We start from the raw sequence: 144179 nt of genomic DNA, 5'->3' as shown, positions 1-144179 counted from the left end.
TTAAATGAATTGCTACATTTATTATTACAAGTTAATCTAATTGAATGAATTACAATTGAGCAAATGAAAGACATAAATCTCATTTGTATCGTTATGTACTTGTAATTATAATCATTTAGATAAATATATATACATGTAATTATATGTTAAATAAAAATTTCAGTGTATCTCTATAAATGTCATTGCAATTTAAATTCATTTGATAAACTATATTTGAACAAATAAAAGACTTAAATTTCATCTGTATCATTACGTATTTGCGATTATAATTATTTATATGGATATCTATAAACATCATTATTAGTTAAACTCATTAGATGAACTATAATTGAACAAACGATAGACTTTAATCTTGTTTGTTTTATTACATACTTATGATTATAATAATTTAAATAAATTGCTATAGATGTAATTACAAGTTAAACCTATTAAATTAACTATAATTGATCAAATAATAGACAGAATTCTAATCCATATGAATATATACTTGTGATTATAATAATGTACATGAATCTCCATATATGTAATTACAAGTTAAAGAACTAAAATTAAGCCTACAAAAAACCTAAACATCATTCACATCAACACGTGTTTTTGAATAATCATTTAAACGAATGTCTATAAATATAATGATAGGTTAAAATCATTAGATGGAATACAACTTTGCAAACAAAAGGCCTAAATTTAGTCTGTACCATAATGCACTTGTGATTGTATTCATTTATGTGAACCTTTATAAATATAATTACAAGTTAATCTCATTCAATAAACTATAATTAAGAAAATAATAGACTTAAATCTTAAAAATATTTTGTATGATGTTGTACTTGACATTACAATAATTTAAATGAATTTATATAAATGTAATTACTAGTCAAATTTTTTGGATGAATTACAATTGAGCAAACAAATGACCTAAGTATTATTACGTATTTTTTATGATAATCATTTTTAAAAAATACCTGTAGATGTAATTACAAATTAAATTCATTGATCGAATCATATAGAGCAAATGAAAGGACCTAAATCATGTTTGTATCATTATGCACTTATGATAATCATCAATCAAATGAACCTTTATAGTTGTAATTAAAATCATTATATTAAGTAGAACTAAGTAAATGATAGACTTAAATCTCATTGTGTACTTGTGGTTCATATCATTTAAATGAATCAATGTAAATGTAATTCCAAGTTCAAATAATTGGATAAAATAAATTGCATAAAACAATATAACTAAATCCTATTTGTATCATTACATGCTTTTGATTACAATTCTATATAAATGTAATCATAAGTTAAACTCATTGAAAGAACTATATTGAATAAATGATGGAACTTAAAGGACTACATGTGTCATTATATACATGTGATTGTAATAATTTAAATTAATGTATATATATATATAATTATATTTTAAATTCATAGATACACTATAATTATATCAAGTTACACTCATTAGATGAACTACAATTAAGCAAACAATAGACTTATTATAGTTTGTATCATTATATATTTGTAATTATAATTATTTAAATGAATCATTATAAATATAATGACAAGTTAGACTCATTGGATGAAATATAACTAACAAAGAACCTGAATATAATTCATGTCATTATGTACATGTAATTATGATAATTTGAATGAACCTCAATAGATGTAATTACTAATTAAATTCATTGGATGAACTATAATTTTGCAAATGATGAACTTAAATCATGCATTTATTATTATGTAATTATGATTACAATCTTTTAAATAAACATTTACAACTAAAATTACAAGTTAAACTTATTGAATGAACTATAATTGAGTAAATTATGATGGACTAGAAATCCAATTCTTATCATTATGTACTCATGACAATAATTATTTAAATGAATCTTTATAAATGTAATTTAAAGTTAAGCTCATTAAATTAAGTATAATTGAGCAAGCTAAAGGCCTAAATTTCATCATATCATTACGTACTTATGTTTATAATCATTTAAATAAATATTTATAAATGTTACTAACAATTAAAATAATTAGATGAACTATAATTGAGCAAACGATTTACCTAAATTCCTTTTGTATCATTACGTATTTTTTTATTACAATAATTTACAAGAAACTCTATCATTGTAATTAGAAGTTAAACTCATTAAATAAACAATAATTGACAAAATGATAATTTAAATAAATCTTTATAAATAATTATAAATTAAACTGATTGGATGAACTATAATTATGTAAATGATGGACTTGAATATAGTTCATATCATTTTGTACTCATGATTGTAATCTTTTAAATGTATATCTATAGATGTAATTACAAGTTAAACTCATTGAATAAACTATAATTGAGCAAGCAAATGACTTAAGTCTATTTTGCATTATTAGGTACCTATGTTTACAATCATTTAAATGAATATTTATACATGTAATTACAATTAAACTTATTAGAAGCACTGCACTTGAGTAAACAATGGACATAAATCCAGTCTGTATAATTAAGCACTAGCAATTTTAATTATTTAAATGAATCTCTATAGATGTAATTGTAAGTAAAACTTATTAAACAAACTATAATTAAAAAGATCATGGACTTAAAATTACTTTGTAACATTACGCTCTTTTGCTTATAATCATTCAATAATCTCTATAAATGTACTTATAAGTTGAACTTACTCGATGAACTATAATTGTATAAATGAATGACCTAAATCTACTCGGTACCATTACATACTTGTGATTATAATTATTTAGATTAATCAATATAGAAGCAATTAAGATATAATTATAAGTTGGAGTCATTTGATGAGCTATAATTTTACAAATTAAGGACCTAAATCTAATTGGTAACATTATATGCTTGTGATTATAATCATTTAAAATGAATTGATATAAAAGTAGTTACAAGTTAAAGTTATTGGATCAACTTAAATTCAAAAAGAAAAAGGACATGAATCCCATTCATATCATTATATACTTGCAATTATATCCATTTAAATAAATTTTTATAAATATAATTACATGTTAAAACTTAGTGCATGAAATATAATTGAGCAAAGGATTGACGTAAATATAGTTTGTGTCATTTTTATTGCATACTTATAATTATAAACATTTAAATAAACCACTATAAATATAAGTGCAACTTAAAATGATTTGATGTACTTAAATCTTATATGTCCCATTACTTGTAATTATAATAATTTAAACCAATACTTATAAACATAATTTCAAGTTCAACCCATTTGGTGTATTACAGTTGAACAACCGAAAGACATCAATCTCATTCATATTATTACGTACTTGTCATTATAATAATTTAAATGAGTATCGTAAATGTAATTAGCAAGTGAAGCTAAATGAATGAAAGGAATTGCTTTGCAAGCGCCTGAATTTGCTGTCGCCAGACTAGTGTTCTTCACTGTCTTCCTTTTCTTGCTTCTTTTGATATTGGGAAACAGGTTAGATGCACACCCTTGTGCACAAAAAATTGTGTGCACAGGGTTGTCTAGTAAGCAAAATACCACCAAAAATGTTAAAAAAGAGATTTTTAGAAGGGCAAAAAAGGTTATAAAAAAGTTAAAAGTCTAAAATGTACATTTATTTACAAAAAAAATTCAAAATACCCCAAACCCTTTCTTTTTCCTTGTTGTATATTTGTTGCATGCACACCCCATGCATGCAACTCAATCTCCTGATATTGGAGGAGAGGCTGGAAGAAGCAGCGAAATCGACGATATATAATCTAAGGATGTTTGTCAAGAAAGCAGCAAGGAGACAATTATATCAAGAATGAGATTATCATTTTTATCTTCCTTTCATATCTTGGTGTAATGTTAAATTTTAATATAGATTTTTTGTAACCTTCTTATTCCTAAAATTGTGGATCTAAGTTGATAGCTATTCCAACACTTATATATATTACAAGTCAAGGAAATGTGAAAAATATTATCCAGCCTCACAAGATTTCTTATGGTATCAAAGCACTAAAGAAAACTAGAGAGGTCCCTCCCTTTTCTCATTCTCCATATTATCCCCTCTTGGCTGCTTCAAACATTCACAACACCATTTCTCCCACCAATGGCAGGCATAATGAACCAGACACAATCATTCACTATATTTTCTGCACCATTCGGATAATCTTGGTGCATCGTTGGTCTCCAATCCCTCAATATGAGATAACTACTTAACATGGAAGCGAGCTATAAAAATGGCAGTCACTGCAAAAAAAAAAAAGTTTGATTTGGAGGACAAATCAATCTACAAACCAGCCATATCGAGTGTCAACTATAAGGATTGGCATCATTGCAATGATATGGTCTGGTCTTGGATCGTCAACTCGCTTTCCAAGGAAATCACCAACATCATCATCTATGCTAACAAGGCCAGGCAGGTATGGATCAACCTTGATGATTTTTCTTTTTCAAGGTAATCTTGGTCATATTCATCAACTTAAGAAGCTTAAATCTGACTTGGCTACATGTTTTACCACTTTAAATAACTTATGGGATGACTTGCACTTATTCTACTATTCTGTCATGTACTTGTGGCACCTTTGAATATTCAATTTATGTCAAGATTGTACAAAGGTTTATCAATTCTGGATGGACCACAATGAAGTTTTAGTGGTATCCATAGTCGCATTTTCTTTACAGAACCACACCAAATATCAATGAAGTTGGCTCTATTCTCAACTAGTTCCATAAAAAAATGTCACCCTTTATGTGGAAACATCATCTAAGGTAGCTGCCAAATATCCTCAACAAGGGTACTATAAGGCAACAAGAACTACAATAGGAGGCCTTGTTGTAAGTGTGATCATTGTGGTATGATCTGTCACACTAAATCTAAATGCATTCTTTGCATGGTTACCCCCCACATCATGCCAATGCGGGGGCAACATCAGTAAAGTCAAGGACTGGAAAGAGAAGCAAAGAGGTGGATTAAATGTGGTTCCATCTAATAATATTTTGTCTCAATTGACTGAAAACCAACTCAACCCATTGGCTTTCTGGCTGAATGTGTATGCAAAACCTGCTGCCACCAATCTCGCAGGTAAGACTGATCCTCATATCCATTCTCATAAATATTATTTACCTTGGGTTTTTTATATAGGAGCATCTGATCATATGATGCCACAATTTGAAATTCTCTTTGACATCCAACGTCTCCCTAGACCACATGTCATTGACTTACCTAATGGCCAACACATGTTAGTCACAAAAATGGGTAAAGTTCTTATTTTATGACAACTTATCCTCTCCAATGTTCTACATGTACCTCAATTCAAATATAACTTATTGTCCAACTGTGTTGCTATTTTTCTAATCTTTTTGTGCATTTTAAGACCTTTCATTGAAGAGGCTGATTGGAGTTAGTAACCTACACAGAGGATTATACCATCTCATTTTGCCATCCATCTCCCACGCTTTGACTGTTGTCCATACGAATAACGCTCACCTATGGCACATGAAGCTTGGGCACCCTTCCTTTAACAAAAATTTTTCTTTGAATAAGGACATTACTATATCTAAATACAAATTTCTTTGTGATGCCAAACATAAAGCCAAATTCACACGTTTGTTACTTCCCATTAGTAGTAGTCATGTTATTCTTTTCTGCTCTAATCCATTGTGCCATTTGAGATGAATATGCCACAACATCACATATTAGTGCACATCCTCTCTTCACAATAATTGATGATTTTACATGATTTACTTAGGTGTTTCAATTGTGATATAAATCTAAAACATACGCTTGTATGATGAAGAACCAATTTCAAACCCATGCTAAGTGTGGGTACACTGACAATGGAGCAAAATTTACCGCTCAAAATATGCAAGATTATTTTCATCTACATGGTATTGATAGTCAAAAATCATGTGTTGCCACACATCAACAAAATGGATGTGTAAAGAGAAAGAACTGTCATTTTTGGAAGTTGCCTGTGCTCTTCATTTTCAAGCCAATTTACCAATTACATTTTTGGTGAATGTATTTTACTACCTTTCTGATTAATTGAATTCCATCAGAAATTTTAGATAAGAACTCTCTATTTGAGGTTCTTTATAACATGAAGCCTAACTATGGTGATCTACGTGTCTTTGGGTATCTTTGTTATGACAAAAATCTTAGTGGTAAAAAGGATAGATTTTCACCTAGAGCCCCAAAATGTGTATTTGTTGGTTACCCACTCAATCAAAATAGTTAACATATATATGATCTTGAAAATCATAAACATTTCATTAGTAGGGACTTTATTTTTTATGGAATTTTTTTTTAAACTAATAAAACACAACGTCACTTTGGAAAATGTATCGGTTCTATCGAAGCCCCAAAACAATATTATTTATGAGGAATCTGTAAAACAATAACTTATGTTGAGGTAGAACATAGATGAGCGATACATTTTCCAAATAAGTTATTGTTTTACAGATTCCCTCTCAAGTAACACCTTGTTCGCAAGGTGGGAATGTTGGAAAATGCTGCTGGATCCAGTTTGAGTCTTACCAGGTGGGTTCAGCTGCTGCTTCACCTTGCCATTCTATCAACCATTGTTTATGAAGTTTCCTTGCCGTCTTAACTATTCTTTGTCTCAGTATGTGGAAAGGGGCTGATTCCTCTTGTTGAGGTTTGGGAAATGGACCACCCATGGTCAGTGAGTTTATGCTGAAATGAGGCTTCAACCTCGATACATGGAAGACTAAGTGTATAGTTAATTATACCGACAGTTGAAGTTTATAGGCAACTCTTCCTATTCACTGCAGCACTTGATAAGGTCTTGAATAATGAATAGTAAATTTATAGATCCTTGCTGATTTTTGCAGAACCTTCCCAACTGAAAAAGTTCTTAATACCCACTATCCCACTTCATACTCCTTCTCTTGGTGTCCCTTATTATATTGCGGACTCATGCAGTCTTGGGCTATGGCCAAGCGTGACCTTATGATGTCCAACACATGGTCATGGCTGAGTTACTACACCTCAACCTCATCCAACTGGTCAGATTGAGGGTAGAACCTTCTCAAGTCTAGTGGAGGTCTACCATAGACCAGTTTGAAAGGTGATGTTTAATAGCTGATTGGCGGGCAGTATTGTATGAAAATTCAATCCAAGAGAGATGATTGACCCAATTGTCTGGTTGATGCTTAGTGTAACATCATAGATAGGTCTCTAGAAACCGATTGAGGACCTTCATTTGGCCATCCATTGAGGAAGGTATGTTGTGCTCAACTTCAACTTCGTGCCTTGCAATGCAAAGCACTGCTGGCAAAAGTGGCTCAAAAACAATGGGTCTCAGCCGTTCACAATGGATTTAGGCATTCAGTGGAGCTTGTAGGCATGGTCTTGGATGCAACATCTTTTGCTAAATAAGGTTTAGCTAGGGCTATAAAATGCTCGTACTTTGACAATCGGACAACCACCACAAGAATCACTAGTTTGCCTATTGACTTTTCTATTTGGAATGGACAGAGGCTGGAGCAGTCCCACTAGTTTTAACGTCTCATATTTACAGCTTCTCACATCTCATTTCACGCTAGGCCAAAAGAATGGTCTTCAAATTCTTTGATAGGTCCCTTCCACCCCTTGGCGTTCTGCCTCCACTGTCGCGCGAAACTGCTCAAGAGTGGAGATTATTTTCGATTTAGGGCGAATGTACACCCTATTTTAGAAGTAGAGATAGGGTTTCTTCCATTGATACCTAATAAACCAGATATAATCAACAACAACATTATCAGCTCCAAGAGTATCACTAGAGGGAGTAACCTCCATACAATTGGAGGAGATCACGTTGGAGGAAATAACGCTCAGGCCAACATTATCAGATCCAAGTTTATAGCTAAAAGAGATTATGATAATGTTGATTTGGAATGGCAACTATCTTAGAAAAGGGAAAAACGCAGGATCTTGTCAATCAACAAATCCCAAGATATGTGGGATTGAGGAACATATGAATTAAGTATAAATGAAATCTCTCCTCTTGTGAAAATTAATAAGAGAGAGACCTTTCTCTTCGTGGACGTAGACTAACAAGTCAAACCACGTTAAAATACTGTCGTCTCCTTCTTTACTCATTTTCTTCTCTCTAGCGTGAGGTTTTGCATGGTATCAGACCTGTTGTTGATCAACTAGGGCTATATCGATCGAGGGAGATCAAGTTGCTGTGAAACAGAGAGCCACCCATGAAGAACAACAAATCGCAGGAGACAGTGGACCAAATCTCTCACGTGTTTCATCCCTAGTGATCGATTGAAGATGAAATTTGGGGCATCCACTCCTCACTAGGATAACGTGCTACTGTCCAATTTTCATCAGAATCGGGGCTGGCCTTGAATTTTTAAAATTCTGCGAGTCGGGCAATCCTGAACAACATCTGAAGCAGAAAATTGCCTGTGTTTCTGTTTGTCACCTCTCTTGGTGTTGTCTCCACTAAAGCTTTTTCACCACAAGCATCTCAACCACTAAATGGCAACTCTTATAGTACGGCTGTGGCATCACCAAAATCTAGATCAGACATCAGGAATTTGCCATTTTCAGGTCTGACCTCTTCCATCATACCTACTCCAACATGTCTCCAGCGTTTCTTGTCTATAAAATTGTCTTCCGAAATTTACTTTGGGAATCTCAATTTGTTCTGGTGCTCAAAAGTTATAATATGATCGGGTATATTGATGAGTCGTTCAAGTGTCCAGATGAGTTTTTGCCTAGTGAAGATGGAAAAGGGACTGTTTTAAATCCAGCCTTTTTGGAATGACATCGAGGTGACCAACTTCTACTAAGTTGGATCATCTCATCTCTAAGTGAAGTCATGCATAATCAAGTCGTAGGCCTTGATTCATCAAATAGCCGAGCGGCTCAGTCTAGAGCAAAAGTGCCGCAACTAAAATCTACCCTGCAAAACCTGAAAAAGGGAACTGAATCCATAACACCTTATTTTCATAAAGCCAAAGGCATAACTCACCAATTAGCTATGGCCTCCAAACCAGTTGATGAAGAAGATCTGGTTATGAACATTCTTTCTGGCCTTCCCGCTGAGGAATATGGCACTCTAAAAATCTCCTTGCACACTCATGTTGACCCTATAAATCTAGAGGAGTTATATTCTCTGCTTTTTATTCAAGAATCTGAAATATCAAAACCTACAAATTTTGAAGATCCTTTTGCCTATATAGTGCAGCGACAAAACTTCAAGAATCATCACTATCGTGGAAAGATTGAGCAACAAAGAGGGCATCCAGGACATCATCCTCAGATAAATCTGTCAACTGCTATGCTTGTAGTAACCACAAACATTTTGCTTCTCAATGTCAAACTATATGTCAAGCTTGCAGGAAATTCGGACATGGTGCATTGCATTGCAAATTATATAAGTTCCAAAAGGAATCATTGTCCCCAAAACCATATCACATGGAAATTACACCTCAAACCGATGATGGATTTTGGTATAAAGACACCGTCACTACTCATCATGTGATTGCTGATCTGAATAAACTTTCTGTTCACTCAGAGTATCAAGAGAAGGATCAATTGAGAGTTGGAAATGGTACTCGCCTTCAAATCAAGAATGTTGGTAATGCTTCTCTCTACAGTTCGAATTCAAAATTTCTTATAAATAACGTGCTGCATGTTCCTACTATTTCAAAAAATCTACTATTTGTGCATAAATTTGCTCATGACAATGATGTTGTGTTTGAATTTGACGCAAATTGTTGCTATGTTAAGAATCAGACAACAAGAGAGAAACTTCTGGAGGGAGCAAATAAAGGAGGCTTATACCAACTAAAGTTAGAACAATATGCAGCTCATTAGAAAACAACACTTGTTGGAGAATGGGTCCCGGTTGATGATTGGCATAATCGAATGGGACATCCTAATTTTACAACTGTGATGCATGTTTTAAATAAATTTGCTTTACCTATTGACAGCAAGTCTTATAATAAGATATGTGATGCTTGTCAAAGAGGGAAAAGTCATGCTCTTCCTTTTAAGATTGATGCTCCACTTGATTTAATTTTTGTAGATGCATTCTCATTTTTCTTGAATATACATTATTAAAAATAGATCAGATGTTCTTTCCGTCTTTAAAACGTTTCAAGTTATGGTAGAACGAAATTTGATGGAAAAATCAAGGCAGTTCAAAGCGACTGGGGAAGAGAATATCAAACTATCTCTACCTACCTAAAACAGATTGGTATTGTTCACAGAGTTGCTTATCATCATGCGCATCAGCAAATGGCAGCATAGAAAGCAAACAAAGGCATATAATTGACATCAGATTAACACTTCATGCACATGCCAACTTACCCTACAAATATTGGGATTTTGCTTTTAGAACTACTATCTTCTTGATCAATAGAATGCCAACACAGGTTCTTAAAATACAGTCACCATATCATGTTTTGATAAAAAACTCTTTGGATTATAAATTTTTAAAGGTTTTTGGATGTGCTTGCTATCCATGTCTACATGATTTCAACTCTCACAAATTACAGTTTCGCAGCATGCAACATGTTTTTCTTGATTACAACAACATGCACAAAAGATATATTTGCTTCGATCAGGATACGAGCAAACTTCTTATGAATAAAGTCAACAGCCCCACCTTCACCAAATAAGCTTCCCGAAACCTATCACAAAATCATGCCCCAACCCAAATCATGTCACATCCACCTCTCACACCCGATCTCTCAACCCAACCAACGTCCCCTATTCCTTCCCCTTCTCCCACCATCTCTCCTACCCAAGATACGCAACATGAACATAAAACATTCTCCATTCCTCCACCACCTCCGGCACTTTCAAACCCACATAGATCCCATTCCATGCTCACTCGGTTTCAAACCGGCTCTCTCAAGCCCAAAACTACACCGTTTCCAAGTACCATCTCCCTGAAATTCATCTCACCCATCTCAACCTTGAAACTGAACCTCATACCGTGTCCCAAACCTTGAAACATACTCAATGGGTTCATACTATGAAAGCCGAACTTGCAGCTCTCAACAACAATCTTACATGGACTCTTGTCCCACTGCCTCTCTCTGCTAATATTGTTGGTTCCAAATGGGTTTTTCATATCAAAAGGCTGATGGTACACTTGAACGCTACAAGGCTCGCTTAGTTGCCAAGGGTTATACTCAAGAACACACTATTGACTACTTTGAAACCTTCAGCCCAGTAGTCAAACATACCTCTATATGCATTCTTCTCATGATTGCCATCACCTCAAATTGGATGACCAAGGTAGGTTCGGAATCGCCCCACCTTCAGCAACATGTGCCCTATTCTACTATTCGTCCTTCTTTCGATGGTTGAGTAGTCAAAGACGGATGTTTGAGAGCCCCGTTTTGCCAACTTGATGTTCACAATGCTTTCCTTCATGGTGTTCTCACTAAAAAGGTGTATATGGCTCAGCCCCCGGGTTTTATTGATGACCGCTTTTCACATCATGTTTTCTAGTTGCATAAGGCCATCTATGGTTTAAAACAATCTCCTCGTGTCTGGTTTCATCAGCTTACTACCTTCTTGGTCTCACTGGGTTTTGTTGGTTCTAAAGCGGATCCCTCGTTCTTCAAGCAGCTGCAGCAAGGCTCACAATTATATATCCTGATCTATGTTGATGACATCATTATTATAGGCAATCATAATACTATGATTCAGTCTCTTATCCATACCCTTAATCAGGAATTTGGCATCAAAGACCTCGGTCTTTTACATTATTTTCTAGGCATCCAAGCAACGTTCTTGCCCAAAGGTCTCTTTTTATCTCAAGAAAAATATATGATTGACCTTTTCCAAAAAGCAAATATGGTTGATGCCAAACCACATTCAACGCCCATGTTGACCACCGTTAAGCTGTCCAAAGATGCAGGGGAGCCCTTACCAGATCCCACTCCTTATCGGCAACTTGTTGGAGCCCTCCAATATATTACACTTACACGGCCGGATCTCTCCTTTGTTGTTAACAAAGTTTGTCAATATATGCAGCATCCTACCACTATTCACCTGACTGTGGTCAAACGCATTTTATGTTATGTTAAGGCGATGCTCTCTTGTGGTCTTCTTTTAAAACCAGCTAGCAATTTTCAGATTGATGCTTACACAAATGCCGATTGGGCCGGAAATATTGATGATCGAAAGTCTACTGGAGGATTTTCCATTTTTATGGGTTCATCTCTTATCTCATGGTCTGCTCACAAATAGGCTATTGTAGCTCGATCCAGCATGGAAGCTGAATATCAGGCTCTCGCATCCTGTTCATTTGAAGTTTTATGGCTCACATTTTTACTACAAGAATTAAACATCACTACGCCGCATGTTCCTCATCTATGGTGTGATAACATTAGTGCTGCCTCTCTCTCTACCAATCCTGTCTTTCATAATTGAAGCAAGCACATTGAGATCGACGTCCATTTTGTTCAAGATCACATTGCCAAGAATCATCTCACAGTACATTAAATTCCTAGTGCTGATCAGCTGGCTGACATTCTCACAAAACCGCTGCCTCCAACTGCCTTTGATAACCTCCATTTCAAGTTCAACGCTCTTTCATGAGCGTTCATCTTGAGGGGGGATAATAAACCAGATCATGATATAATCAGCAACAATGTTATCAGTCCAAGATTGTTGCTGGAGGGAGTAACGTCCATACAACTAGAGGAGATCACGCTAGAGGAAATAATGCTCAGGCCAACAATATCAGATCCAAGATTATAGCTAAAAGAGATTATGATAATGATGATTCTAGAATAGCAACTATGTCAGAAAAGGAAAAAACGCAGGATCTTGTAAATCAATCAAATCCCAAGATATGTTGGATTGATGAACATATGAATTAAGTATAAATGAAATCTCTCCTCATGTGAAAATTAATAAGAGAGAGACCTTTCTCTTCCTGGACGTAGACTAATAAGTCAAACCACATTAAAATACTGTCATCTCCTTCCTTACTCATTTTCTTCTCTCTAGCGTGAGGTTTTGCAATACCCATAAATCTGAACTGAACTACTCTTAATTTTCTGTCTGATCTTGTGTACCTTTTGGGACTGCTTGTGCACTTCTTCTAGCTGAGTCCAGAATGCAGTTGTAGGTCTAATGAAAGCCTGTAACTGAGGCAAGCTACTTTCTTCTACTCTGTCACTCTCTAATCTTCGAGATAGTGTGTCAACAGCTTTGTAGTTGGCTCCCTTTTGTGGATCTCAAATTCATATACCATGAGTTTCATAACCCATTTTTATTGTGTAGGTGTGAGTCCTTGTGCTGCATACAAAAACACAAGCTATTATGGTCAGTTAAAACTAAAAATATTTCTGTCCTAAAAGATATTGTCTCCACTTATGAACTATGTGTACTACGACAATCAGTTCACGTTCATAGGCTAAGTGTGCCATGAATATTCTGCCCATAACCTTACTAAAGTATGCGATGGGCTGCTGGTTTTGACTCAGCACTGATCCAATGCCCACTTCAGATGCATTGGTCTCCAGGGTGAACTGAGTCCTAAAGTTAGGGAGAGCTAGCATGGAGCAATAGTCACTACCTATTTCAGTCTCTCAAAAGCCTTGCTGCTACCTTTTGTCCAGAGCCCATTGCCATTCTTCAACAAATCAGTCAAAGACGCAGCAATTTCTCCAAAGCCCTTCACAAACTTGTGGCAATAGCCTGGCAGTCTTAGGAAGGCCCTCACATCCTTAGCATTTTTAGGCATCGGCCAGCACTTTACAGCTCTCACCTTGTCATCCTCCATCCTTACCCCAGTGTTGTCTATCATGTGCCCCAATAGGTGACTTGAGAGCTGCCAAATAAGAATTTAGTTCTCTTCGCAAATAGCTAGTGGTCTCTCAGCACCTTAACGACTATTTCCAAACTCCCCACATGTGTTTCGTTGCTGCTGCTGTATATTAAGATATCAAAAAATGCTAAAACAAATTTGTATAAGCATTTTGAAAAAATGTCATTCATTAGGGCTGAAAGGTGGCTGGGGCAATTGTCAGCCCAAAGGGCATACCTTGAACTCGTAGTGCCCTTCATAAACTTGAAATGTGGACTTTGGTGCGTCCTCTCAGACGACCCTTACTTGGTGGTATCGTGATCGTAAGTCCAGCTTGAAAAAAATGATGGTTCCACTCAGCTCATCTATCAAATCCTCTATTAATGGGATGGAATACCTGTTTTTTACTATTATGTCATTCAATGCTCTGAAATCCAAACAAAACCTCCACGTTCCATCCTTCTTCTTGACTGACAAGGCAGGCAATGAGTAGGGTCTCACACTAGGTTGGATAATGCCATCATGTAGCATTTCACACACCAAGTTTTCAATTTCTGCCTTTTGGAGATGGCTATAGTGGTAGACCCTCAGCTTGACTGGCGTGCTGCCAGGATGAATTTGTATCGTGTGGTCATAGGACCTGGCGGCAGGATGCCTATTGCCATCTGGAAGACATCTGCATACTGGTCCAGTACATGCTTCAAAGAAGTAGGAATTTCCCCCTCGTTCTTCTTTGAGGCTTCGATTTGTTGCTAGGCTTAACATACATCAATAACAAATGCACATTTCCCTCTGTTCATGCGACCTTTGAAAGTTTCTATTTCCCTCTCCCTTCGCTGACATTTGCTGGGTTTTGAAAACCACCTTGCCATGGTGAGGCCCTTGAAAGGTCGTGCATGTTTTTTTAAAATCCCAATCAACCTTGCCTAGTCGCATCAACCACTGAATACCGAGCATTATGTGGGCACCACCCATCGGCAAGGAGAAAAGATCTACCCTAAACTTCTATTGTTTTCTATGGGAACATCCCCTGTACAAACTAATGTACATGTACAGTTTCTTGGAGGTGTGTCTCGGTGACCACCTTTTGTTATGCATTCTTGGATCTGGAAGGGCTGCGGGGTCTTACAACCTACTTGTCAACTGGGTCTGATTCATCTGCTTGGGTTCCCCAACATCTCTGTGGGGAAGCACAGGTCTCCATGGTGGTGCCTTCATAGTAAGGGTGGGCATCGAGCCGGGGGCCATGATGAAATCAGGCCAGGTCTGGGCCCAGGCTTGAGCCCGATGTATATATATATTTTTATACATATATATATATATATGTAAATATATATTAATATATATATATATATATTAAATTTTTTAAAATAATTAAACCGGGCCGGCCTGGGCCACCAAATTTACATACTTTTTTATTATCGGCAGGGCTGGGCCTCCGATTGAACCTTCATGGTGGGGGCCAGGGCTGGGTTTGGTCACAGGCTATCCCAATGAAAGGGAGGGGAATCGTGAAAAAGCCCCCGCACGTTACTTTGGAACTTTGGATGATTTCATGATTTCAACAGTCAGTTCATGAAAAGTGAAACTATATCGTCAATTATTTCTGGCATTTCTCGGTTATCTCTGTCTTCTTTTTTCAGTTAAATTTTCTCGACAGGGTCATCATCAGTATCACATTAGTTTAATCTGCCAAAATAGATGATTTTACAACTCACCCTCCCTCCTTTGTCTGAATTAACCCTACCAAGTACACACATCAGGTTGTTACGATATGCTTCACTCGTTGCCCCGCCACTGAACTTCTTCATTGCAGTTGTTAACGTAGTCATGTCAGTAGATTGAAGAGTTCGTAGAACCAGATTCAGTGTACAAGTTATCACGTGATTGGCAAAAGTGATGATGATATGATCTCAGCTGGACCTCAGATATGTATTTAGCATGAAATTAAAGATCTTCCTACGATGGAGCCCAATCTAGAGCTTTATCCTTTAAACTTTTTGGTCTACAATATAATTTTTTTAAAAACTTAAAAAAATTATCCCTCCGTCTTCCTCTTCTTTCTCTTTGATTGTAAGAAAGGGCAACAGTGGCCACGAACACCGAAACTATGGTTACCACCTAATAGAAACAAGTCAAATGAATCCACTCATGATCAATTTCTGCCAAAAAGCTGTAGACTTAGCAGAAATGCGACGGTCTGTGCTGTAATGAATAGGTAGAACAGAGGAAGGGCACTGTGCAAGAACAAGGTATCACGCAGAGAACAGAGTATGCTTTACAAAGTAACAGAATTTAATGAAGAAGGAAGGCACACTACTCTTTCTTTTAATCGCATATATATTGACTTTGTAAAGGAATTATAGAAGCATCAGAAAAACCATTATCCTAATCACCTCAGGGTCATTACAAGTAGTCCACTATCTACATAACAAAATGCTATCTCTTACAATAGAAAAAATATCAAATACAAAAATAGAATCTCTAACTAATAATATTGATCAAACCTGTACATTCCCCTCAAACTGAAGCATCCAAATCTTTCACACCGAGTTTGAACTTTAGATATAAAAATCAAACTTCCTTCGTAGTTTTAGCAAACACATCTGCTGCCTGTTCTTTGGAAGAGAAGTAAGCAGTATGGATTACTCTTATTTTTATGCAAATCACATACAATATGGCAATCTATTTCAATGTGCTTTCTTCATTCATGGAACACTGGATTAGCTACTATATGTAAGAGAACTTGATTATCACAATAGAGCTTTGCCAGAAATGAATGCAACACTTTAAGATTTGCTAGCAACAAATTTAACCAAATTCTCTCACACAGTGTTTGCCATAGCATGAAACTCTGCTTCTATAGAGGATCTTGATAAAGTATTCTGCTTTCTTGTCTTTGAAGACACTTGATTTCTTCCTAGGACTGCATAGTATCTAGAGATAGACCTTCTCATTTGTTTGCAAGCAGCCCCATCTACATCAGAAAAGACATCTAGCTGAAATGTATTATTTGAATATAGTAAAATCCCTTGCCTGGATTATTTTCTAAATATCTTATGACTCTTAGAGCACCTTCATAGTGCATATTTCTTGGATTTTGTGCATTCCTTCTCAAAACATGTACCATAAAGATTAACTCTGGATGGATTATGGTTGCATAAATGAGCCTTTTCACCAAATGCAAATACTGAGATGGATCTTGTAAGAGTTCTTCTTCTCTTTTTGTAAAAGTTCGAAAATATTCCATGGGTGTCACATGCAGTTTGCATTTGGCAGCCCAGTCTCGTCAAGAATATCTATGTTTGTGCTTAGACAAATGCATACCTTGTTGCAATCTTACTCATTAAAAGCCTAAAAAATATTCCAAATTACTAAAACATTCATGTGGTAAGCATTGTTGAGATAACCTTTGAACTTAGTGAATGCCAGATCTTTATTACTTCCTGAAATAATTAGATGATGTACAGATACTAAGACTACCATAAACTTGCTATCTCTAGTGATAGTAAACAGTCAGTAATGGCTTGGATTGTTTGAAGCCATAAGATAGAAATGCTTATGAGACTTTTGAGAATAAATTTATTAGTGTTTGGTTCAGACCATACAGAGACATTTAAGCTTGCAAATCCTCTTGTCCCTTTCACTTCCATATCCTTGTGGGAGAGCCATATATATGTCTTCTTGTAACTCTGCATGAATAAACAGATTAAATGCATCCATTTGATACAAAAACCAATTAAGTTTTGCTTCTATTGAAAGTGCGCACCTCAGATAGCCCCCTCTGGCAGTTCGAGTAGTAGGTTCAGTGCTACCTGGCCGATTCAATAGGAATGTTGACCTTGGTGGGTGGGAAAGACCTGTCACATCACCCAAGCCCTGGCCGCAGCAAGCCTTTTTTTGTGTGCTGAGGCCTAAGTTGTGGTCTTGTTACTTAGGCCACTCAGCAAAATTGCCCTTGGCCTATCTCAGCAAAACTCCTGTGTTAGTTGGATTTGCACCAGCAAGGAAGCTCGTGCTCAGAAAGGAAGATGTGGCATAAGGTGTACGATCGAAGGTAGCACTGTCTCAAGAAGGTAAAATTCGAAGTAGCTAAATATCAGCTTGTAAAGGCAGGCATGTCATCAATCCATTGGATTTGGACCAGAGACATGTTATATGCGGACTTGCGGAGGATACGAGGGCCAGAGAGATGTGCCAGAGCATCTACGTCATGTAGGGGGGAATGTGTGCAACACAAAATGGACCACCTCAAGTGACTGTTCGAGATCCCATGGAGGATACAAATAAATCAGTGAGGCCACCCTAGTATGCAATATGCATGCATATATGGGAAGTGAAGCGTGCTTGGGAAGGGTGAGATCGACCCTTCTTTATCCAAAGAAAACTTGGCGAGCAAAAAACACTTGTTTGGCATCTAAACACTACGCTACCCATTCGACTTTATGAGTTATGTAATGAAGGTGCTTGTATAAGGAAACCCTCCAAACCCTTGCAGGGGCAACTGAGAAGCTAAGAAACACGGATGCATCCGACGGACTAATGTGTGTGTGTCAACTCGGCCACGGTAGTCCGCCGCTCCGACTGATGGAGCGTGTCAGGCCCGTGTCCGTCCGCTGGATGTGGTCAGCATTGACCTCCTCAACGCCCTACTCTTCTGCCGGTTGACCCCTCGTCTTCCCTCGTCCTCTGTGGCGTAGCCTACCTCCTCTAGACCTTCGTTCTAGCTGTGCACCCGTCCCAGTGGCAGTTGTCCACTATTCCAGTTGCAGGTGCTGCAGCTTCTTTCGGTGTCAGGTAAATCCTCAAACTTCTTACTGCCTTCCGGCCCTACCTACTCCTTACGCTCCACTATTCCATTTAGCTGCTCCACTGTTCCACTTCTAATATGGAGTGTGTGATTCCTTCCAATTTCGATGATATTGATGAACTAAATCAATGACAACACATTTGTTGGATGAAAGAACTTAGTATTTATTTACTTTCTTCAAATTTAGAACAATGTATCCAATTTTGAGATCAAACTTGTCTTGAATGATGAATCATGATTAAAATGGTGAATGATACATTCTTTGTTTGTTTATAATCCTACCTTCATGTACCTGTGATTTTCAATTTGGTCTGCACCCGCACCCATGTGACATAGCTGAGAAGCAATTGTATAGTATTTCTTGAACAAATTAAAAGAAAGGTGCTCTGGCCTTGAAACTCTAGTGCCATTGCCTCACCAGCATGACTGAAATTGTGTTACAACAGTCAAGTAGAGACCTGTCTCTGGAGCTCTATCTCCCCTGGAGATGTGAAGGCTTCTATGATTGTAAATCTTCAGCCTCATATTGACATGTCGGGTCTCTTCTCCTTAGAGATCCCACATAAGTCAAAATGGAATCAAGTTAAATATTGAATGATTGACGTGTGAAGCAGTTAAATTTTGCAGCAAACACCCCCACATCATTGCTAGTGACTTCAGCTATCCCTTCTTCCCAACAAATTCAAATAGGCCACTGGCAAGTTGTTCATCAATCTGAGCTTTTAGGATTTCATAATGAAATGACAACTTCAATCCCTTCCACATCATGGTGCAACTTTCACATGGTCAACTGATCCCGTTGATTGTACACTTAGGATTTTGGATAGGATATTTATCAATGCTTAGTTAGCCTAGGTTATTCCCTCAATTCATGTTGCCACTTGTATGATATCACATTACTTTTGTATCGTGAACACCTCTATGGTTTGTTTTGTCAAGGCCAGAATGTTTGCTATTGAGCAGTGGTAGTTCACAGGCCACAGCCTCGGTTTCCTAGCTCAAGAAACATGGGCCCTTCCAGTTTTAGCATCGTATGGAGGCCATTGCTTCTTCCTCAAGTTAAACATCTTATTGCTGCTATCTAGTCTTGCTTGTAGATCCATCACCTTGAATCATCAAAACATATACATGCTTGGAAAGCCAAACTATTGCTTCTTCAACAAAAGTCAATTCAAATCTAAACATCTCAGTAATGGGACAATGAGATTCATGTTCACAAGTCAAATATTGAACAACACATAATAAATTTCCAGGGTGCCGGTCTACTAGGGTCACCCAAGGTAAGGTATTCTCTTCTCCTTCTTTCCTTTCTTAGTAGCATGCTCTATGTAATTTTCTGTTTTCCTAACATGCTTAGTGTAATTTTCTTTTCTGCTCTAGGTTAGATTATTTCTATGCCTAGGCTACTTTGCATTATGTTCTCAAATAAATTTTAATTTCAAAGGTCTCTAGGTTAGGGTGTGGAGGTCAGGTGTGCTTCCGTCTCTCTTGTCATTTTCTTCTTTATCCCATTTTAGTACTTAATTTCAGTGTTATATTTCCTTTATGCTCTTTATATGCATATAATTTCCTTTCAGTTATAACTCCTTTGGATCTAAGCACGTATAAACACTTTATTTCAATCCAGCATTGTTGTCTCCCAAATCCTGCACACATTGCTTGACTATAGATTTGCTAAATAGGACTAGTATTGTGCACATAAAATCCCAAATTTGGCCTGATCCCTAGACAAATATACATTAGAAAACATATTTCGAAATGATATTCCAAATCAAAGCTTATCCAAAGTCTGATTTCGAAAAACTCTAGGTTCATGCATGATCAAGGTCAAAACCCTAAACCGAGCTCGTTCTAATCTTAGGTAAGACCAGCCTTAGAACCTGCAACTATGACAACCTTTGTCCTAAACTCTAGATAGACCTCTAGCCCTGTGTTAACCTAGAGTCCCATGATATTTGTACTTGGTCGATCCACATATCAATGACTTTACGGATGAATATGAACCTAGATGTCATAAGCTAGACCAACAGATTTTGGATTTATAAATTTGGATCTTGGATCTGGATGCTCTAGAACCTGGTTTCCAACTTAAACCTTCGTAGATGGACTTCAATCACAATAGTATTTGATCTTTTGGAATTGGATCTCAGATTTTGAATCTAAATCACAATTTGGATCTGAATATCATATTTGGATCTTAAGAATAGAGAATACGAACACATGAGAATTTAGATATTGAAACCTTAGACTATGTTAGGAATTGAATTAGAATTTAACTGGATATTGGATCCGATATTGATTTTGGGTCAAACTGTATCTAAATAGGGTCAAACCTTAAGGCTTGACCACTAGAGTCTGGGTCTTCATCATGTGTATTCCTAGTTGCATGAATCATTTAGGTTAGATCCACATTTGCATGGATCTAGGGCAAATAGTCACTCTAAATTAAATGCTGCTTGTAAACCCTAATTTTCTAAGATCCACATAGATTTTAAATTAAAATTTTCCCAAAAGATAGGGCACATTTTTTGCTGAACTTAAGATCTGAATGACATTTAATCCTTAGATAATTTAAAGTCTAGTTTAGTCCATGATTAACTTGGTAAAGACACCAGGAACCACAACAACAAACATGGTTATTGGCTAGGGCTCTTGCCGTGGCCAATAACTCAATGGCCATTGCCAAAACTATTTTTGGCAATGACCTATGCACTAGCAATTGCTAAAGACCACCCTTGCCATAGGTCTTGTGCCCAAAAGTGATTAGGCAAGGGTTGAGCCGTTGCCAACAAGTTTTCAGGCACAACTTACATGTTCTATTGACAAGAAGAGTGGCTGTTGCCAAAAGATTTTTTGGCACAGCATATATATATATATATAGTTATTTTCAAATAAACAATGAGAGCAGTCACAAGTTCAGATTTATGAACAAAAACTATCCAAAATTGCGATTATACAAAATCAAAACTTTTATACAATATCCAGCTCTCACAAAGTGAAAAATTTAAGATATTGATCAAAATTGACAACTGCTAAACTGTTATCACATGTGGAAAGTGTTTGAGAAGGATTGAGAGACAGATTTGCTCAATAGCTTACCTTATTTCAATTATCATTATCTCCACCAATTTAGAGAAGATAAGCATGGATTCTGGCAGCACCTAGTTTTCAGCTCCCTTAATCACAAGCTCTATCCCTAGACGGTAGTGCTCACACTTAAATGGATCCAAGACGTTCCTCTTCATCACTTCTTGGGCAGCAAGAGAGGAGCATGTCTATGCCCTAGCCCTCAAGGTAGGTCTTATTTTTCTTTCTCTCTTTTCTCTCTACATCTTCCTCGCGCTCCTCTTTCTTCTACTTTATTGTTTTATTTCTTTCTTTCTTCTTCTAATGTTCCTTTTCCTTTCTCCATGTTGCGTCTATTCTTCCCTTGTTTCTTCTTCTTCCTCTTCTTCTACCTTATTTCTTCGTATCTTTATTTTATTTTATTCTCCTTCCACTTCAGTCTCATCTGCTCTCTCCTATATTTTTCTCCTTTGGTCCCTTCATTTATTTTTCTCCTTTATTATTTGTTCGTCTCTGCACGTCATGCTGGTAGGCTCTGTTATTCCTAATATGCTATTTTTTCATCACTACTAATTAAGCCAAAATGAATGTAATGAGTAATTTAAAAATTTAGTAAAAAAGCTCATATTTAGATGCAAAAAATGTTTAAAAACTACAAGAGTTTCTTGCTCACTATATGATACATGCATCAACCTACTATCCAAAGGCCAATGAGGGCACTACAGATGTGCAAGCAAATGCAAATGAATAAATCTCCAAACTAGGATGTACATAATTCAGTCGCACATAAAACATCATGCCTATTTTATAGATAAAACCTAGAAAAAGTAACCGTGTCCTCATAGTTTGTTCAGTACAAAGCAAAAAATGAACAAAAAACAATTGCTAAGTTACAGCAAATTGAGGACGAGAAAACTTGCATAACAAAATAGAAAACTTCCAAAAAACTAAAAGTATCCAATGGTGTAGTTTTTTTTAATAATATTTACCCTAAAGTAGATTCACAGTTTTTTGTTTTAATTTATTTATAAAATTTTAAATATGCAACCTAATAATATCTTTTATCTATGACCACTGGTTCCACTCAAATTTTAACTTTTACAGCATGGAAGACGAACAAGTCGAACTACTGGTTGAGTTTATTTTAATATTAAATTTTCTTTTTACAATGCCCTAAAATCAGTTGCATTTAAAAAAAAATAATCCACGTTTTACAAAAGGGGCATTTTCATAATCTTATGGAGGAAACTTTTTCTAGGTTTTACTTTGGTAGAGGGTTTTTTATTTAAGCAGCAAGTAAGTTCTGGTATTTTTTCTATTCATAACATGTTCCGACCCCGTATTGCACTTCGAGGAACTCTAACTTCCCCATCCAAAACTTCTGCGAGACTTATTTTCAAAAGCATTCCCGCTGTCACATGACATTCAGAAGTGGAAGGAAAAAAAGGAGAGAAAGGAAAAGGAAAAGGGAAAGGGAAAGGATTAGCTATCAACGTCTACGCACTAGTAGGCAAGAACTTCGAGCAATCAACACATGCATAGCATGAATTGCAGTTACAAACAACCAAACCATCCTCTGAGAGCTCTCCATTGAGGAATGTGTGCCATGGCCAAAGTAGAAAAGCTTAGCGATGGGTTCCGCCTCCACAAAAAAACAGAGAGGCAAAGCAGATGTTAAGAGCGAATGGTTAGGGTAAGCACTATTCTCAAATGATTAGCATGAGCAAGTCAAGATTCTAAGGTGAATGAGTGGATGCAGCAGATGTTCTTCATCCTCCTCCTTCACGAGACAACAAGCAACCTGTTGTAGAGGATAATCAATGGAGACTGTGATTCCGATCAACGATGAAATGCGGGACAATAATCATGGAAAGCAGTGACAGGATGAACCATGTCTTTTTCTTTCTGCGCCTCGCAAGAGCAATCATTTGGTTGTGGCGGATAGTTGGTCCTGATTTAAGGCGATGATAGATAGTGTTCCCTTGTGTCGTGTCTGTATAGTCGTCCTTTGCTTTTGCTATATTTGCTTTGTTTATGTTGAGTCTTGGTGTAAGCTTGAATGTTCACCTGTGTCGGAGCACCCTCCCAAAACAGCCCAAAGTGTAAGATTGGGATTCCTTGTTTTGGATGGTCAGCATGAAAATTCTGTAAGCGGCTTCGGCCATCCTTTGTAAGTAAAGTGTAAAAGCTTACTTGCTTTCTCTCATGATGTACTCAACTATTTAAGTGAATATATTGCGAGTTTTCTTTCCACACTCTTTGTGCATTTTGTGTCTTCTATTTTCAAAAAGGCGTTCAAGTGATCTGCGCCCACTTGAATGAGGCGAAGGCTTGCGGCTTACTAGCGAGAGTTTGCCGTGCCGCAAGGTCCGAATGAGTCGGCCTGTGACAGCTGGTATCAGAGCCCAGATTCTGCTCAATCTGGAGAAGCAATCAGAGAGTCGGTGTAGAGCCTCACGCCGACTTGCTGCTGTTGAGGAGGACGCGATGACATCACAATACAATATGCAAGGTGCCAAAGGCAAGGAGCCGGCCTACCCAAAGGAGGCAAGCCTGGCCCATGACCAGGGAGACCTAGAAGAGACGGTAAATTGGTTGGTTGCAGATGTGGCCACCCATGAGGAAGCCCTCAGCTTTGCTACCAAAACCTTTGAGAGATTGAAGGAGGAGATGAAGTTGATGCGGGAACAGATGGCCGAGTTAGTGGCCATGAACCAATCACTCTCTAACTTGGTGAAGATCCTACAGGACAAAGTCGCTGGACTTCGGGCTTCAAACCAGAAACTGCTACGTACTAATTCAGCCAGTAATAGTCAAGAGAGGTCCAGTAGGGTCGACGTTCAACGTCCGATGAAGTACAGTGATAGCCGAGATGCCAGGGCGATCGACAACTTTCTGTTTCAAGTTGACTACTACATGAACTTGCAGAACGTAGTAGAAGAGGACTTGAAGATCAAGACCGTAGCGATGTTGTTAGAGGGAGATGCTATGGCTTGGTGGAGGCGGAAAATGTTGGACATTGAGAATGGGGACTGCACGATTCGTACCTTCGACGACTTTCGCAAGCAGTTGAAGGGATACTTCATGCCCGTGGATGCTGAAAGGCATGCTTATCAGTTGGTTGCGAACCTGAAGCAGACAGGTGCCTTGAGAGATTACATCAGGGCATACCAAAAGGTCATGCTGGACGTGCCTATGATGCCAGAAAAAGACAAACTACACTGGTTCATCATAGGGCTCCAATCTTGGGCCCAAGCCGACGTGGAGAGATCAAATCCAAAGACCTTGGAACAAGCATATGTGGCAACTGAGCGCTTGGCCGATACCCAACGCAAAAGCTATACTGATACCTTCAAGTCTACGAAGCAGTCCGACCACGACTGTAAGAGGGAGGAATGGTGAGACACCAGAAATGAATTGTCGTCCCAGAAAACCCTTCTTTGGCAAGGACTACACTGGGCCACCAAGAGAAGTGACTTGTTGGGTCTGTGGAGGAAAGCATCAGGCGCGTGTCTGCCCGAAACGTGTGAGACCTACCAGGCAAGCCAATGCCACGAGGGCCACCGAAGAAGGGCAAACACGGATGGGTGCCGCCCAAACGATCAAAGCTGTCCAAAGTCGCTTAGTGTCTAACAGTATGGTGAACAAGGAGCTCATGTACCCAAACGTCACTCTGAATGGAATGTCTACTGTTGCAATGGTAGACTACAGGGCAATGCACAACTTTGTGTCAAGAGAGGAGGCAGAGCGAGTGGGATTGAAGCCTGTGGCGTAGTAGAGGACCCTTAAAACGATGAACTTTGAAGTCAGACTCATCCTTGGAGAAGCGAAGGGTGTAACGGTTTAGATTGAAGGCTGGACGGTAGTCACCAACTTCTCCGTAGTACCCTTGGACGATTTCAAGGTGATTCTTGGGATGGAGTTCCTTAGAGGCCAGAATGCAATGATGTTGCCGAAGTTCAATACATTGACGTTGATGGGTACAGACCAGTCCCATACAGTGCACTGCCACTCCGTCAGAAGCAAGTTCCAGCCGATGTTGTCGGCAATGCAGCTGAAGAAGGTCGTGCGTCATGGGAAACAAACATTCCTTGTGGCTGTACATCTACAAGAAGATGACCCTCAGTCGAGAGTCATTCCCCCAGGGCTAGCCTTTGTCTTGAAGCAGTTCGAGGGGGTGATGCCCCCCAAGCTGCCCAAGCACCTACCTCCCAGGCGCGAAGTTGATCATGAAATCAACTTGGTTCCCAGAGCCAAGCCACCAGCTATGGTCCTCTACAGAATGGGACCGGCCGAACTGAAGGAGCTGCAGAAGCAACTTAATGACATACTTGAGTCAGAGATCATTCATCCCTCTAAGGCACCATTCGGAGCCCCTGTATTGTTCCAGATGAAACACGATGGCTCCAAGAGACGCTATGTGGATTACCGTGCTTTGAACAAGGTGACAGTGAAAAACAAGTATCCACTGCCTTTGATTGCGGACTTGTTCGACCACTTGGGTAAGGCGAAGATCTTTTTGAAGTTGGACCTTCGTTCCGGCTACTGGTAGGTCAGGATCATAGAAGGTGATGAACCAAAGACCACTTGCCCCTGGTATGAGTTCCTAGTCATGCCATTCGGGTTGACGAATGCCCCTGCGACTTTCTTGACTCTCATGAACAAGATATTCTACCCCTATCTTGACAAGTTTGTGGTAGTCAACCTTGATGACATTGTGGTCTTTAGTAGTGACCTAAAGGAGCACGTTGGTCACTTGAGGATGGTGTTCCAGGTACTCAAAGAAAATGATCTCTATGTGAAGAAGGAGAAGTGTCTCTTTGGCCAACGAGAGATCTATTTCTTCGGCCATATTGTAGGGGATGGTCAGCTACGAATGGACCCGGAAAAAGTGAAAGTTGTCCAAGACTGGAAGCTGCCTTCAAATGTGCTTGAATTGCGGTTCTTTCTTGGGTTAGCCAATTACTATCGGTGGTTCATCACGGGGTACTCATTGATAGCGGCGCCCCTCACTGACTTGCTCAAAAAGAATAGATTCTGGATTGGACTCAGTCTGCACAAGATGCCTTTGAAGGCCTGAGTGTGTCCTTGTACAAGAGCCTGTTCTCAGATTGTTAGATCATTCAAAGCCCTTTGAAGTACACACATACGGCTCAGATTTTGCCATTGGTGGGGTACTAATGTAGGACAGTCATCCGATCACCTATGAGAGCTAGAAGTTGAAGGACCCTGAGAAGTGGTACACAGTGCATGAACGGGAGATGACCACCATTGTGCATTGCTTACGCATATGGAAGCACTACCTACTGGGGGTAGAGTTCATCATCAAGACAGATAATGTGGCCACAAGTTACTTCAAGACTCAGAAGAAGTTAACTCCGAAGCAGGCTCCTTGGCAGAAATTCTTGGCAGAGTTCGAATTCTCTTTGGAGTACAAGGTTGGTAAGACCAACATGGTAGCAGATGCTTTGAGTCGAAAGGCAGAACTTGTAGCCTCTCGAGCGAGGACCTCCGAAGCCCAATTGGAGGGTGTGCTCCTCGAGCGGGTTCGTGAAGGGATGCAGCAGGACTTAGCGGCCCAACACTTGGTTGCATTGGCTGAAGCGAGGAAGACTCAGAGATTCTGGCTACGAGATGGGTTGCTCCTCATCAAGGGCGGACGTGTTTTCGTGCCGAAGTGGGTCAATCTCCTGTGGGAGCTAACAAGGGAGTGCCATGATACGCTTTGGGCTGGCCATCCAGGCCAGGAGCGGACTATGACCCTTCTCGAACGTGGGTATTACTGGCCCTAGATGCACAACGACGTGGAGGCGTATGTAAAGACTTGCCTCATTTGCCAGCAGGATAAGGGGACTAATCAGAAGCCTACCGGCCTGCTTGAGCCTCTTCCTATTCCGGAGCATCTGTGGGAGAGCCTCTCCATGGACTTCATTGTGAGTCTACCCAGAGTTGATGGCTACAGCTCTATCTTTGTTGTTGTGGACAGGTTTTCTAAGTATGCCACATTCATCCCAATTACAAATGAGAGCCCAGTGGAGAAAATGACAGAGATGTTTGTGAAAAACATTGTGAAGTACTGGGATGTGCCGAAGAGTATTGTGAGTGATCGCGATGCTCACTTCACGGGTAAGTTTTGGCATGAAGTGCTTTGGTTGCTTGGCTCAGACTTGTTTTCCACAAGCTTCCACTCGCAGACTGGTGGCCAGACCGAACACATCAATGCCTTGTTAGAACAGTACCTACGCCACTTTGTCAGCACCAACGAGAAAAACTGGGTAAAGCTGCTCGATGTGGCCCAATTCTGTTACAACCTACAGAAGAGCGAGTCTTCAGTTCAAAGCACCTTCGCAGTAGCCACCGGGCAGCAGCCGTTGATGTCTCACACTGTTGCAGCCCAAGAGAAGGGAAGACCCAACTTCACCTACCAGTTCATCAGAGACTGGCAGGAACAAACAGAGATAGCTAAGGCATTCTTGCACAAGGTCACCAAGAAGATGAAGAAATGGGCTGACAAGAATCGGAGACCTGCCGAGTTTCGAGTGGGAGACCAAGTTCTCATCAAGTTTTATCCAGACCGCTCGGGTATCTTCCGTGGAAGACACAGAGCGCTGATCCGAAAATATGAAGGGCCATTTACTGTGGTCAAGAGGATTGGGAAGCTGACATACAAGTTAGATCTGCCGCTAGACTTCAAAGTGCATTCAGTGTTTCACGTCTGCAACTTCAAGCCCTTCTATGCCGACGCTGAAGACCTGAAGAGAAGCCAGCCACGATGAGAACCAATTTTGCAACGAGCTCCTTCGACCCGGAGGGCCACTGACCGACAGTTAGACCAGATCCTTCGACACAAAGTCAACTACCTTGGTGAACTGAAGCGATACTTGGTCAAGTGGGTAGACGAAGGCTAGCGAACATGGGAGTATGTCTTTCGTTTGAAGCAAAGTCATCCAGAAGAAGTCAGGATCTACCATGAAGCTGCTACCGCTGAGGACAACGCTTGATTTGAAAGGGGGAGCCTGTTCCCTTGTGTCGTGTCTGTATAGTCGTCCCTTCCTTTTGTTATATTTGCTTTGTTTATGTTGAGTCTTAGTATAAGCTCGAATGTTCACCTGTGTCGGAGCACCCTCTCAAAACGGCCCCAAGTGGAAGATTGGGATTCTTTGTTTTGGATGGTCGGTATGAGAATTCTGTAAAAGGTTTCGGCCATCCTTTGTAAGTAAAGTGTAAAAGCTTACTTGCTTTCCCTTGTGATGTACTCAACTGTTTAAGTGAATATATTGCGAGTTTTCTTTCCACACTCTTTGTGCATTTTGTGTCTTCTATTTTCGAAAAGGCGTTCAAGTGATCTGTGCCCACTTGAACGAGGCAAAGGTTTGCTGCTTACTGGCGAGAGTTTGCCATGCTGCACGGTCCGAAGGAGTCGGCCCGTGACAAATAGTATGATGGCGATAAACACTACAATGACAACATAAAGCGAGAGGGAGATGAAAGGTCCCAAAGACGAAGGGAAGTGAGTGGGTCGACCTATTTGGAGATACATATTAGAGAATGCTATTTTTATATTTTTAACTTGAGATTTAGGAACTTACTGTTGAAATAAAAGAGATGAAAAAATAGAGCAAGTACACAAAATTAACGCAGTTCGGCCTGAATCAGTGGCCTACATCCATCATTGAAACAACACGGAGACGGAGAGATTTCATTATCTCTACAACCGATTAGAAGTGAAAAAAATGATATTCAATGACAACTGCCAAAAATAACAGTCAACATAAAGTTGAAACTACTAGAAAAGAGACACATTGTTATAGGAAGATAACAATCAAAGAGACCACCAATTGAATTTTAGCTCTTGAAGATGTTTCAGAACCAAGCCTTTACTTAATCCATTGACAAGCTTATCATTGCTTCTAGTACATGGAGTTGCAATAACCTTTTGCTGGACTTTTTTCATGTACATAGTGGCAGACTATTTCTATGTGTTTAATGCACTCGTGGAAGACCAAATTAGTTGCATTATGTATTGCAGCTTGATTGTCACAATGCATAGAAATTGGTTTTTCAACTTTGAATCTAATTTCACAAAGAAGAGATTTAACCCAAATAAGTTCATGCGCTGTTGTAGCCATCCCCTATACTCTACATCTGCATTGGATCAAGACACTGTATGTTATATTTTACTTTTCCATGTTGCTAAATTTCATCCAACGAAAACACAGTCTCATGATGTGGATTTTCTGTTTGTGCTGACAGCTCAATCGGTGTTTGTGAATCCTCTAATATCGATGTTTCCATTATGCCTTGTACCATAATCTCTTACCTAGAGAACCTTCCAAATGTCTTAGAATTATATCAATAGTTTGCATATGTATATCCTTAGGGGCATGTATAAACTGACTGACCTGACTAACGACAAACGAAATATCAAGTTGTGTTACCATAAGATAAATAAGTCTTCTAACCAATTGTTAATATCTAGAAACATCTCTCAAAGCTTCATCCTCTTCTACATCCAATTTTATGTAGGGTTCAATGGTTGTCATGACATGCTTAGCTACAAGTTTTCTGTCTCCTTGATAGGTCTATTTATAAGGATTTTCATGGGAGATTTGTTATTCAAATGTCTCGATGGAACCTAGTTTATAATATAACTTGCGGTCATAACTGCATCACTCCAAAAGCTTTTTGCTACTTACTTTAGAACAATAATGAACATGTAGTTTCTAGGAGATGTCTATTTTTCCTCTCAGCTACCTTGTTTTATTGGGGAGTATCCACACATGTAAACTAGTGAGTAACACCATGCAATTTCTCAAGATCATCATGTGAGCATTATATTGAGTTTCAATCATCCTGTACAAATCACAAAACTTGGAAAAAACTTCATTCTTAGATTTCAGCAGGCACAACCATGTCATTTTATAGAAATCATCAATGAACGTCACATAGTAGTGATATCCACTATAAGAATTAACATGCATATAGCCCCAAACATCAAAATGTACTAACTCAAAAAGTGTTATAATTATTTTTTGAAGTACCAAATGACAAGTTAGACATCTTAACAAATTTACAAATGTCACACAGTTGCAAATTAAAATTAAATCAGGCATTATTATTTTTAACATTTGATTTGACAAATGACCAAGGCGTCGCTGCCATAACTTTACATTAGATTTAGACTTGTGATCAGTGTGCTACTTGTGTTGTCCAGCCAATAAATGTCGCACCGTAATTCTCCCTCACCAATTATCTTCCTCATCACAATGTCTTTAATATCCACATCAATTGGAGAGAAAGTAACAAAACAATTAAGTTCTGTTTAAAGTTTTCATATAGATAACATATTAGAATTCAATTCTAGCATGTGTAGAATTTTGGAGCTAGTAGGCTGATTTAAAAAGGACATTTCACCAATACCACTCACATGCATAAATGACTCATCTACTATAGTAACACATTTATCAATATTATGAGTAGAATAGTTCCTAAGTAGATGTCAATCCATAGTCATGTATTCACTCACCCCGGAGCCCAACACCCAAGTGTTAGAAAACATACCTTTGAAGTCATATAGAGTGGAGTTGCTTGCCGATGCAGCCATGACTTCTTGCTTGATAGAATCTTTTCTAAGATAGCCAAAGCTTCATTAGTTTTTTTAGATTTGTTAGCGGCCACTTTCGTCAAGGGCAAAGTTTCTTTGGATTTTCAAATGGTGATCTCTTAGATTCGGTTCGGTCTTCCATACAGATCCCAACATCACTTGTGTGAGTGTCCCACCTTTTTGCAGTAAGTACACACTCTCTTATTTTTCCCTTTCCATCGGTTGGACTCATTCTACCTCTCAGCATCCACAAATGCTACTTTGTCATCAGATTTTTTTCCCTTTGGGAATGCAGGATTCATGACTTGCTTCCTTGATTCATCACTCATTAATAACGAACAAATGATAGATAATGAGGTTAGCAAACTCTATTGCCATAATGATTCATAGTATGTACTAAGACTGTTAAGCAATTGAAAGATTTTTTGTTGCTCTCTCAAACAGTCTCTGGTTTGCAGACTTTCAGACCTATCAACTAGGTAGTCTAACTCATCCTAGAGCCCTTGAAGGTCACTAGTAGTGGAGCCAGAAAAATTCACTGGAGGGGCACTTGTTTAAAAATACTCAAATCTGGTGGGGCACTCATATATATATATATATATATATATATATATATATATAAGGATAAATATTTAAGAGTCTCATTTAAAAATAAAGAACTTTTAAGAGACTGGTGTGGGCAAGGCAGTTGCAATGTAGCTACCCCACTGAAGGTCACCAAGATGTTCACTAAAAGTGTTTTTCTAATCCTTCTTTATACAACAATTTTTTTTTTTTTACAAGTGAAACATCCGAGCTAGGTTATTTTCTCTCCATACAAACCTTTAGCCTTTTTCTAAATTTGTGTAGCAGTTTCAACCAAAAAAAAAAAAAAAAACCTTGTTGAATTTTAAGTTCCATAGAATTCATCAACTAAGACATGGCCATGTGGTTGGTCATCTTCCACTCCTTGTAGAAGGAACGATTCTCATCAGGCTTGGGGAGGTCACGGGTAACATATTCAAGTTTTGACTTTCTACTCAAAAATTACATTGCTTCTTTTGACCATGCAAGGTAATTAGTCCCATTGAGAAGCATAGATATGATTTTAATAGCAGGATTAGGTTGCTCTTGGACAACAATCTTCTCAATGACTCGATTGTTAACCGGTTCAGCCATGACACTCAAGATGAAGATGATATGGAGGATGTACTTCAAGTGATGGCAAGAAAACACAGAAAACAACATACACTGGTTCAGCAACCTCAGCAGAAACTCTTAGCAGTTGATTGAAAACACTTTGATACCATGTTGAAATAAAAGAGAAGAAAAATAGAGCAATCACACAAAATTAACGTGGTTCAGCCTGAATCAATGGCCTACATCAACGACTGAAACAGCACGGAGGCTGAGAGATTTCATTATCTTTGCAAGAGGTTAGACAGTGAAAGAATGATATTCACCACAACAAGAGAACCACCATATTTGGAGGAGATGACAAAAAAAAATAACTGCCAACATAAAGTTGAAAATACAAGGAAAGAAACACGTCATTATAGGAAGATAACAATTAAAGAGACATGCACAAATCTCTTGTCCTCTACACTTACCCACAAACCAGCCCTATTTACCCGGTCCTAAATTCAAGTTTTAATTCAATGATACATTTTTGTGATGTAAAATAGTTCTTAAATGCTCATAAATCAATGAGGAAGATGAAGGATTGAAAAAGCATGAAAAAGAGGAATGAACAGAGAGAACCATAAGCCTCTTTCTCTCACGCATAAGTGGGCACAACATAATAGCTATACATAACCAAGAGAGAGAATAGGTTTTGATTTTTGATGACATTAAAATAGTATTACTGGGAATAGGGGCAAGTGGCAGTTTACTATAATGAAATCAAACTACTTGAGAACTCCACACCTTATCTATGTAGGATACTTTGCATTCGCAAGCCACAATGTGTTAGCTGATCAGTAGGGCTGTTCATGGGCCAAGTTCGAGCCAAGCTGAGCCAGCTTGAACTCGGCTCAACTATCTTTAAAGAAACTCGATCTTTGCTTGGGCGAGCTCCAGTCGAATTTGATTTCATTAGCTTGAGCTCGATCCGGCTCGAGCTTGAGTCATGTTCGATTTCATTAGCTTGAGCTCAATGCGAGCTCTTACAACTTGAACTCGGCTCGATTCGCTGAAGATTGGCTTGAGTCGAGACAAGCATTTAATTAAAAAATAATTTTTTAAAAGAGGCAGCATGTAGATTTGAACATCAAACCTCCTACATACCAATCACATACATACCCATTTGAACAATCTACCTTTTTTGATAATTTTATGAAATGTATTTTATATATATATATTTTTCAAACTTAACCAAGCCGAGCCCACTTAACTCGAGGTCCACTCGTTTAATAAATGAGTCGAGTTCGAGTTAAGTTTATCAAGCGAGTTTGAGTCGAGCTCGAGTTCGCTGACTCATTTAACAGCCTTACTAGTAAGTCAGTAAGGTCTCTTTTGTTCACATTAGATTAGGCTTGTATGAATGTAGGTCACCCTTAAAACCTAAATGTAGGGCAGTTTCTCCCCACTACCAAAACTTTTATCACCGCCTATACCGATGACATTTATCACCGCTGTTTTTCTTCCCCAATCTTTTTTCTTCCCTCTTCCTACGGTATTGTCCCCAAAGTTCTTCCTTTCTTCGCCCGATAACAGCGTTTCTTTCCCGAAATTTTCTCGTTCCTTCCCTACATCCCTCGTTTGAGCTTTCGCGCGTGGCACCATTGGGGTCATTCCTATGAGCTTTCCAAGCAATCGTTGGGAGCCTGCAACAGTACACAGAGTGGGTACGCTGCTCTTCCACTGCGTAAAGACCATAGAGTGACATCCTCCAGTATTTGCTACATCTATGGCAATTGAGCCCAACGGCCCTTCGCCTGTTGCTGCTAGAGGGCTAGCCTGACCTCTGCCATTGAGGTTAAGAGAAAGGAAGGCTTTTGGGTTCTCCCATTCCTTGTCAAGAACAAAACGCCGGAGGGTTTGCCTTCCTGAAAAGGCAGGCACCATCGGGTGACCGTGCCTGGCTGCAAGAGGAAGATTGTTGCAGGTTTTCTGGTTAAGCGAGAACTATCAATGAACTTGAAGGCTTCTGATGATATTTCAGTAATTATCGTGTAGGGCTTTATTCTTTTTTACCACACTTGTTGCTGATCAAAACATTACTCCGTATTTCCTTCTGCTTATTGTGGCTCAGATAGCTTATTTTCATTGCAATTGTTGCTGCTCAAAATGTTACTCTATAATTTTTTTCCTGTAGCGCTTACTGTGCCTTGCCTTTGGGCGATTGTGACAACGAATCGAACACCTTACCTTTGCAACAAGGAACAGCTTTTCTGTTGTCCCAAGTTAGTGGTTGAGGTGAAGTTGCAGGCTTTTCTTCCCTATGAAGAGCATCTTTTTTTCTCTTTTGGTTATGACCATGTTTGATGGTTTTTTTTTCAGCTGTTGCTGCATGACTTTGGCCAGCACCTGGGGATTCAGAAGAAGTTGCAGCTGCTTTATCTCAAGCCTTACGAAATCGTAATGAGAGGTGGATTCTTTCAAGCAGGGATTCATTTTCCTTATCTTTGATGGAATCTAGAGATGTCGAATATTATTTTTGTCTTTATATGTCTGTGGACGCGAGGACATTGAGAGGGTTTTTCTATGTCCGATTTGGAGATGTGTTTTCAAAAGTTGACTCTTCTGCACAGAATGATAGGTAACTTGATTGTGGCAAGGTTTAATTTTTTATTTGCTGACCTGCTTTTTTTTTCTATGCTTAATCAGTTGTATGGTAGATATCTTCATGTTAATGTCTTATGCACAACATTCTAGGTACTAATTGGTTAGTGTATTTTCACCTAAGTTGTCAAAATCGAATGGTCGGACAGAGGACTACTCACCCTAGTCAATTGAAATAAATAAATAAATTTATTTATGTGAAAATAAATGCACAAGCAAATGTGTCTATACAAAGAACGCATATACATATATTTGTAGGTCATGGATTAGTATTGGCCAACGGTTAAGCTGACTAATTGATTTATCGACCAGCAAGTCGCTAGTTTGAAACAAGTATCAATCGGCAACTAATGCAAGACAGATTAAGATTAACGAATCTCAACCCATCGTCACGCACAATTAAGTTGAAACTACGCTTAAAGCTAACTAAAACTCAAGCAAATAAATAGACAAAAGGAAAAAACAGAAGAAAACTAAGAGAAAGCTTGCATTTCTTTTCTTTTTACTCTTCAACTTCCAACTTCTAACTGTACGTACAAAATGAACCCACGTTCCTTTATGTAGAGAAAGAGATGAATTTCAGATCTGGATCCATTTACTGTATTTGAAAATATCTAGATCTAATTACAAAAGTATGGATCTGGATCTATCGCACTGCATCAGTCTCCCCGGGTTGGAGAAGAGTTGTCGTGGAAGAATTTTAAACCTCTCAATCCTCAAAATGAGTCTTCACCTAAAAAGGTCTGGCTCGGTTCAAAGGAGGCCCACTTCACACCTGCTTATGCTAAGGTGGTGGACCGCCAAACATCTTCTCCTCAGCAGTCAAGGCGGCATTTTCAGTGGAGGTTTTGAGCATGGAACGTGAGTTTGGACTCTGCCCAAAGGCGATCCCAAATCAGATCTAGTCCAAGAAAGTGGGCTAAACGGGTTTGGACCTGGATTCGGACTCCCAAACTCAAAAATCAGGGGTAACGGACCCAACTTGGGTCCCACTCCCGAATTGATCCAAGCCGGTTTCATAAGGATGCTTGAAAACTAGAGCAAATCAAAAAGAGATAATCTAGCATCTTAAGCAAGTCATTACTTCTAGGAGAAACCAGAACTATTTCATTTAGAAACATATCAAGTTATCAGATGATGTATTCCACATGACGAACATCAGCCAATTTTAGAGTTTTGCCATTTTCTTCATTGTGGAGGCCACTTCTCCACTCTTAAGATTGCAACTAAAGTGTTACAATCAGAATTGTGGTGACCTACACTACATAAAGATGTTCATGAGATTCATCAACCATGCCCTCATTGTCTGCAAACCTCTGGCATCGGAAAGAGGCAGATGATGATGCCGTTGACCTCCATTTTAGTTATCAAGATATTTGATATTTGGAGTGTTGATTTCGTGAGACCTTTTCCACCATCATTTGGAAACATGTTACATTCTTGTCGTGGTGGACTATGTCTCCAAGTAGATAGAAGCAGTCGCCACTCAGACCAATAATCACAATGTAGTTTTAAAATTGATCAGACGCTACATTTTCAGTAAGTTTGAGATGCCAAGAGCTGTCATTCAGACAGAAGAAAGCATTTTAGAAATGGTCAAGTGGCACTATTGTTGAGGGAGTATGGTGTTGACCATAAGATCATCACCCCCTATCATCCACAGACAAGTGGACATGTAAAAGTGTGTAATAGGGAAATAAAGAGAATTTTGGAGAAGACAGTTACTCCCAATCAACAGGATTGGTCTGTCAGGTTGGATGACGTACTTTGGTTGTATCAGACTACCTTCAAGAACCTGACTGACATGTCACATTATCGATTAGTGTTTGACAAGGCATGTCACTTGCTAGTAGACTTGGAGTACCAAGCATATTGGGTGATCAACAAATTAAATTTTGGCTTGACTCAGGAACACCAAGCATATTGGTTGATCAACAAATTAAATTTTGGCTTGACTCAGGAGCACCAAGCATATTGGGTGATCAACAAATTAAATTTTGGCTTGACTCACGCAGGTGAAGAGAGAAAATTGCAATTAAGTGAGCCGGAGGAGTCGAGAAATGATGCATATAAAAAACCCAAGATTTATAAGGAACGAATGAAGGCATTTCATGATACATGCATTCAAAGAAGATTATTTGTCCCAGGGCAGAAAGTATGGTTTTATAATTCAAGACTCCAGCTCTTCCCAGGCAAACTCTTAACAAGGTGGAAGGATCCATACAAGGTAGTTGAGGCTTACCCTAGTGGAGTAGTTATGATCAAAGATATTGGAACGGGTAAACAATTTATAGTGAATGGTCAGAAATTTAAATACCACATTGGAAATCAGGAAGATAGTGACATGGAGAAGATGAATCTTTATGACCCACAGAATTAGAAACATTTATGTTCCCCTCTCTTGTATGTTACGTAGTTAGTACTTTCTTTTTCATCTTTCTGCATATAAATTTTGTGAAGATGTATATTAATAAGACATGTATGCTTAATCTTTGTTTGTTATAAGTGAGTTATTGAAGTAGCAAAATTTGGGAGCACGATCACATCATGAGGACCATTCGTGGGAACTATCAAGTCATATTTTCCTTGCTTTCGCTGCTCTTATTATTTTTAACATCCTGCATCCATGTAGTTTGGTTTAAGAATGGGGGCATTGCTGAGGGCAGCAATGTTTAAGCATGAGGGAAGGGATGAATATCTCAAGCAATTCTCTAGTATCTATTTTTGTAAAAACTCACTACATTAGGCATAAAAAAAGTTCCATTATTAACTTTGTATAGATTGCAACAATATGAATTAGAGTATTTCAAGAAATTTTTAAGCCCAATTTGAAAAAAAAATTCAAAACCAATCTTAAAAATATAATTTGATGAACTGATTGTATGTGATAGTTTGAATTTGGATTGAAGCACTTATATAACTTTGTGTGGTAGGTAAAATTAATTAATAATCAATGGATACATAAGTGGTAGAATGAGTTTAGGGTGAGTGTAAATTCCGCTATCCAATTTTTTGAGTAGAGGGATGAAGTTAAGTTGATGTATCTACTGCCTCCGAAATATAGATGATATGTACTTCTATCTAGTCATGTTTAAGGCTTATTAAAAAAAAAAGAAAAAATAAAAAAAAAGTGAGTAGCAAGCTTGATGACATGACACGATAAAACTACACATAACCACCAAAGCGGTGGAACCTGTAGTAGCTCTAGCCTATGATTCAAAGTGAAGATTACATTGTCTAGATTAAAGGGCGGCTCATTTCTACTATACATTAAAAAAGTCATTGAAAAAGAATCAGAAGAGAGCATGTCACACATTGTGTAGGAACATTGATTGAAAAATGATGAGCTAAACATACATGATTTTCAAAGAAGTAGAAAGTTGTTACAAATTTGGAACAAAATTTCAAAATTTATTTCTACTGTGGCGGCATGGAATTTGCTTTATTCAATCTAATGAATGGGATTTCATGATGTAGATGTTAGATTTGTATCCTAAACTCCTAATAATGTGTTTTAAACTCCTAATAATGTGTTATATATATATATTTTCATGATGTAGATGTTAGATTTGTATCCTAAACCCTCAGGAGACTGCATTAGTCTTCTAAGGTGAAACTTGGAGGGTCAAAAGGCTTGTTGCATATGCTAAATGCAACCATGCTTTCTAGAAAAGCAGAATAAAACTAAAACTATGATTAGAATTAAATGATAGTGTTTGTGTAAGCATGGAGGCTTTTAATAATGCATGAAATGCATTAATTTTTATTTAGTGCTGCAATCCTCATGTTTTGTATTTGTGTAAAGCTCAAGGAAACACCGTTCGAATTTGATCGAAATCAAAGCTAAAATGAATAAAGTACATGTAAAACAGTAAAACTTGGCTTCCAATGGTAAAATAATATTTTTTTATCTTAAAAACTCATATCTTTGGTAGAATTTAGGCCTTGGAATCATATCTTGCATTTATTTAAACTTAGATTTTGCATTTTTCTTAATAAATATTAGTTGAATCAAGTAGAAAAGAAAAGAAGTAAGAGTGTTTTTATAAAAATAGAGTTGATGGACACGGTTTTTGTAAAACAAAAAACAAAAAAGTATAGGAGCTAGACCATGGCTCATGTTTCTTTGGAAGAGGCATAGCTTGTCTCCCCCCTCTCTCTTTTCTTTTCCAGTCTAGCCTAGTCATGCCCTAGGAGAAGAAGTTGCAACAACTTCACTAGGTGACACCCCTTGGTCAAAACATCTACTCCCACTGTGACCCAACTCCTTCAACATCCTTATTTCCCTCAAACCCATAACCATGCTTGGTGTATAGAGGATTGAAGTCGGAGGAGTCCAGAAGGTAGCTTGAGCTTTGCATCCTGGATTCAAGTGGACCACAACCGATTTTAGTTAGGTATTTACCAACTTGTTGCATTGCATACCATAAATTAGGTACACTTTCATGTTTCCCATGAACTAGAATAGGATTCCCAAGTTTTTCTAGTCATGTGTCTTGGCTTTTAGGTGTTTTCCTGTCAAATCTTGTGAGCATGTCTTAGTTTGCAGGTTTATATTACAGATTTTTACTTGGGTTAATCGATTAGTGTAGACCATCATGTATGAGTGCATAATTTTTTTGTCATGTAGCAGTAAGTTTGATTCATTTTCAACGAGTTTATGCAATTTTATTGTAGTTTTAGATTTGGAGCCATGTGAGAAGCCTCACTGACAGCTTCTTGACTGTCTGGTCAAACTGCTAGCTGTGTTCGGCAGTCCTTTTCACTTGATTTCTTTCTCACTTCATGAAGTGGCAGCATCTACCACTTGAGTTTCACTGTGCCTTAGTACATAGTAAGTGGTTTTTATGCACATATTGTTAATTCAGTGTTGAATATGTTGTTAAATTTGGGGCTTCAGGCTTGGTAGATATATAAACAAAAGTGCCAATTATATACAACACCTATTTCCTTTCATTTTTGTTGATTCTCATTGATTCCAAGTGTAAATTAGTTTTTTTAAATGCTTTCTAGTTAATGGTCTGCTGATTTCAATAATTCTAGTTAAAGGATTGATGCTTGCTAGCTAGGATAATGACAATTTTGGTGTCTTTGGTTGCTTCTGCTCCTATTTTAATTCAGTTTGTTTACATTTTGCAGCAGCTGTAGTGTGCTTTAATGTTCTAACTTATGAATCTTGCTGAACTATAGTCAAATATAGCTAGTCTATGTTGTGGAATGGTAAAGTAGTTGATATAATGTAACTGGGTAGTTTAGAAATCTTTTTTGGGGTTTAAAGCATGATTTACTTTAGTTAATCAGTAAGCTTAGTATAAGTTTATACTTATGTAGTTAATCAGTAAGCTTAGTATAAGATTATACTTATGTAGGTTTCTTTGATGAATACATGTCTTTTCATGTTGTTCTTAAGTGTATTTTAGTTGTTAAGTTGAAATTTTAGTTGGTCTTCACTTTTTGATTTTTGGAATTGTGTGCATGAGTTTTGTCTTATTTAGTCTTGCTTTTTAGTGCAACTGGTGCTGCCATTTCATAGTTTGAATAGTTATTTTTTATTTATATCCATTTTTAGTTTAATATTAGATGGTAACCCATAGTTGTATTTATTTTAATGATTCAAACTGATTTTTTTTTACCGTTTTGAGGTCCCTAAGTATATAGTGTAGGTGCTTTACCTCGTTTTCTACCATATTTTTACTATAATTTCTACTGTAAATTAGTGGTTCAATAGTTATTTCTTGTTTAAAAAGGTTTTTAGTAAAAAAAAATACTTGTTAATCTTTAATTATAGCTGATTTAATAGTTTAAATTGCTTTTTTACTGTTTTTAGGTTTCAAGTATAACATTTAGGTGTTTTATCTTGGTTTTACTGTTTTTTACTGCAAATTTCTGTTGTAGTTGATAGATTAATTAGTTATCTCATGTTTCAAGTGGTATTATTTACAAAGAGTATATGTTAGGAATTAATTTTAGCTGACTTAAGGTGCACACTGCTATTTACTGCACATTCATGTTTTAGAGAAAGAAAGTCCATCCTATGTTGCTATGTTTTGTTTTTGTAATTTTTTATTGTTCTTAGCATTCACTAAGGAGGTCGCTAGTTTGGGGTATGCGCGTGTGCTCCTTGAGGTTCCGCTGGGCTTTATTCCAGTGAATGAAGTTAGAATATCGTTTGAAGAAGGTGTTGCCCTGGCGCAGAGTGTTGAATATGAATCGAAGGTGAAATACTGCCTTAGGTGTGGGGCGACGTCCCACTTTACTTTCGCTTGTGAGGAGCTGAAGCAAGACCCCTCAGAAGATCCTGCAACAGTAGATGATGGGAAGGCCTGGATGACAGTTAAAAGCCCCAAACGCCGGTCCTTTTCCCGGAGTAAAATGGCTGGTCAAGCTGGCCAGGCCAACAGATTCTCAGCCCTTCACAGTTTGCTCGAGAAAGAGGAGGGTGTCAATGCAGAAGAGGAAGGGACTAGATATAAGCAAAAATCTGAGCACACCAGTAGGAAATCGGTAGAGCATGCTAAGGAGTCACCTGCGAAGGGCAAGGAGTCTGACGTTGAAATGATGGAACATGATAGAACTTGTAATACAGCAAATGCTCCATCCGAATCTATGAGGATGGCGAGCGCAAGCAGCCTTCGAGCCCACCAAAGTAAGGATTCTATGGCTATTGATGATACCCAGAATCAACCCCTGAATGTTATGTTGCCCCATCGAAAAAGCCCAATGGAGAAGAAACGCCAGTTGAAAAGCAAAGCGACTAGCTCTTTCAAGAAGAGGTCCAGCAATCTTCCTCAGCCAGACAAGGTCCTCTCTGGTTTAATGGTTTCTCGCGCAGACGCAGAGCTGCTAAGTCCTCACTCCATGGATCACTTTAGCTTCAGTGCAGCTGAAGCTAGAGCCTCCTCAGCTGCTGAAGATCCAGGAGATCAAGGAATGAGTGTACCTTTACTTAAAGAAAAGAATACAATTTGTATGGAAGAAACGGAAAATAGCCCTAACAGAGCTGACCTGCTAGGGTGTAGTAGTGTATGTCACCTTCCTATGGGGTCGCAATGAGGTTCCTATCTTGGAACGCTCGTGGGCTGGCCGGCGTCACTGGCCAGCATGATCTTCAGCTTATTTTTCAGCATGCTAACCCAGACATTGCTGTCCTCATAGATACAAAACTGAATGAGGCTACTTTGGAAAAGCTAAGTTTCAAGTTCCCCAGATATCATTCTATTTCTAATATCCATCTTAATGGCCAATGGGCTAGGATTTGGCTATTGTGGGATGCAGACAAAGTGCAGGTGCAGGAACCAAAAGTGCAAGTTTATTGGATTTCTATCGTAGTTAAACACCTAAGTTCTGGCAGAATTTTTTCAGTTGTAGGGGTGTATCTCCATCCGGACTTTCGTATTCGGAGGTTCCAGTTTGATGAGCTCAGTGCTGAACTTTCAAGCATAAGCAAGCCGCATGTCTGCTTGGGTGATTTTAATGCAGTTAGGGATATGTCACAAAAATCAGGAAGACCCCTACCCTGTGGCCGTGCATTCTCTTCAATAATTTCATCAGGGCCAATCAGCTCATGGAAATTCTCGACTCCCGAACCAAATTCTCCTGGTCCAACAATAGAATGGGGCCCGACAATGTGCAGAGTCTGATTGACCATTGTTTTGTCACCCATGACTGGTGGGACTGTCGTGATTGGCTTTTCAGTCTTTGCATCTTGCCTCGCACTTCTTCTGACCATAGCCCTATTATGATGGAGGCTGTGAGGAATCACACCTTTACCAGCGGCATGTCGGTCTTTCGGTATTTCAACTATTGGGAACAATTTCCCAAGTGTAGAAGCCTTGTTGCAGACTGTTGGGCACAGCAGGTTGGTGGCTGCCCCATGGTTAGATTGGTATCTAAACTCCAACTTGTCAGAAATAAGCTTCGTGTTTGGGCCAAGCAAGGTCCGAATGACCTAGACAAAATTATTGGCAGACTTAGACTGCAGGTGGGAGCGACTCAAAAGCAAATGGAAGAGGGCGATCCGACAGCAAGCTCCCGTGAGTTGAAGCTTCGCCTCACCCTCTTAAAGCTTATTAAGATGGAGGAGGAGCGACTAAGACAAAAGGCTCGTGTGAGGTGGATGAGAGAAGGTGATATTAATTCTAAATTTTTCCATGCCATTGCTATAGGTAGGCAAAGGAAAAACCGTATCCACATGATTAGGGATGGTGATAGGGCGGTTTCGGATATGGACGAAATTTTTGCTACTTGCACTAGACATTTCAAAGACCTGTTGACTGACAATGCTGACACTGGACTCCTTCCCTCCAATGTTTCTCCAGGTCCGGTGGTGACTGCAGAAGAAAATGAGTATTTGGTTAGCCCTATTCGTGATGAGGAAATTCAGTGGGCAGTCTTCAGTGCGAATAAGGACTCAGCTGCCGGGCCAGACGGATTTAACAATCAATTCTATCGTTCGTTCTGGTCTATTATTGAACCTGATGTGAGCCTCGCTATTAAGGATTTTTTTCGGTCCAGTCGCATAATAAAGGGGATCAATAAAACTCACATTGTTCTTCTTCCCAAAGAAGAGGGAGCCGACACTTTGGACAAGTTCCGTCCTATTTCTCTTTGCAATAGCATCCTCAAATTCCTGACTCGTATCATGGTCTTACGGATGAGACCCATCTTGAGCCGTATCCTTGATCAAAATCAGTCAGCTTTTTTGTTGGGCCGCAGCATTCAAGACAGCTTCCTTTTCAGCCAGGAGGTGATCCACTCCCTCGCCTGGAGTAAGTCTAAGGCGGCATGTGTCAAAATAGATCTTAGCAAGGCCTATGACAGAGTGAATTGGAAATTTGTGGAGAATGGACTCAAGTTGCTTGGCTTTTGTTCCAACTGGATCAGGCGGATAATGATTGTAATCTCTTCTGTGTCGTCTGCGCTTCTAATTAACGGCAAGGAAGGTTCTTGGTTTTACACAAAAAGGGGGCTGAGGCAGGGAGATCCCTTGTCCCCCTACCTGTTCCTCGTTACCATGGAAGTTCTCAGCCGCAGTATCCTGTCCTACTTGCAAGTTGGAAGGATTCGAGCCCCTAAGGTTAGATGCTTAAGTTCTACCCATTCTTCCTTTTACGCTGATGATATCCTCCTTTTCATTGAAGGAAAATATAAGTGTTTTCAAGGCCTTAGTGATTGTCTTGCTGAGTTTGAGGCTACTTCGGGTCAAAAATTAAACCCCAATAAGACTACGGCTTTCTTTTTCAACTGCTCGGAGGTGGAATGTAGTACATTTTGTTCTATGACAGGTTGGAGGAGGGGCGTCTTTCCAGTTATACATTTGGGCTTACCTCTCCAAATCAAGGCCATTTCTGTCAGCCAATGTGAACATCTTGTGATTAGGGTTAACCAGAAGCTTGCTGGTTGGAAGCAAAAGTTACTCTCTTATGCCGGCAGAATCTGCTTGGTCAAACATGTCTTGTCAGCTATTCCAAACTATTGGATGATGGTCATTTGGATTCCCAAGTCTATCTGTCATAAACTTGACAGGGTGTGCTCCAGTTTCATATGGGGGGACGATAGGGAGGCAAAAGGAGTTCACCTTATCAGATGGGAGACTCTTTGTAAGCCAAAGGTGGAGGGTGGTGTTGGACTCCGGCATTTGGCGGATGTTAATAGGGCCAACTTCTGTTTTCTTGGTGTCAAAGCAATCACACAGGTTTCCCTGTGGACTGATCTTGTCAAGGTCAAATATTTAGCTAAGAAAAGTCTGTGGCATTATAAAATCAGCGGGAATGAATCCTTTCTATGGAAAAGGGTGATTAAATGCTGGCAGCTTATTGAATCTCAAGTTCATTGGAGAGTTCATAATGGGTCTTCAGTCAAATTTTGGCGCGACAGGTGGAATGGGGTCATTATCGCTAACATGATTGCACACGCCCATTGGCCCCTGATTCTAGACACCATAAACTGCTCTATTAAGGAGATTCTTGCTGATCAAGAAACCTATGTCCAAATGTTTTTAGACTCTAATAGCATTTTGATGCAACTTCCGGTCCTTGAGGATAGTCGGCAGGATATTCTTGAATGGGTGGACTGTGCCAACCGTCCCCTGTCACGACACCAGTTTTGGGATGTATTGCGTGTTAGCAGTACCGTGCAACCTTGGAGGAATTTCATTTGAAAAGTTGGAGCCCCTCCCCGTGCTGCATGGACAACCTACTTGGCAGTCGAAGGCTGCCTACATGTTGATGCGAGAGCCCAAAAGCAGGGCCTCCAACTTGCTTCCAGATGCTATATTTGTAATAATGCTCAAGAAGATATTAACCATGTTTTCCTTCAATGCAAGGTAATCAAAAGCCTGTGGGAGTTGGTCTTAAGGAAGTTTGGGCAGAATAATTTCCAACCTGCAACTGTCAAGGAAGCTCTTGTCTGGTGGACTTCTCGCAAATTTAAAAATAAGATCCTCTTCAAGTGTTGGAAAAATTTGTTGCACATAGTCCTTTGGCACACATGGAAATGGCGCAACAGCTGCAAGCATGAGGGAAAGCACGCTATGAACTTGACTGGTAAGGCGTTATGGAGTTATTGCATTGATTTCATCATTTCTAGAGACTGGTCGCTTAGTGATAGGCAAGCTATCCAAACTTGGTTAATGGTTGGGCTTCCTTGGGGATGCTGGAGATGGGAGAATGGAACTGTCTACAATATCCATATTGCGGTGCATCTTAATAAGGACAATAGGGATGTGTCTGCTTTAGTGAGAGAGCATAGTGGCCGGTTTATTTTTGGCATTGCCTGCTGGAGTGATGAGAGTAGAGCTACTGATGAAGGAAGTCTACTTTCGCATTGCCTACGAGCAGTTCAAGGGATTGATAGGCTTGATGGCACCATTAAGGTAATTTGCAACAATGGTAGTTTTATTAGGCGCTGCTGCAAGTGCTTGAGGAACAACACAGTACAGCAGGTTTTAGGTGAATCCGTGTGTCTAGAGCAGAACAAGTTGGTTTTTATTAGAGATGACCCAGCACCTGAGGTGTTCCATTTGCTTAGAAGAGTGGACAGAACCATTACTAGCAAAGTTTGGCATCGGCCCCCTCCCAACTGGAGACCGTATGAGGATATTTTGTAAAGCTTAGGATCGCTCAGATCCCATTTTGTTGATGTATATATTATCCTCATTTTTTGCTAATAAACTCCGGGGCTAACCCCAGCATTAGTTCTTCGGAATAGGAAAAGTATTACCTTTTGTTAAGAAAATAGCTTTGTGATAAAAATTAGTTGTTGACTATTATATATATGTAGCTTCGTTTATAGATTATTCTTTGTTGTTTTCTGCATTTTAGAGAAGGAAAGTCTGAAATTAGTAATATGTTTTACCATATTTTTGTATAATTTATAGTGTAGTTTAGTAGAAAACGGATTATCTTTTGTTAAAAAGTAGTCTTAGATGAAAACTGCTTGTTAATTAGTTATTATAGTTAGTTTTCAGATGCAAACTATTATACTTAAATGCTTGCAAAGATGGTGCATTTATCATTATGTTTCATTAATTTAGATTGTTGTTCAATGAAATCTATTGTTTTTAATGCCTAATTGTGTGATTTTGCATCTATTCTTGTTTATAGCAACTTACATTAGTGGGTTGTGTATTTTTTAGTTCTCGAATTACTGTAAACTTGGGTTAGCCAACATTAACTATGTCTAAACGTTTTTGACATAAAAGACACTAGAAGCTAGTTGTATTTTGCATTAATAACTAGGTAGTACACACTTACATGCACATACATAATGTGTCTTATTTTTGTATTTTGGCAGCCTTGTATTGCTGTCATTTTGTGCTCTAACTTGTTATGCAACTGAAACTTCTTTCATGTGTCTTGAAACCAACTTAAGACGGAAGCAAAACACATCACGAAGAATGAAGAACTATCAATGTTAGAGATTTGAGATGCTATTAAAATACAGGAGTTATCGAACAGCTTCAAAAGAGCCACTATTTTTGGATTTAGGATTTTATTTTTTTTTTCTTTGGTTTGTTGTGATAAGTTGTAGACAAAGGTATTAGAATTTTTTTTTATTTTGAAGACAATCTTGCACTAATTGAAAAAATTCATGCAATACCATTAAGCATTATTGGACTATTTTTTGGACTTTTAATTTCGTTTAATAGAAGTATTTCATTTGGATAATACTATGCTTGTTCTATCTGGATACTACTTAGATTCGTCATGTCTTGATTATACATATCTTGATATTCAATTGTTGTCCTTAGAGTTCGATTCAAACTTACTACTAGAGAAATCTGGTAAAATGATGACTTGTGTGTGATTTCATATTGTATTAAATAGAATATTTGATTTTGTTTGTGAACATAGATATTTGAATTGTATTGCTAAATTATATTTATATCCAAAACTGCACCAATGTTTTTTTTTTCAAAAAAATTACAGGTCTAAACATGGGCTTTGAGGGAAGAATCCCCCTTAAGAAATTAAGGTTAGAGCTAAGCAAGTTCTTAAAGTATACAAACTAGGCTAAGAAAATGACCACTGGCTCCATAAACAACTGATATCCAATATGAACCATAAGGATTCTATTCCCTTCTCTTTTGCCTTTGACCACCTCATGGAACAATAAGTGTTTAAATTGCCTCCTTGTATCCATTTGACTCTTAATTTTTGCTTGCAATAGGCTTCTTCTAACATCATAAAGTGTTAAAGTTCCTCCTTCGTTTCCCTTTCCTTGTGAAGGCCATAAATGTGGTCATTCTCAACTTAATTCTAGGTGACCAAATGTTGTCTCTTGGGAGCATTTGATGGCATGGAAGATTTTAATGTGGAAAAGGTTTCATGAAAAAAGAAATGCAATGAAAGTGTACGGTTTGGCAAATCTCAATTCTTTCCAAATCCAAGCCATGTTTGACGGCCAGGAACATTTTTTCGTGAAAAGAACTTCTGTGTTTGTTCACCACAACATTGGTGAGGAGGGAAGGTGGGCTTGACGCCGATAGTGGCAGGGGGGCCGCTGCCTGCCTGCTCATCCTTTTTCGCCGTTTAACCTTTCTTGCCTTGCTTTTTCCTCTTTTGTGCGACAGATATATGACAGGAGGAGGAGGAGGTTGAAGGGTATGAGAGGAATGAAGGAGAAGCGATGAGGAGCAGAAGCAAGGAATGGCTTCCTTCTCCACTCAGCAAGAGAGACAAGGGAGAAGGAGACAGCCCTAACGGGCCGGAACTTTTTATCCTGGTCGGACCCCTTGGGGTCCAACCTTTTTCCAAGGGAAATTTCACGGGATCTGCCCCATAAAATGGGGAAATTTTTTCTCTGTTTGGTGGACTGCTGATTAGGGCTGCACACGAGCCGAGTCGAGCTCGAGCTTGCCCAGCTCGAGCTCGACTCGACTCAACGAGCTCGAGCTCGAACTCGACTCGAACTCGAGTCGAGCTACCTAACACAAGCTCGAGCTCGACTCGATTAAATAAAGTCGAGCTCGAGCTCGACTCGATTAAATAAAGTCGAGCTCGAGCTCGACTCGATTAACTCGATTAGCTGGTCTAAATAAAATATGATCCTTCTTTTTAAAATATCTAGTAAATTTCATGACGTGGGATGAAATTTGTTTACTCGTCGAGTATAAACGAGTCGAGCCGAGTATAAACGAGTCGAGTTCTTAAAACTCGAACTCGACTCGTTTACTCATTCGAGTTTCATTGTAAGCTCGAACTCGACTCGTTTATAAACGAGTCGAGCTCGAGCCGAGTTTAACCGGGCGAGTTCGAGTCGAGCCCGAGCTGGCTCGACTCGTTGTGCAGCCCTACTGCTGATAATCCGGCCAGGAAAGAAACAGTTCCCTTGCTGCACACTTTCTGTGCATCAAACGCAGCAGACTGAATTTCATTTTGAATGTTGCAGGAGCCGTAATTGTATTCCAGAATGTTAACCCCTCAGTTGAACTCCACTTTCCCGGGTTTCAAATACCTTTTGTCACCGATAATTATAAAATTGAAGGAGATTTGCTAAATAGTCTAAATTCTCTTTCAATTAACTGAAATAGGATCATATTATGATCAAATGGTTGAGTGCACCAGCACCTTAAGATTCATTACTACCTAGAAATCATCAAGCTAGCTTGCACTTGACAAACCACCCTTCTCAATCTACTCATAACCATCTCTATTGTTAAGTCCATGTGTTTTAATTGGCATGCAGTATCACACATCTTCCACAAGACCATTCCCACTAAAAGAACTAGAGAATGGAAGCTAGGCACTAAAAGGGAGAGCTCTACTTTGGCCGCCAGCTCCAATGGATTTGAAATATCCAGTACATGTGAGAGGATTCCTTATGCTGAGATCTTAAAAAAACGACTACTTGACTCTAGTATCAAGATCCAAACAGACCTGCAGAACATCAGTACTGAATCCAGGATACAGTTCTTTTAATTAGAGATCTAGTAAACCTTTTGCAATAGTTCAGTAGTGTCAGGATTCCAGAATACCGAAATTTGAAATAGTCCAGTAGTGTTGGATTCTAGAATACAAACTTTGGTACCAAGAACCTCAATTCAATGTTAGAACCAAAGCAGAAATTAGTCGCTTTGATTCAAAACTTTGTCAAATCTTCATGCCAAAGCTTGGAGTTGATGATAATATCAACATCACGTGTCATCTGGCTAATTCGTGGTTGATCTCTTCTGATCAGCATTCCAAGCAAACAGTACTTGTAACGCCCACGATTTCTTCTTTTTCTTTAATTAGTGAGAAAACATAAATATAGGTACAGGTTATAAATGTTAGATTAAATGACTGTTAAAAATAGATGAAACTATCAACTACATCATAAAGGGGGCAGTCATGGGAAGAAATGAATGGGTTACCAAATATATACCTGGCTGGAAGTAGTAACTAAAAATATTAAAAGAAACTAAAAATGATTGAGGACAGCTGAGAAGCCTTCCTCAGAAAATTCATATGGGGGTGTTGCTGGCCATGTATTGGCCTTATCTAATCCCATACTGTAGTATTTTAGGTTCTAATTGCTACAGCCATAGAGGGAGGGTTCCAGCAACTAGAAATTAGAGAAAAGTGAGAGCTAACTTTTGTTTTCCTGCGTCTTAGGGGTGAAGATCAAGAGCAAAGAGGGACTGCTCCACATGATGTCATCGTAGTAACTGAAAATATGAAAAGAAACTAAAAATGATTGAGGAGCTGAGAAGCCTTCCTCACAAAATTCATATGGGGGTGTTGCTGGCCATGTATTGGCTTTATCTAATCCCATACTGTAGTATTTTAGGTTCTAATTGCTACAGCCATAGAGGGAGGGTTCCAGCAACTAGAAATTAGAGAAAAGTGAGAGCGAACTTTTGTTTTCCTGCGTCTTAGGGGTGAAGTTCAAGAGCAAAGAGGGACTGCTCCACATGATGTCATCCGCGGCTTGGAGGATCAAGAAAGCTAGGTAGCAGCTGGTCGAAACGAAGGACTGCATAGTTGGAGTGACAGCCCTGCAAGCAAATGGAATCGGCTACGGCTTAGAGCAATAAGGTATGGGGATATTCAGACCATATGTGCAACTTGTAGTCCTTGATATATATATATATATATATATATATATATATATATATATATATATATAATGTATAGTAATGAATCTAAATGCTTATGTGCCTAGATATAAATCGACGTATGATGTGTGATATGCTGGAAACTATACAAATCACTCTTAGTCTTAGATATCTCTTGTTGCTTGGTAGTTGTTAAAGCAATGCATGCTTTACTTGGCACTCTGTAGAAGTTTCCATTTCGTTTAAATCTGTGTTTCTTTTCATACAATCCTTGAAGTAATGAGTAGGATTCAGATGAACTCTCAGAGTTTGCTTAAAAACTTGTGCTTATCATAGAGTCCCTGTATACGTGAATAACGAGTCTGTCAGATTCTCGAACAAGAACTTGAATATTGATTAGGATTAAAAATGAGCCCCTGAAGTTTTACATAAGACTGAATCGTACTCGTGAGGCCACAAAAATTAGAAAGCTTTTCTTGACTTTGATTTACTCAGAACTGGGAACTTAAGAATTTCAAGAAAAAAAATATCTAAATGCTGAGAAGGATAATTTTTGGAACATAAGATGTATGTCGAACAGGCAGCATTTATGATGTTCAACATGACGCTGTTGGGGCATGCGCAAAAGTATCACTGATATGTGCCTTGCATGCTTCTCTCATATCATTGTGCCGGTCCCCACTTCTAGGATAATATATTTTACTGCTCTAGCTACTCATGGTCCAAAGAAATTAATATAGGTAAAGATCTGAATTTGGTCATCTAGATAGGCAAGTGCAGGTGGCAGACCTGTATAAGTTACACCAAAACAGATGTACCATCAGTATTAAAATTCTAACCTCTTGTAATTGAAGTTTCAATGCCATCCCATCTGACTTGGTAGATGAAGCACTTTCTGCGCATATCTGGATACTTTTCAAGTGATTATTTTCTTGAGAAAAATTTTAGAAGCATGAGTAAGATATGCATGAGCTGCACCTGATACATGCAGCAGCATGACATGCATCTTTAGTTTATGTGTGATTGTCTAGACAATATCTGTGTCATGTAATCTTTAGGCTCACTATAATGGAAATAATCAAACACCTCGTGAGCAAGTACCTCTTTTACTAGTTACCACTGTACAAACTTCTGACGTTCAAATGGAATGAAGAAAGTTGGTAAGGAAGAGCCATGAATTCTTCTTCCTCACTCAATTTTAGGATGCAACTAAGAAGCATAATCTGGAAAAAGAATCAAACATATCCTTATATACAAAAAACACAACTAGTGTAGACAAAACTTAGATATCTCATGTAGCACATGCGGTTCTACAGAGCACGTTAATATCATAATAAGAATGTGAGCTCACAAGTTAACATGTTGAAGCCTTTGAAAAAGGAAAGACTGACTGTACACAAGCATGTGAACACCTGCCTGTGTCAAATTTTGTTAGACAGAATCCTGTCCAAAATTTGAAGCAAGTTCTTTTGCCATGTATGAAGGCCTACTGCCTATACTTTTTGCTTCTTTGGTGTGTGTGCATATATATACTGTATTTGATACCAGTGGATGCACATATACATGAATTGATAAAGAACCGTAAATAAACAAAAGTTGGCAGGGTATACCTGACACATATGTCATAGTGGTTGTCCCTACTTCTTGGAAATTGAAAGTGGTTAGATTGGTTTTGTCTTGAGAATGGGGTCTAAAGTTGGCTTTCATGGGAATTACCATGTGAATGCATATAGGAAAAGGTGGACTATCTTTTATGCAATGGTACATGCGAGTATGAGCTTTGGTCTAGTGGTTGGTTTCATCCTGGGAGGTAGTGGTGCACATGAGGTTATTGTAGTCGCACACTCCTCCGTCTGCCACTGGACAGCCCATAGGGTATTGGGCGGCACAAGGGCTGGGGATTTTGTTATGCTTTTGGTGGGAGAGCGAGGTGTCTCCTAGTCCCTCAACCCGGGTGCCTAAAGGAACTGCGGGTCTATCACTTCGGGTAACACCAGTGGTTAGACCATGCTGCTGCAGCGGTGGTCTGTGATATCTCAAGAGGCTTCACTTTAGGTTACCCTCAATCGGTTTGGATCACCTGGTAAGATATGTTGTGTGTTACCTGTGAGTTGTGCCTATTAGGTTTTCTGTTGTTTGCTCGTCATGAGGACCATGATCATTGTTAAGGGATCATCGTTATAATTCTACAAACATATGGAGGTTTTGTATATCTTGTAGATGATAATAACTCTAATGTGCATTATGATTGGATGACTTAATGGATGTTGACCATAAAGTCCTCATATGAAATTGTTTAACATCATTATACATTTTTTTGGCCGGACCATGTTCTATTCATGGTCGGATGTTACCATACTCAGAGGAATCTGACCATTCTTTTTATCTCTACAGGTAGTTCTTAAGAGATTGTGGGCTACAAGATTAACATCCTCAGTCTTTGTGATGGACCGGCATTGGTAATCTGGACATTGCGTCGGGTCTGAACTTTGTAAATACTTTAGTTGTTTGAGTCTAAGAGTCTTTGTGTGGAAATCAAATAAGGATGTCTCTTCAAACAGTGTTGGTGTTTGATTTGTTGCGTTTTGGTCATTACTCAAGTTTGCGTATAGTAAGACTCATGTTGCTTCTGTTATTATATATATATATATATGTATAAATTGTGTCAAAAACTTGGGTCGTGACAGTACCTTCATAGGTGCAGGTGGAGATGCCTTTAGAACTTCCCCTTGCGTCCTGAGATATGATTGTAGCTCTCCCACCTCAACCATCGAACTAAGCTTTGAGGATTTCATCAAGCAACCATGGACTCATTCTTCTTGGTATTCTTCTTTTTATTAGCTCTTGTTTCTTCAAGGGACCTGCAAGCTTGCTCAAACCATGATCATGACAGGAATGGTCTCAGAGGTTAGAGCCGGAATTGCAAAGATTGGGCTCATAAAGATTTGGAAACAATTAACGGAAAGAAAAGATGCAAGCTGAAAGTATTTTTGGTGGAAAAGTCGAACGTGAATTTCTTTCCTTGAGAGAGCCATTAGATTAGTGAAAAAGCAAATGCCATTTCATTAACTAAGAAAGAGCAACGAAAACATCGGTTTTGCAAATAATTTTGAAAAGGCATCTAACATTTAGGTTAAATATTCTGACAGAGTCAACAAGATATACATAGCTAAATCAGATACGGCACATTGATTAATAGTTAATTTCTAAAATACGAATTGATAATGTGGCTAATAAATATGGCCGACAAAGGTAAGGGAAACAACAAACATTATGAATTTTGCATAATTTAACTCATCAAATCACTTTTAATTCATGATGAAAAGGATGTTAATTTTTAAATGTCACTGCAAAATTAGGTGCTTAACATTTAAATGTATGTTTTGAAAAAAAGGGGGTAAAATTTTGATGGTTTTCCTGAAAGCTTTGACCAATATGCAGGAAACGACTCTGTGCGGGTGTATACATTCTTGTTGGTGAGAGAGAGAGAGAGAGAGAGAGAGAGAGAGAGAGAGAGAGGTCAAACATTTTACGTTCTGTATCCAAATATAGTGTTGGCTGTCGAAGCCTGTTGGAAACGTGGCACGTACTGCCCTGAGTGGCTCTCACGTCTCTCTCTCTTCTCTATCCCTCTCCTTGTTCTTAGTCAGCGGCTCGTTACCTTGGAAGGGAAGGAGGAGCTGTGGATGACGGAGAAGAATGTCCATGGCCGTGGGCACCGCGACCACCATCTCACATCCAAAGGAAGAAATGGGTTTCGATGACGAGAAGGAGAGGAGGGAAGCTGAAGATGAGGTGCAAGGCAGATCGGGTAGTGACCAGTGGGACGGTGATAAACTCAACAGACAGGTAAGCGAGGCTTCCTTCTATGGCACAGATGATGATGATGATGAGGATCAGGAGGATGAGGATGAAGGCGGCAAGAAGAGCACCGGCCTTAAGCCGCATCTTGGTCCTCTGTGCACCCTCAAGGAGCACCTGGAGAAAGATAAGGTTCCCTTTCCCTCTCTCTCTCTCTCTCTGTATGTGTGTGTGTGTGTTATTGGCTTTGAGATTCATGTGCTTCCTTGATGTCTTAGGATGACGAAAGCTTAAGGAGATGGAAAGAGCAGCTTTTGGGGGGTGTAGATTTTAACTCTGTTGGAGGTCTCTCGCTTTTTCGCTTTGTTCAGTTGTATTTGTAAGAGAGCTTAAGGGAGGAACCTTTTCTTTTTTTGATGTTTATGCTCTCTTTCATATATGCTTTACAGAAAGCTTGGAACCAGAAGTCAGGATTCTGAGCCTTTCAATCACGTCACCTGGTAGACCTGAGCTGGTCCTTCCCATGCCTCTGTCACCTGATCATTCAAGTGGCCCGCTGTTTGTTCTAAAAGAAGGAAGCCGCTACAGCCTCAAATTCTCCTTCTTGGTCAGCAACAACATTGTCTCTGGCCTTAAATATACCAACACTGTTTGGAAGACTGGTCTCAAAGGTAAGCAAATTAAAGAAAATGCCATCTTTTTTATCACTGGAACAGCACAACTATTTTATTATTTGTCAAATTATTTCTTGAAGTAATTTCCTGTCAGCTTATTCCTCAAAAGTGTTGTTTATAGTCAAATCTCCCTCCCTTTGGAGACATCTAACAACCGGATCATCAGTCGTGTAGCTAGAAAATTTTTTTGAAGGGGTACTGATTCATAAGTTTTCATACATAAAGAGTTACTTATATGTATAACAAAGTAAATGTTAAACGATTTTAATGTAAAAATAAAAGAAAATTGAGAAACTGGTGTAGGCAACTACCTACACCGACCTATATGTGGCTCTGCTACTGCAGTGGATCTAGAATTTTTTTAGGAAGGGCCGAATAATATTTTGAAAATTTGTAGAGGCGCTGAATAATAATTTTCAAAATTTATATATGCCAAGTCAAAAGTTTTCAAAAATATATGCATAAATTTTTTTGCTAGAAAGAAGCGATCACACCACCCCCCGCCCTTCCTTCGGCTCCTGAGCACATCCTGTGGTTGATTCCATGGAGGACTGCCATCTACCAGTTGTTAATTTGGGTTAGAAGCTAAGTGGGTTGGTATTGTCCCCTCACCCTACTCTCTCCCTGCTCTCTCTCTCTCTCTCTCTCTCTCTCTCTCTCGCGCGATCTCTATCTCTCACACACAAATATACATGCAAAGGTAATCATTTATATAAGATAAAACTATATTTCTTAAATGGTTTTTTAGGAATAGTTCTTACCCTTCAATTATATCAAAACTATTTTTGAGGTAAGGTTAAAGACTTCTTTTTCTCCTTAAAGTTGAGCAGTTCTGTCCCTGCCTTGAGAACAGCGTTGCCAAGTCCTACATGCCTTGATTCTTAACTTTATTGACAACTGATAAAAAGTAATTATGTACGTTTCATAGTTATCATGTTTATCATGAAAATGTTTTCCACACTTGATCGAAGCTTAAACGTTGCGCTTGATTTTCCAAATGATTCAAAATCCTAGGAATTAATGTAAACACGCGTTTATGATGGATGATGATATAGAGCGACTTTAACACGAACAGCTACCCTTTTGCGGCTTATAAATCTGGCCTGGACAATATAAAACACGACCCTGTACTTGTTTTTCACATCCCCTTAGTTTTATAAAATGTGGGTCTGCAGATTACGCAGGTTTTAAAGTAAACTCCGCCGTTACAATTTCTCTCAAGAAGGTCCAATGGTTGTTGATAGTACCGTCTTTTATGATAATTACAAAGAATGAGAGGGCGAGGGTATATATGCGGAGACAGTGTTTTCGTTTTTGCTTTCATTTTTTTTTTATATTTTCTGAAACAGAACTAAAACAGCCGAAATGTAGGGGATTGATTTGACGCCGGATTTTAAGAGAAGGTAGAGGGAGATGCTACGAAAAACATGTAAGGGATTGAGTTGCAACAAGTATGCACCAAAAGGAAGATGGTGGTATTTTTGAGTTTTTTTGTAAAGTAGAGGATACTTTAGACTTTTTCTTTTGAAATCCTTGTTGTTTACCCTTACAAAAAAGATTCTGTTTGGCATTATAATGAAAATATTTTGGTCATTGCATACTTCTATGCACCAAAAAACTCATGCACAGGGGTGGCGTATATAACCTGCTTAGCAAAAAATAACATCCTAAAAAGAGCTGAATTTATTATGGCTAAGGCAGACAAAGCAGAGAAGCTGAAAAGGAGAGGATAGAATATTGGAAACAGGTGAATAAGTAACTTTATTAAGAAATCATTGTCACAGAAAACACATTTTATTTTAAAAAAAAATATGAGAAAAACATTAAAAATAAGTCTTAAAAATGGAAAAAACATGAAAAACATGTTTCATTCACATTTTATTCTAGTTTTTATTTTTTTACATTTTTTTCATGTTTTTTATATTTTTTTAATTACCAGATTTTTATTTTCATAATTTTCATATTTTATTGTTAGTTTTTTAGCTTTTTTTTTTAATTTGTGGAGATTTTCTTGAGAAAAACAAGGTTACCATATTATACTCAAGAAAAATTTCGCCATTTTATACCCTTCCTTTCACAATGGATGAAACCCATTCATAGGTCTCGTTTATACATTGAAATGAAGTAACTTAAGGAAGTTCAAGATTCTTGACTGTTGTCGCCAATCATTGAAGTTTAAAATTCGTAGTTCATGATTACCCTCATGCTGGCTGCAAAAGTACTGTTGACTTTGCTTGCACGTAAATTAAATGAGTTTTCTCTCTTCAGAGGAAAGTTCTAACAATTAAATTGAAAATTTTAATTAGTTGTCAGTACAAAAATCATGCTCGGAACATTTAGCCCCCAACAACAGCCTTACACATACATGATGGCAGAAGAGGTTACACCTTCTGGAATTTTTGCTAGAGGAACGTATTCAGCGAGATCAAAGGTGAAGTTACTTGTCAATGTTTATCATTAATTAATTTAATTTCAATTTCATATTTTATATTAGATTTTGGCACACCAGCATCATAAAGTAGATCAACGATGTAATTATAAGACTGGCACCTAACGCCTTGGCAAACATTTGGAGGGGATTGGCTGGTCTATAATAAATCATCAAGCTAACGACTTAGAAATAATTTCTCAGTTTGTAGATGATGACAAGAAGTGTCACTTAGAGATCAACTACACGTTTGCCATAAAAAAAGACTGGCGATCAAGTCCATGAAACTAGTTGGCCGTAAGTGTGCCTGTCAAAGTTCTTTTCCTTCCAAGTTAGCTGGCAGTAATACAGATTATGAATCTTCATGTATGTTATACTGACAGAAAGCAGTACCTGCACAAATGACTTCAGAAAGGACCTTGCAATCAGCGACTAGTATGATTTTAAGTGAAAGGAGGAGTTGACCTTTTCATTCTGCAATTGGTTGTTGCAAAAGCAATTCATATTCGTCACTCCACAGTAGTCAAAGCAAAGATGGACAGAGAAGAGACATCAATGTGTGGGTTTTTCTTCAGTTTTACATGTATATTATATTTAATTACATTTTCAATTAATTTGTGAATGTACTGGCTAGAATATATTGGGACATCTGGAATTTGATTTACTTTTTCTGATGCATCATTGTTTTGGACTTTTTTTGGGTCCTTATTTACATGGTTGTTATTTGGGGTCATCTACCAAGATGATTTATTTGTAGAAAGATGTGAGGGTCTGGAGACAACAAATAATAATCAAATTAGCTCTTTGAAATTTAATGATGTGACTATGGTTGCATTGAAAGAATTACAAGGACAAATCATATTATTCTTCAAACTACTTTATGTTTTAATTTAATACCAAAAAGTTCAGGACTTTTATAGGCTAAGAAATTGTATGAATGGAACGATGCAAGTAAGAATTAGTTACATGCTTACCACAATATGTTCATAAGTTTAGAGAATCTACCATTATTTTTTTCTTTGTTTCATGTTCAAGAAAATCATATTTCTTAACTAAATATTAGATTTAGGTTAAAATATACCACTTTGTTGTTCAAGGCTTTTTGACAAGATCAATTTCTAGACTTGACACAGTACAAATGAAATTTTCAGAATCTCATTCAGTAAGGCTTCCGCATAAATAATTTATTTGTACCATGAGGTAGGTTATATGTCCTTGCTAAGATTTTTAAAATAGCTAAAACTTTTAAACCACAAAAAATAGCTCCTTATATTTTAAAAGTCCTGATGTGTTACCGCTGCAAAGTTACTTAAATGTATGTTCTTACCTAAAATTCATTGCGTACAAATCAGACTACTTTAGCCACATTCCATCCTTAAGTTATTTGGGTTAATTTCATCAGGAATATTTCCATGGCAATGCTAATAAATAAAAGCAAATATTGCACCAAAAGAAAAACATATGGATCAATTAAGATTTTTAAAATAGCTAAAACTTTTAAACCACAAAAAAATAGCTCCTTATAATTTAAAAGTCCTGATGTGTTAACGCTGCAAAGTTACTTACATATATGTTCTTACCTAAAATTCATTGCGTACAAATCAGACTACTTTAGCCACATTCCATTCTTAAGTTATTTGGGTTAATTTAATATCAGGAATATTTCCATGGCAATGCTAATAAATAAAAGCAAATATTGCACCAAAAGAAAAACATATGGATCAATTTTGATTTTTGACATTTCTTAATACGATCAACTTTGATTTTTGACATTTCTTAATAGTACTTAGGATTGTATGACTCAATTCATCGAAGTGTCAATAAGCAAGGAGGACAAAGAAGGAAATGTTTCTTTCAAAAAATGGGCTTGCTTAATAGCGAATTCAAATTTGATGCATAAATGAACAAATCGATTGATATGTATTGGTCCCTCCATTTCATCTGGACATGCCTTAGCATATTTTTGCAATGGAACATGAAGAAGATTTTTGCTCTTGTAGAAAGGAGGTTACAGATCTTAGAATATGCCAAACAGAGATTTTTACTTTCGACTTCGATTTAGGCTTTCTTGGACCTCTCAAATGGAAAAACAATCAGTATTCCTCTCTCTCAAAGGCCATAGACAAACGAGAAGTTTTATCTTTTTGTTAACAATTTGAATGGGTTGCTATAGGACTTGAATGCAATGATGGCAGATTGTTATTATCGTTACAAGTCAATTTTTTGAGGGTTGGTTAAACTGTCAACTTTATGTTGGTGGAACTATAGTTGGCAAATGGGTGCACCAAGATAACTATGAAAATCATCCACGTTGGATTGGATCAGACATAAAAGATGGTCACAATCCAAGCCTTGATCCATTCAGGCCTTATCTACAAAATAATCGAGTTTGGATGATCTGGATCGGTGAAATTCTGGCTCAGATAGGGATCATCCAGGTCTGGTTTGATCCTCTTTGTGGTGGTGATATATTACGAAACACCAAGTCTTAACATTGATTCGGCTCAGTTTTACACGTTAAAACAAGCCACACCCTGTCAAGTATAAAAAAGCAGTATTTTTCCACCCAAAGCAACTCCACATTTGCAGAGCAAGGGTTTCACTATCTTTCTCCTAGATCGATGAAGAATCTCTCCAAAAATTTGCTCTTTGATCAGTGATTCACCAGCCACCTCATGTGTACCCATTGGAGATAGGCCACCGAAGTCGGTGGCAACCCCCAGTCTCTCTCTCTCCCCATCTCATTTTTCTATAAATCGTTTTTTTTTTTCTAGACATTTCTTATGCTTTATTACACCTCGTTGGCTATGCCTTGCTTTACAGGCTTAACACATCGTTTTACAGGCTTAATTCATCATTTCGCCTCGTCACACTTAACAAAATTGATTGTAACCACTCTCACTCTTAAATTGAGAGTAGTCTGGTAGGGATATGGCTATACATGCATATATAAATAGGGATAGGTTAAGAAAATTAAGATACTTTGTTGTTAGAGCGTTCACTGAGAGAAAAAGAGTGAAGTTCCTTTTTCATATAAGATTGTGGGTATACATGTTCTTCTCTTGTGAAAATCATAATCATGTCAAGTCTACTTTCACATGATGGTTTGGGACTAATGTTCATCAATTAATGTATGATATTTAAGATGTTTAACATGTATTATTTTCTCAGTGATCTTTTGTAACATTTGTGCATCCAGATTGGCAAAAACCCACATGAATTGATGCAGTCACCACCGTATCAGTAATGCTCCTTCAACAAAGGCTCGACATTTCTAATGTTGCTCCAGAATGCATCAGTAGAAAAGCTTGCATCTACCGACATGTACCTTACAAAGTGTCGGTAAACCTCTAACATGAAGGATCAGTTTTGATAGTTCGCAGTTGTATTGGTAAAAAGCATGGATTTTTTATGCTCCTCAAAAGCCAGTATATACTGACATGGCACTTGGTGCATGCCCATGAAACTCTTTCACAGACTCTTTCAATGATGCATGCTCAATTGTGTCAGGAACGATTTTAGATTTATAACCTTCCTGCCCCTCACGTCAGTAAAAGCTTATATTTATTGAAGCTAGCTTTGTTGCATGTAAATATAACACCCTCCTAGTACATTGAGACCTTATACCAACATCACTTGTGTAATGAGCTCGGTACTCGAGACCAGATTTGAGGGACCAAGAGCATGCCTTGTTCTCCAAAAGAAATAAGAAGTCATCTCTAGCCCCTTCTACCCCTATCATCCAAGTAGGCCAAGTAATGTTCTTGAATTGCTAAGTCAAACAACCACAAGTTTGCACCCAAACTGAACCCACGCCCCCTAGTCAATGGCCAAAAAGTATTCACAAACTCAATAATCCCAAGTACATCAAATATGCAGCATGGACCTAATGCCATTCCAGTAATCTTGTGGTGAGCATAAAAGCCAAATAAAATAGGGAAGGCCAAGCCCGGTGTCCATGCACTGGGATGCCCAACAACCCAGCCCATAGGTTTTTCAACTTGTTCAGCTTTTTTGGAAGTCTCCAATTGTCTTCGATCAATTGTTCTACCTGCCACAGTTTCATTTTTTTGTTTCTTGTTCACTAGCTGGGAAACTGAAGTCCAATCAACATAGTAGTGAAACTCTTCACTTGAAGAACATTGCTGCCAGAAAAGGTTCTATTCTCGGCGAATTTCCTCATTCTTCCAAAAATTTTGAAACATCGTTATCAGATAATTATCATTTATTGTAGATATAAGGAAAATTGCAAGAACGGATGTTTTCTATTCCATATATTTGTTATTGTTGTAACCTTCTTTATTTTATCCTATGATCTCTCCATAATCCCAAAAATTGTGGATCTTGTGAATCATTCTTATATAGAATTGTAACTCTTCCCATGAGTGAAAATCAAAGGAAACATATTTCTCTTTTGCTCTCCATTCTTTTTTGTATCAAAGAAAACTTGTGCATAAGAGAACTTTCCATTGTCCTTCTTCCATGGCTGTGCAAACTTCCTCTTCTCCAACCAATCAGTAATGATTTAGGGGACACTCATCTCCCTTCTTCCTGTACCATTCAGATAATCCAAGAGCAGTGCTCGTGTCAACTCCATTTACGGGGAACAATTATTCTACATGGAGATGTGCATTGAAAATGGCATTGAGTGTCAAGAACAAGTTAAGCTTAGTTGACGAATCCATCACCAAACCTGATGCTACTAGTGCCTAGTACCAAACCTGGGTCCGTTGCAATGACTTTGGTGCATTCTTGGCTGATTAACTCATTAGCCAAGGAGATTGCTCACAGCGTGATACATGTAAGTGAAGCCAAGGAGGTCTAGAGTTATTTACAAGAGTGTTTTTGTCAAGGTAATGGTGTCAAAATTTACCAGTTGAAGAAGAAAATCTCTAATTTACGTCAAGAGTGGACCTCATTAGCTGCTCATTATACTGTCTTGAAGAGTTTATGGCATGAACTTGCTTCGTACTGTACCGTTCCTGCAGGTACGGGGTTGCCTTCAAAGTATTTACTTGTTGTCAAGACCGTGAGAAAGTATGTCAGTTTTTAATGGGTCTGCGTGAATCCTTTAGTGGTGTTTGCAGTCTTATATCGACTATAGAACCACTGCCAAATATTAATCAAGTTTACTCTGCACGAAGAGGAAACACAACGCCTTCTTGCTCCTCAAATGTCTAGTATTGATAGTGTAGCTCTTGCAACAAAAACATCTACTTTTTCATAACAAAAATGTGCAGCACAAAGGAGGACCAAAATATCAGAATAGACCGGCCCAAAATGTGATCGTTGTGGAATGTTGAGTCACACCAAATCACACTACTATTCTCTACATGGTTATCCTCCAAACCACCCAAACGCTTGGGTGGCTTCTAAAAATTCAAAAAAATCACAAGGTGGGATGTCAGCAAATGCAACTAATGCCAAATCTATCTTATTGCAAGCTAACTGAGTATCAACTTGGTCAACTAGCTTCTTGGTTAAATCTTGAAGCTAAGCCAGCTGCAGATAATATAATTTCATCAATTGGGTCATTGACACTGAATCCCCAATTTTGTCTGCTGATTGATGTTAGAAATCTGCTCAAACCATGCAACATCAACCTTCCTAATGGCCATCAAACTATAGTGACCCATGAAGGATCCGTTTTGCTAAATTCCAATATTTTTTTTCAAAAATGTGCTATATGTTCCAGATCTTAAATATAACCTTTTATCTGTGCCAAAACTTACCCAAACATCTAATTGTGCTGCTGTTTTTCTTCCATCCTCTTAAGTTTTTCAGGACCGTTTAATGTGGAAGTCAATTATGTGGGTAGACTAAGCAGCGGATTGTACAATTTCATTTTACCTTCTACTTCTCATACTTTATCAGTAGCTCGTGCCATATTTGGCATATGAGACTTGAATATCCTCTTTTGATAAAACTATTTCTTTGAACAAGGATATTATTATTTGTAGGCATGAATTTCTATGCATATCATAAAGCGAAATTCACTTACCTTTTCCTGTCAGTGTTAGTAGGCCAAATTGTGTTTTTGCTTTGATCCATTGTGATATTTGGGGGAAGTATGTTACACCATCATGCACCAGAGCACATTATTTTCTTACGTCTTTTCTTACCATAGTCCATGATTATACTCGAGCTACATTGGTTTTCTTAATGAAATTCAAATATGAAACTTCCACTTATTTAACTCGATTTTGTGCAGTGGTGGTAACTCAATTTGGATCTCGTGTTCAAAATCGTGTAAAGTGATAATGGAGCAGACTTCATAATAGACAAACTAACAACACCAAAAATGGTGAGTTTTATTATATAAGGGTTGCCATCAAGGAGACCCAAATGATACGAGTGGTCTATGTATGTATCACTCTGCGTATATACCATCTTCCAAGAGGTGCCGGGCATATATAGAAAATGGTGCCCCTTGCAAGGTAGTCCAAAGGCGAAGATGATTAATTTCTTCATTTATTTCTGTTCGGCTCTATAAAAGTTATTATTGTAACAACCTTCATAAAGACTGAATAAGCCCTCCACTCCTTACGTCGGCTAAGGGCATAGTGTTGGTCTACTCTTGTCATGGAGAACGTGACAATGTGTGTGCAGTTCCCATGATCATGGGTGGTTAAAGAGAAATGAAGAAAATGGTGCGAGATTCTAGCTAAGTGGAGGAGATCATGAGAAAAGACCCGGGGTTACTAACTTGAGGGTCAAGTTTTAGTTTTTTTATTTTTTGTTTTCTTTAAATGATGTTTCCTTTTTTAGCGTTAAGTAAGTCGTAGAGAAGAGCACGCCAAAAAAAAAGAAGAGAAGAAAAAAGTTTTTTTTGCTGTGGTGTGGTTCACCTCCTCTCTCTCTCTCTTGCTCTCTCTCTCTCTCCCCTGCCGTCCTTGTACTCTCTCTCTCTGCCCTTGTCATACTCTGCACTTATGCATTCCCTCCTTGGTGCGTTGCAGCCTCTCCTCCTCATTTTGCCTTATCAAAAAAAGAGGCGATTGAGTGTGAATTAAGGGAGTTCGCCAACATTTGGTATCAGAGCTTCCAGGCTGTATGCCAAAGCTCCCTCGATTCAAGCCGATGTCGATCATCAGAACTGAGGTAGTGTAGGAGATCGCCAATGGGACGTTCCATTATCCCCAACTCACGACAACCAACTATAGCAACTGGGTAATTAGGGTCCAGGCCATGATAGAGGATCAACGCATCTAGGAGGTAGTCGAGCCGGTAACCGGAATGGCTATCGACACGAGGAAGGACAAGAAGGCGACGTCGCATCTTCTCCAAGCCCTCCCAAAAGATCTCCTAATGCAGGTGGCGAAAAAGGCGACGGCGAAGGAGGTCTGGGGTTGCCTTAAGACGAGATTCGTCAGGGCAAATCGTGTGATGAATGCCCGTCTACAAACATTGAAGAGCGTCTTTGGCGCCATGCGAATGCAGGAAGGAGAATCATTGGATCAGTATGCGGGCAGGCTCACCGGGATGTCCGTCAAGTATGCCAACCTGGAGGGAACCCTAAGCAACGCCGCCCTGGTGAAGAAGCTATTTGACACCATTTCAAATCGATTTCTTAGCGTAATCGCCAGTATAGAGCAATTTTGTGACCTCGACACTATGTTGTTTGAAGAGGCCATGGGACAACTCAAGACCTATGAAGAATGCTCTCATCCCTGAGCATTTGGTATATGTGGCAACGGCGATGCTCAATTACGTTTCACTCAGGCTGAATGGGAGGCATAGCAGAAAAGAAGCGGCAGCGACCCATCATTGACCCGAAATGAGAAGGTTCACGGGAAAGGAGGGGTTCACAGCCGGGGTGGTTGTGGACGCGATAGAGGGCGCAGCAGAGACAGACGCAACGACTTCCCACTCAAAGACATAGTAGGTGGCTCTGAGGGCGATGGTCGTGACAAGAGTCACATCTGTTGCTTCAACTGCAATGAATTGGGGCATTACGCGAACCATTGCAAGGCTCCCAAGAAGAAAGAGGAGGTGCATCTCACACAAGATGACGACACCGAGCCTACCCTGTTACTTGCAGAGTTGAAAGAAGTGGTGTCTGCAGCACTTGAACGACCAGAATGGTAGAATCGGCAGGATGCTGCCCTACTGAATGAAGAGTAGGTATGGCCGAAACTGCACGAGACCAAGCATGACATGGAAACTATCGATGTGTGGTACCTGGATAAGGGTGCTAGCGATCACATGATTGGAGACAAGGTCAAGTTTCGCAAGTTGGACGAGGCAATCACCGGAAAGGTAAAGTTCGACGATGGCTCATCGATGTAGATCATGGGTAAGGGTTCAATTCTTTTTAGATGCAAAAATGATGATCAGTGGTTGCTCTATGAATTATATTATATCCTGAAGCTTCATAGCAACATCGTGAGTCTCAGGCAACTCACCGAGGCAGGCCACAAGGTGGTTATGGATGAAGATGAACTGGAGGTGTTCGTCAAAAATCCATGGTAGTTGATCATGAAGGTGAGATGCACACTGAATCGTCTCTACCGCATCGAGTTGTAGATTGCAAGGCCAGTGTGCCTCGTAGCAAACCTCAATGATCCGGCATGGTTGTGGCATGCTCGTCTTGGCCATGTGAACTTTCAAGCAATGAAGATGCTTATAAATAAGAAGATGGCTACCGGGGTACCACCGATCTCTCACCCCGTGTAGTTAGACCTGGGCACTGGGTCGGGCTGCCACCGGGTACCCGATACCCAGCTCGGTCCGGGACCGGGTCCAGGCCTTAAATTTATCATCCAGGCGGCCTGCCGTTGTGCCCGGCCCGGCTCGACAGCATAATGGTGGGTCCGGGTTATCAATTAAGCCCGTTGGGACCCGTTCGGCCCATTATGAAATGTATCGATCAAAATTTTTTTCACTCTTCCACATTCGATGCATTTGTGATTTGTTAGGGTTTTGTTTGGTTGGAAACAGAGAGAGCTGAGACACCATCGCCGCACTGCCGCTGGTCTGCCACAGCCACCGTCGACCTCCAGTCCACCACCTACTTTCTTTGTCTCCTCTAGTGGCTCAGCCGCTCAACGACAGCAACGCCCGACGGGTTTTGAAGAGATAAGTCCCTTGCTTGCTTGCTTGCTCTTTCTCTTCTTGTGTGTGTTGCAGAAGCATTTCAACATGTTGTTATTTGGAACTTTTTTCTTGTTTGCAGTGGACTTCTTTAAGTCATTTGTGTAACCTTTCTGCAACTCCATTTCCTTGTATAATGTTATGCGCAGTTGAGCTCCTATCATACCACTATTGCTTCTTGTTTTGGTAGAGAAATAGCTAAAGAGGCGACGATCTCCTCAAACTTCATCTTTCAAGTAAGACTGTGACAACAGATGGGCATTTCTGCTACCAATTTCAATTTTCCCTTCTCTTTCTGTTGCTTTTGATCCATCTTTAAAAGCCTGAACTCATGCATCTGATTATTTCAGTTGTATTGTATATACATGGAGTTTCTTACCCCACGCACACACACAGAGAGACTTCATGACTAGCGTTGTTTGCTTTATGACTGGCATGAGTTGTACTGTGATCATGTGCCATATCTTCTTTCTTTTGCTCTTTTATCTATTAACAACATCCTTTTCCTAGTCAGGTTGCTGCCCTGGGAGAAGGTGTGTCCCTAGAGGCTAGGTTACTGAGCAGGTAAAAACTAGAATTCATGTTAAATATGTCTGCTAACTGATTCCATCAAAATCTCTTAACATCTAGAGAACTTTGCATGCAGGAAAGAGGCTGCATTATGACAAAGAGAGGTAAACTTAAATGTCTGTGGATGTAGTTGTGTGTCAGTTTCAGTAATATGGAGGTTGTTTTGTTTATGGATTTTGATGCATAAACATGTTTTTGATGGTATATCAGTTTGTCAAAAATATTTTGTGCCATTTGATTAGTTATTTATAGATGCTTCTTGTCTTGGTTTGGTTGACTTGGAGGCTGATGTTTGTTGCTGATACGAAGTCCTTAATGCTGATACGAAGTTCTTAATACTCATAGTTGTGTGTCAGTTTCAGTAATGTGGAGGCTGATGTTTGTGGGATTCTGATGTCTTCTTAAACTTCTTTTAATTTTTCTGTGCAGTCAAAATTCTGTTAGTGATTCTTCCACAAACATAAAATGCTTAGTTATTGCTGCTATATTTCCTCTATGTATTGCTGTATTTGTGAAGTGTGCCTATCATCTATTCTTGTTCCATCTATTGTTGTTCTGCTTTATTTCAGTTGAAAACACAAGTGAATATTTTCTATTAGCATCTAATACATCACAACCATGGTTCAATATTTGCAAGATGAAAAATAACTTTTAAATTTAATTTTGGTGTAAATTAACTTTTGGAATATAGAGGTTTTTATGTTATTTACAACTATTTTCAAAATACCTATGCATTCAGTTGTTAAAGACCTTCCATTGGCTGAAGGAATGCTCAATTCACTATTGTTTGGTTGACATGTGGATAAAATAAACTTGTTTGGGTCATAGGGAAAGATCACATATTGGCTTTTATTTAACTTCTATTGTAGTGTCCATGTAAATTGTTTGGAATTAGTCTATTTCTTGTGGTGTTTCATGCTTGATGGTTTATGATTTCTTAGTTAAGAGTTGAACAATTTCATGTGCGTAGGTTGTTTGGATTTTATTAAAAAATGAATGATATGTCTTCCCACTCTCGGAATCAAGAATATCGTCCGGCGGTAGATATGGAGGAGAATGAATCGTTTTCGTATACTGAACAGCCTGTTGAATCCAAGAGTAAAAGAACTTCAGCAATATGGAATGATTCATACTACAATGACTTAGTGGACATAGTTCTAATGGTACGAGCCACTTAAAACGGCATGCAGATAATTGTGCTCAAAAGAACTTTGGCATTTGGAGTTAGTGAATTTGGTAACACTTCTTTAGGTACATAAATTTGATATGGAGACTATAAGAAAATGTATGGCTAAGTGTGTGATAATGCATGGACTTTATTTCAATTTTGCATAATATGATTATCATAATGATCTTCTAAAGGCTTGCAATCCAAGGTTTGTTCCATTTTCTAGAAAAACACTTACTAAAGAGGTTCAGTCAATGTACAAGACTAAAAAAATGAGATATCAAGGACTTTTAAATAATCACGTGCGGCGGGTTTCATTGACATTTGATATGTGGACCTCACAACAGACGTTAGGATATTTATGCTTGACAACTCAATATATTGATACAATTTGGTAGTTGCACTCTCATATACTTAATTTTGTACGTGCCTCCACCACATAATGCAAGTTCTATATGTGAGGTTTTATTAGAGTGCATTACTAGTAAGTGAGAAATTCAATTGAAGTTGTTTTCTGTTACTGCTGATAACTGTTCAGCAAATGATAGTGGAATAAGCTTAATAAGAAGGACCATAGAAAAAAAAAAACAATATTTCATTTCCATTGAGAGGGGAACACTTTCATATTCGTTGTGGTGCACATATTTTAAATCTCATGGTTAAGGATGGTATGAATGATATAGATGAAACAATTTCAAAAATTCATGACAGTGTCAAATATGTAAGGGGATCACCAAAACGACTACATGTCTTCAAGGAATGAGTAAAGGCAATGGGTTTGAATGAGAAAAAAAATTTAAACTATGATGTTCCTACTCGATGGAATTCTACATTTATAATGTTGAGAGATGCATTGTTATTTCAAGATGTCTTTCAACATTTGGCAGCCTGTGATCTTAATTATGTATGTTTGCCTTCTGAGGATGAGTGGTCTCATGCATCTGATCTATGTCAGTTCTTAAAGGTGTTCTACAATGCAACAAATCTATTCTCTACCTCTAAGCAGATAATGTTTAATCTTGTATTTGAAGAATTTTTATCAATTTACCATCATTTGCATGTACATCGTGGTTTGTCAAATGAACATATAAGGGCATTGATATGCAAAATGCAAGAGAAATTTGACAAATACTTCAAGAGATACAATATTCTCTTTGCAATTGCATTTGTTTTGGATCTTAGGTTCAAGTTGTCATACTTGAAATATTTGCTTAATGATTTGGATAAATGTGATGAAATGGTCAAATTGAAGATATAGAGAGCATCCTTTATGAATTATATGTTGAATACAAAAATATGTATGGTGACAGTGACATGAGTAATATGCAAAGGGGCAATTCATCTACTAGTACCATGATTGCAGCGGAAGAATATAAAAGTATCGCTAGATGTGAGTTCAAAGCATATGTCAGCTCTGTATCTTCTGTAGCAGTTCACACAGATCTAGACAAATATTTGAGTGATCCATTGGAAGAAATTGCACCTATTACAGACTTCGACATATTATCTTGGTGGAAGACAAATGAAAGCAAACATAAAATTGTAGCAAAGATGGTTCGAGATGTATTAGCTATTCTTGTATCTATAGTTGCTTCAGTATATCAAGAAGAATTCTTAATGATTATCGATGCTCAACTACTCCTGAAAATGTAGAATCATTAATATGCACACAGAGTTGGATTCGTGATGCAAGCAACTTGTGTGAAATGTAAGTCGTTCAAAGTTCAATCTAATTTATTTTACATATTAACATAGTAGTCTGCTTAAATTAATATGTGTTACAGTTCTCATGATGCAGAGCACCATTCTGACGAGGAAAGTTAATCCAATGTTTGATTATCATACAACTGAAGCAATTCTGCCTTGTGAGTGGTGATTCTTCAATTTATTCTCTATCTTTGTTTCATTGAAAGTGTGGTTTTTGCTAATGCATTAGCACTTCATTCCATCTGTGCATATGTTGGTTGCTTATTCACAAAACTTGTAATGGTTATGGCTTAGAATTTGCTGCAATACTAACATGTGGGAACTCAATCACATTTATACACACTCCTACATAGAGTTAATGTTGAAATGATTATTGATGGTATGATGTGCTCTACAGTCGAAACTGAACTTGTTTGAGCTTGAAGAGGCGCTGAAAATTGAACCTTTCATCAAATATGTCTTGTATGATGTAATCATTTCAATTGACCTTTAAGTTGCTCTATCTCTCTCAACTCACATGTATGCTTGCAAACAAGCACTTGGAATTCTTATTAACATTTACTTTTTCATGTGAAATTGCAGATTTGCAGATGGACATTTCTAGGTTGCTGATGGGCTTTGAAGATGTTTACTTTGATTTTTTAAACTCTGTTGATGGACCATTTAAATTTTAGTTTCTGCCTATTGCTTCCCCTCCTCTTTCCCAGCCTAGCATAGCTCTACTGCTGCCTTCAGTGGCTACTATATCATTGTGTTCAGTTTTGAAGGGATCTTTTCTTACTATAAAGCTTGTGTATTGCTTGTTGTCCAAGGGAAATAGTTATTGTACTTTATAATCTTTATTATGCTCATTTTCAACTTTGAATGATTAATGAAGGCATATAAAGCATTTATCATTTCTGAAAGTTTGTAATTGTTTATTTGTTTCTTAAATTGTATGATAGTGACCTTTTTTTAAAATGTGACCTGGGATCCAAAATACGTGCAGACCTCACATCTATCAGTGTGGCTTGGTTTCCTTATAGTACATCTGATTGTGATATCTGATCATGATTATTTCTGATTTCTATTTGAGATTCTTGAGTTCCCCTGGCAGGTTCAGAATAATGGTTATGCTGATTGTTTTCTTGAATATAAAGATTGATCAATTTCCATGAATTATATATGTCTAGATGCTTATCACATCATTAAAGCACAAGCAGCGAGTAGCTGCAAAGACCTGTTCCTTGGGCATCGGGCCCAGCCCGGCCCGCCTGACCCGACCCGCCCGACCCGAATATCAATTGTAGATGGGCCGGGCCGGACCTCAGGCTGGGAAGGCGAGGCCTGGTACCCGGCCCAGCTCTTTAATAAATGGGCCGGGTAATTGGCCGGTCATATCCGGCCCGTTTTCTTAACGGCGAATCCAAACCGGGCCGGGCCGGGCCGATGCCCAGGCTTACGTGCAGTTATGCCGAGAGTGCTTGGTGGCAAAGTAGACGAGACAGTCGTTCCCGTCAGCAGCCAACTATCGAGCGAAGGAGCTACTCGAACTCTTGCATGCTGATCTTTGTGGACCGATCACACCACCCACCCTTGCCGATAATAGTTATTTCTTACTAATCGTTGATGACATCTCTCGTTAGATGTGCCTGTGTGTGCTCAGAACAAAAGATCAGGCATGCTCGACGTTCATGAGGATCAAGGCACTGGTCGAGAACGCGTGCGGGCATCGCATCAAGGCGCTTAGGATCAATCCGGGAGGCGAGTTCCTTTCTCTCGAGTTTGCCAATGTGTATGAACATGCTGGCATTGCAGGGCACCTCACCACAACATATTCACCACAACAAAATGGTGTGGTGGAGCAGAGGAACAGGATGGTGATGGCGATGGCAAGATCTCTCCTCAAGAGCATGAGTATGCCGGGAAGATTTTGGGGGGAGGCAGTATGGCACGTGGTCTATCTATTGAACCGCTTGCCTACGAAGGCCATGAGTGAGTGCACCCGGTATGAAGCTTAGAGTGGCAAAAAACCAGATCTTGCACATCTTCGGTTATTCGGTTGTGCGGCACATGCTAGGGTGATGACCCCACACCTAAAAAAGCTCGATGATTGTAGCCAGCCAATGGTGTATCTCGGCTTCGAGGACGGCTGCAAGGTGCACCGACTATTTGATCCACTGTGCGGGAGAATCCATGTAAGTCGTGACGCTAAATATGAAGAAAAACTGAAGTGGAAATGGAACATGGATGCAAGAAGCAGTGAACAGTCAAATTTCATTGTTGAGGAGGAGTCTAACAGTGAGTCAGCAGTGGGCAACTCAGTTGCAAGTAGACAAGCAGGAGGGTCGGTGTCCATGGAGTTAGGCTATCAGGCTTCTTCATCAACACCGATGGGCAGCAAAGCAACGATGGTGGTCACGCCAACTCAGAGATTGCTGGCGGATGAAACTGTCGCGGCCTCAGAGATGGAGGACAGCAATGACGGACCTGTTTGGTATAGATACATCAATGATATCATGAGAGACGCTCAGCGCGTCAAACTCGACGATGAAGACGTTGAAGAAGAGGTCATGCTCGTGGCAATAGAGGAGCCGTCGTGTTACCAAGACGTGGCCGGCCAACCGGCATGGGTGGAAGCTATGGCCAAGGAGATTGAATCCATTGATAAAAAGTCGACCTGGACGCTGGCAACCTTGCTGACCGGAACCAAAGCAATTGGACTCAAATGGGTGTTCAAATTGAAGAAAAACTTAGACGGAGAGGTGATCAAGCATAAGGCCAGATTAGTCGTGAAGGGCTATGTCCAGCGGCAAGGGATTGACTTCGAGGAGGTGTTTGCGCCGGTCGCCTTGCTCAACACCGTACGAGTCATCCTTACCATCATACCCAGTCGTGGGTGGCAAGTCCATCATCTCGATGTCAAGTCAGCATTCCTCAATGGCGAACTTGAGGAGGAGGTCTATATAGCTCAACTGGAGGGTTTCACGGTGAAGAACAAGGAGCATATGGTACTCAAATTAAGCAAGGCGTTGTACTGTCTCCAGCAAGCACCACGCGCCTGGAACACGCAGCTGGATTGAAGCCTGAAGCACCTTGGGTTCTCAAAATGCGCACTGGAACATGTCGTGTATACAAGGGGAAGAGATCGCGCCGACATCATCATCAGAGTTTATGTTGATGATCTAATTGTAACAGGGGAGGATTTAGAGGCAATCATGACATTCAAGAAGCAGATGATGGCTGATTTCTATGTGAGCGATCTCGGCCTGCTCAACTATTACCTTGGGATCGAGGTGGCACAAGGCAAAGACAGTATATGGATCATGCAGGCAGCCTATGCCAAAAAAGTGCTAACTCAATTTGGCAAGTTTGATTGCAATCCCACTAAAATCCCTATGGAACCAAGGTCACAATTGAATAAGGATCCCGAAGTACAGCCGGTAGATGCAACATAGTATTGACGAGTCATCGGATGTCTGAGGTATCTTCTCCACACAAGACTAGATCTTTCGTATGCCGTCAGTGTAGCAAGCAGATTCATGGAAAGACCGACAATGATGCACCACAAGGTAGTGAAGTAGATTCTGCGATATTTAAAAGGAACAATCCACTTCGGTCTTGTATACACCAGAGGAAGAGAAGAAGAGGTGATTGTCAGGTTCACAGATATGACTTGGTGGGCGACATCGATGACAGGAAGAGCACCAGAGGCATGGCATTCTATGTAAATAAAAGTCTAGTCTCATGGAACTCGCAGAAGCAGAAAACCGTAGCCTTGTCTTCATGCGAGGCTGAATTCATGGCAGCAACTGCGGCTGTGTGCTAGGCACTCTGGCTCAGAAGACTGCTGGCCGAGCTGGTTGGAAGAGGCCTGCAAGCAGTGAAGTTATATGTTTATAGTAAGTCCACAATCGCTCTGATGAAGAATCCAGTTTTTCGTGGATGCAGCAAACATATTGACACAAAGTTCCATTTCATACTCGAATGCATCGAAAGAGGACAAATTATTGTGGATTTTGTGAGAATAGATGAGCAACGAGCGGATCTATTGACAAAGGCATTGCCGGTAGCAAGGTTGGCAACAATGCCGGACTTGTTGGGTGTTGAGACCTTGAACCACACCAGGATTAGGGGGGAGAGATTGTGAGGAGAAATTGAGAATGTGTGTGTGGTTCCCAAGATCATGAGTGGTTAAAGATAAATGGAGAAAATGGTGCGAGAGTCCAGCTAAGTGGAGGAGATCATGGGAACGACCAAGCGGTTACTAACTTGAGGGTCAAGTTTTACTTTTTTTTTTTGTTTTATTTAAATGATGTTTCCCTTTTTAGCGTTAAGTAGTTGAGAAGAGCACGCCAAAAAAAAAAAGAAAAAAAAGATTTTTTTTGCTGCCGTGTGGTTCACCTCCTCTCTCTTTCCCCTGTCGTCCTTGTACTCTCTCTCTCTGCCCTTGTCGTACCTCTGCATTCCCTCCTTGCTGCGTTGCAGCCCCTCCTCATTATGCCTTATAAAAAAAAGAGGCCATTGAGTGTGAATCCTCATTATGCCTTATAAAAAAAAGAGGCCATTGAGTGTGAATCAAGGGAGTTCGCCAACACATAGCTCATAGCTATAACCTATCGAACATAAGTAGTTGATTGCAGTACCAATTTGTTTATGTTGGTAGCTTTTATTTTACCTTCATCTGTAACGCCTTTTCGATATATTAAAGCTGGTAAAAGAATAAGCCTTTATTTTCGCCAAGAGCAACCTGTACCTGGTGGGCAGAAGGGCACTATTTCAGACATAGTTTATATAAATAAGTGAATATTTGAAGGCGCCTTTGGCAACCCATACTTCCTGTGGCCGATTATTCGCTCATAGATACCAAATCCAAGGGATAGAATTTTTTTCGTCTGTCCCAAAACAAGTACGCGAGGGTGATTTTTAACTCACATTTTATCTGTATAGATAATACTGAAGGAAAAAGGTAGAGGCAATACAGCTAGACAATTTATCAGCAGCACAAACAACAGATGTTATATGTTCTCTCCGGTGCGGGATTCTTACAAAATTATTTGCATCATTTTGTGATTTAGCTTGGTCCACCAAAGACTGGCCGCATGTAGGTGTCATCAAATCGCCTCCATAAACAGTGGATAGTTCTCACTGGTGTCTCCAGCAGCATCGTCAGGCTGCTCTTAGCCCGTTGCATGCTGCTGGCAGCCGACTCCTCCAGTGAAAGAAAGGGAATGTGCACGTCCCCTTCCTTTACAGACGATGATTCTGCCCAGGTGGCTTGCTGTACAGGTGCCCGGTGATGTGGAAGTAATACATCCACCAATGGCTTCGTCAGCAGTCCAAAAACCTGAAACTTTGAAAAGATATGATTCTTTCTTCTTCCTACACCTTCAAGTTATTTTTGAAAGGATATGTTACCAGACAAAAGAACGAAAGTAACTCAGGAATGCACAGAGGCCATAATTAAGCAATTAAGCTTGAACCGCATGAAACAAAGTAGCATGATCTGTTCGCCAACTACATGTTAAAATAAAATTTACATTTGGCATAAAATTCGAGAACATAATATTTGTTGGCTTCAGTATAATCGCCAACGCATGATCAAAAGAGCATAACACACTGCCTTGACAAAAGTAAGATTGTTATAATCAATTACAAGCCAGACCAAGCCATGGGAGATCATTTGAGTTGTGTATTTGAACACTTCTTTTCTAGAAAATATTCTATCTGGCAATGCACTCAGCTCCTCCTTGAGTGGCATCTGCATCTACTATACGATATACAGTGGTTGACTTCCATTTTGCTTATGCCTATGACGCTGAATTTATCCAAACATCTGTCCAATATTTTCCAAAGATTCTCCACAATTTTAAAGCAATTAATTCTAATCCACAGGTGTATTAGCGGCTTCCTCCCTAGAATGTTAGTTCTTTTAGATCACTTGTGATGCACCAGGAAACGTGCATGCATTAGAGGATCTTGTCATAAGGTCCGGCAATCACATCCTTTGTAGATCAGTCGTAATGTATGACAAAAAATTTCCAAATCGTTCTGTTACTCCTACTTACATGTACCAAAAACTGTTAACTAAGGTGTCAAGAAAATGGAAATTGAAATCCATCTGCATAGTCCCCTTGCAAATCCATCTGTATAAATGTTTAATTTTTATTGTCCATCTAACAGTACAACAGAAAATCTCCAAAGTTGCCATTTAGCACCGAGCAGGCTTGTCTTTGTTTCGAACACAGCGTCACGGTAAACACATTTTATTTGAAACAAACGTGAAAAAAATATAAAAACAGATCAGCCTAGAAAAGAAGAAATAACGTGTTTTTTAAAATAAAAAAACGAAAAAACACGTTTTTTTCACATTTTTTGTTATTAGGTTTTTATTTCACATTTTTCACATGTGAAGTTTAGGATATTTTTATTTTTAAAAAAAAAAAAACTTGTCGAGATTTTTTCAAGATTTTCCCCAAGAAAAACAACTCTATCATATTATACCCAAGAAAAACCTCACTTATAATACTTGATAACTGTTCAGATCCCTTCCTGCCCTCAATCTTCCACTGGTAAGTGTGGTTTTTATAGTTGCTATTTAGCACCTAGAGCCTTCCTGCCTTCAATCTTTAAATTTCATTTATATTATCAAATATATCGAATTGATGCATTTATATATTATTACTCAATCATATCACTGTTTATCTAAAAATGGTTTCACCTCACTTGCAGACACGGATGAAATAATTTCTTTTATGATAACCTTGAGTTAATATTCCTAATAAAAAGAACAAATAGAAGATAACTAAAATCAATTTTTTTTTTGTGAATTAGGAAGAGGAAAAGAAAGGAAGCATCACCACATCCCCATTTCCTTTCCTTGGTTTGGGTTAAAGGTTCCTAAATCCTATAGACTAAGACATAAAATAGACAAGGCCCTTACCTCTTGGAATAAGGCAAGTTGATGCGGTTAAATGTGACTTGTTAATTCAATGAAAACACCATAGAAGCCCCTGTTTGGATAAAGGATCCTAACTCCAACTAAGATATAAATAAATGAGATGCTTCGTAAAGTGAACTTAGAGATTCTTTAACAGTTTTCAATGTGGACCATTATGGAGTTATGCCAAAATGGCCACATATGCAGTCCAGCTCTTCACGCTTTGAGCAAAACAAATACAGAAGCTTGCCTAATTAAGTAACTGTGGAATACAAGCCATTTAAATTCCATGAATAAGACATACTTGAGCAACTCCACAAAGGATGTTCGAAATCATACTTACCAATGCAAGCTCTAGAATAAGAACCGTGAAATTTACAACTTGAATAAGAACTACAGAAGTGATTAATGAAATATATAGCTTGAATAAGAATTACAGAAGTGATTGTAGAGAACCATACTAACCACTGTGCTGAAAAGTACAACAATAATGGTTGTAGTGATGATTGTAGCATGGACTGGGTTCCACGTAATTCCAGAAAATGTGAACTAACAGATACATAATAATTCAGGTGATATACAGAAAGAGGTAAAAATGCCAACACCACGAGTATGTTGAAGAACTAACTCTAACCTGATTAAATGCCAGTGCAATAGAAATAGCACCTCGCATTAGACCAGCCCACCAGATTATAACCTGAAGAATATTGCATGTCCAAACTAAATTAATAGTAATAATAATAAAAAAACTTTGCATGAACATCGATTTGCTGCCTCTTGAAAGGATTCTTAGTAGAAGAAGTTACCATCCAAATCTTGACTACCAAAAACTAGCCATTTAGGTCACTTGGTTGTTCACACATGCATAAATATGAATATGATATAGACCTGAGGCACATACTTGAATCAGACAAAAAGGCATGCATTTTAAAGTTTAAGCATACAACACTTTATCTATTAAGTGAAATCGTGCTTACGATCAGATCATGTTCCTTTTCCTAGGAGTCTGTTCAACTATATATATATAATTGTACAAAAGCCAAAAAGATAACTCCGTGAGAGCCAAAGAGATTTGTCGGAAAGTATGGCCATTAACTTCCTGGACACGAAATCATGGTTGGAACCATTATGATGGGGCTCAATGTTGATTACCTTTTGAATGGATAGTGTGAGCTCCCATATGACTCCTGTCGGTTAACTTCAAAACATTTTTGGCTGCAAAGACTGGTCGACGAACAAGATCAAGATTGTGTTGGATTTTAGAAGAAGAATGGCTGCAATGTATGTCTGCCTGAAGTAGTAAGGAGGCAGAGATGCACAAGCCTAATGACCCCAATGTGGAGGATGTGACCCAATTTCATTCACGTATAGATTTGTTACAAATAAAAAAAAATGACAGGAAGAACATTATTACAAGTGTATCCACACACATGGACCGACTATACTTTTAATGTGGGATGTGGACTGACTTATGAGTTGCACATGAACCTGAACATGGACTACCTAACCTCAAGTACCAAAAGTCATGCTCTGTTACCTCTTATCTTCACTTTTATATTTTTAAGTGTTGATCTATCTCAATGTACTTTTGATGGTTGTAATGGTAAGGATTAGAAGAAATATATAACACTATGATTATCATAAAATTCCCCTCACTGACTGACCAGGGTCTCAGACCATGTAGCTTTAGTTGTCTGCTTTAGTATTTAATCTAGCAAATAGCAATAGGCTTTCATTATCTACTACTGCCCGACACTAGATTCCTTCTAAGAATTACAAACTAGTCTGACACTAATCTCATCTAATTTGTGGGCTTCTGCCGATTTGCATCTGTATGAGTAACAATCTCACGTGGTACTTTATTAACTTCTTTTGTTTTAATAACGAAGTCTGTCTCCAACTGTTCCTTTCAAACCTCAAAATCCTTCTTAAAGCACCTGTGCCTCTAGGGCTCATGCATAATCTCTGACGCTTGATTTACTTAGTAAACAACATCCAGGCTAATGGAGAAAAGGTATTGAAGCATATCAATTCAGTTCCTAATTATATGATTAAATAAGAACTCGCCTAAAAGTTTTACCTCTTATTTACAACAGCAAGAGAATGCTTGGATTCTCTCATCTCTGCTCTCTGCTCTATCTAAGAAATCAAGAGGATACTTGCATTGAGTTAGTCGATATTAACTTTTTGCAATGTCAACACCAAAAATATATCTCAGCTCTCCAAGATCCTTCATCTTGTAACCAAAACCGAAGTCTGCCTCCAACTGTTCCTTTTAAACCTAAAAATCCTTCTTAAAGCACCTGTACGTCTAGGGGTCATGCATAATCTATGACACTTGATTTACTTAATAAACAATATCCAGGCTAATGGAGAAAAGATATTGAAGCATATCCAATAATGTTCCAAATTATATGATTAAATAAGTCCTCGCCTAAGAGTTTTACCTCTTATTTACAAGAGCAAGAGAAGACTTGCAATCTCTCGTCTCCTCTCTCTGCTATACCTAAGAAATCAAGAGGATACTTGTATTGAATTAAAGTTGATATTAATTCTTGTCAATGTTGACACCAAAAATATATATCAGCTCTCCAAGATCCTTCATCTTGAAACTTTGGTTAAACAGATCTTTCAGTAATTGGATATGTTTGTGCAAATTGCCCACAACAATTATGTCATCTACACATATCAACAACAGGATAATCATAAACGTATCTTTGAAAATAAATATTAAATGATCAAAAGAGCACCTGCAAAACCATGGTTCTAAATTATGGGCGGAGCTTCCAGACCAAGATCTTGAGACCTGCCCTAAATCGTAAGATTCTCTATCTTAACTTCCATTTTGATATCTTCGACATATCAAAACACCTGCTCGTTTGCCTGTGATCTACAACCATAAAAGAACAATGAAAATCGCCCTTGAGAGTTCAATGTCCCATCATAGCCATGCCCATATCCTAAACTAAAACCCAGTTCAACAACTCTCATTTTGTGAGTTTAATGCTTCCTTTGAGTGGTAGACTCATTTACAACTTAAAATATTTTTTCCTTGGTCTTTCAAACAATTTCTTGTGTTTAATATTTATATAAGTTTCTATCATTCAGTCATTGCCTCCACACGGTTTTATGGCTAATTGATTTGATGAAAGCATTAAGCTCATCGTGCCTTTCAACCTGAAATAGAAAGAATTGAAATTCATAGAAAAAGCTGTCATAACCAACCGATCATAGAATTGAATGTTATATCCCCTCATATCTTCTTATCAAGGCCTGATGTCAAGCTCATCATTAATAATGTTGAATAGTCTTTACGTTAGGGTGTTTTGGATATTAAATAGTTTTAGGAACAATGCTTTATTAATATTTTTTTTTATTCTTGGAGCTTTTTGTAATTAGTTAGTTTTACCCTAATTCTCTTTTAATTAACAAGAGATTAGGGCAGATTAATGGGTAACAAATTCTTTTCTTTCAATCTCCAAACCCCAGCCATTACTTGGTATCAGAGACAAAGCCTCCTCCATCGCCGCCCGTGGCTTCTTGCTAGGTTTCGGCATCTCTCTCTCTCTCTCTCTCTCTCTCTCTCTTCTCTTATCTCCTCCTCTTCTCTTTCATCTTCTTCTCTATCTTGGCCTCCTGCTGATCATGGAAACAGAAGCACGTGTTAGAGGAATCTGATCACGTCTATGTGGAATACGTGATCAGATCCTCAAGTGGTGGCATGAATGTCAAGTCTGACATACGTTATCAGGCTGTCATGGACTGCATCTGGAGCAAATCCTGAGCCGCGTGTGGAGGTAATTGCAGCATGAAAAGTGGCCGGTGATGACCAGTTTTTTCTGCCTGTGTGGACCCATATTGTGTGGAGCTAATCCCAGATCATGTGGAGGTGCCTGCTGTGGACCAGTTTTCTGCCCTATAAGTCGATGACCCAGGTCGTGTGGAGGTGCCTGCTGTGGACCAGTTTTCTGCCCTATAAGTCGATGACCCAGGTCGTGTGGAGGTGCCTGCTGTGGACCAGTTTTCTGCCCTATAAGTCGATGACCCAGGTCGTGTGGAGGTGCCTACCTTATAAGTTTGTATTTTTTTTGGATCAGCAGGAAGGTTTTATTTGCAGCAGCATCATCTAGTCTAGCTGTGCAGTTCTGAATTATTTGCTGCTGCATTTTTCTAGTCATTCCGTGAGAAGTATCTATTTTCTGCTGCATCTTCTAGTCAACTTATGGAGTTCTGATCCTTTTAAACTCGGAGGGATTTTGGACAGCAGCCTAGTGTGGCAGATAATACTTAGACTGAGATCCATAATGAATACCAAGTTGTTGAGAACCCCTTCTCTCATGGTTCTAATGTTAAATTAGATGGTTAAAACTATGAAATTTGGTTGTGCGTGTTCATGATCTCTGTGATAGGACATCAAAAAGACCATGTGATTGAAGAAGATGAACCAACTGTTAAAAACAATGATGAAAAGAAGATAATAGCATCGTTATGTCATGGATTATGAAAAGTGTTCAATATTTCTCCTACCCCTTGCTTAACACACGACTGCCAAACACATGTTGACATTCTTGAGGCAGACCTCTTATCATGACAAGAATGTTTCAAAAATTTTAAAAGTTGGGGAGGAACTTCTCAAACCGCAACAGGTTGACCTGGAATTATCTCAATACTTTGCTTCAGTTAAAACAGCGTATGAATGATGAAGGCCCTTTGACTTCCTTTTCAGGCATGCTACAAGACTCATTTCGAGCAGACAATGGTGGCAAAGTTATTGGCTGACTTGTCACCTAAGTTTGAGGTATCTAAAATACAGGTGCTTACTGGAGCAAAGATTCCAGATCTTTGAGGCATATAACAGACTCAATAGATTGGCTATCTATCTCTCTCAGCCTCAGAGTGATGCTCCTGCCACAGGCTTAGCCGTGTCTGGAGGGCGTGGAGGACAAGCATCAAGGGGAAGAGGCTCAAGTCATGGTCCAAGGGGCAGAGGACTATTTTAGTGCACTTACTATGGAAAATCGGGACATGTAGAAGATATGTGTTGGGACAAACATGCTTTTGCCCCCTCTATACCTTAGGGTAGAGGATTTGGTGCTTCAGCTGGCAGAGGGACTTTTACTTCCCACTTCCCACTATATATATATATGTATGTATGTATATATATATATATATATAGGGGGGGGGAGAGACTAAAATCAGTTATATATATATATGTATATATATATATATATAGGGTGGGGGGGGGGGGAGAGACTAAAATCAGTTAGCTGCCAAATGTAGCTGGATAGTTTTTTTTGCTTTTTATTTGTGTCATTAAAAACCATTACAAAAGATGTATTCCATTGCTAAAAACTACAACTAAGCAATTGCCGTTACTAATGCACCTCTGGCGATGGTTTTTAGTGACAAAAAAAAAACCATGTGGCTACATTCAGCAGCTGGTTAATTTCAAGTCCTATACACACACGCACATTGTGTGAGTTTATGAACGTATGACTGTGTTCTGTTCCTATGATTTTTTAACGTGATTTGCACTTGTGTCTGCACCCACACTCGTACTCATGTGACATAGAACTATAGCATTGAAACATGAAGCACACAAACATGAAGTTTCAAGACAAGGAGATTGAGCCTCAGTTCATATATACAAAACATTGAGTGGCTCATTGTTCGCAAAAGAATTGACAGTAAATTGTACATTTTCTAAGACCATGTACAACTTGAGGAAGGCTGTTAGTCTACATATATGATTGCTTCTTGGATATGGATCAGATCAGTTCTTGTGTTCAAATTTCTAATTATATTGGTGGGATGTGGTAACAACATTGGATGCCTTTGTATTGGATATCAATGTGTTATTCTTAAACGTTGTTAGGGCATTTATGTCAGTAGTGAAAATAATAACATAGCATATAATCAAGGGAATTATGCAGATAATAAGACAGCATATAATCAAGGAGTTAGGTCATGTCTCGCTGTCTTCTATAACCATGACTACTCTTCTTCTCCTTCTCTTAATCTTCATGCAGGAAACCGTTGTGGTGACTAAAACATAAAATTCATCCCTTTGTTGATCCTGCGCAGACCACACACAGGATTGTAATATCAAGTTGGACTAAACTTGAGACACATTTTGGGTCAACTCAACCAAATAGTTAACATTGTGCCCTCACAAACAAAACACAGATAAAGAAACAGACTCATGGACTACACTTATATTGGATCCTAATAGGGCTTAACTGCACATCCATCCACAAACGTAGGTCAAACGATGCACCCACATGACAAAAGGGTGCAGAATAGAAGTGTAATAGAAGAAAAGTTCAAGAAAGAGGACGGGGAAGGAGTTGCCTGATGGGCCCAAGTTGTGAGTCCAATGTGGATAAAAGACCTCAACCTCATACTTATCCCATTAAATTGTACGAGCCAAATGCAAAACCATCCCACCTTAACATGGATATTGGATAATTTTGTTCCCAATCTATAATTCAATCACTCATGGCTTAGGTCCTTTGGATCCAATTGGCCAGTTTCTAGAATTACCATATGGATCCAGTCATTTGAAACATGTTAAAAAAGAAAAACCACCCATTGAAACATTACCTGGTGTCTTAAAGTAATATTAGAGTTTTCTGCTTTAGCACTCATGTAATTGGATAAAGCAGAAAGTGGGAATACAAAAGCAGCACGCCCAAGCAAGACTAGAAGTAGAATAGCAGAATAGATTCCAAGAATTACTCTGAAGCTGCAAGTTCAAAAAAAAGTATTAATGTTCATTACTTGAGAACGTGTAACAAACGGTTGCAAAAAGAGAAAAAAAAATAAATATATAAAATTAGTGACACCATATTCAACACAGAACATACAAAGATAAACAACAATTTCCAAAGTGTTCCTTAGGAAAAAGACACATAGCCTGGCTACAGAGGACAAAAGAAGAGGAATTCTCTCATTCATTGTGTTCATACTGTTGGCCTCCTTTTCTTCGCTATTTTGCTCCAACTTCTTAGCTTTTTTAGCTTTTCCCAATGAAACTCATAAAATTATTTGCTGCCAATCTTATAGAGGTGTTTATTTGATCCTAACATTTCTTTTTGACATCAGCCGTTCTAGTGGCGCAAGAAAACATGATGTTCAAAACACTACCCTAGAGTGTCCATTTGCACTTCCCTAGAAAGAGTAGAAAACAACCTAATCTAGATGAAGTACTGATACCTATTATAGTATGATCAGCCAGTGAAGCAAAGTTGATAAAAAAAATGATCATTACAGACATCTGATGTGAAAGTTGATCAATGCAGTCGAAAGCACTTGTTGTCTACTAGGTGGAGCTTGATAAACAAGCACCACCTGACAAGGAAAAAAAAGTACTTTTCACAAAGTCAACTGTGAAAAATAATAACTCTTAAGACAATGTACAAAAAAGTTATGGTGCATGCGTTGCTGCACTTGTTTCTGTTGTTCATGAAAAGATCAAGTTATTTGTCTATCTCAAATTTCTATTTATAGTGACTGCTATTCGTCTCTTGTAGTCTGCCCACTATTTTTCTTCGCTGCAAATGGTCGCAAATAAGGACAATGAATATCCAACTGAAAGCTAGACAATTAATTATCTTGAGATTGATTGTGTAGATTAAGATTGAATTGGAAAAGCCGTATGGATCTCTTTAGTCATACTCATCAGAACTGAGAGAAAGATCGAAGACCACATGAAGGTTGTGTTGTTCGTGAGCTGCTGAGTAAACAAATGTCCCCAGGAAAAGTGAAAACACATGAGCAAATTTTTTTCACCATTTTTCTACACTCCTATTGCAACCAACAAATTCCATTGACTAGGATACTCTTCAAAGTATTAAACCTAACAACCAATACTTTTCAAAGTAAAGTAGAATAGTTTGTCACTCCTATTATCATTGATTATCTCATTATAACTGTGGAATCTCACATCTTTGACCCCCCATTGTTTCATGTCAAGCATGTTTAGTTTCCTGATCACTAGTTTTCCTAAGACACCAATGATCATAAAAATGATACAACCCATTAACCTCACTGAACAAGGAGAAAAAGGGCACCAGGGAGCAATGTTCCACCAAGACACCATTTTGTGTTCCTCCCTCCAGTGAACATGGAGAAAAGGACACATGGGAGACAATGTCCTATGCATTCCCAATGTTTTCAATGCAACAAAAAAAAGCACATGAAGGTACAATGCTGGTTTAATCCTCAAAATAAAAACAAAGGGGTAAGACATGATTGCAAACAAGGAGGACAAAATTCTAAGTCCACCGCCAAAGATATGCAACAACTATTGATGACCGCACTATCCAAGATGACTATAAAGCAAAATGAGCAGGGAGAATGGTTCTTGGATTCAGGTGTAGCTACCCATGTGACAGGAAGTGTAGCCAAATTATCCCCTCACTATGATAGAAATTGTATTATAACAGGTGATAGAAAATCTCATCCCATTACACATATTGGAAATGCACATATTCAAAGGGCTTCCAAACCTTTTGAAACTATTTTTTCTGATGTTTGCCGGCTCGCCCCTATTGATTTCATGTCTAGGTCACGATATTATGTCTTATTCAATGGCTCTTACTCATGTTTTACTTAAATTTACTTCATGAAACACAAATCAGAAGTACTTCCACATATTTTAGAACTTCCACATATTTTAGAACTTCTATACCATGATTCAAACCAAATTTTCATACAATGTAGTGCATTTTCAATGTGATGGGGGAGTATTCTTCACTCGATTTTATTGAATTTCTACATGAAAAATGGATAACTAGACAAATCTCCTGCCCTTAGACACGACAAGAAAATGGTGTGGTTGAGCACAAACATCAACACATAGTTGAAAACGCCATAAGCATGATGCATGATACTAATGAGCCCACTTCTTTATTGACTGAAGTCTTTCATACAACTGTATACATAATAAATCATTCGCCTATGACACTATTGATGTCTAAATCTCCATATATCATACTCTTAGGCAAACAACTTAATTATAAAAAATTGAAGGTTTTCAGCTGTGTATGCTATGTTCACGTTGATGCTGCCTTAAGGAACAAGTTTCATGACTGTAATCACCCCAAATTTTTCTAAAAGATTGTGTTATTTTACCCAAGCGCAAAACCCAAATTTAGGCGCAATATTCAAATCCAAAATCCAAATTTCAGATCCAAATTAGATCCAAAACCTGAGTTCAGATCCAAATCGAGCATTTCAGACCCAAAATTCGAATCGCATTCAAAACGACAAAATTTGAGCATCGCGCGTGCACAGACCTTCCCTTTATTTTATAAACTCATTTCTCATGCCAAAACGTGTTTTGAACCTAAGTCGCACGCTCGAACGAGTCGACAACCGACTAAACCAAAATCAGATTTGCAGCAAGTTCGGAATCGCTCAAAATGGAGTCGACCGTCCGTTTTTAACAAAAGCTTTTCTTTTACACATTTTAAATAAAAAAAGGTTTTCTATATAAACAATATTTTTTTATTTCATTTTATTAGATTTCATTTTATTTTGTTTAAGTTTTAAAAAAAAATCTTAGAGCCCCCGCGACACACAGTCGCGCGTCGCGAGCGCGATTTCGTGCCTGCGAGTACGCTGCGCGAGGTTGCGAGCGTGACCTCGCGCACGTCACACGGCAGCACATTGCGCGCTGCTGAACGTGCCTTACAGAAGCACCAGGGCGCTGTTGCACCTAGTGCGCAACAGTGCAGGCCCCCCCTTTGTTTCCTCGCAAAAACTGCCCCGAGGGGGGGGTGGGTTGGCTTCTTTGGGTGGGCAATAGCCATGCCCACACCTCAAAAGGGTGTTTGCAAGGCTAATGGCCTATCCCCCTTTAGTGAAAACCTATTTTCTTAAAAATTTAAAAAAATAATTCAAAATTCTTTGAAATTCGGATGAAAATGGGGTGAAATTAAAAAAAAAAAATCAAATTTTGGGTTTTGGCTCTAAAATCTTTTATAAATACCCCTCATTCCCCCCCCCCTCCCCTTGGGTAAGAGTGGCTCTTGAGAGAAACCCTAAAGTATTCTCACTTGAAGACTTAGAGTTTCTTTTGAGCTCTCTCTCTCCCTCTTCTTCTTTCCATTTCTCCTCTTCTCTCCAACTTGAAGCAAGCTACAACTCTCTTGGAGACATCCACTTCATTATCTTGAAGATTCTTTCAAGGTAAATCCAAGATCATTTCAAGCATTGTTTTTTTCTTCATTTTTCTCTTATCTTCATATCCCCATGGCCAAAGGATAGATGAGATGATCTTTCATTTTCATGCTTGAGTCATGTTATTTCATTTCATAAAAATAGTCTTGCCTTATTCCCCCTCTTTCTTCTCATCTTTATCTCCCCATGGCCAAAAGAGATAGCACTCAATCTATTCTTAGAGACAAGATGCTATGCTCAAGTGTACTGGGAGCATGAGAAGATGAGATGATCTTTCATTTCCATTCTTGAGTCATGTTATTTCATTTCTTAAAAATAGTCTTGCCCTACTTCCCCTCTTTCTCTCTTCCTCAATTTCCCATGGCTAAAGAAGATAGCTCTCAATCTCTATTTTAGAGTCAAGAGGCTATGCTCAAATGCATCGGAAGCATGAGAAGATGAAATGATATTTCTTTTCATAGTTGAATCATGTTTTTCCTCTTAGTTGAATCTCCATATCTCTTTTTCCTTCCTTGAACATTGTCTACATATTATCCATGCATAGTTGTTTGGTTTTCTATTTATATGTGAATATATGACGAGAATGAGAGTATGGTTTGAGAATTTTTGTATTTATATTAATTTTTGAGGTTGGGCATTGTCCAACCCGAGGAAAACCCTCACGAAATATGTACATTTTAATATGCATTTGCATGTCATTTTGCTTGATAGTTTTCTTTTTAATCATCCGATTAGGAACCCTAATGAGCACTTTATCGTGTAGTTTGAACTTCTTTCATACCCAACGGTCGAAGAAACATATTCCCTTGCAACCAATGGAATAATAACATTCTATATTTATGTAAATCATATTTTCCAAAACATTTTCAAAAGAATACCCTCTCTAATGCGGCCTTGGAGACTTAACTTAGGTTCTTGCATGAGCCCAAGTTCCCCTCCGGCTTATATCAAAAATTGAAGTCGGTTGTTTTCAAGTCATTTCTTGATTTTAATACTCATAAAGACATATGTATATATACATGTTATATACATATACGTGCACATGAATGTCTTTCTTTGTCTTTCTCTCTTTATGATTTAACATACTTCTACAAACTCTCATATATATATATATATATATATATATATATATATATATATATATATATATATATATATATTCCGTTTTTAAATCTCTCTCTTTCTAAAATGATCTTCTCCTCTCTGTTTAATTTAAACCTCATTTTCACAAGATTTCATATATGTATCTATATGTATATATATACATATATATGTATATATGTATATAAATACATATCTCTCTTTCTTTTAAATATCTAATTTTATGATTTTCAAGATCTCTTTCTCTCTCTTCTATATTTCTCTCTATGAGAGTCGTTCATCTTTTCCATCATTTCAATATTTTTCTTTTATCATTTAAAATTTTAATTTTTCATTTGCCGACTTCATTAAGACCACAAAACAAGTAATGACTCAATATTAGATTCATGCTTGATGGTCTGCAACCCCAATCCATTTTAAAAAAAATTTCCTTTCTTATATATGATATTTATCAAAACAAAAATCTTAGATGTATGTTGTGGTATGAATGATTTAGATGAATGTATGGTAGGAATGCTTTAAATTAATGTTGTGGTAGGAATGAGTCATTTTTCTTCCAATCATATAAGATCAATGCATCCATGCATTCACCTCTACTTAATATCACAAATGAACACAATCGCATCTTTAAAAGAACTTAAGCAAGATGAGATGAAGTTCTAACTAGGTGGTAACCGAATTGGAACAAAATCTCAAACCTACTTAAAGTCTTAAAAGAACACTAAAATGACTTTAAATGATTTCTCAAGCTTTCTAAGTGATATTTCTCAATTCTAGTTTTCTTGAAAATGTTTCACATTTTCAAGTAATTATTCAAGAATCTTTTCAAATGTTTGAAATATCAAACTTTCAATATTTTTCTACACCGCATATAGAATGAAAAAGATGTTTAAGCCAAAACAAAATGCATTAAAGATAAACATAGCCTTTGGGTTGATTACCCTATGTAAAGGCACCGGGAACGGTCGATCCTCGTACTAACGGGCTAGTCCCTTTCTTTCCTATTTTAAAACAAAACCTCATTTTTCTGGAGCACTCCAAAACCAACCAAAAAATTTTGGGAATGCAAACAATGACAAAGCTATTCAATGTAAATTCGATGGATATGTCAATGAATATAAAGGATTTCGATGCTATGCTCCAACAACTAAACATATCAAGACTTCAAGACATGTTACTTGTGATGAGCATAATTTTGATAGTGTTGACGGGTTTTGTTGTCCGGGTCCGGATCCTTACCCGATCCGGTTTGTCCTAATTAGGACTACTTATATCTCTGTAAACCCTAATCTTAAAGTTAATGAAATTTTGAAGAGAGAGAGTGTCTGGAGTCTAGTGGGCACTAGACCTCCTCACCCGTGGTTTTTCTTCCCTCGTGTTGAGGGTTTTCCACGTTACATCTGTGTGCTTTCTTCTACTCTCGTGCATATTTTGTTTCTACATGGTATCAGAGCCGTCAGACTTGGAGAAAACGAAATCTTGTTTTTCTAGGGTTGTGAAGTTCCAACCCTGACTGCCGCCGCTACCACCGTCGCCGTCGCTACCCCCACCGCCGCCGCTGCTGTTGCTGCGCCGCCGCTGTTGCCGCGTCGTGACATTGCCTCCGTCGCTGCCCCACCGTGGCCGTGACCGTCGCCGGTGTCGTGACTGCCGACGTCGACTCTGCCGCCTACACCGACGCCGACATCCGACGCCGTCGTCTGTTCTCGGCGCGCGCGGCCAAGCGCCGCCCTCTGCTTCCGCCGAGCACTGCTTCCTCTTCTCTAGGTTACTGCTGCTATGTGTGTTCTTTGGCAGCCACTTCTAACTGGCGATCATGGCTGACTCGTCTTCTTCTTCCGTCAATACTAATCTACCTGATGTTGTGTCTGCGCAGACTGATCATGTACCAGTTCAAGTTACCACCATTCAACTTACCAAGGAGAACTATTCACGATGGTCTGTTGCGATTACTATGGGGATTGCTGGGCAAGGACGCATTGCCTATGTGAATGGGAGAAAGGTTGAACCTGCTGCAGATAGTCTGGCTTGGGATACATGGTTTCTTGAAGACAACCAGGTAAAAACCTGGATTGTTAATTCAGTGTCCCCAGATATCCAACCCCTCATTCTTCGTAAGAAGACTACAAGGGATACGTGGGTTATTTTGGAACAGATGTATGGTCAAAAGAAAAGGAAAGTTCACGTGTATCAACTTATGAAATATGTGTATTCCCTGCGCCAAGGTGCTCTCTCGGTTGCAGACTTATAGCAGCATTAAAATCTAAGTGGGAGGACCTTGACTATCATTCTGATATTACATGGAGGTGTCCTCACGACCAGATGCAGTATATGACTGATAAATGGGAGAACATGGTATTCCTTTTCTTATCCGGACTGAATGATGACTTTGAAAATATAAGGAGTCAGATTCTTAACTCTGACGAATCATTTAGTATTGAAGATGTTTATTCCCGAGTTGAAGCTGAAGAACAGAGAAGGCTGCTTTCTAGTGGACGAAAGGGGGAAGAACAGTCTGCCTATGTTAGCCGTGCCCCTGTGGGAACTCCTTGTTCTTCTCGAAAATGTACATATTGCAAAAAACTTGGTCATACTAGGGATTTTTGTTGGGACCTGCATCCAGAGAAGAAGGATAGTAGGGGAAGGTCTTCTAGTGGGAAGAAGCCTGTATCGTCTGCAACAAGTCTGAGTGATGGGAAAGGTTCTATTTCTGCAGAACAGATTCGTGAGCTACGAGCATATTTGAGCAAGATTGATGTTGGTCAGACAGATACACCAGATGAGGTGAAGATCAATCAGGCATTGGCTGTTTTAGGGGGAGAAGGTACTTCTTATATGGGTGAATGGATTGTTGACAGCGGTGCCACTCATCACATGACTGGCAACCCCAAGCTTTTCCATGACTACAAGCTATCCTCGGGAAAGGAACGTGTGTCCCTTGCCGATGGTTCCTTTACTTCTATGGCAGGGAAATGGAGTCTTTCCTTGTTAAATAATTTTTTAGTTCATGATGTCTTACATGTTCCCCATCTTCCCTTAAATTTGTTATCTGTCAGTAACATTACCAAGGAACTAAAGTGTGAACTTATATTTTCTGAAAAACGTTGTGTTTTGCAGGACTTGGTGACAGGAAAGAGGATTGGGATTGGTTTGGTGTCTGATGGGCTGTATCGGCTTCCTATACGCGTTGCCACAGCTCTTATGTCAGTAGTCAACAGGACAGAGAAGAAGGAGGAAGAGTGTCGTCAGTTATTTTTGTTTTGGCATGAACGCCTTGGTCATCTCTCATTTGGGAGTTTGAAACATTTGTTCCCTGAACTATGTTCTAGTTTAAACATTTCCATGTTATCATGTGATGTGTGTCTGTTTGTGAAGCATGTTAGAGCTTCTTATCCAATTTCAAATAGTCGTTCTAATAAAGCTTTCTCCTTGGTTCATTCTGATGTGTGGAGGCCTTCGGGCATTCATTTTCGTGGTGGTTTTCAATACTTTATAACTTTTATAGATGATTATTCAAGGTGTACCTTTGTGTATTTGTTGAAAGATCGTAGTGAGGTGTCTCACATTATTGAAACTTTCATCCTCCTAGTGGAAAACCAGTATGGAAATTCTGTCAAGACGTTTCGGTCTGATAATGCTTGTGAATATATGTGTCTCACTATTGAAGAATTCTTTTGAAAGAGGGGGATTGTTCATGAGACTTCCTGTAGTTATACCCCCCCTCAAAATGGGGTTGCTGAGAGGAAAAATCGTCAGTTGCTCAATCTCACCCGAGCCATATTGTTCCAAAGAAATCTCCCAAAATACTATTGGGGAGATACAATCCTTACTAGTGTCTACTTGATTAATCGCATGCCTAGTCATGTGCTAAAGGGTCGTACTCCCTACTCTATGCTTCCAGGGAGTAGTCAACCTTTTCACCTTCCTCCTCGAGTCTTTGGATGTGTGTGTTTCATACATAACCACAGCCCAAATGTGAAAAAACTTGATCCCAAATCTATTAAGGGCATCTTTCTTGGGTATTCTTCCACTCAAAAAGGTTATAAATGTCTAGATCCCACCACTGGTCGTCTTCACATTACCAAAGATGTCACATTCTTGGAACATGTCTCCTATTTTGGTGAGAATTCTCTTCAGGGGAAGAAGTTAATGTCTAAGGAAGAGTATTCTCCCACACAGGAAATTCAATTTACAGACTTTATGGATTACAGGCGTGAAGAGAATCCTGTTGCCAAGCTTGGCAAAGATGAAGAGGGGACGACTACTGATGTACATGAACAGGAGAAGGAGGGAGAGCATCCTATGGTGATAGAACAAGAGGGTAATCGTATGTTTGGACAGGTGTATTCCAGGAGAAGAGCTTGTACTGACAAGGTGATTAATGATGAGGAGGTTACAGACTTTGTGGATTACAGGCGTGAAAAGTATTCTCCCACACAGGAAATTCAGTTTACAGACTTTATGGATTACAGGCATGAAGAGAATCCTGTTGCCAAGCTTGGCAAAGATGAAGAGGGGACGACTACTGATGTACATGAACAGGAGAAGGAGGGAGAGCATCCTATGGTGACAGAACAAGAGGGTAATCGTATGTTTGGACAGGTGTATTCCAGGAGAAGAGCTTGTACTGACAAGGTGATTAATGATGAGGAGGTTACACCGAATCCCAATCCTACTTCTTCCTTGGATGATCTAAGTCGTGTTCAGAAGCAAGATGTTGGAAGAGAAATTCAGACTGGGAAAGAAAAGGAGGATCTTCCCATTGCCTTGAGAAAGGGTGTCAGGTCATGTACCCAGCACCCTATTGGTAACTTCGTATCTTACTCTACATTGAGCACTGACTATAAATGTTTTGTATCCCCCTTGGCTGTGGTTGTGATTCCCAAGAATGCTACAGAGGCTCAGGGTGACACTAAATCGTCTCATGCAATGAAAGAAGAGATGGAAGTTTTAGACAGAAATCAGACATGGGAGGTGGTTGATATTCCTGAAGCAGCCCACTTGGTTGGGTCGAAGTGGGTCTACACTGTTAAGTACAAACCAGATGGGAACATTGAGAGGTACAAAGCACGATTGGTGGCCAAGGGGTTCAGTCAGAAGTATGGGATCGACTACTTAGAGACGTTTGCTCCAGTTGCAAAGATGAAGACTGTTAGAGTTATTATTTCATTGGCAGTGCTGAAGGGTTGGGAGATGTGCCAACTTAATGTGAAAAATGCCTTTCTCAATGGAGATCTCGAAGGGGAGGTGTACATGTGCATGCCACCAGGTTTTGAGAAACCTAGAAAATGCTGTAGATTGAAGAAAGCTTTGTATGGGCTGAAACAGTCTCCCCGAGCATGGTTTGAACGGCTCAGACTTGTTATGAAGAAACATGGCTACAAACAAGGAAATGGAGATCATACCCTGTTTGTAAAGAAAAGAGAGAGTAAAGTTACTCTACTATTGGTTTATGTTGATGATATGATTGTTACAGGTGATGATAAGGAAGAGATAGCAAGATTAAAGGGTTTACTATCTACTGAATTTGATCTAAAAGATCTTGGTAAGCTGAAGTATTTCCTTGGTATTGAAATTGCTAGATCAGGTACAACTCTTGTACTTAGTCAAAGGAAGTATACCCTGGATCTACTGAAGGAGACAGAAAAACTGGGGTGCAGACCAGCCTCTACTCCTATAGATGCTGGGCATAAACTTGGTAGCAAAGATGGAGAACTGTTGGGTGAAGAAGCTAAAGGGAGATATCAACGTCTAGTTGGCAAACTGATTTATCTCACTCTGACTAGACCTGATATCACATTTGTTGTAAATGTGATGAGCCAGTTCATGCATGAACCTACAGATATGCACTTGAAGGCTGTAAATAGAATTCTGTTCTACTTGAAGAAGAATCCCGGGAAGGGACTTCTATATATGCAACAAAGATATATTGAAGTTGAAGGGTATTCTAATGCAGACTGGGCAGGCTGTGTTGACACCAGAAGATCTACTTCAGGGTACTGCGTCTACTTGGGGGGAAATTTAGTTGTTTGGAGAAGCAAGAGACAAGATGTGTGTTCCCGCTTGAGTGCAGAGGCTGAATATAGGGCTGTGGCTACTGGGGTATCAGAATTGTTATGGCTGAAGATCTTACTGACAGATATTGGAATAGAAATTGAAGGGCCTATGAGGATGTATTGTGATAATAAGTCTGCAATTAACTTGGCTAACAACCCGGTTCTTCATGATCGAACAAAGCATGTGGAGATTGATCGTCACTTCATCAGAGAAAGAATTGATGCTAAGGAATTAACGCTACCATACATGAAGTCTGAAGATCAAACTGCTGATATCCTAACCAAGGCCTTAAGTGTAACTCCATTTGAGAGAAATGTATCCAAGTTGGGCATGTTTGATATGTATGCCCAACTTGAGGGGGAGTGTTGACGGGTTTTGTTGTCCGGGTCCGGATCCTTACCCGATCCGGTTTGTCCTAATTAGGACTACTTATATCTCTGTAAACCCTAATCTTAGAGTTAATGAAGTTTTGAAGAGAGAGAGTGTCTGGAGGCTAGTGGGCACCAGACCTCCTCACCCGTGGTTTTTCTTCCCTCGTGTTGAGGGTTTTCCATGTTACATCTGTGTGCTTTCTTCTACTCTCGTGCATATTTTGTTTCTACAGATAGTATTAATGAAATGCCTATGACCATTGAATCATATGATCCCTGGACTAGTACACAATTATTCAATGAAGAACTTATTTCAAAAAATGATGTGCCTCATGGTGAAGATTGAGAGAGTCCAATACAGACATCTGATGTGCCTCAGGGTGAAAATCAAGAGGGCCCAATGTAGTCATCAATTGATCACAGAAGTAATAATGAAGAGCAAAGCAGCAATCCACATTGGTATTTGGGTCTTATTTACAATCAATGACTATGGAACAGAAATATTCACACTCAAGAAGACAACATACCCCATCTTAGAGATACCAACGCATTCGCCATTCTATTCGTAGGTGGGTTAGCTATGATTCTTTATCACTTGAATTTCAATTATACATGACAAAAATTGGCAAGGAAGAAGAAACTATTTCATTTGATCAAGCATCAAAATCACGTCATTGGAGAATGACTATGAGAGAAGAAATGGATGCCCTGCATGAATATGGAACATGGAAGATCGTTCCAAGGACACATGGAAAGAACATAGTGGCTCCAAGTGAGAATACAAAATCAAATACAAATATAACGGCATCATATAAAGACACAAATCAAGGTTGGTAGCAAAAGGATTTACACAGCAATTTGGGCATGATTATGATGAGGCGTTTAGTCCTGTAATCAATATGGGAACCATTCGCGTGATTATACCCCTTGCCTGATTATACTTCCTGGTTTTATTGAAAAAGACTCAGCGAATGGGTTTGCAAACTGAAGAAATTCCTTTATGGACTTACGCAAGCATCACGGTCATGGTTTGACAGTTTTTCAAACAAGATTAAGGGATACGGACTTTGAAACAGTCTTCTTGACCATTCCCTTTTTATTTTCAACAAAGAAAATGTTACTACCATCTTCCTCATATATGTTGATGACATCATCATTATAGGGAGCTTAGAGAAACATTTTGATGAGATAAAGGGCATGTTAATGAGAAACTTTAAGATGAAAGATCTTGGAAGTCTGCGGTATTTCCTTGGGGTTGAACTTGATAGGCAAGGGGATCGTCTTACCTTGGCACAACAGAAATATACTCTTGACCTATTGGATATAACATGCATGATAGATTGTAAGCCTGCTAAAACACCTAGATTATGAACCATTGAATGAGTACAAATTATGGTTGGTGCTTTGCAATATCTAACATTTACAAGACCTGATATTACCTACGTAGTAAATCAAGTGTCAATTTATGCATGCACGTAAAGACACACATATGAATACTAAGGTATCTCAAGAGAATTGTTGAAGATGGATTAGTCTATTGTAAAAGTGAGAATGAAGTTGTTGGTCATGAATTAATCACGTATACCAATGCTGATTGGGCTGGAGACCCAAATGAAAGAAGATCTATCTCTGGTTTTTGCATCTTCATAGGCAAAAATTTGGTATATATTTGCAAGATCAAGTACAGAGGCTGAATACAGATGTATGGCTGCAAGGACAGCAGAAGTGACTTGGATTTGACACTTTCTAGAAGATATAGCAGAAAAAATTAAAAACTCAATACTAATGTGTGACAATAAAAGCATAATCAACATTACTTTCAATCCTATACAACATGGCCGAACAAAACACATTGAGATTGACCAACATTTTATCAGGCAAAAGGTGGAGAATAAAGGGATAGAACCAGTCTTTGTTGGAACTAATGAACAAGCTGCTAACACATTTACTAAAGGATTGACAAAGTATCTGTTCTGGTTTTTGAAGAGCAAGCTATTCATGGTTCAAAACTATGCACAACTTGAGGAAGGCTATTAAACAATAAGATTTTTGAATCTTTCATCTGGATCTAAAATCCAACATGTTGAACAATGTCTCACGTCATTCTATGTCCTTGTATTCCATATTATTGTAAACTGTGTTGCAGTATTCTATGTCCTTGTGATATGTAAGAAGTCTCTTAGGATTCTGCGATTGAAGAGTCTCTTAGGATTCAATAATTGTAATTGATTGAGTATTATAAATATGAGCCATGTAGACCATCATGGTCATGGCCTCTTTTCCTTAGCCTCTCCTGTCTCATTCTCTCTCTACCTTCCTACATGAATACATATCTTTAGTTACACATATTGGTGCCAGATTTCATGGAGAAAAAGGACACATGGGAGACAATGTCCTATGCATTCCCAAGACACCATTTTGTGTTCTGCCCAAGTGCTTAACAAGATTCTTTTGAACAAAGGTCTACCATGCGGCGCTGTTATTCATATCATACAAAACAGAGGCATATTGTACACGTATATTATATGTTGGCAAAACTGATATGATACGCCTATGATATACATTTAGGTGTATCAGTCATATTGTATGATACAACTACCCAGTACACAACCGATATAATCCATATTTTATGATATGGTGCAATTTTTAGAAAAGGGGCACAATGCCCCTTTTGATCAAGTTTTTTTCCTTAGAAATACCTCATTCTAACACTTTGAAGAGGTCTAGAAGGGAGAGTTTTTGCTGGTTTTAGAGAAAATTTATCAAATAAATCATCGATTTGAGGGAGAAATCACTGTTTAAAAGGAGATTTGCTTGCCACAAGCCCATTCACATTAAAAAAAAGAGATATACAATCTCTCAATTTCAAGTTTCACATATATTTATGTTAGATACTCTAGACAGTTGACTAGAGTGTTTCTGCAATATTAGAAAGTTTGAGTGTAGGTCTTTTAATGTTATCTAATGTAGCTTGGACTAATATTGTAAACGATGTACCGCCAGCCCTAATCTCTTTAACTTTGAGATTAGGGTCATGTTAATGATAATCTTCTTGGCTTCTCTCTCTCTGGCTGTAACATGGTATCAAAGCCATCTTTGACGACGACAGCCATGTAAGTCCTCCGGTGACTCCCTTATCCGGCGACTTCTTCCTCCGGTGACCTCCTTCCTACTCCCTCTTCTCGTCGCTCATCTCTATTCCTTCTTATCTACCAACAAGGAGGTGGTAAGAGAATAAAGGTTGGGCATGCTGCGTTGAGAAGGACCAGATCATGCCTATGTGGAAGGCATGATAAGATCCTTAAGTGGATCTCATGGCTGCTGTTTGGCCTGCGGAACAACAGATCATGTGGAGCAAAGTTGATCTGCTATTTGTGGATGGTGTTTAAGGTGTGATCTAAGTTTCACATGGATCGTGTGGAGCAGATTTGAGTTACTGTTCATGGATGCAATTTGGCATGTAGAGCAGAGTTGATCTACTGATCATGGAGACTGTTTCAACCTTGTTCTTGATGTGGATGGTGCTCTGTTGATCGTATGTGGGGCGATTGAAAGCAGAGCAGCAACAGTCTGCAATAATTAGCCGAAGTCAACAACAGTCGTCTGAATTTTTGTACTTGAGCCAGCTGTCATCCACAGCAGTCGACTCAAATCATCGTAATCTGTTATTTTCTCTTGTTTGTACTGTGCAGAATTGGTTAGTTATGTGATTACAGATTCTCCTTATTGCCTGGTGTGTGATATTCGTATGATCTTCAAGGATAGTAGAGATATTTTCTTTGTATTGATTGACTACTATATCCTATATATATTGTGTGTTGGTTTTTTTTTCTACTACCACTGAAGGTAATAGGTTTGAAGGTTCAAATGAATACAAGGTGGCCGATAACTCCTCCTATGGGACTACAATCAAACTTGATGATATGGTCTAGAGTGTTTATGATGTCTGTGGCTGGTCATAGGAAAAAATATATCCTTGAAGAAAATGGACCTACCGAGAACAAAAGGGAAATATACTGCATGGGATGAAGACAATAATATTGTGATGTCATAGATTATTAATAACGTAGAGTCATGTATAACTCCAACAGTTGCATACTATACCAAGGCTAAAGATATATGGTCTTTTTTGAGGAAGACATATTCTCATGCTACTAATGTTATTAAAAACTTGCAAGTAGAAGAGGAGTTATGTAACATACGGCAAGGTGATCAAGACCTATCACAATACTTTCCTATATTGACTACTGCGTATGAATGGTTAAAGACTCTTCATCCACCTTGCTAGCACTGCTATACATCACACTTTGAAACTGCTATGGTAGCAAAGTTTTTATTTGGATTATCTTCAGAGTACTTTGTTGCAAAGGCTCAAATCCGCACAGGCCTTCTAGACTTAGCATACACATATAATAGGCTGAGTCACTTTGTTGTTACTCTTTCTTAGCCTATGCATAACACACCGGTCTCTGTGCTTGGAATATCAAGAAGATGTGGCCATAGTTCTTATATTGGAGCTAGGGGATGTGGTGCAGGACACGACAGATTTCAATGCACCTTTTGTGGCAAACTAAGTCATTTAAAGGATCATTGTTGGGACAAGCATCCTCACACCTTTGTTCTGTTGGTCCACCTGGGCATGGTGGAGGTAGAATCACTGCAGGCAAAGGTCCTTCTTCAAAGGCTGCAGTATCTATGGTTGAGTCTTCTACTGATCCTCCTATATCCACGTCATATCCACTTAACTTAAGGATGAATATGATCTTGTTCTTGCTCAGAGGTTTGCTTCTACATCCACCTCTACATCTGCCACTACTGTCATAGACTCAGCATTCTCTCTTGGTGCTCCTACCGATGACCCAGGTATGACGTGGATGATAGATTTTGGTACATCTAAGCATTGTGATAATCAACCATGATTTTTTTCATTATTAATCAGATTCTCTACACTACAACGCGTTAGACTGACTGATGGCAAGTTGTCCCTTATTTTGCGCAGCGGTGATATCTATCTCCCACATCTAGGCACTATTTCACATGTGCTATATGCTCCTCGGTTTCCTATTAATTTGTTATCTGTTAAGCAATTGGCTAGTGACTTACAGTGAAAAGTTATTTTTTTATCTTGGTTCATGTTTTTTTCAGGACTTAGTAATTGAAAAGATGATTGGTAGAAGCTATGAACGTGACGACCTCTATTTTCTGTCTGTCCTAGTTGATGTTGCTGCATCTTTATTTGCTTCGATGCCTTCTCCTTTCTAGTGGCATCTCAGACTAAGTCATCCATGGCTGTCCAAACTCGTCGCATGTTTCTAGATATGTCTGCATCAGAGTCTTTCTTGTGTGATGACACACAACAGTTTGCTTTCGACTTAGAGTCCATCTAGTCAAAGTCCATTTGATCTTATTCATGTGGATGTGTGGGGCCCTAGTCAGGCTTCTTTTCATTCACGTTTTTGGTATTATCTTGTTTTGAGTGATGATTTTACTAGAGTCAGTTGAGTATTCTTGTTACGGGAAAGATCTCAAGTTATATGTATTCTTCAAAAATTTGTCAACGAAATAAAAACTCAGTTTGGCTTCATTGTCAAAAATATTCGCACTGATTGAATTCAAATCTTTTGTTTTACTTCAATTCTATACCAATCATGGAATTTGACCATAATATATTTGTTCCCAAATGTCCCAACAAAATGGTGTTGCCGAACGCAAACATCGGCAACTCCTAAATGTGGCTTGCACTCTCATGTTGCATTCTCACATGTCTGCCTACTTTTGGGGTGATGATATTCTTAAAGCATGCTATCTCATTAACAGATTACTCATGTCAGCCATCCAATAACGTATTCCCATTTGTTTATATCCAGATTGACCATTATTTCATATATCTCTCATAGTATTTGGATATGCCTGTTTTGTACACATCCTAAGCCCAAACAAAAACAAACTTGCTACCCAAGCCTTCAAATGTGTATTCATTGGATACTCTACCAATCAAAAAGGATATAAGTGCTTTGATCTTCATACCAAGAAAGAGATTATCAATGCGGGTGTTACATTCTTTGAGTCTCGTCCTTATGTTTCATCTCTGCATCCTCCTACGTCTGAGATGTATGTATCTGTTTTTCTTCCTATTCCTCCAGTGTCAATTGAGTATATTCCTCCTTCTCAACCTATGTCCCGTGAACGGTTCCTTGATCCTTCATTAGTTTACACTCGTTGTCACGGTCTCTCTTCCAACCGCCCACCAGCATCTTCTCAAGAGGTAAGCTCCACTGACAACACTGACTCAAGTATGAATGATGACTACATTGCAGATAATCTCCCTATTGCTATTCGCAAGGGCAAGCGATAGTGCATACTACATCTGATTTCTAATTCGGTCTTTACTGACTATTTGAGAACAAGTTTGGTGTAGTTTGATCGAGCTATGTTTAGTCACCTTATCCCATCTTCTCACCATCAATCCTTGTTAGATTCCCGATGGAGGCAAGCCATGCAGGAGTAAATAGGTGCTCTTATTTCTTGTGAGACATAGGACTTGGTGGATCTACCGATGCACTGTGATGTGGTTGGCTCCAAATGTGTGTTCACCATCAAATATCATTCTGATGGTTCAATTGAACGGTTCAAAGCACGTCTTGTCGCTAAAGGATATACACAGACTTATGGAGTTGACTTCTGTGAGACTTTTTCGTCTATGGTTCGATTGGACACTATTCGACTGATTATTATCTCTTGTTGTCCAGCGAGACTGGCCTCTCTTTTAGCTGGATGTGAAAAATGTCTTTCTATACGGAGATCTTTCTGAAACCATCTGTATGCAGTAACCACCTGGTTTTGAGCGACAGGAGGAGTGTTCCAAGGTATACAAATTGAAAAAGGCTATTTATGGACTTAAACAGAATCTCTGTGCATGATTCCATAAGCTAACTGAGGTTGTACCTAACTATGAATTTCGACGATCCCAACTTGATCACTCGTTGTTCAACAAGCAAGGTTCATCTGATATAGTGATATTTATTGTATATGTTGATGAGATTGTACTCACCAGAGAAAGTAATCAAGAGATAGCTCAGACAAAGAAGTTTTTATAGAAACACTTTGTCACAAAAGACCTTGGACAACTCCTTTATTTTCTTGGTATTGAGGTGGCCCATAGTAGTAAAGAAGTTGTAGTATCTCAAAGAAAATATGTTCTTGATCTTCTGCATAAACAAGTTTATTGGGGGCTAAACCTGCCACACTTCCCATCAATCCTTGCGTTCATATTCATGATGATGAATCAAAGTATTTTGATTCAAAATCTTACATATCTCTGATAGGACATCAACGTATATCGCAAACAATACTGTCTTCCATGAGAGGACAAAACACATCGAAGTGCATTGTCACTGTGTTAGGAACTTAGTACAAGAAGGTGTTATTAGCATTGTTCATGTCTCCTCATAAGATCAGACTGCTGATATTTTTACCAAGGCTCTCCCCATAGGCAATTTTTGTGAAGTTGTAACAAGCTGAGCATGATTGATATATATGCTCCAGCTTGAGGGGGAGTATTAGATACTCTAGACGGTCGACCTGAGTGTTTCTACAATATTAAAAAGTTTGAGTGTAGGTCTTCTAATATTATCTAATGTTGCTTAGACTAATATTGTAAATGATGTACCACCAGCCCTAATCTCTTTAACTTTGAGATTAGAGTCACGTTAATGATAATATTCTTGGCTTCTCTCTCTCTCTGGCCGTAACAATATTGTTATCAAGTTTACCATAAGTTTTCATATATGTTATAAGGACGTGACTTTCTTAAGGTGTTGTTAACATATCATGACTTATGAATGATGGATCATGAATGTTCATTACATGTGTGATGAGTTATACAGGATGGATCATGAATGTTCATTACATGTGTGATGAGTTATACAAAACACTATTTCATGTTTTTCATGATTTTTTCTGAATTTTACCTATTTTTTCTGAATTTGCCTTTTCATTTATGAATAAAAAATAAATTTATGATATGCGTACAATACATACAATATGCTGTGATACAACATATAGGTCGGCTCGACTAATATACATTATGCCTTTTGCAACATTGGAGTCTACATGATGAAGTAACCAACAAGATGAAAAAAAATATTTTTTCCTCTTCCTGGAATTCTTGTTCTTGAAAAGTTTACCATTCAAGCTTTCGACTACTTAGTTATTGGGCATTTAGCCAAAAATCAAAAAAATTAGCTGATCAATTTTTTGGATACTTTCTGTCATAAAGGGCCTATTTGATTTCAAATACAGGTTTCCAGCCCCAGGTGCCAATGGTGAGGAAGGAATCCTTTACCATGGGCTTACTCATGAAACAACCCTTAGGGTTAGGTAATGAGTCAAGCAACTTCAGCTCAACCCACAAGCACGTCCCTTTATTTATAAACAAGCTGAGCTCAAGAATATAGTCAAGCTTGACTACGTGTGATTTGCATGAATTCAACTCAATTAAATTTGGTTAAGCATGCATGCATAAGTTGTAAAAATAACACATGCATCTTTCTAACACTTATGTGACCAAAGGTGAATTGGCCAAGCAGTGGTCATCTTTTCTTTTGTGCAACATGTACAGGTTCTATTCCCTATGCTGTCATGCCTTTCATGTATCACAATTATTTGAGTTCAGCTTAAACTTAGGCAAGCAAGCTCGAGCTTAGTTTGACATCGGCTTGAGGAAGCCAGGCCAAGTTAAACTTTAACTGAAGCTAAGTAAGTTTTAGTTGTCAAACTTGAGCAGACCTACCTAGGCTTGAGCTCAGCTCATGTGAACACGTAACTGCCTCTGTCAAATCTAAGAAGCTATTAGAAAATTATCATGCAGAGGTTGGTTCTTTAACTTCTATTGAGTTGTTTGTTTGGATAGCTAATAGTCTACAAAGATGGTTTTCATATACATCAGACCAAGGTTCTAAATGCAAGCAACTCAGGTTCAACATCCTGGACTGTAACTATGTCTAGGCAGCTTTCTTCCATTGTTTTGAGATGATCTCTGTGATTTGTATGTCTATGTATGCTACTTTCTAGCAGTTTGGAGCTATGCCACATGAGTGTGGAATGCCCATGTTGGGGCAGATATGAAAATTTTTCAACAAAAATTAGGTGCCAATGCGGCTAGAAAATATATATATGTGTGTGTGTAAATCATTTCCTACATAGTTATTTCACTGTTTAATAGCCTTATTTATCTATATTGAATATAAACTTTATGTATTAGAGATAAATTTAAAATGGTGACCCGATTTGGCTGATTGATCTAGATGTGCTATGTCGGAGAAGCACTAGCACTAGCAACCAGCACTAGCATCAACATGGGTGCACCAGCTATTTAGAAGCAACCTATGTGGCATAGGTTTGGAGTCTTCATATGAGATCAATACGATTGGGTAGAGTTCATTGCCAGCTCTCTAACAATACTAACTGAGTTGAAATCCGATAAAGCAAAAACAAGAACCATTCAATTGAAATCTAGCTTCTTTAGGAATTCTGGAAAACCTAAACACAGTTTTGGAAAACTAATGAGCAACTTAAGTGAAGCCACCAAGCACTCGTAAGGAATTCAATTTAAGTCAAAAGAAGGATTAGTAATATGTTAATCAGATTATTAACATCACAAAATGGGGTTAGGAACCACTTAATCATTGCTTAACTTCAATTAATCAAACATCCACCCTAATTAATCAGGTGATTAACCCTTAATGATAGGCTAAATTATCCGTGAGTTTAAGTGAAAAATCCTCAATAATTTTGGCTTTCTTTAAACAAAAGAAAGTTAAAAGGAGAAGGTTGGGCAAACTCGACCCCCAAGGTTTTTATGATTGAAAAGTTGATCATAGCCTACACGGTTTCGCACCAGATTCTAGGTTGACATCTATTTTTCGTGTTCTATGCATCAGCACATTTGGTTTGGGAAAAAACAGCTTGGTTTGAGCTTGGCGGCTATTTTTCATGCTCTAGGATTTGAAAAATATGATTCGATTTGGTAATGTTTTTATAAAGCCCCAAACCCGCGATTTTCCTAGAGACCCTCTATAGCTAATTTGGCATGTAATAGAGCACCCCACCATGATTGACGCAACGAATTAGACTAAAGAACCCGGATGGATTTCAATTTGCCACACCGGAATTGGCCGTGACCAATGGACAGCCATAGCTTGGCGACCACAGGCCTGACCCTTTTGCTTATGGGTATGCACGCACATGTGACGCAACCCCATGCAAGCACTGATCCCCCTGATGGGTGGAGGTTGTCCTTACCCCTGAGACATGCATCAGAAAGCACCATGTTGATTCCCACTTCCCTTTGATGTTGGAGGAAATCGATTCGTACTGTTTCCATAGCATGCGAGCAGTTAAATGATCCTAGCACAAGCTCACTATAAAAAGGGTTAGCTAAGTGGTGCAGGGGTCTAGTGCCCGAGAACAGACTCATTATTGAAGTGCACCTCACCTACGTTGTTAGCAAGAAACCCATCCTTGTGGAAAGGGTGAAATGATGTTGTTGTAGCAACAATAGTTTAGCTCAACCTAGTTTGGAGTTACGACTGAGGGTACCCCATGTCTTTTTGTCCCCGATGACTCAGTTTGTGTGTGATGACCATAAACTGCACAGCAGTCTTGTGTGTAGCATTGCATATCTCAGTGACGAATTTGTAATCTTTCAGTACGAAGGACCATGTGTGTAGGTATGCATGCAGTTGTTGTAGTATGTCATGTACGGTGATTACTTATTCTACATATGGACTACATTGTGTATGGACCATGTTATTCGCATCTTATTCTTGCTTGGATTATACATTGTAGGCCCTGGGATAGGCCAACTCTGAGTTTATTTCTGACATGTTTGAAGTTTGTTTTCAGGTAATCAATCGGCAAAAACCGGTGCTTCTCCATCGTGATATTGCCAGGATAGAAAGATTTCTAGGCATCGCGATTTATATCATTATTTACCCATATTTTTTGTTGTGAGACTGTCCTGTATATTCAAATGCAAGGCCATACCATTTTATATAAACACAGCGTTGCATATATGTTTTGGTTTTGACCACCAGAGTATGAATGTGTGATGATTTACGTGTTAGCTATGATGTGCACTCACTAACGTGCCATTATGGCAGAATTGGGCACATATATGCTTAGGACAGGTCGAGCTATGAATTGTACAGGCAATTGTTATACTATGTCATATGATAGGTCATGCACTTCATCAATTACGAAGGCAAATTTATGTACTATGTATGATTCACTCTGCTGCACTATAATTCATGAATAGATGTAGTTGTTAATGGTGTCACCACAACATCAGGACCCAACTTAGAGTGGACGTAGTTGTTAATGGCACCGTCGCAACATCAGACTCAACTTGGAGTGGTGATTAACCAGCAACTGCCAATCAACTTAGTGGCAGCCTGGTTTTGACAACATTTCCCATATGAAATGTATTGTATGACATAGTGCATTTAATTAACACTAATATTATATATAAATAATATCTATAATAATGTACATTCATATATCAAAGGCATGTGCAGTTTCTGTGTGTAATATTAGCGAATACTTGATAACTATGTACATAAGTACATACATACATACATCTAAATATGTGTGTGTGTGCATGTGCATAGATATAACATACAAAACAAAACTATTATATAACAAACTAAAGAGATGAATCAGCAGCCTAGCAAACAACTATACACATTTAATTATCGACCTTCATATGGTACTTTATATTGCAAAATGGACAGAAAGAATAACTTAATAATGATTTCCATGACTTCGTAAGTGAATGCATGACCTGGTTTTTGTCATTTTCCATTTCTCCATGTCCAAAGCATCCATTCCCACATACAAAAATATGAACGTCTCGGCAATAAAAGACATTGTTGCAAATGCATGCCTGGAACAAAAAAAATGAAAAACACGCATCAGAATTCAACAACCATGATAAATACACCAGAAGGAAGTTGGGAACAACAGATGAGAAATGTAAGAGAAGCTACTAAAGAAACACTAGAACACAGTTGCAAAGGACACCCTTGATTATGTTCCTTCAGTTCTTTTAGATGAACTCTAAACATTTCAAATCCACTGGCAATGTTAAATGCCGAAGAAGAGAATCATAAGGATCATGAAGAAGTAAAATTAAACAACTGAAGCATTTAAAGAACCCAAATCAATACAAAGATATGCAAAGAAGGATCTAATACAAAAACCAAGGCTCCTACAAGTAAGTGCAACAAAAGATACAAACAACATACAATGTTAAATTCTATTAACTGTTGAAAACATGTTTAGAAAAAGCATGTATAACACAATAATGTGAGGATTTGTGCTAGTTCTCAGGGATAGATCAGTTATATAATGAGTAATGACTAACGAAAAAAGACCAATATTTTAAAAGAAACATAACTAAACTGTAACATCTCACATACAGGAATGGGCTGCAAAATAGTTTGATATCGAAAATTCAAGAAAGAATGAAAAACACATGTACTCCAATCTCATAACTACCTTGCGCCTTCATACCTAACCCTTTTGATTACTCAACTGAACTATGGTAGGGGTGTGTTGGGAATTTTACAAATTGGAAATTTAAACCAATGTTCAGGTCGCGTTCTACAGTTGGTATTAGTCATGTATAATAGTTGGGACATAGACGCAACACTGATTTGGATTCCTTAAGGGGTAGACAGTACTAAAACCATATGCATGAGAACGGCCTCAGAATAGTTCCATATCAAAAATTTAAGAATAAACAATAATCCCAGCCAAATGCAGATAATCACGTTTCAAAAGTGCCACATGTATTATATTTGATAAATTTCAAGAGAACTAATCTTTGATTAACCTCGAAAGAAACCCTAACTCCTCTTTATATAGACTAGAGGAGAAGGAAAAGTTACAAGAAAGTCATTAAAAGAAACATTATTACACAAGTGCCCTCTCAAGCCTAATATTGAATATAAACACGTCTTAACACTCCCCCTCAAGTTGGAGCGTATCTGTCAAACAAGCTCAACTTGGAACAACAACTTTGGAATGGTCCTCTTGCAAGAGCTTTAGTAAAAAATATCAGCCGTTTGCCCTGTAGTTGAAATATGGGAGGTACTCACAAACCCCTTTTGAATCATGTCTCTGGTATAGTGACAATCTACTTCAACATGCTTGGTTCTCTCATGAAAAGCAGGATTATTAGCAATAAACAGAGCAGCTTTGTTATCACCTAACAATTGCATAGGAAGAGGCACTTCCACAGTAAGATCCAACATCAGAGATCTAACCTACATAACTTCAGCAGTAGCCTGAGCCATAGCTCTATACTCAGATTCTGCACTTGATCTAGCAACCACTGTCTGCTTCTTACTCTTCCATGTGACCAATTTGGATCTAATAAACACACAAAATCCAGTAATGGATTTTCTGTCAAGGTGACATCCCGCATAATCAGCATCAACATACACAGATATAGTGAGAGATGTACCATTTTGAAAGAAGAGTCCCGTTCCTGGTGAATTTTTTAGATACCTGAGAATCATCATAGCAGCATCCCAATGGACTTTCTTGGGCTTATCCATAAATTGACTCACTCTGCTGACAGCATAGGCAATATCAGGTCGAGTAACAGTGATATATAGGAGCTTCCCAACAATCCCTCTATATTGTCTAGCATCAACATCTTCAGTATCATCATCATACAAGCGAGTATTGATGTCCATGGGTGTAGAGGCAGGTCGACATCCTAGCATACCTGTCTCTTGCAAAACATCAGTAACATATTTCCTTTGACACATAATAAGACCCTTCTGATTTCTGGCAAACTCAATACCTAGGAAATAGCGTAGCTCACCAAGATCCTTGGTGACAAAGTGTCGTCCAAGGACATCCTTGATGTTGGAAATCCCCTGAATATCATTCCCTGTAACAATGATATCATCAACATAGACAAGAACTATTACTGAAACTGTAGAAGTTTTCTTGACAAAAAGGGAATGATCGGCCGAAGAACGTCTGAAGCCCTCATTCTCAATATTCTCTGATAATTTTTGGAACCAAGCTCGAGGACTTTGTTTCAGACCATAAATTGCCTTTCTCAATCTGCACACTTTCTGACACTCCCCCTCAGCAACAAACCCTGGTGGTTGCTGCATATACACTTTTTCATGTAGGTCACCATACAGAAAGGCATTTTTGACATCAAGCTGTGATAGAGACCAATTCTTGCTGACTGCAACAGCGAGAAGAACCCGTAAAGAAGCATGTCGTGCCACAGGAGAGAAGGTATCATAATAATCAACCCCATAAGTCTGAGTATAGCCTTTAGCAACCAGGCGAGCCTTATATCTCTCAATGCTGCCATCTGCTCTGTATTTAACAGTAAATACCCATCTACAACCAACAATAGCTGCATCAGATGAAGGAGTAACTAGTGTCCAGGTGCCTCTAGACTGAAGAGCATCCATCTCTTCTTGCATTGCTGCGACCCATTTGGGATCAGAAAGAGCGTTCATGGGAGACTATAGAAGAGCTAAAGCCGACAGTCCCTTGACAAACTGTCGGTAAGTAGGAGTGAGTCTATCCATGGATAAATGACCAGAGAGAGGATGCAAAGTGCAACTGCGTTTGCCTTTCCTTTGAGCAATGGGCATATCAAGTTCATTAATATGAGGACCAGGAGCATGCTCTGGAGAGTCCCCTGTGTCATCATCACATAAAGAATTGTCAGCAGAATTTGTGTGTTCAGGAATTACCTTGGGCGTGCTGGGTGAAGGCACAGGAGCACAGTGGGCAGGTTCAACAGGTTTAGTGCAACGTTAGTAGATAGCCCCAAAACGCAAAGCAACTGGTTGTGGACAACTCATGAGAGGTAAAGGAAGGTGGACTTCATCACTAAATTCAGGCACCCGTAATTGAGTTCCATTTGGAGAGAAATAAGAGGTTGACTCAAAAAATGTAACATCAGCACTCACATAATATCGACGAGTAGAAGGATCATAACAGCGATATCCCTTTTGAGTGCGGGAATAACCAACAAAGATCGTTTTGATAGCCCGAGGGGATAACTTATCTCTCCCAGGACCAAGCAACTGAACAAACGCAACACATCCAAAAATACGAGGGGCAACAGAAAACAATTCTCTGGCAGGAAAAAGGACAGAGAAAAGAATAAGATCTCCCAACACAGATGACGGCATGCGATTAATAAGATAGCATGCTGTAAGAACAACATCTCCCCAGTAAGAATGGGGAACATGGCTGTGGATGATAATGGTTCTGGCGACATCAAGAATATGTCGGTGTTTTCTTTCAGCAACCCCATTTTGTTGAGGTATAGGCACAAGAAGTTTGGTGAATGATACCCTTATCCCTGAAAAATTGTTCTAAAGAGGAAGCACAGAATTTAAGAGCATTTTCAGAGCGCACAATCTTGACACAAGTATCAAACTGAGTCAGAATTTCATTGATAAAATTTTTTATTACATGACCCGCTTCAGATTTGTGTTTCATAAGAAAAACCCAACTAACACGACTGTAATCATCAACAGCAACAAGATAATACCGATGACCCTGAAGGTCAGGAGTACGACTCGGGCCCCAAACATCAAAATGAAGTAACTCAAACACAGAGTGGCTACTTCTACTGGACCGCAGAGGAAAGGATGACCGATGGTGTTTGCCTAACTGACAAGACTCACATTGAAAAGAAGACTTATGAGACAGCTGAGGGAGAACATGCAGCAGTTTCTGAAACGGGAGATGTCCAAAACGTAAATGCCAAGTATAAGCCGAGGATGAGGACGACCCCGACGAGGTAGATCCAGCAAAGGGAAAGGAATGCACTAGCCTGTAGAGACCTCCCTGTTCACGGCCACTGCCAATCACCCTGCCCGTCAGTATATCCTGAAACACAAGAGAGGAAGAGTTAAATATAGCACGACAATTTAATTCTCTGGTAATCTGACTGATAGAAAGTAGGCTATGGGGGAATTCTGGTGCATGAAGAACGTGCTGCAGCAGCAATGATGAAGTAAGTTGGACCTCTCTATGTCCAACAACTGGTGAATATTTTCCATCTGCTAGAATAACCGAACGACCCGGTGGAGTAGGGACGTAAGAGGTGAATTGCGCCTTATCCCCACAGAGATGTGTCGATGCACCAGAATCAATAAGCCAATCTGTAGTGTCAGTAGCAGAGCAGACTGTATAGGCAGAATACATACCAGATGAAGAAGCACTCGCAGCGGTAGGAACAGTAGAAGTGGTCGGACCAGGGGCTTGATGGGCTCTGTCGCCAATCAAGTTCCTCAACTGAGAGAGAATGTCATCTACATGCAGCTCACTGGAGGAGGCAGTGTGCTGAGGCTTAGGCTGCTCAGGAGAATCAGTAGATACAGTCTGATTTGCAAAAGCTGGACGGCCATGTTTCTGCCAACACTTATCCACAGTATGACCAATGCGGTGACAAAACTGACATACAGGGCGCAAAGGGGTATTGCCACGGCCACGGCCCCCTCGTCCTCTGGCAAAAAAGGGTCCACCTCTGCCACGAGTAGCAAGCATAGTAGAAGTGGTATCAGGAACAGTCGATGTAGAGATCGGAATTCTGCTTAGCCTACTGTAAGCCTCATCAATAGGAGGAATCGAGGGACTAGTAAGCATTTGGTTCTTTGCTGATTCATAAACAGAGTCTAAACCAGAAAGAAATACCCCTACCATAAGCATATCTCTGTATGTTTTTTGTTGTTCACACTTGCATGCGGGAAAGTAGCTATTCAGTCTCTCAAACATGGACTTGAGACTAGAATAATAAGTGTGAAGAGGTCGGCCATCTTGTCGCATCTGATGAATATCATGATGAAGCTGCATAATGCGCGTTTCATTTCTTGCCTGTGAATACGTGGCAGCAAGGGAATCCCACATATCCTTTGCACTTTCCTTGTGCAAGACTTCATTTGCAATTTCTTGAGAGAGAGTACCAACAATCCATACCATAACCAACGAATTATCTTTGAACCAAGTAGTATATTTTCCAACCTTCTGTACGAGCTCGGGCTCCAATATGAGATATTCCTTGTCATGAGCGATCAAGGTTCTTTTTACTTGCATGGCCCACATCTCGTAATTACCCCCATCCATTTTGGTGATAATGCTGAAAAATGGGGAACTCTTCATCTCTCCCGACGATACAAAGGAAGAGGTATTAGCTCCACTACTAATTTCAGACATCTTTTAACTCAAAAAAAAAGGAGGAAACCGAGCCACGGAATAAGAAGCGCAGAAATATACAATCACATGTATATAACTACGAAAAGATCATAAAGATGATAGCAACCAATACTCAATCAGACGAGACATGTTGACCTAGACGAGAAGACGGCTGTGTAAAAGAGAGCAGACTAAACGAAAGAGCCAGAGAGGACGCTGGCAGAACAGGCGAAGCATCAACGGGCGCAGGCGTTCAGTCTGCTGGGCGGAGCAGCGACAGACAGCGGAGCAACGGCAGAGTGCACACGCGCAGGCGGGTGCAGGGGACGGTCGGACAGCCGGCGGCGACGGGCAGGACGATCAGACAGCGGCGACGGGCAGGACGATCAGGCGGCGGCGGCGACGGGCAAGAGGCAAACGATCAGGAGGCAAACGATCAGACGGCGGCGACAGCTGACGCCGATCAGGCGGCGGCGACAACTGACGCCGATGGGCTCTGATACCATGATAAATTTCAAGAGAACTAATCTTTGATTAACCTCGAAAGAAACCCTAACTCCTCTTTATATAGACTAGAGGAGAGGGAAAAGTTACAAGAAAGTCATTAAAAGAAACATTATTACACAAGTGCCCTCTCAAGCCTAATATTGAATATAAACACGTCTTAACAATATTGCTGTCACTTTAATGCATGTAATGAAAAATACACCTACACAAAAATAACGTAAACATTTTGCTTATTGACGGAAAGTCTTCTTAAAGGGAGAATTTATGAATGAACAAATCAATTAAGCATTATGTCACATCTGAAACATAAATCATCTTCATTTCCAAATAACTTGCCTTGTTGTAATTCTGGAATTCTCTGTTGTATTATGCCATGCATAATGGGACATAACTATTCCACAAAAGAAGACAGTGAGAATGCCACTTAAGTGCAACAGCTGCAGAGGTTAAATGGTTAAGTCCATAACTCAGAAACCATTTGTTTACTTACTACATAAACATATATAAGAACTAAGTGAGAACTATCAACTCCTAACCTCTGCAACCATGTACGACAGATAGGCCATCAAGGCCAACAAAGATATCTCACGATCTGTAGAGTGTCTGTGAAACGGAAACAATTTAGTGCAGTCCATTTCAGACGGGCAAATTACAGCCTTAAGAAGAGCAAGATAAACGACCTTACCTACCAAAATACAAAGTCTTCGTAACGTAAGAAGTCATAAGCCCAGTCTGCAGTAAGAGAAAAAAACATCACGGAAATAAAGGAGTGCAACTAGTAAAGAAAGGTAGAGACAATTCTAGAGAGAAACTGCCTCCTACTCAGGAACTTCAAGATGAAAATTCATGTCATGCTATCAAAGCATGGCTTTTCTAATCCTATGTTCCCATTAGTGGCACACTGAAACTAAGCACATACTCATGAATTTGCAAATGAAAAGACAACCTATACTTGTTATAGCAATATAACAATGTGCTTTTCATGTAAACAATACAAATAAATTGATGATATTCATAACGTACCATAACAAAAGTGGGCAATGAATGTAATGTGAGTGCATCCCTAAAAATCAAGTACCACCTATATATGTAATGTGCATATGCCCACATAGAGATATATATTCATCATTACCACATTTCAGAAGCTCCTGTTTTTCTACTTTCACACCCATGACCTAATAATGGAGTGGAGACATCCTTGCATTTATTGTTTAATAAATTATCCCACCCGTCTTGGGATAAGCAAATGCAATTGAATATAGAGATGGTAATACACATAACTTTGTGCATGACAACTTGGAAAAACACTAATGGATGTACAGAGTGCTTATTACACATGGACCAATCGGTGTGCCTCTTGTGCATGGCAAGGAACTTACCATCTTTCCATAGAATGTCTACTTTAATGTTTTCCACATCCACTGTAATCACATGCATATACATGGTATAAAGTGTATCCTAGTTATTGAGGCACAAAAGAAGATCATCTATGGACGAGGCATCCCCTGACAGTGAATGTCTCTCCTACTATTAGCCCATGGCATCTTTCTAACCAAGTTATTCTGTGGAAGGCCCCCTATCCCCAAAATGTATTCTATAATTCTATTCCTTATATGGAGTTGGATGCTGAAGAACGAATCAGAGCGAGAAAATTTGTTCAAGAGATCATCAAAGATGGAGAATTGTTCAGTCAACCGACACCCTCACACCATAGTAACAAACATTGTCCTTGGAGATTCCTCAAAAAGGTTTCTCTCAGAAACTTGTTAAAGAACCTTGTTTTTCTGGACAAATCTCAAAAATTGAAAAAAGTAAACTAGTAAAGAGAATAGTATATGAATTTATGAAGATATAAATTCTTTATACATTTTTCTTATATAAAAGCACTAGGAAACAGTCATAAAAGCTTTTCAATATTATAAAAGAAGCAAAAGTAAAAGGTATATGTTAAAATATATACTTTTCTAAGAAAAGGAAAATACCATTAGAGTGTCATGTTATATATTCTGGGAAGAAATCTTAATAATCACAATATTTTGGCAATAATGTCAGCTGCCCTTAGAATGAAGAAGATATTAAGATATTTTCAAAAATATTGGGCAATATTAGTGACTATGCCTCATATGTGATCCTTCATGAAAGAAAACTGGGGTAGACAGATACAGCAGAGTGCATGTTTCCTTACTATAATCCATATTTACACTATAAATAGTCTTTCTGGAACTTAGTAAAAAAGAATTAGAATTTTAGACGCATCTTAGCTAAAAAAAATTGAAACGTGTGATTATCATATACCAGAGTAAAGGAAAATATGAATGCTTAACGATTAATATCAGTACAAACAGAAACAATAAGAGTCATTCTTCCTAGGAAGGCATGAAATCCACACAACTACTTTGAACTCTCAAAAATGGGACACTCACCAAAATACCAAGGCATGTACTTGTCACGAATAGATAGAGAAAATCTCCAAAAATACGAGTGGCAATGGATCCATCAAGTCTAGAAACCGAAAACTTCTGAACTGCTCTAAAAAGAACAATGGAAGTAGCATCATTTACAACACCTTCACCAAACACCAGGCTGTATAATAAGGGAGTCTCTTCTTGATGCAAGACCTGCATGAAATCTAATGACTTAATTTCTGAGCAGATATAGAAACATGAGCTAATAATGAGTTTTTCCTTCTTAAATTTGAAGCAGAGTTTAGTTAAAATAAGGACTAGTTTACTAACCTGTAGGGTACACACGGTATCAGTTGCTGAAAAGATTGCTCCTAGAGCTGCATAAGATATAAGTATAACAGCAGATATTTTGAAATATCAAGGATCAACATTACAGCTCTAAAATAACTTCCATAACCTAATATCAAGAGTACCAAGATAATCTTGTGATTTGAGCCCAATGAATCCTACTTTTGGAAATAGCCACCAGCAACCTGCACCAAACAGCTAAAAATTGTTTCCATGCAGTGGACAAAGTAACAGAAAATTCAAATGCCTATTGTAGAAACACACACCAAGATGGAGAAAAAGAGAAGGAACACACAATATACGTGGAAAACCTCAAAGGGAGGTGAAAAACCACGGAGAAGCTCTAACCTAGGGACACAACCGCAACCCTAGGAGAGAGAAAATGTTATTCCACATAATCAATAATTACACCATAAGTGGGATTAAATAAGAGGGAAACCTGCCTAGGGTACCGAGCCACTCTCGGTACCCGTGCACATGGGACCGGGTCTGGATCCAGACCCGGTTCCCTATACATGATATGTTAACACCTATAAATTCAACCAGGATAGTTTCCAACCCTATATCACACAGGTGTGTGTGCAGACTCAGGTACAAAGAAATTTCGCGAAACTTGTGTATACATATAAACATGCATATGTATGTATGTGCAAATTTACACACACACACACACACACACATATATATATATATACAAGAGTTAACCAAGTCCAAATTGGACAAAGTATGGCATAGTGTGCGTTGACTGCTCCTGAGTACTTACACAGCTTGGACCACTGCTGTTATGCCTTTAAGTGTTGACGCGGGCTTGGCGGCTGCCCTTTATCTGTGTCTGCAAGACATGGTTCCTGCCTATGCATAATAAATATTGTTTTGATTCATAACAAAGACCCATATATCCTTGGTGCACTAAAAGGATTATCTATAACCTCTTTTAGTGGCACTTTTAACTGTAAAAAACAATAATTGTTTTATGGAAGAATATATTGTTCAGCAGAAGATTGATTGAAAGATAAAGCAGGAGAAGCTTCTCACTCTCTGTGGCAGGCATACATCCTTAGCTGAGTTTCTAGGTCCCAGTGCCACCAAGGAGCATTTACATCTTCTTCCAAAGAATAAATGACAAAATCAGGAAAACTTTAACTGGGATAACAAGAAAAAAGGAATAAATGTGATCTGACTTCTTTCTGATAGCAGCAATGATCCCCAAAAAAATCATGTCTTGTGGTGGCAATGATTCCTCATAACCATGGAACTGGCACACATTTATTGATTATTCATTAATCAACATCATCTAAATGAACTGGTTATTAAATGGCCTTTTGAATTGGGCTCATTCAACAGGGACCACAAGTACTTAAGGAGCCAAAAACTGGGAATCCTTATCCAGACGTCATCCAAGGTATTCCCATGAAACTTGTTTACCTCATTTGCTAACAGGTTCCTAACTGAGTAGCATCAGCATGCATTCTGGAAAGCAAATGATCTTCCTGTCCATTGGTCCCTCGAAAATATCAATGATGGAGATAAAATTCTTATTACGGGCCCTCCATTGTGACTCATGTCAATGTCCGAAACCTTTCTTTCTTGCAACAACGCTTTCACTATATTTCTGGCTAGGGGACACCAATAGTGCACTTGACCACTAAAGTCAAACCCATAATCTGGTGCACCCTGCATCTCTGGCATCCAGCCAACAAATTGACATTCACATGTCAAACTTGACATGCTACTGCCCATGAAGGACTATCTCTTGAAGGAAGATTACAGTCTGTCCAGTGCCTATGTTTGCCCAAGACTAAAATCCTCAAGCGCTCTGCCCACAGCTTTGAAAGATACTTGTTATCATTAGAGAAACCACTCTCTGAACTGTAATGCAGATTATAATAAAATATTCAAAATTAAAAAGTTTCTGGAGGTAGCTGTTCATGCAAAGAAGTTCTTGCACTTCTCCTTGATTCTTCAGAGTTTCTAGTTTTGTGATTTACTAACAAGATAAATTGACATGAAACATCAAGATATCTTTATGTGTCTATATGAGAGGGATGCAATCAAAGTTAGTCAGATAAACCTGAAAAGGCAGCCCCAAGAGGATCCTTTCATAGAAGGAGCATACTTGTTGACACATCCAGAATGAAGCCGATGTCCTCTTAATCAAAGTGATACTAAGCAGCTCTCTTAGCTTGTCTTTAGTCATTGAGATGGAAGGTCTATTCTTTCTCCCTTCACTCGCCTACCATAACGAAAGCACCATAGGACTGCAAATAAGGCTGCTCTTAAAGTGCAACGGCATGCACCATGTCCTAAACATTGATTCTACATTCCCCTATCACGGAATAAGGATCTCCTTCTACCTGGACTTACACAGTACAAAGAGTCAAAGGAAGCGCATGCTTTTGCCATCCTTCATCAATGCGGCTTCAAATTTCTGTGCCACCAAATCTGGCATGCAGCCTGTGAGTGTATCTAGCAAAGCATTCAATAAGACACAGGTTTGATGCTGATCCTCTTTGTCCAAATGATGACCTTTGCAACTCTAGAAGATTGATTTTCCAAATCCCAAACCAACTAAAATTCCAGTTTACCTTCTTGTGGCTTCAAAAACTGAGGTTAATTCCCAAGACAAAATGTTAGATCTTCTTTTATTGTGAAAAAATAATTTGAATCCAAATTTCCTGAAATTTCCATATTCTTAAAAAATACAAATGCCATGCACCGCGGCTCCATTACAATATTGGATTTATGGATTGGTCATTCTAGATGAGATTTCATAATTCTTGTCTTCGTTTCTCTACAGTTAGACGCATACCCCTTCTGCAGCAATAGTATATTTGAGGTAGGAAGCCCATAAGACAGGATCTTTCCACTCCTCTTTTGGTTTTGCCTGAACACGTGTGCATCGGTCAGCATTAGCAAGTCTTGTCGTTTGTTCTTAACAATGGCAAAAGACTAGGATAAACAGGAACCTTGGTCTTCATATCAATAATCTTGATTCTTGACTAACACGTTCAAAAACGTTTCATTTCCCTTTCTCATAGACCATAAAGAAAAATTATGTCAAACGACCGAATTGCATAGACAGATTAAATAAGATAAGTATTATGTGATACTTAGCTTAGAGTTTACTTCTCAACTTGCAAGTTGTAAAGGAAATGTAATTAATAAACAACGAATCAAACTTGGGAAAATCATAGCTCCCTAGCAAGCCTGCTCTGAGAGAAGCGTCTGCAATGATTTGAATTATCAGGAAGATGATCTATTTTATGGCTACATGAAGACATTCATAAATAATCTAAAAGCCACCATACAACGAAGATATGGGAGAATATGTTTTTATTTGCACCAAATCCTAAACAACAGAAAGTAAACAGTACCTGCTGCTATAATGGCTGATGATATAAAGACCCCAACAACTCCAAACAACATGATGGTTAGGAAATTATGAAAGAATTGCTTCTTCTTCACTTGAAACCTATAAAACACGTGGGATCGAGAAAGCTTTAACTCATATGCAGATCTCAAGCACAATAGCACAAACAGGACAAGTTTCTGGGAACATAAACGAGTACCCTGCATTAAAGATTATCGGAGGGAGAAGATATATGAAGAAAAGGTCTTGGTCAAATCTCAAAATGTGTGAACTAGCACCCTTGCTCCACAGCAAAATGATAAGTCCAGTAACACATCCCTACCAAGGAAACAATGAAAGTATAACAAGCATCAGGTACATTCATCCATTCAAATGAGTTAAAAAGAGAGGGGAAAAAACCAGAATTTCTTTCTTTTCTGGCTGATCAACATGCCAATCTTGCGAAAAGAAATTTCTGCGAAGAGTGATTAAGACAAACTTCAATCAGGTTTCAAGGGAGCAAACAAAAGTACGTTACGTTTCACCAGCCATGGTAGAGACGTAGAGTACACCATCTCGGAATGTGTTGGAAGTAGAAATATATACGTGTGTATTTGCACGTCTGTCTAGAATGTTGACAAATATCGCCATTTTTTCAAGAAAATGCATGAAAAAAGGAAAATAAATAAACAAGAAAAACGTGTTTGTTTAATTTTTCTTTTCTTTTTATTTTGAGTGTTGATTATGATTATCGAATGAAATCGGAAATCAATGTCCGTCGTTTCGAATGTCCCAGATGCAGTGCCTGTGCTTAGGGACGGAATTCGAGACAGGTTAAGGCATTTGTGTAGCAAATCACTGCCAGAAAAGAGTAAAAAATGTCCCCCATTCCCCTTCTTCCGAGGTCATATGTTATGTCGTGTTAGCGATGGCTGTGGTAGATTCACTCGGATTTTGAAGCAGTTGGAGCATGAGGAAGTGGGGAGGGGCTTCAACCTCTTTTGGTAGTATTTTAAAATTATGAAATTTTAAAATCAAAATGCTTAAATTTTAAGAAATTAAAATTATTAAACAAGTGAGGTATTTTGGTTTTGAAATTAAGAAACTGAAACCTAGAATTTTAATATGATTCTTGAATTTTCATTGGTGAATCAAAATTCCAATCCATCAAATGCCACCTAAGGTTCTTCCGCATTACGTAGATGCAAAGACTCACTGTTCATGGTGGCAGATTTTAGAGGAACGGAGAGGTGAAACCTCACTCCCTTTCCCTCTCCTGCCCCTAGGTTTAAGACCGTTTTGAGACATGAATGATCTAATGACCCGAGCACCTCTCGAATCTAGTGTCTGGCACATCTTTTGTAGTCGAGGAAGTGTTGCCTGTAGTTTAAATTGAAGATGCACACCACCAGCCCCCTCGTTGCTATGCGATGATGGTGGTGGTGGCAAGCTTGGGCAGAACGTAATAGTCGGGTCTTATGTTTCCCTGCACCTTTGGCTGGGGTCATAGTTGTTAAAAGAAAGAAAAAATTATAAAACGACGCCCAACCCTTGGGCCAATATAACTGGGTCCTAACCCTTTCAATAACAATTAAGTAACAGAGGCGTCAAACAGGACTCCTTATTAAAAACAATAAAATATATTATCAAATTATATTTTTTAATATTTTTTAAACTAAAATCAATCTTTTACAAAATAAAAAAAAATGATGCGGCCAGGGTCGTTCGAGAGAGGCAACCAAACCTTCAAGCGAGAGTTGTGACTCACCTCCTGCCTGTCTATTATTTTTTTTATTTTGTAAAAAGCAATTTTAATTTAACAAAGTTAAAAATGTCATTTGATAAATATTTTAAACCTTTTGGAGGGCTTGATGGAAGTTAAAATATGAGCCCCTATTAACTTTTACTTCAAAAGCATAGCATAGTTGTTTGGGTTGGAGGTAAAAAGATAAGTATTTTAGTTGATATCAGAGTTAATCAAGTCCTAAACATGACCAATTTTTATTTTTCTTTTAAACAATGTGTGTGTTGGCAGACCAGATAGTGCGGTGTTTGATAGCTCCATGTTTGGTAAGAGATGGTTATGTAAACCACTTGGCTCTAGCTCACTTTTAAGTACATGTGTTATGTATGCACCTTTGCCCATTCTATTTAGACAAAGTCCCTTTCAGCCATATCTCTCGGACATGGGCGCTTAAATCAAATGAGTACACAGAAAAAGAGATAACATGTCATCATAAATGAGGGGAGAGAGACTCCATGTACTTTTCTTTTGGACAGTAAAATAAATCCCTTTTATTCGGTACTTGTTTGTGTTAAACGATTATTATTAATAGAAAACTAATAATGGAAAAATGATCGGTGTTTTTTCGTGCGTGAAAAAGTGAGATTATCACGCCCAGCTAATTTCACTTTTAACATTCTAATGGACTCATTTCTCGTAGAAAACATTATGCGTCTCCAAAGAAACGAAGATATTTTCAGATGTGTCAGTTTGAATCTCCTTGGCTTATGTATCTCATCTTACGTATTGTTCCCTGCTGGTCAATTCACATATTTCGCGCATACGCATGTTTTGTAAAAGTACATATTTGTATGTAGGAGTGAAGTTTGTAGAAACAACATGAAAATCTGATCTCTAAATAAGATTTCAAATAAGATTATTATGAGAAAATCGACCATATATATAATATAGTAGCTAGGCTCAGATTTCTTCTCAATCAATCAATAACATCCAGTCTCATATCTTCAACTTCAGAATGCACCAATACTAAAATTCTTGTTGGAAAATCGATCGATCACACTAACACGTGTAACGAGAGAAATATTTTACCGAGGAACTAAACAGTAAGAAAAATTCAACTGTCATGGTGGCGTGAGTCAACGAACAAATTAACGCAATCGGTTCCGTTCACATATAGTTGATGCTTCAATCAAATCAAATCGAGCACGTAAGGGAGAAGAAAGAGGAGAACTTACTATCAAAAGAGCGGCGAACGACTCCTTCACCCACCGGCTCTCCTGGATCAGGTGACCGATGACGATGCAGAGGCAAAGCACCGCCACGAACACCGATATCGACACCACGCGACTTCGATCCGCCCCGTTCAAAACCCAATCCTGTAATGGAAGCATCGACATAATAACTCGAGGAAATTAATCAAGAGCTAGCTACCAGTTCTTCTTCCTTTTCCTCTTCCTTTGCAGTAGAAGAAAATAACAGAGAGACGAAAAGGTCGAGGGGTACTGCGATCGGCCGGGAAAGAGGAAGGTGAAGAGGCTGCAGATTCGTTGGCGGAAGATGGACCTTAATTTGCCGCCGCCATGCAAGGAGGCGGTGGAGCTGGCGCGCCTCATGGCTGTGGACGTGGTGGGAGAAGGAAGAAGGAGGAGGATGACGCGGACAGCGCGGTAGATTAACACATGGACGCCGCTAGCTACCTTCTTCTGCGTGCGGCCACGCCCGCTGCCTCCGTCATCTCTTGCTCAACAAAAAGTGCTGCTCTTAAACATAGATATATTTTGTCGCTTGTGTTTTGCATGCCATAGGGGCCACGTAATTAACCCTCTTTTGTGGTAGTAGAGGCTGCTTCTGCTTCTTGCGATGCAAGAACCTACCGTATATGCAAATCAGACTGTTGTCAGAAAAATAGTACAAGCCGTAGCTTTTCTGCTTTCTTTTCTTATGTCGTTGATTTTTTCTTGATCATATTTTGCATTTTCGATCATATTGGCTTAATTATTGACTTGTAATTGCATTTTATTATATTATAAAATTTTGTTTAGCTAGGTTTCTACCATTAAAATTTGTGAGAAGGTGATGGTTAAGCAATGCTAAGGTTCTGTATATAATACGACACCCCTTTGTTGAAATTTATTTGAAGGTTGTTGGAAGTTTTTGAGCACTTGAGAGAGAGAGAGAGAGATATTAAAAGCTTAATTGATCTTATTTCTAACCTTTTTGAGGCTAAAATCAAGACCACTAGGGGCAGGCTGGGATATATTGAACTGGAAGCCTAAGTCCAATATGCAAGTACATAAATTGATATCGTTTGTATGAGAGCGAGTTCAAGCCTAGGGTCCTACAAATGCAAACATATGTACTTTGAGGGTGCACTAAAAAAAATATGGTTTCAATGACGCATGAAAAATATAACGCAGTTTTCACCGAAGTCGAAGAGGAAGTTAGTTAAAAAAGCCTTCACCAACACATGGAGCTATTATGTCATTGAAGGTTCATTTTTACTGACGCGTTACAGTTTTCGGGTCGATGAAATTTTTGATGTTGAAGATTATCGATGTCTAGCTAAGTGCATTGGTAAAAAGTACATGTATTGATCTAATTTTTACCGACATGGGGCATTCACTGCATTGTTGAAACATTACCGATACAAGCATCGCACGTTGCTGAAACTCTATTTTGATCGACATGTTGGCTATGGACGTTGCTAATGCCATTTTCATTATGTTGGTAATGTTTATTGCATTATCATTACCTACGTTTTTAAGTAATGCCTTACCGACGTGTCTCACGGGTCCGTAAAGGCTTCTATGACTTATTACCTCTGCCTGAACCTTTTCTTTTCTTATTTCTTCTTCCCTTTTCCTCCTATCAGCGATTTTCTGGTGTTTCTTTAGAGCAATATTTAAGTTGCCACACACATACACTCCACAATTAAAATGAATAAATTAAAACACCCACATATGTAAGTACAAGGGCAAACAGAACAAAGACGACAACGAGAGACGGAGACCAGGCAGTGGCGATTCTCAAAATTGCAAGAGCGGAGTTAAAGATCGGGCGACAATGGCATGAAGAGTTACAAGCGATGAATCAACAGTAGAGTTTCACAGGTCACATGTACACTTATCCTCAATCGAACAAGTGGGAGCATGGTCACTAACAGGAGTAGAAGCGACATCATGCACAAGAGGAGAAGAGAGGAGGGGAGCAAAGCTGTCAGACACAGGCAACGGATTCTTTGTGCTAAGGATGAAGAAGAATGACACGTCATGGGAACGTTCATGCTAGATGCCCCTAATCGATCGCCAAAGGATGGAGTGGGAGAAGAAAAACCAATAACCAGAGAAAAGTTGCCTGAAAAAGTTTGGAAAAACCAACAACCAGACTCATAGAGTTTGGAAAAACTTGCAGCAGGAAGAGGGGAAGCTCATGGGGTTTTAAAAAATTCATGGGAAGAAAAGAAAGAAAACTCGTGGGAGGTGGGGGTAGTATATAGTCTATTCAATAACGATTTTGAGTTTGTTGATAAAGGGGAAAATATTAGCAATGAAAACACTTTTTGTTACTATTTGTGCAACTTTAAAAAACCTTCACCAATGATAAATATGGTTACTAAAGTCTAAAATAACAATGAAAACATATTCTTGCTGCTAAATCTTTCAGCTGTAGAGAATCTGCAACAACATTTGAGTTTTTTTGCTAACGTTTAGAAAAATAGCAATGCAAATTCATTCTACGTGACTAAAGTTAGAAAAATTTGTAGTGCGTACTTAAGGAATTATGCCCCAAACAAACTTGGGCCTCTATCTCTCTATTGCATGTTCATGGGATATTGGTCTGTTCATAAGGGATACACATCCTTTCACCCACTGAATATTTGTAAAAGTTTTCATCAAAGAATTGCTAACGTTTAGATATCACATGTCATTTTTTGATGAAAACTTTTTTCCATTCAAACAATCTCGTGTATTGTTATCTTCTTCTTCTACTCAAGAGGATGGAGTTACATTTAGTGACTGAAATGAACATGAAAAGTTCAACCGCACATCACTCAAAAAGACCATGAGTAACCAAGTGTCACTCTTAAAAGACCATGCTCCTTTGCAAAATCAGAGGTACCTTTTACATGAAACAGGTCACACATACACTTATCCTCAATCGAACAAATGGGAGCATGGTCACTAGCAGGAGTAGAAGTGACCTCATGCACAAGAGGAGAAGAGAGGAGGGGAGCAAAGCTGTCAAGCACAGGCAACGGGTTCTTTGTGCTAGGGATGAAGAAGAATGACACATCATGGGAACGTTCATGCCAGATGCCCCCAATTGATTGCCAAAGGATGGAGTGGGAAAAGAAAAACCAACAACTTGAGAAAAGTTGCCTGAAAAATTTTGGAAAAACCAACAACCAGACTCAAGGAGTTTGGAAAAACTTGCAGCGGGAAGAGGGGAAGCTCATGGGGTTTTAAAAAATTCATGGAAAGAAAAGAAAGAAAACTCGTGAAAGGTGGGGGTAGAATATAGTCTATTAAATAACGATTTTGGGTTTGTTCATAAAGGGGAAAATATTAGCAATGAAAACACTTTTTGTTACTATTTGTGCACCTTTAAAAAACCTTTACCAATGATAAATATGGTTACTAAAGTCCTAAATAACAAAGAAAATACATTCTTGCTGCTGAATCTTTCAACTATAGAGAATCCACAACAACATTTGATTTTTTTTTGCTAACGTTTAGAAAAATTTAGTGTGTACTTAAGTGATTACGCCCCAAACAAACTTGGGCCTCTATCTCTCCAGTGCATTTTCATGGGATATAGGTTTGTTCATAAGGGATACAAATGCTTTCACCTACTGAATATTTGTAAAAGTTTTAATAAAAAAATTGCTAACATTTAGATATCACATGTCATTTTTTTATGAAAACTGTTTTCCATTCAAACAACCTGGTGTATCGTTATCTTCTTCTTCTACTGGATGGAGTTACATTTAGTGACTGAAATGAACATGAAAAAGTTCAGCCACACATCACTCAAAAAGCCCGTGAGTAACTAAGTGTCACTCTTAAAAGACCATGCTCCTTTGCAAACTCAGAGGTACCTTTTACATTACTATATTGAGGAAGGGAGAGTTCAGTCCACCCCACGTTTCAACATGAGGAACCCCAAAGTGATAATGTAATGACAGGTGGTGAGATAAATCATGAAGAAAATTTAGCAAATATTCAACAAGAGGATAACCCATTGCCTCGTGCATCTACTAGATTCAATACCCATGCTATGGTCACACATACCAAGGATGCAATATCTAAACCCAATCCAAAATATGTTTTGAACTTAGGACTACCTCTAGAGCCAAAAAGTGTAAAGCAAGCCTTCCAAGTCCTATTGTGGGTCACGGCCATGGAAGAAGAAATGAGGGCACTTAAACAATGCCAAACTTGGACCTTGGTTTCTCATACACATGATATGAATGTTATATCAACAAGGTGGGTTTTCAAAACAAAACTGAAAACTAATGGCATAGTTGAAAGACTAAAAGTTAGGTTGGTTGCAAGTGGGTTCACTCATAATTCTAGAAGTTGATTTTTTAGAAACATTCTCGCTGGTAATTAAACCAACTACAATACAAATCGTCTTAACTATTTTCTTATCTCACAACTGGGACATCCGGCAAATGCATGTCAAGAACACTTTTTGCCACAGAGATGTTGATCAGACTATTGTTATTGAACAACAGACAAGGATTTGTTGATTTTAAAAGGCCCTATCGTGTTTGTAAGCTGCATGATGCTCTTGATGGACTTTGTTAACCGCCAATAGCATGGTATGATGGCTTTGGCACTTATCTTCTATCTAAGGGGTTATTTTCAAGTACTTTAGATTTTTCCTTATTCATTTGCCATGAAAACAAGGGAATTATTTTATTACTCCTGTATGTCGGTGATAGTATTTTTACTGGAAGCAACTATGCCTTTCTTAAAGAATTTATTGCGAATTTAAGTAAAAGAATTTATAATGATAGACTTGGTTATGTTCTTCAGTTTGTTGGTGTTGAAGTGGTAAAGATTTGAGGTGGACTATTTCTCAATCAAAGTCGATATGCCTTTAGTCTTTTGGAGAAGACCAATATGACATCTTGCAAGTCAGCAGTAATACCGACTTGTCCAAAATTACAAGCAGCCTGACAAAGATACAATTTGTTCAGATACAATGCTCTTTGTAAGTCTGGTGGAAAGCCTTCAATATATTATATTCACCAGGCCAGATATCTCATTTGCCATTAAATTTTCTTGGTTAATATGTGCAAACACCTATGCTGAGTCATTTTCAGCTTGTTAAAAGGTTAGTTTGGTACATACATGGAACTATAGAATTTGGATGTAAGCTATATTGTCAAGAACAACTTGGCCTTCATGCCTTTTTGGGCTCTGATTGGACTAGGTGTCAAGAGACAGGCGATCTACAGCGGTGAAAAAGCAACCTACCGTAGCAAGAACAACGACATAAGCTGCATGTCACTTTTATGACTTTTGCTGCTGCTAAATTGACATGAATCACCTACATACTTAAAGACATTCAGGTGTATTTAAGCAATCCATCTATGTTGTATTGTGACAACATGTCCACAGTTCAAGTCAATCAAGCTTATATTTCATTCTTGCATGAAACATGCATGTAGAGCTTGATTATCGGTTTTTACAAGAAAAGTTTGCTCTTGGACTTCTCAATACACAGTTCGTGCTTTCAACTCAACAGGTGGTCGATATCTTTACTAAGACCCTATCTAGAGCCAGTTTTAAAAATTAAAGAGGCAAACTGGCATGCCATGCAGTTTGAGGGAGGCTAGTAACCATAGCAGCATGAATGGTGCAAAAGAAAAGGCAACTATAGGTCATGGAGATGTTACCAGGTTTATCGATTAGAGCAAGGCAGGGACTGTTGATAAACATAGAAACAAAAATGAAAAATCTGAAAATATTTTGTGTAAATCAAATATGATCCCCATGCATAATAGCTCCTACAATCAAGGAGACGACAATGGTGGAACTAATTGTAATGATGGTGATTGTAAATTAAAAAAAAAAAGTAAAAAGAGCACCAAGGCCTATTGAATTGAACATCCTTGATAGTACCCTTTTGCCGTGGATTTATGTGTGATTTTACACCAAAGCATGTAAATTTTATTGTCTTGCCTTTCTGCTTACTATGTTTCATGTGTCTCTACATAGGTGCTTATATTTATCTTGCTTGCCAGTTTGCACCTTGTTACTTCTTTGGTTCAATTTTTCTGATCGTTTATTGATGATGATATTACATCTCTTACTTTCACTAATCATACAAGTAAGATGTCTCAAGTTTGTCCCATGAGTACTCCCAAAATTGCTTTCAAGTTTGAGAGAAATTCTTTCTTACAAGTAGTTCCTCTTTCTTCCTAATTTGCAGTTCATATTGTCTTCTTTATTGCATCTTGACATCTATTTCTCATTATAGTTATAGTTCTTTGAGAATATGGTCAGCTCTATGATTTATTGTTAAGATAAACCATGTTAATAATTTAGTGGTGCACCTTGCTGATTATTTACATGGAGAATTCATTTTAAGTGAATTGCTTGTCACATAAGTGCATGTCAGAGCAAGTTACTAAGGTTTCTGTGTGAATGTGTATAACTCTATCTCCAATTTATGTGGTAGCTGGTCTTCTTTACTAGGTTGATCTGTTGAATAGCTATTCACAGATAAAGAAATTATACATGTCCTTTTTTTAATATTTCAACCAATTTTTTCTGTGAAATGACTTGTTCTATCATCAACCGTTGCATGCCTTGTTTCTATTTGCTTCTTTGGTATTAGATTAAGTTGATGTATAAATGTTTCATTTCCTTGGTAATTGGTAGTGCATGTCGATATATTGCCTCTTCTCTACACAGGTCTCTCTTTTTAAAAGTGGGTTTGACTTTTTGAGGAATGAATACAAGCATGGAATAAGTGGTTGGAACTTTAACATAGAAGATGTCAAGATTCAAGCTTTTTAGTATGTTTTGGAAATAGCAAGCTCAGTTTTTTCCAGCAACCTTGACATTATAGGAAGGAGGAGCGCCTATGCAATATTGAGGACTTCTTTTCAGTTGTCAGGATCAAACTTCAGGATGTTTGAGTAATCTTCTATGTCTTTCACTTGACTACTTAAAAAATAGTCATCAACACATCACCTAAACAACATGCTGAAAATTGGTTTTCCAGATTCGATGTGCTTTCTTTATTATGACAATGACTGTTATCTCGTGTTCTTGTTGTTGTCCTTTCTGTGCTAATGAGGTCATTGAGGTTCCATTGATGGGTTGGCAACAGTTGGCGCTCTCATGCATAAGGAGATCAAGCAGAATGGCTTTTTTCTTTTGGTGTACATGATGTGTTTAAAGCCATACAATAAATCATAAACAAATTCGAAGTCTATGGAGGAGCTGTTTATGTATATTCAGGATAAGAACGGGTTGTTCATGGCCAACTTTCATCAGATCCTCCTTGGCAGATTCTTTTCCAAATATAAGAAAAGAATTGCAAAAGAAACTTTCTTTTTATTTGTTAGTTGTTACTTGATTGAATCTGTTATATAAGTTTTAATCTCCCGTTCCCTTATCTTGGTGCCCCCCTATTTACTGGCAATCACAACGCAGGTTTATGTGAGGAACTTCGTGGGAAGTGGGCCACCAGTCACACTCGGAAACAGTTGCGCACTTGCTCGGATTCTGGGTCCCGCTTACAAAACTCTTGTTTTTTTCTCCTGCCGTTAGTCTCGGGTTTGGAGCGATACGGTGTCATTAATCGGCAGTATCAGTTCGGTAAGAGTTCAACTTTTTTTAACAATTAAACTGAATATTTATTAAAATAATTGGTAACTCTCTGCCAACGAACGTGCATTTCAAACAAATCTCGACTCCTCAATATATATGCACTAACAGTATGCATTGAATCTATTGATACTTTTTTATTTTTATTATAAACTATAACTTGGTTCATATAAAATATGTAAAAATTTTAGGACGTAAAACGGTGCTTTGGAGTGTCATTTAAACACTGCTTTGTTTACTTGAGAAAGACGTTTTAAGCATGCAGCTACATACTTTTTACATATTTTTGTTAAATAATTAAAAATTAATGTTCCAAATTTAGGTTATCTTAAAACATGAAATCTTTTTGTTAAATAATTAAAAAACTAATATTTCAAGAGGTATTTGAGAAAATTTCAAATACCAACCACATTTTATCTTTACTCAAATCTACACCAGAAAAGCTCAATTTTCTCATGCAAACTGCTAGGAGTTGCAAGTCGCCCCAATAGACAAACTGTTGTTGGTGAAATTAATTTTCTTCTTTAGGGGTCCCTTTGGCAGATGGGAGGCTTAGTGAGTATGCCATAAACGTGCCAAAACCATTAGTTTTTGCACTATGCTTCTAAACTTATATTTTGTCATTGTTACCTGCAATAATGTGAATAATTCCACATGTGCGTACACATCTATAGAGAGAGAGAGTAAATGTTGTGGTTGATACTAAGTTTGACATGTTGCACACTTTTGTAAGATTTATAGTATTTCCAAATTTTTTAATTGAAAATAAACTTTATTCAACAAAATAAAAAACGAAAACAATTTGCGTGTAAAGCTTATTGTAAAAACAGAAAAAACATGTAGGAAGCGTTTGTTTGACAATCTAGCTAAAACCAGGTTCACGGGGTATCTGGATGACATGAAAACTAAGTTTGGCCAAGACCCAGTGATTAAAAAAAAAAAAACTGGTTTTCAAAAGGGAAGTTTTTACAAAGCCGGATATTTGAGGGTGTCATTTGAAGATCCTGAAAATCAGCAACATGACTTAATATGTTTCTCAAACTCTCTTGAGAAATTAGTAGTCATTCCCTCTTGAGAAAGATTTTGAAAGTTTTCCTTCATCAATTCAAAGAAATTCTGAAATTTCTTGCGGTTGGTTGCTTAGATACTTAGATACTCTGTTAGAACTTGTAGGTCTATGTACGTGGTTATATGGTAACAAGTTATTCGATATTTGGCTTGCATGCTTTAGTTTGTCAAATTAATTTTTGACGGTAGTGGTTTATCTATCTCAAGGCCCTCCTTTTCCTACTGAAACATGGAAATATGTGATTCGTTTAAAGGGCATTTGATTCGAGTCAGAAGCGGTGAAAGAGAAGGGGGCCATGTTCCATGCTTCCGAATTCGACGCAAACACCTGGACAAGGACAGGAGTAACAGATGTGTTCCGTTAATGCCAGTGCCGAAGCCATGCATGTTGTAGCAACACCAGCCTACAAAGTTTACTTTATTTATATACAAAAAAGTTCATTAATTTTCAGTTTTTTACACATGAATGCTTCTTAAAGTTTGAAATTTAAACTTAAATTGCCCCTTAGCTAAATGCATAATGCGAAAATCATGTTATACACCGTTATGTTATGCATTGTTCCGTGGGTTTACATGGAACAGTATTGACGGATCGCACAGGCCATCAGGCCATCCACGACGATGTATTGGGCCTTTTCTTCAGCTGCACAGCAGTTCCCATTTCGTGCATAAAAGGTGTCGATATGCAAAGTGGGTTGTGAGGTTAGCCAAGCCTTCCAAATGGGCCGGGCAGTTTGTTTCTTTCAGTTTTTCTTTTTAATTTTCTGCTGCTTTGGTTATAAATAGCGAGTAATTGAACTAAGCTTTTGTGTGGACATGAATACCAGTTCTGTTTTCAATTCTGTATTGTGTTCTCTCTTTTTTTTTTTTTTTGCAAAAAAGAACTATGCCTTTTCTGTGTTTCTCTTAAGGATTATGTTGGTTTTTGTACAGCTTGTCTTTCTCTCCAACCACTGTTAATTAAGAGCACCGCTTACTGTTGTAGTGTTCAACCAATGCTCTTGAAACATAGCACACAGAGACTTGTGCATACCTCTTAGATAGGCCAAAGGTAGTGCCCAACCGATGGTCTAAGTTCATTCTTTTTTTGTTTTTTCCAAATGTCCGGGTGGGCCGGGAGTTTATCTACCTGGAAGAGAGTCAGTTGCGCCTTATAGAAGTTCCAAATTTTTTCCATTTCACCAAATTTCTATTTGGATGACATGTTCGCTTGTTTTCAAACTGGTTCGGAAATGTGTAGCCCTTTACATAATGCCAGTTGAACCTACCCCACTTGGGCGGCAAACACCTACTGGGATCCAGAACCATTAGACCCCACCAGGTGACCAATTGACCCTTGTTCTCCTGAGCTTTAGAAAACTCTTAGAGAATTCTCCAAAACAAATCCAATTAGGAGGTTCCCATCTCCACGAGCACCCTATGAGCAGTTAGGGCCAGCTCACATCAGCTCAAGCCAACTTAGCACAACTCAGCTCACCGAACTTTAGGTCGCCTGGCACCCTGAACTTTCAACAAGTCTAGAATGAGCTCACCTCAGTGGAATCAACTCAAAATCCGGCTCAGATAGAACTACAAGTATCACAACATCAGTTCTAGCTTAGTGCATGTTTTCATCATGTCACTCTCTCGACTACCTAAGTTAAAAGTTAAAACCGAGTTATGTCAAGTCTCGACCAGATCATGTCAGCTTAAACTGAGGTAGGATCAAGTACACTACTGTGAGAACTACCTCTTTCCACATTCAAATTCAGATCAGTTCATTTGAAATCTTTCCACATTCAAATTTAGTTCTAACTGCCTTCCAATGCAGATCTCCAGCTCAAACTGAAAATTAACTATGCTGAACTGATGAGAACTCAGTTTGAACTAGAAACAGATCTACCATGTTCAACTGTATTTCCTTTAGTTGGATCTTAGTTCGTTGACTTCAGATCCAGTTTATTTCAGTTTACTGACAGTTCAAACTAATTCGATCAGGAGTTCAAATTCACCTTGCTCTGAACTTATTTGAACTCGAATTTCTTGGATCTAGACTGAATTTTCCATGGAATCATGTTTATATTGAACGTGATCCTATGTGCATAAAGCTAGATCGTCCAAATTATTTATTTGATAAAAAATAAATAGTTCTCAGCGGCCAAATACATAGGTATACATCAAATTCTGTCTAACAAACTATATGTATAAACCTATAGCCATATTTGTAGTGAAGCATACTAGCATGTACATATGCGAATGCCTAGGTCCTGCTATCGCAAACCAAAATATTATAAGCATTGTATATTATTGGTATGAGATCTTAATACAACTCAAGGTCAGAACCAAGTGTAGTATAAACCTTCACGAACTATACCTGGCTTCAAATGTTCACCAACATATATGACTTCTTAATCAGACCTCTTTACTTGTCAACAACGGCATACCATATTAGAATTTGGACGGGCTAGTTCTGGATCAAGATATTCCTTGGGGACGTGACTAAATGTCTGTGGCCATTATCTATAAAATGTACATACATCAGAAATGCTTTATATAAACACAAAGATTGACTTTTGGACAGAAAGAAAGATGCTGTCTACAAAATATATGATTCCCAAAAGCTGCCAAATGAGAAACGGATCATGATAGACAAATTGAATGATAGAGCAGAGAATAACCAAGCAATTTTAGGAAGAAAGAGCTCTAACATGGAGATTGTGGTTCATGATAAGCATATTTGAACATGCACGGATGTAGAGCTATAAAATGTCTCAGTTGTGCCACTACTCAATCTGAAATGTGGCTTTTTGTTGTAACTAATGAACAAAAACAATTACTTGCGCAGTCTATATGATGCTTTATGAAAACACATAGAATAAGATGGTGGAATCTTACACAAGGGGGTAATTTTCAGGGATCTCCTTTATGGCAAAGAAATTTTATACACAAAGTTTTAGAATTACTGTGGAGGCTATGTATGCTTTGAAATTTTATTTGTTTTTTTCACTTCAATTTGTGGTTTACTTGTGGAAGGGTTGTTCCAATCATCGGAGACGAACTTCAAGAAACAACACAAAGTCAAGCTAGTGAGGGATGATATATTAATTCACAAACTGAACCCTGCTGGGGTCTCTTCTGTTAGTACCATGATGGGGCAAGTTTTATTTTTTGGGGAAGTTTGTTGAAGGTGAAAGTAAACAAGCTGACATCTACTGTGTAGTAGACATCTACTCAGCTTTCTTATTCATATTATTCTCTTTCTTACTGTGTAGCAGACAAGATTGTTTACAACACCCAAAATCTGGGTGAAATTCTTCATGGTGCATCATCTTAGAATGGACACACCTCCATTTATGTGGTGATCTATTTGCTTCCATCTGTTTCTATTTATTTTAGAACTCACTTTTCCTACTAATGAGGGAACCACATAGGTGCACAAAATTCAAGGAAAAATAAATGATGGCCACAGAGTGAACATGTAAGCTTCATTCTTAGTATTGAAGTTTTTCTAGGTGCAATATGCACTAAAGCAAATATGCTGCCATAATACAAAATTCTCAACAACTTTCCCGTGGTGGTTCCTGTCAAAAGGCCAGATTGAGAATCAACCACCATATATCAGCATAGTTTCCTAGTAGGGTAGTGTTCAGAGGCCATTATTAAGAAGTATCTACTTTCTATAAATATGCATTCTACTTGCGGTCTAGCCAGTACGGTCAATAAAGTAGAAATATAGGCAGGAGGGAGACAAAGGTAAGCAGCAAGGTAGCTATACAGGAGTAGGATTTTGCAGAATTTTCTATGCTCAACCAACGTGATACTTGTCTGCCAATCGTTGCCCCCAACACAAGATGGAAAATAGGTTCTAAAGCTATGCTAGAAGGAAGAGGATGGCCCGAAATCAGGCTAAGTATAAGAGAAAGGGTAGCTTGCTTAAAAGTAAAATATAGTACCATCTGAAGAGAAAGCTAGCTTGCCCCAATCTGGATTTTGGACAATTTTTATTTAGAACAAAGAAACAACGAGCTTTGGTATTTTTCTTGACAACAGAGCAACTACTTAAGTGGTGGGAAACCAAGTCAAACTAATTTAACATGTCGCTCCACCGTGGACTTGAGGCCCGCAGTCCCTATTATACATTCCAACAACTCTGCTGGCCAAATAAATTTCATTTACCTCTTGCAAATGCTTTGAGCCTAGACCACCTTCTTCTTAGGCCTGCATACAGTTCCCCATTTAATAAGGTGCTACTTTTTCTTCCCACTTGCTTCCTCAGACCATAAGAATTGAGATAAACATTTCTCCAATCTAGTAATCACTAGATTAGGAAGGCGAAAGCTTTGTATTCAGTAGGAAGCCAGCGTATCAAGGTTAAATTTCACTAAACTAAGCCAGCCACTGTAAGACATGTAAGATCATTTGGTGGGCCGGCTTATGTCTATGAGGAATTTCAGACATTATGGCTATCTTAACATAAATATCCGCTTAAGTGATTGCATTTTGGGATATTACGTCATTTTAGATGATATGGGGTAATTTTGAAATGTATAGATACCAATACGCAATTACCGAGTCTTTGATGGGCGGAATCCGTAATTGTCCTTATTATAAAATGGTAGTGGTCCCTGGGGTCGTGCAATGGTTGCCTGAAACATTGGTTTCTAGGGTTTTCCTCTTCCCCATCTGAGAGAGACCTCAAGCGCGCCGCACGTACCCTGGAAGACACTGCTACGATCTTCCCGTGCACCAGATCAGATGGATTCAGGTACGCTTCCGCTTCAGTTTAAGGTTTCGTTTATTTCAATGATTTAGCATGAGCATGATCCTGTTTTAGGGTATATACGTTTGGTTTTGTATATGCGTTATGGGAAGAAATCCCAACAATTGGTATCAGAGCCTATGCTCATTGTTGAATCGTTGATCTTTTGGGTGATTTTGTGCGTCGTTCTTCCCGTTCGGATGTTTCCCTTTTTGTTCTTCGGCTGCAAGTTTTTCAAAAAAAAAAAAAAAATTGGGCAAGCAACGGAAGGCTTCCATTGCAGCCACAGGAAGGGGGAATAGGGAAGGGCGACGGAGGTGTAAGGAAGGGCGTCGGCCGGCCATTAGGCGACAGCCGAACCTAGCATCCTTGTGCCACCCGCCGGCGGCCACCCACGCCGTTGGGTGGCCTGCCGGTGGATTATTCGTCGCCGTCTCAACAACACATAGGAAAAGGGGAGACGATGGAAGGCGTTGGCCTTCCGTTGATGGGCGACGACTGGGAAGGGAGGCCACAGCGGGTTCGCCGTCGTCGGATGGAGCCGTGCGGTGCCCACTCGCGGCCTGCCCGCTGCCGTTTCAGCCGCCCATTCCAGTCGATAGGGGCGGAAATCAGAAAAGGGGATAAAATCAGGCAAGGGCCAAAACCGGCCGGAATCGACCGGTTTTGGGCGGGCGATGGCCGGCCATCGCAGCGGCGACGGCCGGTCGTCGAGGCGGCACCCGCCGGCGGCCACCCACGCAGTTGGGTGGCCTGCCGGAGGATCACCACCGCACGCCTGCCGTTCGGCAGGCGAGCGGTGGAGACGACGCCTGCGACCGCTCACGCGGTCGAGCGGGCGGGTCAGACCGGGTCGGGTCTTGACAGACCCGATCCGGATCCATCAGTTAAAAAAAAAAAAAAAAAACCATTTTGCCGTCGCCCGCCGGTCTGCGCGCTGTATCCATGCGGTTTAATTTTAAAGAATCAGTTCATTATTGTCAAACCGGTTCTGTAAAGAATCGAACCGGTTCATTCAGTTTCAGACCGATTCAATCGATTCTGAATCGGTTCGGACATGATGGAACTGATTCAGACCTTTTTTGGACCGGTTCAATTGGTTTTCGAACCGGTTCGCACCTTCGAGGACCGATTCAGATATTTGGTGGAGCGATTCATTCAGTTTTAGAACCGGTTCAGACCTTTTAAACCCGATTCGGACCATTTTGGGACCGGTTCATTCAGTTTTTGAACCTATTTTTGCCATTTTTTAACCGGTTCATTGGGTTTTGGAACCGATACGGTCTAATTTTTAACGGTTCGTCTAATTTTTAGACCGGTTCAACCATATTTAGGGCCTTTGTGGGTGCTTTTGTTGTGGTTTAAGAACGATACAGACTATTTTAAGGCCGATTCAGTAGTTCTTGACCCTCTTAAGCACGATTATGGTACTGGTTTATAAATTTTGGACTCTTTTGGGCCCATTTCATTGAATCATTTTGGTTTTGGATTTAATGTAGGGCATACGTGTATGGTAATTTGGTTTATGCATCAGGTTTTGGATTCATGTAAGGCAATTTTGTATGTGTCACATCATTGAATCTTTTGGTTTTGGATTCAATGAATGGTAAATTTTGTATGTAAATTTTAATTCATGTATCATGTTTTGCATGTTATTAAAATTATGGGTGTACTTTAGATGAATATTTGGATTATGAATTTGATCTTTGGCCATGTCTGTTGTTTCAAATGAGTAAGTTTGTATTTTATGTCGCTAAAGTGACCTCTGTTGTACGAATTTACTTGTTTTAAACATTAGATGATAGTATACTTACATTAGATGATAGTATACTTGATCCATGCGGACAATGATCAGCCCAAAGGAGGATTGTTGTTTGGTCATGTTTAAGTATACAGGGCAATGAATATGTGATAATTTTTCAGGTTTCCATGTGAATAGCGAGTCAATCCAAAGATAGGCTCGTTGTTTGACAGAGTTAATTATCTATATTCATTGTTGACCAAGAATACCACTTGCAGTTAGTATTTCAATCCAAAGATTGGATATTAATGTTGCACCGGTACCTTGTGATGGGATTTAGGCCATTGTATTTAAATTCATTTATATTTGTTATTTCATCTTTGTACATGTATTGATTGTGAGCATGCTTTGGTTTGTTCTTTGTACAGTGAGTTCTGCTTCCATGATATTGGCAAATTTGAGTACTATTACTGAGATGAATGATTCGATTTTTATAAGTAAGAAAAGAAAGACTGTTAAAGAAGTTGCAGTTGACCAATCAACCGTTAAGAAACAAAAGAAGCATAAGGAATGCCTATCAGGCTGCTTCTTTTCCAAGGTGAAGGTCATATGAAGGAAGATTGTACTAAATATCACGTATGGCGTGAAAGGAATGGTACACTTCTCACTTTGGTTTGTTCTGAGGTTAATTTAACTTCAGTACCCAGAAACACTTGGTGGGTAGATTCAGGTACTACTACTCACATAAGTGTCTTTATGCAAGACTGCCTAAATTGTCGAACGCTAATTGATGCTGAAAGATTCATCTATGTGGGCGATGGCAAGAAGGCGAATGTTGAAGCCATAGTAGATTTTCGGTTATTGTTAAAGACTGGTTGCTATTTGAATTTGACAGAAACTTATGTGGTACCGTCTCTTAGACAGAATTTGGTTTCTTATTTCCTCATTGGACAAATTCGATTATTATTGTTCATTTGGAGGAAGTAAACTTAAGTTGTTTCTGTACTCAAATTTGATTGTCACTGGTTCTTTGTCTAGTAGCGATAACCTTTATTTGCTTGATACGGTTGCTTCATATAATGAAACCTTGCACGTTACGTTTAGTGGTACTAAAAGAAATTAGCCAAAGAGAATTCTGCTATGTTATGACATTGGCGTTTAGGACATATTTCTGAAAAGAGAATATAAAGGCTTATGTCAAAAGGAATTCTTAAGTCCCTTGATTTTGCAGACTTTAATGTTTGCATTGAATGTATAAAGGGAAAATGAACAAATATTAAGGGGTTATAAGTTTTATAATCCATTCAAGAAGTCTTTCTTTGAAAGGAAAATGCTCATTTCTTTGAGGATATTGAGTTTGGGGAGGTGATCAGGTTAGGAGCATTGCCTTTGAAGAGAGACCTGAGTCCACTCATACAGATGTTGTAAGCAATAGTCAGGTATTCATTCCTGCCATTGTTCTATCAACATATTCAGAAGAAGGCAATGATGTCGATCTCCATACTGAAGAAGAAACTCAACAACCTCAAGAAAATCAAGTAGAGGTGTCATTGAGGAGATCCACTAGAGAGAGGAGAAATACAATTTCAAATGATTTTGTCTATCTCCAAGAACATGATGTTGATATGGGCTTAATGGAGGATGATCCTGTCAACCTCCAGCAAGCAATAAAGAGTTCTAAATCTCTTAAGTGGATGGATGCCATGAATAAGGAAATAAAGTCCATGATGGATAATGATGTATGAGAAGTTGTTCCCTTGCCTGAAGGTGTGAAACCCATTGGTTGTAAATGGATATTTAAAACCAAGAGGGATTCATTAGGAAACATCGAAAGGTATAAGGCACGTCTTGTTGCAAAGGGCTTTACTCAAAAGGAAGGCATTGATTATACAGAGACTTTCTCTCCAGTTTCGTCGAAAGACTCTTTCAGGACCATAATGGAACTTGTGGCTCATTTTGACTTAGAGCTGCATCAGATGGATGTTAAGACAGCGTTTCTAAATAGAGACATTGATGAAACGATATATATGGTGCAACCAGAAAACTTTGCTTCAGGAAATGCAAAGAAAATGGTTTACAAACTTAAGAAGTCCATCTATGGGCTAAAGCAAGATTCCTATCAGTGATATTACAAGTTTCATCAAGTTATAGTTTCATTTGGTTTCGAGACTAATATGGTTGATGAATGTGTATGCCAAAACTTCAGTGGGGCAAATTTATCTTTCTGGTTTTATATGTCGATGATATATTGCTGGCAAATAATGATGTGGGCATATTGCATGAAACTAAGAATTTTTTGTCATCAAAGTTTGACATGAAGGATCTTGGTTGTTCATCTTTTGTATTAGGAATCCAAATATTTCGATATCGTTCTCGGGGTATTCTTGGATTATCACAAAAGACCTACATTGATAAGGTGCTTCAGCGATATGGCATGAAGGATTGTAAACCAGGAGATACTCCAGTTGCTAAAGGAGACAAATTTAGTCTCAAACAGTGCCCTAAAAGTGAAATTGAATCTAAGGAAATGGAAAGGATTCCCTATTCATTTGTTGTGGGAAGCCTTATGTATACTCAGTTTTGTACTCATCCGGATTGCATTTATCGTTGGAATGTTTGGCAGATACTTAAGTGATCCTGATATGGATCATTGGAAAGCAGCCAAAAGAGTTTTGAGGTACTTAAAAGGAACATAAGATTTTATACTCACATACAGGAAGTCAGACCAGTGGGAGATCATTGGGTATTCAGATTCTGACTTTGCTGGGTGCCAAGATAATGGCATTCAATCAGGTTTTGTGATTGCAGAATTTTGTCACGAGGCTGCGCATTATGTATGGTATAGAAAGACCACTAAGGTTGTTGTATGACAATAATTGAGCAGTCATGTACTCTTAAAACAGCCACAGTTTGTCAAAGTCGAAGCACATCGACATTAAGTATTTGGGTTGTTAAAGAGGGGATACAGAATGGTCAGGTGTCTTTAAAGCATATTGGGACAAACTCTATGATTGCGGATCCGCTTACCAAGGGTTTAACACATAAGGTCTTTCACGAACATGTGTTCGTATGGGGTGTTATCATTGGATGATGTGCTGGTTTAGTGGGAGTTTGTATTTTGTTTGCTCTAATGTATGGACATGTATTCAGTTTTCTGCAGAATAAAGTGTAAAGTTATTTGGTTCCATTCTGTGTTTATGTTTTGATCTCCATAAGGTTTTAAAGTTGAACCAGTTGAGAATAGACATGTTGTAATCACATTACATGTAATTCTCATGCTATACATCCATATCAGATCTATGTCATTGATTATGTTAACATTTGTGATCATTGAAGGTTTAGCTAATTTTATTATAGCGAAAGCCGCTTTGGTTATGTGTTGATATGATCATGGACGAGATTGGTGAAATGACGTTTAATAAGATAGCAATTATGAGCTCCTAAGGTTTTATATAATGTCTGAATGTACAAAGACATATTTGGCCCAAGTGGGAGATTGTAAGATCATTTGGTGGGCCGGCTTATGTCTATGAGGAATTTCAGACATTATGGCTATCTTAACGTAAATATCCGCTTAAGTGATTGCATTTTGGGATATTACGTCATTTTAGATGGTATGGGGTAATTTTGAAATGTATAGATACCAGTACGTAATTACGGAGTTTTTGATGGGCGAAATCTGTAATTGTCCTTATTATAAAATGGTAGTGGTCTCTAGGGTCGTGCAATGGTTGCCTGAAACATTGGTTTCTAGGGTTTTCCTCTTCCCCATCTGAGAGAGACCTCAAGCGCGCCGCACGTACCCTGGAAGACACTGCTGCGATCTTCCCGTGCACCAGATCAGATGGATTCAGGTACGCTTCCGCTTCAGTTTAAGGTTTTGTTTATTTCAATGATTTAGCATGAGCATGATCCTGTTTTAGGGTATATACGTTTGGTTTTGTATATGCGTTATGGGGAGAAATCCCAACAAGACAAACTCTGCGCCTTCCAACAAGATAGTTTTTTCTCAAATTTACGAACCAATTCTCCACCGATCATTTCAGTTAAATTTCTTATCATATAACTCCATTTTCAGGCATATGGCAGACTGTGATCTATTGCTTAACCAATCCACAACTTCAAGGGCAAGGAGGATTTGATCTTGGATCACCTTTTCTTTCACAAACGCACCTTGGCAGTCACCTATGATCCGTGCTAACACTGGCTGCATACGCAAGAACCATTATCTTGGAGATAATTTTGTACACTGTGTTGCAAGAAAAATTGGCCAGAATTCCTCAAATTTTAATGCTCCCCTCCTTTTCGAAATTAGCATCAAATTAGTATAGTTAATGCTTCTCACAAGTTTTCCTGTCTTAAAGAAGTCCATTACTGCCAGACTAACATCTTCTCCTACCACCTCCCACATTTCTTGGTAGAAGAAATTAGGGAACCCATCTGAGCCAGCTGCACTCTTTATCCAAACTTTTAACTGCATTTCAAACCTCTTCTCTATTGGACTGTTTAAGGCGGCCATCATTCTCCTCCTCGGACACCACATGACCCTCCAACCCAATTGCAAACAGATCTCCCTCTGCACTACCTGCTCGTGAAGCCCTCAAAATGTTGGGTCGCAACTTCTAGGATTGCATCCTCACCATGGAACCGCTGCCCATTCACCTCCATTTCTTCCACATAATTTTTTTGGGTCCTCCCCTTGGCAATCTTTTGATGAAAAGACGTGTTTTGTCCTCCTCACATAGTCATCTTATTTTCGATTTGTTTTTCCATAGAGCTTCCTCCATATAAAGAAATTTGTTTAAACTGTATCGAATATTCTCCTCTTTAGCTCTTTAGCCTCACTGCCAAAGATTTGTTCATTCCAGGCCTTTCTGGTTTCAGCTCTGCCCTCTGCACACAGAGGGCTTGAAGAATCTGAAGTTATGCTGATACTCCACTGCAGGATGCCTTTCTTCTACATTGGGAACCAGTGCCTTATGATAAGAAGTCGGCCTAACATAGGCCATCAACTCAAACCTCTAGTCCTCCTGCTTCACCCAAGACTTACTCACCTGAGATCTGTCTAGTTTGCATAAAACTAGCCTATTCCCGTCTTCTATTAGACCAAGTGAAACCTGCACTGGGATCATCAACTTCATGCATACAGCACAACAAGAATCAATTAATTTGTTAAAGGTTCTGCACGAGAGCCCTAAAGTAGGGGACGATGACTGTATTGCTCATATTAGAAACCAAATCTTCTAATTGCAGAAGACACCCTACTCTGTTGTTGACACATGATTAGGAAGGTAAACCACAATAACAGAAAAAACAGTGCTCTTCTTCCTCCATCTAAAGGAACCACACATCCACCATCTTTCTATTAACTTGGGTGGTTTCCAAATAACACTCTCAAATTATAGTAATTGCCATTCATGTTATTTTAAATTTTTAAATTTGCTCATTAACTTTGAAAAAATCAGATTACTAATAAACTCAAAGCGTACTTTTACTCTAACCATTTCATTAATTATTCAAGAAGTCCTCGACATTTATTTCCAACCATGTTGCAATGTGTTCCTACTTTAAAATGGCATTTTTGCCCATTAATATTTCATAAAAATCCCCTTTGGACCCCTGATTAAATATGCACTCTTTTCCTGTCGTCTTTTGCCATCCAACCAGCCGTGCCTTCATTTTTTTTCTAGTTCAAAATTTGTTCCCTATAGTTTCATAAAAGAAGTTTTCCAAATGAATGGTGGTAAATATTTTCTCTCTTCCCTCTTTTTACATCAAAAATATACCTTGAGATCATTCGTGGCTACAGAAATGAATTCTGCTAAATCAATGATTTTCATTAGTTTTTAGCTCGAAGAATGACATACATAAGCCTTTGTAAAATATGAACTAGTTTCTTCTTCAACTATTAAACATGTTTTTTTTTCTTTCCGTTTAGAACCTTCCACTCCTCTGAGTAAATTTTGTCAAGGGGCAACATCCTTTTTAACATTTTTCAGCTAAATTCAAGACGGCGACCCTATTGTCAACTTCGTTTTCTCTTAAATGAAGGTTTATTAATTTGGTATCAAGACTAAGGCGAAATGCAGCTAATGGAAGTTCTTGCCGGTCCATTGGTAATTGGGCTGGGCCATGCCTGGGGTTGGCTGGGTAGCGGGCCAAAACCATTACCTGGCACCCAGCTCTAATTGCATTCAGATGAAGATCTACTGCTCGTGGATCCAACAACTTCAGATTAGAGGAGATCTCAAACCCACAGGCAAACAAACACACATGAGCTATTAACAGATAGGGTGGGCCAGTCTCGGCTAGCCCTGGCCGTTTGTTATAAGAAAACGATGGGGCTATTTAGATAATTACCAAGGCCCATTACCTGGTCGGTCCATTAGTAATTGGGTTGGCTAGGTACAAAGCCAAAACCATTGCCTGACACTTGGCTCGATCTTTTTTTTTTTTTTCACGTCACTTATATGAAGTTCCACTGTTTGTGGATCCAACAAAAAGATGATTTAAGATCAGAGGGGATCTCAGCAAACATACACACAAGAGCTATTAATAAATAGATTGGGTGAGGCAATGGGCCAGTTCGGTCTAGCCCTACCCAATTCTCGTAAGAAAAAGATGAGGGAGTTTAGATAAATTACACAGTCCGTTAGTAATTGGGCTAGGGTCATGCTTGGGGTTTGCAGGGAATCGAGCCGAAACCATTGGCTGGCAGCTGAACCGATCATTTTTTTTTTCCCTTCTTACTCACATTAAGATCCACTGTTTGTGGGTTCAACCAAAAAAGTTGATTTGAGATCAAAGGGGAAGTCAGGCCCAGGGCATTGAGCCAGTCCGATCTAGCGCTACCAGATTCTCAAAAAAAAAAAAAACATTGGGGTTGTTTAAATAATTGTCAAGCCCATTACTAATTGGGCTGGGTCATGCTTTTTGTTAACTTGGTACCAGGGCAAAACCCCACCTGGCCCGATAATTTTTCTCATATGAAGATCCATTGTTTGTAGATCCAACAACGAGATGATTTGAGATCAGAGGTGATCCCATACACACAAGCAAACAAACACACAGGTGCTGTGCTATTAACAAACAGGGCGAGGCATTGGGCCAGTTCGGGCTAGCCCAGCCCGATTCTCAGTAGAAAAAGATAGGGCAGTTTAGATAATTGCTAGGCCCATTACCCGGTTCATTAGTAATTGGTCTAGGTCAAGCTTGGGGTTAGCCTGGAACCAGACCCGATAATTTTCTCATATCCCTCATGATGATCCACTGTTTATCTATCCAACAAAAAATGATTTTAAATCAAAGAGAATCTCAGACCCATGTTCAGAGGAACTAAAAACAGATAGATAGGGCGGGGCATTAGGCCAGTTTGGGATAGCCCTGCACAATTATCATTGGGAAAAGATTGGGCTACATAGATAATTGCTAGGCCCATTACCCGGTCCATTAGTAACTGGGCTGGGCCATGCCTGGTGTTGGCTGGGTAGCGGGCCAAAACCAAAGATTAGAACCTGACCCGATAAATTTTTTTCATATCACTTGTATTATGAAGATTTAG

General features: G+C 38.7%; 2 protein-coding genes across 2 annotated transcripts; one reads left to right on the top strand and one right to left on the bottom strand.

The window, feature by feature from the left end:
* The first annotated feature begins 54250 nt into the window (after window positions 1-54250).
* Window positions 54251-58006, top strand: LOC116246907 (rho GDP-dissociation inhibitor 1-like). Its single transcript, XM_031618826.1, has 6 exons — window positions 54251-54538; window positions 54625-54691; window positions 54796-55017; window positions 57327-57451; window positions 57653-57745; window positions 57832-58006. The coding sequence occupies exons 1-5, from the start codon at window positions 54251-54253 to the stop codon at window positions 57731-57733; spliced, it is 783 nt and encodes a 260-aa protein (XP_031474686.1). The 3' UTR covers window positions 57734-57745; window positions 57832-58006.
* Window positions 58007-73749: 15743 nt separating this feature from the next.
* LOC116246894 (sodium/hydrogen exchanger 4) lies at window positions 73750-127559 on the bottom strand. The gene is made up of 16 exons (XM_031618802.1): window positions 127547-127559; window positions 121458-121624; window positions 118699-118817; window positions 118504-118601; window positions 115255-115314; window positions 115112-115158; window positions 114800-114994; window positions 113062-113108; window positions 112913-112979; window positions 112713-112813; window positions 106462-106563; window positions 83509-83650; window positions 77540-77602; window positions 77371-77454; window positions 75044-75312; window positions 73750-73816 (listed from the first exon to the last, which is right to left on the bottom strand). The coding sequence occupies exons 1-16, from the start codon at window positions 127557-127559 to the stop codon at window positions 73750-73752; spliced, it is 1641 nt and encodes a 546-aa protein (XP_031474662.1).
* Window positions 127560-144179: the final 16620 nt, after the last annotated feature.

The sequence above is a fragment of the Nymphaea colorata genome, chromosome 1 (assembly GCF_008831285.2).
Source record: "Nymphaea colorata isolate Beijing-Zhang1983 chromosome 1, ASM883128v2, whole genome shotgun sequence".
Taxonomy (NCBI): domain Eukaryota; kingdom Viridiplantae; phylum Streptophyta; class Magnoliopsida; order Nymphaeales; family Nymphaeaceae; genus Nymphaea; species Nymphaea colorata.
The sequence above is the reverse complement of the archived record's forward strand: the minus strand, read 5'-3'. Positions and strand labels throughout refer to the sequence as shown.

What these genes read in the sequence shown, in the direction of transcription:
- LOC116246894 (XM_031618802.1), bottom strand. An exon ending in GTACATGCCTTGGTATTTTG is followed by an intron (nt 113,109 to 114,799) that starts GTGAGTGTCCCA and finishes CTCTTACTGCAG; the next exon opens with ACTGGGCTTATGACTTCTTA. An exon ending in TGTCGTACATGGTTGCAGAG is followed by an intron (nt 112,814 to 112,912) that starts GTTAGGAGTTGA and finishes TAACCTCTGCAG; the next exon opens with CTGTTGCACTTAAGTGGCAT.
- LOC116246907 (XM_031618826.1), top strand. Translation starts at nt 54,251, where the DNA reads ATGGCCGTGGGCACCGCGACCACCATCTCACATCCAAAGGAAGAAATG. An exon ending in AGATTTTAACTCTGTTGGAG is followed by an intron (nt 54,692 to 54,795) that starts GTCTCTCGCTTT and finishes TATGCTTTACAG; the next exon opens with AAAGCTTGGAACCAGAAGTC. An exon ending in TTGGAAGACTGGTCTCAAAG is followed by an intron (nt 55,018 to 57,326) that starts GTAAGCAAATTA and finishes AATTTTAATTAG; the next exon opens with TTGTCAGTACAAAAATCATG.